At 40.2% G+C, this 108,650-nt stretch overlaps 2 protein-coding genes across 8 annotated transcripts; one reads left to right on the plus strand and one right to left on the minus strand.

Annotated features, from left to right (window-relative positions):
• Nucleotides 1-4,492: 4,492 nt before the first annotated feature.
• Nucleotides 4,493-80,622, plus strand: SMAD9 (SMAD family member 9). 6 transcript variants are annotated; one of them, XM_046665070.1, is made up of 9 exons: nucleotides 4,523-4,639; nucleotides 12,877-12,957; nucleotides 14,270-14,469; nucleotides 50,055-50,176; nucleotides 54,490-55,124; nucleotides 60,750-61,007; nucleotides 66,189-66,410; nucleotides 73,209-73,465; nucleotides 78,164-80,622. In XM_046665070.1, exons 5-9 carry the CDS (start codon nucleotides 54,713-54,715, stop codon nucleotides 78,305-78,307), a joined length of 1,293 nt encoding a protein of 430 aa, XP_046521026.1. In that variant the 5' UTR covers nucleotides 4,523-4,639; nucleotides 12,877-12,957; nucleotides 14,270-14,469; nucleotides 50,055-50,176; nucleotides 54,490-54,712; the 3' UTR covers nucleotides 78,308-80,622. The 6 variants fall into 6 exon arrangements, with proteins under 6 accessions (XP_046521029.1, XP_046521028.1, XP_046521026.1 ...); XM_046665073.1 differs by lacking the exon at nucleotides 12,877-12,957 and having other exon boundaries at nucleotides 4,493-4,543; XM_046665072.1 differs by lacking the exon at nucleotides 12,877-12,957 and having other exon boundaries at nucleotides 4,503-4,639.
• Nucleotides 80,623-92,187: 11,565 nt separating this feature from the next.
• RFXAP (regulatory factor X associated protein) lies at nucleotides 92,188-97,837 on the minus strand. 2 transcript variants are annotated; one of them, XR_006889182.1, is made up of 4 exons: nucleotides 97,118-97,837; nucleotides 96,375-96,499; nucleotides 95,403-95,510; nucleotides 93,286-93,304 (listed from the first exon to the last, which is right to left on the minus strand). XR_006889182.1 is itself a non-coding variant. In XM_046665068.1 (3 exons), the coding sequence occupies exons 1-3, from the start codon at nucleotides 97,598-97,600 to the stop codon at nucleotides 93,194-93,196; spliced, it is 702 nt and encodes a 233-aa protein (XP_046521024.1). In that variant the 5' UTR covers nucleotides 97,601-97,825; the 3' UTR covers nucleotides 92,188-93,193. The 2 variants fall into 2 exon arrangements, 1 of the variants encoding a protein (XP_046521024.1); XM_046665068.1 differs by lacking the exon at nucleotides 96,375-96,499 and having other exon boundaries at nucleotides 92,188-93,304; nucleotides 97,118-97,825.
• Between the last annotated feature and the right edge of the window lie 10,813 nt (nucleotides 97,838-108,650).

The raw sequence follows: 108,650 nt of genomic DNA on the forward strand, positions 1-108,650 counted from the left end.
GTATAGATCCAAAAGAATTCAAAGCAGGATCTCAAAGAGATATTTGCACACTGATCTTTTTTTTTGAGGAAGATTAGCCCTGAGCTAACATCTGCTGCCAAACCTCCTCTTTTTGCTAAGGAAGACTGGCCCTGAGCTAACATCCGTGCCCATCTTCCTCTACTTTATATATGTGGGACACCTGCCAGAGCATGGCTTGACAAGCGGTGTGCAGGTCCGCACCCGGTATCCAAACCAGTGAACCCCAGTACCCGAAGCAGAACATGCAAACTTAACCACTGTGCCACCCGGCCGGCCCCTGCACACTGATCTTCATTGCAGCATTATTCATAATAACTAAGAGGTGGAATTTAACTAAAATAATAAAGACATATTTCAAAAAATTGTTTAAAATGGAGATTAAGACAGTTCACTGAATTATTAATTGAAAGGTCACTGGTGGCCTCTAAGAATGTTGGAATAGCACTGAAATCAAACTGTGGGGATGGAAGGCAGAAGCCAGAGTTGGGGAAATTAAGAAGGGACGGGTAGGACGGAGAGACAAATATCAATCACGCATTGTGAAGTTTGACAGTGGAGTAAAGGACAAATACTGGATGGACTGGGGGAAGAGTTTTGATCCCAAGAGAAGCTCTGACTTGACTGAAGTAATGACCTGAGTTATCGTTTCTCTCTCATAGAAAAAAGAGAGATGCTGAAATGGACTGGAGAGAGGGCAAAATTCAGAGGTTGCAAATTGCTAGTCAAATTTGGCTCAAATATGTTTTCTTTGGCTTGTGTCTTTAAAAAACAAATTGGGTTTGTTATCAAAACTTTTTAATTTATAAGATTTTCCATAAAATTCTGTATGTCTGTTATCCCTTGAAATTATGTCCTCATTCTCACATGGCGCCAACTGGCTGGAGCTGCGTACCAGGAGCTCCCTTCAGAAGGAAATGTGCTCTCCAGTCCCTACTCCTCACTATGCTATCTGACCTGGCTGACTGCATATTGACAGTCCCAGCCTGGTCCAGGCTGGCATTGTTTGCAATCCCAGTTACAGAGTAAGGTGAAGCTGTGAGGAACCGTAGGAGTGTCGGAAAGAGGAAAGGTAAGCAACAGAATTGTGAGTTCTCTTTTTACCTCTGGGACCATTCCTTGGTCTTTCTTTAAGGCTCCAATTTTTCCTCCCACTTCCTCAATGAGCGTGTTCTCACTCCTCTGTTCTTTCTCCATAATTTCTTCATCAGGGATCTCATTCCTTCTAGTGGCTTCTGCTGTCACCTCTACAGGTACATTCCAAATCTACATCTCTCCTCTAATCACCTTCCCGATATTTTTAACCACATGCTAAACATTTCATTCATTCAACAAATATTAATCGGGCATCTACATGTGCCGGGCTTTGTTTCAGGCTGTGGGGATACAGTAGTGGGCAAAAAGAGCGTTCTTATAGAGAGACAGTCAAAACACACAAATGAATGGTTTATATGAGTTCATGTAGTGATGATGCTATGAGGAAAAAAACAATAAATAAATGAGATTTGGGGAACAACTGTACATGAAGGTGATTTCTTGTTTTTTTTCCTCTCATCTTTTTCCCCTCAACAGTCCCAGGAGGGAGAATCCCACAACAGGAGATAGCCGTCACTCTTCATGACTAAATCAAGATGTTCTGTTAGTCGAGTACCTTGTCACAATCCCAGAGCATTTATTTGGTGATGTCCTACCTCGTAACATTATTTTTCTTATTTATCCAACTAGTTTGACAGTTCTCTTAGGAACAACGAGGTTTTCATGCTCAAAATGTCCAGGAATTCTGCACATAGTAGGCATTCTGGGCTGCCTTTACAGTTGTACAAGTTGTGTCTGCATCAGAGTGCCTGGCCCAGGGGGCTGAAATCCAGGCTGCACTGTGCCTCGAAGCTGGTACTCACAGAGCTGTGTCCACTGAGACTTGGGGGGGGGGGGGGGGCGGGGGGCTTCTTTAGCTACCGAGGGGGTAGGCATTCATACTCATTTCTCAAGGTGTAGCTAAAATTTCACCTCTGTGGAGACCTCCCTGACACCTCCCCTGTGCCCACACCCCAAAGTGACACACAAAGCTGTATGACAATCGTTGGTGTGTGTGTCTCTCCTAGTGAGCCTGAGTTGACTGAGGGCCAGTGCCGTGTTCATATGCTTAGTCCAGGCACCTGGTACTCAGGAAAGTGTTCAATAATGGTTATGGAATGAATGATGGCTCTTGATGGAAAGTTCAAGGGGGAGGCAGAATAACGGAGAGCTAGGACAGAGTTACAGATGAAATGTAGGAAGGAGACTAGAAGCGGGAGGGGTGTGTGAGCAACAATTCCTAGTTGAGGCTCTGAGCGGAACCATTATAATGCTAGATCAAACGTAAGGGACAAGAGATGAACAAAGCAGAACCTGCACATCTATGAGTACTATAGACTTTGTCATCATCTCATCCTATGCTGGACATAGAACAAGTGAAGAGAACTCAGCCTCTTACGGGAAAGGAAGCTGCCCTTCCTACCGCTGTTTTATAGGCTGTAGGAGCTCATGTTGCGCCAAGTCCTTCTAATTCAGAAAATGGGAAGCTCAGTTTCACTGCGGTTTTCAGATCTTGAACCAAAATTTTACTGGAGGTTCCACCAAATCACAACCTGTGACTGAGTCTCACCGCTCATATGATTCCCATCATGTAGTTTTTTGGTGGAAGTTCTAACAAGCAGTAAACTTGCAGCCAATGAAGAAATCAAGAGGAAAAATAAAGCAGAGAGTCTGGATTTCCTATCACAGGGCTAGTCAGCTCCTGAAAAATGGAGTGTCAACACTGAGCCTCCTTTCCCAGAGTGGGCAGTTTCTTATAACTCACCAGATCTTACTGCTCTTGGGTGAAATGGATTAACTTTCTATACTAGGCTTGAGGAATAAATGATAAGAATCGTATATGTGACAGGCTAACTTTTAGGTGCCAAAATGTCTTGGTATGTAAATAAGAATGTACAGAAAAAGCAGACTACACACACTCAAAGAATCTGCAGATCCAAGTCCTGCCAAGAGCCAGGAGCCTTCCGTGAACGTACAAAGACTCCACACCAGAAGCATGAGCCAGCACAGCAGTGGTTCTAACTTCTTGCTCTGCATGGCGTCCTCTGCACTAATGCCATAAGAGAAGGAAACTGAGTGACTGAGCCATTTCTTCTCTTAACAACATTTTTAAAAAACGTGAGCCACATGGTATCAATCCTGAGGACCTAATTAGTTTACTTGCAATAAAGTACACAACAGGTGCCATGGGTAGCTTTCAGCAGTCTAAATGTTTCCTGGTGTTTCACACCCAGAGCAATCTCAAACATAACACCTGGCCTGGAGCAGAGGTAAACGGGCCAGGGGTAGAAAAAGGATTTCAATTCGAGTTTTAGGTTCTACTACAAATGCTGTTTTAAATAAGGGCATTGCTCCACTACAACAGTGTGATAATACAGAAACGGCATCTGCCATGGGAAGAATGCCCAGTGCTTTAAGAACTCAAAAAAGCAGTTAAATTCTCACGTTTACAGTTCAGGGAGAATCCTTTTGGGGGAGTGATTTTCCTATACACAGGAACAAACTGAATACTGTCCTGAGTGGCTTTATTTTACTTTCACCTCTGCAGTAAATGCCTTTTCTTTGAAGAGCTACTGGCTGATGGGGAATCAAAGGCCATCAGTACTGGGTGGCATTTCCTAAGCGTATTCTGAGTGGATTCCAGGAGTCCACGGTGACCTCAAAAGGCAGGCTACCTAGTGGGCAGGCAGGCCATGAACAAGAAGGTTGTACATTAACATTGCTCAGTGCCCACGAGGTTGTATCTTTATTAGATTAGATAATATATATTATACGCTACGCTGTTCAACAAATACACGTAGGGAAATGACAATCCACATAATTATATAACTAGTTTTAACCCCACTCACCACTCAGGGTGATTAGGTTTCCTTCTGCCTATGCCTGTGCAAACCAGTTACTCTGGCGCTGCGGACGGGTGTAATGATCCCTTTACTCTGAAAGGAGTAAGGAACCATCAGGGCTTAGAAACGTGTCCGAAAGAGCGGCTCGGAGGGGTTTCCAAACCGGTTTGTTGGTCCTGCATCTATTCTGGTAAGAACCCTCCTTCGGCCTCAGGCTCCAGGTGGAGACGAGGGACGCGAGGTGCCCCACGCTGCCGGGAGCGGGGCTGGGGCGCGGACCGAGGCGACCCTGGGCTCGCGCGGCAGGACCGAGGGGCAGCCCTGGCCGGGGTCCCGCGTGGCCGGCGCCCCCGCCGCAGGTTTCCGCGCACGTGGCCGCCCCCTCCCGGCGGGCTCCCGAGCGGCCGGGCGCGCGGCGGCGGCGGGGGCGGGCCGGGGAACAGGGCTGCTGGCCGCTTTCCAGGTCGGCGCACTAATACGGGCGATGAGGCTGCGCGGCTCCAGTCTGACTGACGCCGGCTGGGCCGCCGCCGCCGCCGCAGCCGCTGTCTCGGTCCCCGCCGCCGCCGCCGCCGGGCCCTGCAGCCCCTGGGCGCGCGAGCCAGGCAGTGAGTGCGCGGCGCTCGGAGCGGGCGGCCGGGACCCCCGGGGGCGGGGGGAGCCAGACCTGGGTGGGGGAGGGATGAGTGGCACCGTGGGGACAGGTAAGAGATGCCCTCTGCGGCGCGCGCTGGGCGGGTGCGTGCGTGTGTGGCTAAGTTTTTCTTCCGCAAGGGAAGTCTTGGAGGCTCTTGGGCGTGTGGCTTGGTTCTTTGTATTCTCGTCCGTGTATTTCTGGGCAGAGCCTGTTTGGGGTGGGCTGGGTGGGAGAGGAGCCGGAGGGGACAGCCCCGGGGAGTTGGCCGCACCCGACGGGGCTGCCGGCACCGGGGACCTGCCGGAGGATGCTTGTCCCGCGGCGGGGGCGCGGGCCGCGCGGGGCTGTGGCCCAGGGCGTGGGCAGGGATGCGCGCCCGCTGTCCGCGGGGGAGGCCGGGCACCGCGCACCGAGGACCGGGGCCTTGGAGCCCCAAACTCGGAGCTGAGTAACCATTTGCTGTGCCGGGGGGTGCGGGGGGGGGGGGGGGGGGCGAGGACAGTGGAGAAATCAGGGTGAGGGGTAGTAATTGTGACTCAGCTGGCCTCCCTGGCCTTCGATCACACAGGCTTTTCACTCTCCTTACCTTTGAGGCACGCGAAGTGAGAAAAAGAAAAAAAGTTAGGAATGTTGTTCAAGTGTCTCTGGGCTAGCGCTTGGATTGTCTTGGGAGCTGGGATGTTTGTCTTTTCCTTCGCCTGCCATTCGGTGCCAGCTCTCCGCAGAGGGGAGGGGGGCGAGGTGGGGAACAGATACAGGAGACTAACTGACGCCAGCATTGTGATCGGAAGGAGGAGCGCGGGGGAAACATTTTTATGGATGGCTAATCGCTGACAAGTCTTCCCGTTACTATTCCTTCCTCCTCCCACTCTTGACAGTGGAAATTTGAAATGATAGTTTAGAAATAACTCCGTTGACTTGTTTCTGGGCTGGAACTGGTACTCCTGAGAAATAACCTACAACTGATGTACATCTAGTTTTGGAATAAAATTGCATGTAAATTCTTTACCCAGTAACTCACAGTGGGATACACATCCACAGGACACTGTGGATTGCTTTTAATGGATGCAGTTTACGAGTACCATTTCCGTGGCTTGCCAGCTTTCTCGGATGATCTTCTGAAAGTGTGGCTTAGCAGGAATAATAGAGGATAACCGTGAAGGCATGCGGCACTTAGTAGTGCTGCCTCCTTGGCCATAAGTAAGCGGAGGATTTGGGGCGTCCTTCTGGGTGTGTGAAATGTTCTGTTTCAGACAGATCTTCCGCTTTAGGAGTCCTGTCGGTGTGAGGGAATGCCATTGAGTACTTGCATTTTAAAAATAGTCATATATATTTAAAAAGGAAGTAAAAGTAAAACCCAGCACATTCTCCTAATTTCAAATAGACAATTGAATAAGTGAGTTTCCCTATGCTTGTAGGAAACCATAAACAACAAGATTTTGGACCGATTTCAAGTTTGTGGTTGTCCAAGAAGGACACTGCAGATAAGAAAATGATGTAATAGTTTATAAATAAGGAGCATTTTAGATATAATATGACGGAAGTTTCAAATAATATATCAGAAGAATAACTTTTAGTGATGATAATTGCCTTCATTGATGGCAAGACAACTGTCTTTAGCAGACAGTCTTCAGCCTCTTAATCTATTCTGACACAACCAACTCCCATTTTTATGCTTGACTGGCTATCTTTGTCAGAGTTGTTTTATGCTTCAGCTCTGTGGTTTCAAGCTATGTTTAAGGGAACGTCAACATACTCTTAATCTGAGCAAACTAATTTTTATTAGTATAGTGTTTACTAAAAAATCAAAGATATAAACAAATTTTAGGTTAAACCACTAAATACTTTACAGTTCTTACATCTCTGTCATCAATCTTTTAAAGTCAGCATGAGCTCTTTGACTTTTCTCCTTTTAAAATCTTTTTCTTTTACTTTTATATCCCAAGTTAATGAGTAATCAGAAAATATTCACAGATGTCAACCACTGCGTCTCTGATTGCCCAAGACATGTAATGAGAAAGAAGAGTTTTGTTTTGTTTTTTTAAATGAAACATTGCCAAGGATATCAATAAGTAATAAGCAACTGGTAAATTTGTTTATCCTTTCTGTTTGTGTGGTCAGTTGGAGGAGAAAAAAAATCTGTTAAATTATTTCATAAGGATTAAAATTTCAATTTCAGTTTTACAAATAGTTTAATTGTGATTAATGAGAGTGCAATTTCCCTACCAAATTGGAGTGTTTAATAAGTGGTCACTGTAGCACTTAGGCAACTAACTAGTTTGTGTCTGACATTCTGCAATAAATAAAACAGCAATTTCATCTTTTTCTGCTTTAATGTGTCAGAAATAATACTCATCCACAGAATGTGTTCTGATTTAAGGAAAGGTACAGGTTAAGGAAAATAAAGAAGTTTTTTTTTTTTTTTAATTTGCAAAACATACTACATTAAATTTTAAAGCTCTAATGAAGCTTAGTGCAGATTTTCTGTTTATTGTTTCTAGCATTTAGAGGGGAATTTGGAAACACGGAAGTGTCCAGAATGAAACAGTAAATACAGCAGTACATTGAAAGCATGAATCTCTTCAAATAGTTGTAATTCTAGGCCTCTGGCTTTATATTTCCTTGGTTACAGTTGCCAGTGAGTTGAAAAGTTATTCTAAAGAAAAAAAAAGCAAACAGTAAATTCACACGTAGTTACAACAGTGTGAACACTTTAGTGATGTTTTTTGTTAACCTAGTGACTGTCCATGTCATGACTAGGGGTATAACAAAAAATAAACAAATATCCCTTGGCAGAAAACTAACCTTTTAAAATAAATAGTCTTATAAATTGTGTCTCTTAAGAAATGTGTGCTAACCAAAGTTGTTAAGATTTCAAGATGACTGTTAGCATTAGAAGCTGTCATACCCCTGAAAGCTGAGTGTTAATCTTGCCGGTGGACTGCATCCTGGCACTTCCACCCCAAACCATCCTTAACGCCACATACTGCTCTCCTTTGGTGTCAGCCGCAGGCTGACCCTGGACCATTTTTCCAGGCTTATCTTCCCACCCTGTCCGTATTTTATGCTGCAATTAAAATAATGAATTATAATTTCCCATGCATAGCTCTCCTTTCCTCTCCTCTGCACCTTTACTCCTGCTAAGGCCTAGAATGCCTTCTCCTGCATCCCCACCCCTCACCAGATCCTCAGATTTATCAACATCGTCCTCATCTTTTATGGCCCTGTCCAGGTGCTGCCTTCCCAGAACTTCCTCTGCTGACCCTGGTTGCAGGCATGTCCTCCTTTGAGCTCCTATGGCCCTTTGCATTTTCTGCTCTTGCCACATCTTGCATTAAGTTTCTCATATGATAATTTATTTCTTTTCCTCAGTCAGTCCTTTCAAGATCTGTGAAGGAACAGACCATGTTTCATCTATCTTTTTCATTCCGTTAATGCTAACCGTGGTGCCCTGCCATAGTGCTCAGTCAATAAATATTAATTAAATGACGCATCTTTCACTGAACCCATGATCTCTTCTGAAATAAAATCTGAAAAGGATTTTCCCCCATACAGTAGGTTTTAACGGTCCATTTTTCAAGAAGTCAATGTTGAACTTGAGCTGAGGACTTGTTAAGAGGCTGTGGAGAGCCAGCCCTGAAACCCCTCCAGTCCCCTTGAGCCTCTTTCTCCTGAATATTGTGGCTGAGCATTACAGTCAGGAAAGCTTATGTGATACTCCTATTGCATTAGCAATTTTCCATATCAGATTCACCAAATACACAATGGAAGCCATTTAGCAAAAAACAGATTTTAATGTGATATGGCTACCACAATGAAGCTCTAATGTGATTCCACAGAAAATTGCTAACACGATATGCTGACCCCCCACCCCCCCACTAATAGCCACGTAAAAATTGATACTGTTTTTAGTGTATATGTTTCAAACTATGCTCACAAAAGGAAAAGCAGACTGCTACTGAGATGAGCTTATGTTTTGGTCACGTTGGATGTAGAAAGGGTCTTGTTATCAGCCTTGTCAACTGAACCCCCCTTTGTTCCTTGCTCATTATATTACCAAGCAATACTAGATCATGTGTTAAAATGCATCATATTTTGTCAAGTGATTCAGAATTAGCAGTTAGTATAATGTAAAAAATGTAATTTGTGTATAAATATCATACCTATATAATGTATTCTATTCAGTTTTAGTTGGGAAGCCTAATCAACTAGAAATCAGTTTTCTAAGAATTAAAGAGACTATGACATAAAAATTAAATTCAAAACTTAAAGTGAAATTCATAAGTATTAAGAAACATTATAAATGTGTACACGCAGCTGTGTCATTTTAAGAAGTCATAAACACTGAAAGGATTTTAGTTCTTTTCCTGCATTTCCTAACCCATATTTAATTCAAAGACAAAAATTTAACCCATAAAATAAATGTAAAGGAGTCCTACAAAGTTCTGATTTTTCTCTTGAAGGCAATTTTTATTTTCTTTTTTTGAAGGAAATACTAAATATCAAAATCTTTCTCTCTTTTGGTATTCTGATTAACATCACTGGTCAGGATTATTTTTATATATGAAATTCCCCTTGGGGAAATTAAATATTAATGTCTGATCACTTCCTTTTCCCCCTTTTCAAATTTAACTTTGAGGGACTATAAATTGGAAACGTGTATTGTTCAATCATGAAATGGATCGATTTAGTGCTGCGTTGTGAAACTCAGTCTGGTTTACAAACACTGGGATTACCAGGGATGACCATTCATTCGAGAACTCCAGTTTCCAGTTTTCTACCACTGGACAAATCATCTGGAAAGTGCACATGTGCTCTTGGGGCCACCCAGCTGTGTTGATGACATAGGGGATTGGTTCTGAAACAACTTAGGGTTTGGAAGCGGTGAAAATGTGAACACTGAGGTAGCAGCTGCTTAAACTCGCTGATCCTGAGAGCACATCCCTAGGTAGAGCGGGCTGTGTGCCTTCACAAACCCTGCTTTAACCCAGGGATGTCTTCTTCCATATAGCCTATTATTTTTCACTTTTAATCTGTTAAACTGTTTGGAAGCTGATCAATGTAGATTTGCTTTAGTTAGTGTGCGTGTGTGTGTGTGTGTGTGTGCACTCGCGCATGCACATATGTGTGTCTGTATGTTTCAATTTGTTTTTGCAAAATGCAGTAATTGTGAGATGGGTAAGGTAGGAGATAGACCTGGAACCGTAGATTGGGGCAGTTTATCAAAAGCCTTGAAGGATTTTGTTTTAAGTACTTGCGGGCTGTGGAAGGTTTAGAGCAGATTTGCAAATATTTTTACAGGAGAGTTTGATGGATGGTAGAGTTCAGCTGAAGTGCTAGGAGTTACTTTCTGAATTCTTGTATCTAAATTTAACTGACTTGGTGGTAACACTTTTCAGAAAATAACTCGGAAAAGGATTCACAGATTCCATCAGTTTTCCATCCCATGGTAGAATATTTGACTACTTCTGTTATTCACACTTCATTATAAATCCATTCATTCATCTTGCTTTTTACTTTGCTAAGAATCGCACGGGAGAGATTGGAGTTTGGTTGGAGGAGGAAGGAGAAAGAGGAGGCAGTTTAAAAGTTTGTGCATTAAGGGCAGTTGTAAAGATTTGAGGCCCCTAAGCCTGGGCCCTGGGGTGCTGCAGAAAGCAGGTGGGCAGATGGTGGGTAGACATCACCTGTTTGGGCTAGTGTGAGCAGATTAGAGACCACCGGGATTAGGAGCTAAGTGGGCTGGCCAGGGACTATATCAGCACTCAGAACATTGTTTCTATGGGAAATTCCAATTTCCAAACGACCGCACAGAAATGAGCACAATTTGTTCATAAAGCGGGACTACCAGTGATTAATGATATGAGAGATTATCATTAGTAATATGAGTAATTATTAGAAGCCAATGAATGTGGAAGATGAGAAAATGTATTCAACTAAAAAGATTTTAGGTCTTGTGATTTTCTTTCACTTGCTGAGGCATTTATATAATTCTTTCCCTATTTGCTAGTGGTAGCAGAATTTTGTTTTTAGGAGCAGAAGTTGGGTCAGATGTTTGTCAAAGGCAAACCTTTGTGTACAAAAATGCTTCCCTTAGGGCTTATTGGTTGATTGTGTGTTTACACAAAACTGTCATTAGGTGTTTGCTCTATGTGCAAACAATGGCAAGTTGGTGCCTAGGTGTTGTTTCAAAGGAGTGGCACCTCCTTTCTATTGTTATTGGTCTAAATTTATTGCAAATACCCACTTTTAACTTTTTTCAAAATATTGATTATGTTTTGGGGTTTTAAAATATTGTGATGTTGTGGATGTAGTAATTGCTCTATAAAGTAGGATTTATAAATTTTGGGGGTTTATATAGGTTTTTTATTCAATCAATATATACTCTGTGCTGGTTGAACCTATGCTGCTTATGAGGCCCTAAACCAGGCCCTTGGGACCACATAACAAAATAAAGTAACAGAACAAAATAAAATCCTGTTCTCCAGGATTTCATAGCCTAATTAGAGAGAGAAAAGTCATGAAAGCGAATATCAAAATGTTTATCCAATAGTAAGATTCCTTATGTAAAAAAATTGTCATCTATTTAGATTTCTGTATATTTTTCCTGGTTAGAATTCCATTTTTACTGTGTATGAATTTTGAGTCACCCTTGACAAAAGTACAGTTTTCTCCCATTATCCAAAAGTAGAGCGTTCCTCTGGAAACTTTTGTAAGCAGAAATGGTGTAAAGTGCAAACATTTTTCGCCTTTCTTGATAAAAGCGAAAATCCTCTTCAGATTTCTTTAAGTTAGTGAAAACAGGTGCTAATGTAGGAGTTTCATAAAATTGAAGTGGCATAAAGGGAACTTTCGAAAAGCAGGGGATACCTATAATTAGAATGGTCCCATTTGGGGATTGGGACTCTAAATAGAGGTGAAGTAGAAGGCATAGTGGGAGTAGAAACTCTTGCAATAAGTCCTTGTGAGAACTTAAGGATGCTGAAGATGTCCTTAGGTATCAGGAGGGAGAGCCGCTGCTTCTCTGATTTTCACCTTCTCTTCTACTGTTAGAGAGTGAGTTTGCATGGCCCCTCCCACAGGAAACCTCCCCTGACCCCCCCTTTTTTTTTTCCTGAGGAAGATTAGCCCTGAGCTAACATCTGCTGCCAATCTTCCTCTTTTTGCTGGGGAAGACTGGCCCTGAGCTAACATCCGTGCCCATCTTCCTCTACTTTATATGTGGGACGCCTACCACAGCATGGTTTGCCAAGCGATGCCATGTCCACACCTAGGATCCGAACCAGTGAATTCCGGGCTGCTGAAGTGGAACGTGTGCACTTAAGTGCTACGCCACCAGGCCAGCCCCTCCCCTGACCCTTTTAATAGCGGTTATAATAATGCATCTGTCACCTATCTGATAATGATGTGTTTAGATTTGCGTCTCCCTCTGTGGACTGTAATATGGTAGAGAGAAGAGACCATGTCTTATCTTGAAATACCCAGCACCTAGCAGAGCGCTTCATCATTGATACTTGATCAATTTATTTTCTTCCTTCAACCACCCCTTTCTCTTCCCTAAGATGGGTGGGTGTTTTCTACGGTAAGGTGGAAGGAAGGACAAGCCATTTGGATTTTAATCTGTAGGCAAAAGAGAACTATTAAACTTTAACCTGCGGTCAAAAGAGGAATATTAAAGAGTTTGAACAGGAGACTCACATAATCGAAGGGGTATTTGAAGGAGAGTGAAGACACATTGAAGTGGTGTGGTACTGCTAAATGCCACATTAACACCTGGCGAAGCTGGGGAGACGGTGCGGAGACAGTGCTTGACACATCAGCTCCACTGCTTTGGGAGTATGTTTGGCAATTAAAAATCTGAGCTTCTCCAAACAGCAGAGCATAACACAGTTTATGACTGATTCTTCTCCACCAGTCTGTAGTCGCCATCCCTCAGGCAGCCTTTGGCCAGGAAACTCAACCTCCCACAACATGCACACATCAATAAAACCTTAAAAATTGCCCACACATCATTTTAAAAAACATTCATAGTGTTGTTTATAGCCATTTAACACTTTGCAGTATTCCAGTATGGGTTTGTGTTCTATATAACATCACCTTAAGTGGGCAGACTATTAAATGCACAGGAAGGAGGGAATGCATTATATGATTCTGCCTTTCAGAGGAATTTGTTGTATCACATGAGCAAAGCCGTGGGCTTTAGGTCAGAAGTTAGACTAATTGCGTAAGGTTTAATAATACAATAGTTAATGTTATTGATAACTGGATTTTACTTTCATTCATGCCACGTTTATTGTGCACCAGACCTGGTGTGAGGTGGAACAGACCACTCTGTGGCCTGGCCTGTGGCCTTTGGAAGGATCTCAGCATCTCTGTGGAAAACAGGTAACAAACATGAGTCCACTGTGATCCGTGCTATTGTGAAGGTGGGCACTGTGGAAGCCCAGAGGAGCTGAGGAGAGCTGATTAATGCTGCTGCCTGGGGGCCTCAGGGAAGGTTCCAGGAAGCTGGCTTCCAGCTCTGTCCTGAAGGAGGAGCAGGGTGTAACTGCACACGGGCCTTCTGGGCAGAGGGGAGGGAATGAAGGGCAAAGGGAGCGAGAAGTGATTGGGCGGGGAATGTAGTTTGAAGAGGCCGCATTGTGAAGAGCCTGGTTTGAATTGATGTTAAAAGCATCAAATCATACTCACCCATGATATTTACTGGGGCTTTTCCCTGTAGAATATATAAATGCATACTCATAGTAGAAATTTGGAGAAAAAATTATAAAGCACAAAGTGCTTTTAATCCCAAACCCTGAAAGTAGTACTGTCCCACTTGGCTGCAGTGTCACAGCAAGGTGTGTCACTCAGGAGTGTGACAGGATCAGCTCTGGACTTGGAATGACATTGCGTGAGGGGCCCAAGAGGCAGAGTGCTTTCTGGGAGGTGGGCTGGTGAGGGGAGGCACAGTAGCCTACGGCTGCCTGGGGTGGAACAGACTCATTGGGAACGTCTGGGATGGGACATAGCTAAGAAGTGTGTGGCAGGGCCCATCCTCAGGATTTAGTGACCTATTGAATGTGGGATTGAGGAAGAGCAAGGAATAGAATTTTCATGAGATGGTTCTGAGTCAAGGGTGGCCCATGGTTTCTAGCTTAGCCACGTGGTTAGAGTGGTGCTGCCACGAATAGGGAATGCAGGAAGAAAAATGGCGTTTTAAGAAAGCTAGTAGGTTCCCTTTCTTTCTCTTTTTTTAAAAATTAATAAACTTTATTTTTGAGAGCAATTTTAGATTCAAAGCAAAAGTTGAGCTGAAGGTGAGAGTGCCCACATATTGCCTGCCCCCATACGTGCACAGCCTTCGCTACTGTGGACATCCTCACCAGAGTGGTTCAGTTGTTACAGTCAATGAACCTGCATTGACACATCATTATTACCCAAAGTCCAGAGTTCACATTAGGGCTCCCTCTTGGTGTTCTCTCTTCTGTGGGTTTGTACAAATGTATAATGACGTGTGTCTGTCATTGTAGTATCAGATAGAATAGTTTCACTGCTCTGAACTTCCTCTGTGCTCTCGCTCTTCATCCCGCCCTCTCCCCAGCTTCTGGTGTAGATTCTGTTTCTACATTGGAACATGTTGCGTTTAAGGATCCTGGAGGGTGGAAGTCAGAGGTAGTCAAATTTTAATTAAAAAAATTTTTTTTTTTACCCACAGGGCCCTTTCATCAAGGAAGCCACAATAAGTAAAGCCGAACGAAGAAAGGCTGCCTTGGTGAAAGGTGGTCTTTGCAGAGGGACAGAGCCTCGTTCTTTGGCTTCTGCCTGCTGGCCTCCTCCCCGCTGCTCTCTCGTTGCTGTGTCTGAGGCTCTCTGCCATCTCCAGAGTTCTGAAGGACACGGTTTGCAAGCTGCACGGTAAGCAAGCCTGGAGCTCAGAGGAAGGGCTGGTAGATCCTGGATGCAGTGACCTCAAACTCTTGTGCTTTTTGAGCTCTGGTGTTTGTTTTTTAATAGGTTGTTTTCTCTTGTTTGTTTGTTGTGGTCCCTTTTCTTGGGGTCAGGCTGCCAGCTTTGATTTCCCTTTGCTGTCGCTGCACCTGCTGGTGGCATCTCCTTTTCCCTCTCCCGGTTTGCTTGGAAATCCTAGAAACATACTTGTTTAAACTGAGTTGAAAGTAGTTGCAAATAGGTCCTGTGTGATCTTCTCTGTACAGACTTGGTGACATCCGTTTTGGCAGGTAGAACCCTTTCTTGCTTCTTGCTTGTTCTCAATTAAGTTTTGAACAGATGCACTTGCTGGAAAGTCAAATTTTGCACAGGGAGTGCTGCATCTCTGCCAGGGTCTGTTTGTGTCTCACCTTCTCCCTCTTTCTGATCCTGGAATTACAGACAAAGTGTAGATTATGGGCTCCGAAATTTCTGTCCGATAACTCTCCTGGGTGAATAGTGGCAGTTAATGCTGATTAGGGAGAAAATGATGTCATAATTTTAATTCCTAATAAGATGCTAATATGTTGAGATCCTGGTTTTTTTTTTTATTGAGTTATTGATAGGTTACAATCTTGTGAAATTTCAGTTGTACATTAATGTTTGCCAGTCATGTTGTGGGTACACCACTTCACCCTTTGTGCCCACCCCCCACCCCACCTTTCCCCTGGTATCCACTAAACTGTTCTTAGTCCATAATTTTAAATTCCTCATATGAGTGGAGTCATACACAGATTATCCTTCTCTCGCTGGCTTATTTCACTTAACATAATTCTCTCAAGGTCCATCCATGTTATTGCAAATGGAAGGATTTTGTTCTGTTTTGCAGCTGAGTAGTATTCCATTGTATATATGTAGCACATCTTCTTTATCCATTCGTCTGTTGCTGGGCACTTAGGTTGCTTCCACGTCTTGGCTATTGTAAACAGTGCTGCAATAAACATTGGGGTGCATAGGACTTTTGGGATTGCTGACTTCAAGCTCTTTGGATAAATACCCAGTAGTGGGATGGCTGGATCGTATGGTAGATCTATTTTTAATTTTTTGAGGAATCTCCATACTGTTTTCCATAGTGGCTGCACCAGTTTGCATTCCCACCAGCAGTGTATGAGGGTTCCTTTTTCTCCGCAGCCTCTCCAACATTTGTTGCTATTAGTTTTAGATATTTTTGTCATTCTAACGGGTGTAAGGTGATATCTTAGTGTAGTTTTGATTTGCATTTCCCTGATGATCAGCGATGATGAGCATCTTTTCATGTGCCTATTGGCCATCAGTATATCTTCTTTGGAGAAATGTCTGTTCATGTCTCCAGCCCATTTTTTGATTGGGTTGTTTGATGTTTTGTTGTTGAGTTGTGAGAGTTCTTTATATATTATGGATATTAAGCCTTTGTCAGATATATGACTTGCAAATATTTTTTCCCAGTTAGTGGGTTGTTTTTTTGTTTCAATCCTGTTTTCATTTGTCTTGAAGAAGCTCTTCAGTCTGATGAAGTCCCATTTGTTTATTCTTTCTATTGTTTCCCTTCTCTGAGAAGGCATGGTGTCCGAAAAGATCCTTTTAATACTGATGTCAAAGAGTGTACTGCCTACGTTTTCTTCCAGAAGCCTTATGGTTTCAGGTCTCACCTTTAGGTCTTTGATCCATTTTGAGTTTATTTTGGTGAATGGTGAAAAAGAATGGTCAATTTTCATTCTTTTACATGTGGCTTTCCAGTTTTCCCAGCACCATTTGTTGAAAAGACTTTCTTTTCTCCATTGTATGCCCTCAGCTCCTTTGTCAAAGATAAGCTGTCCATAGATGTGTGGTTTTATTTCTGGGCTTTCAATTCTGTGTCATTGATCTGTGCACCTGTTTTTGTACCAGTACCATGCTGTTTTGATTACTGTAGCTTTGTAGTATGTTTTGAAGTCAGGGATTGTGATGCCTCCCATTTTGTTCTTTTTTCTCAGGATTGCTTTAGAAATTCAGGGTCTTTTGTTGCCCCATATGAATTTTAGGATTCTTTGTTCTAATTCTGTAAAGAATGTCATTGGGATTCTGATTGGGATGGCGTTGAATCTGTAGATTGCTTTAGGTAGAACGGACATTTTAACTATGTTTATTCTTCCAATCCATGTACATGGAATGTCTTTCCATCTCCTTATGTCGTCATCCAATTCTCTCAGAAAGGCCTTGTAATTTTCATTATATAGGTCCTTCACTTCCTTAGTTAAATTTACCCCAAGGTATTTTATTCTTTTTGTTGCGATTGTGAATGGTATTGTATTCTTGAGTTCTTTTTCTGTTGGTTCATTACTGGAGTATAGAAATGCTACTGATTTATGCAAATTGATTTTATACCCTGCAACTTTACTGTAGTTGTTGATTGCTTCTTACAGTTTTCCAATGGATTCTTTGGGGTTTTCTATATATAAGATCATGTTGTCTGCAAACAGTGAGAGTTTCACTTCTTCCCTCCCTATTTGGATTCCTTTTATTCCTTTTTCTTGCCTGATTGCTCTGGCCAGGACCTCCAGTACTATGTTAAATAAGAATGGTGATAGAGGGCATCCTTGTCTCGTTCCTGTTTTCAGGGGGATGGCGTTCAGTTTTTGCCCATTGAGTATGATGTTGGCTATGGGTTTGTCATATATGGCCTTTACTATGTTGAGGTAGTTTCCTTCTATGCCCATTTTGTTCAGAGTTTTTATCATAAATGGCTGTTGGATCTTGTCAAATGCCTTCTCTGTATCTATTGAGATGATCATGTGGTTTTTATTCCTCAGTTTGTTGATGTGGTGTATCATGTTGATTGATTTGCGGATGTTGAACCATCCCTGTGTCCCTGGTATGAATCCCACCTGATCATGATGTATGATTCTTTTGATGAATTGCTGAATTCTGGTTGCCAAAATTTTGTTTAGAATTTTTGCATCTATGTTCATCAGCGATATTGGCCTGTAGTTCTCTTTTTTCGTGGTGTCCTTGTCAGGTTTTGGTATCAGCGTGATGTTGGCCTCAGAGAATGTGTTAGGAAGTGTTCCATCTTCCCTAATTTTTTGGAATAACTTGAAAAGGATAGGTATTAAATCCTCTCTGAAAGTTTGGTAGAATTCCCCAGGAAAGCCATCTGGTCCTGGGGTTTTATTCTTTGGGATGTTTTTGATTGCTGTTTCAATCTCTTTCCTTGTGATTGGTCTGTTCAAATTGTCTGCCTCTTCTTGAGTGAGCTTTGGGAGATTGTAGGAGTCCAAGAATTTATCCATTTCCTCTAGGTTATCCATTCTGTTGGCATATAGTTTTTTGTAGTATTCTCTTATAATCTGTTGTATTTCTGCAGAGTCTGTTGTTATTTCTCCTCGCTCATTTCTGATTTTGTTTATTTGAGCTTTCTCCCTTTTTTTCTTTGTAAGTCTGGCTAGTGGTTTGTCAATTTTATTTATCTTCTCAAAAAACCAGTTCTTTGTCTCATTGATCCTTTCTACTGCCTTTTTCGTTTCAATAGTATTTATTTCTGCTGTGATTTTTATTATTTTTCTCCTTCTGCTGACTTTGGGCTTCATTTGTTCTTTTTTCTCTAGTTCAGTTAGGTGTGCTTTAAGGTTGCTTATTTGGGATTTTTCTTGTTTGTTAAGATGTGCCTGTATTGCGATGAATTTTCCTCTTAATACAGCTTTTGCTGTATCCCATATGAGTTGGTATGGCATGCTATCATTTTCGTTTGTTTCCAGGTATTTTTTTATTTCTTCTTTAATTTCTTCAATGATCCATTGCTTGTTCAGTAATGTGTTGTTTAGTCTCCACATCTTTGTGCCTTTCTCAGCTTTTTTCTTGTAATTAATTTCTAGCCTTATAGCACTATGATCTGAGAAGATGCTTGTTATTATTTCAATTTTTTTTAAATTTGTAGAGGCTTGCCTTGTTTCCCAACATATGGTCTATCCTAGAGAATGTTCCATGTGCACTTGAGAAGAATGTGTATTCAGCTCTTTCAGGGTGGAGTGATCTATATATGTCTATTAAGTCCAATTGTTTTAGTTTTTCATTTAGCTCCACTATTTCCTTGTTGATTTTCTGTCTGGATGATCTGTCCATTGATGTGAGTGGGGTGTTGAGGTCCCCTACTATTATTGTGTTGTTTTTAACATCTTCCTTTAGGTCTGTTAAAGTTGCTTTATGAATCTTGGTGCTCCTGTGTTGGGTGCATAGATATTTATAAGCGTTATTTCTTCTTGATGAAGTGTCCCTTTGATCATTATATATTGTCCCTCTGTGTCTCTCTTTACCTGTCTTATTTTGAAATCCACGTGGTCTGATATGAGAATTGCAACACCTGCCTTTTTTTCCTTGCTATTTGCTTGAAGTATTGTCCTCCACCCCTTCACCGAGTCTGTGTTTGTCCTTGGGGCTGAGGTGTGTTTCCTGGGGGCAACAAATTGTTGGATCTTGTTCTTTAATCCATTTTGCCACTCTGTGTCTTTTTATTGGAGAGTTCAATCCATTCACATTGAGAGTGATTATTGATGCATGTGGACTTAATGCTGTTAATCTGTTGCTCATTATCTTGTTTTCCTGTGTTTCTTTTCCTGTTTGCTTTAGACTACCCATTTAATACTGCAGTTTCTTATGCTGGGTTTGTTAGATTTTTCCTTATTTATGATTTGTGACTCTGTTCTGTATTTTAGTGTCTACCTTGAAGTTTGTATTTAGAATCTCGTGTATAATATAGTCTCTTCTCTGGTGGTCTCTTACCTACTTGACCAATACTGATTTAGACTCTTTGCTCTTCCCCTCCTAAATAATTATTTTCATTTTTTATTCCAACTCGTCTTATTAATTTGTAGTTAGAGTGCTAAGATCGTCCTTGTTTTGGTAGTTTCCTTATTTTTACCCTAATGCTATAGTTGCATATTTTCTATCCTGTTCTGGTTCTATCCATCGGTCTCCCTAGTCTGTGGATTGTGTCCCCTTTCTCCCTTTTTTCTTTTTTCAGGTATGAGAGCCTTCTTGAGGATTTCTTGTAATGGAGGGCTTTTAGTTACAAATTCCCTTAACTTTTGTTTGTCTGGAAAAGATTTAATTTCTCCCTCATATCTGAAGGAAATTCTTGCTGGATAGAGTATTCTTGGCTGAAGGTTTTTATCCTTTAAAGCTTTGAATATATCACTCCATTCTCTCCTAGCTTGTAGGGTTTCTGTAGAGAAATCCGCTGACAGTCTGACAGGGGCTCCTTTATAGGTTATTCTCTTTTTTTCCTTACTTCCCTGAGTATTCTCTCCTTATCTTTCCTATTTGCCAACTTTACTATTATGTCCCTTGCGGTGGGTCTTTTTACACTGACAAATCTAGGAGATCTAAAACCCTCCTCTACACACATTTCTCCGTTGATCCCTAGATTTGGGAAGTTCTCTTCAATAATTTCGTTAAGCACACTTTCTGCTCCATTTTCCTTTTCCATATTCTTGGGAATTCCTATGATCCTTATGTTCTTACTCTTCATTGAATCCATTATCTCTCGGAGATTTTCCTCATTTTTTTAAATTCTTAGTTCTCTTTCTTCCTCTGTCTGGTGCCATTCAGCCTGTCTATCTTCGATTACGCTAATTTTCTCCTCTATGTTGTCTACACAGGCATTCAGGGAATCCGTATTCTGTTGTATCTGGTCCATTGTGTTTTTCGTCTCAAGTAATTCTGTTTGATTCTTCTTTATGATTTCAATCTCTTTTGTGAAGTAACTCCAGAACTCGGCTTGTTTCTTTATCTTTCTCTCTACCTCATTGAGTTTTTTGATTATAGCTGCTCTGAATTCATTATCACTTAGTTTACCTAATTCGAAGTCCTCAGGACTTAATTCTGTGTTTTTATTGTTTTCCTTCTGGTCTGGGGCTTTTATAAATTGTTGGATGGTAGAGGAGCAGTTTTTTCTCATGGTGGTAGAATTCGGTTGCAGTTACAGTCTGTCGCCACTAGATGGGGGTCGAGAGCCGCGTGTTATGAGCTCTCCGCCTTGGGGCAAGATGGCTGCACCCACTGGCTTTGCCTGGGGGGAGGGGCTGTTACTCACATGCGCTGGTCTGGGTTCAGATCAGTTCTGTTCTCTGGTCTCCCAAGGCCCTTGATTTATGGGGTCCCCGCGGACGGAAGCTTTCCCCCTGTCAGTGGGTCTCCACTGAATCAGCGGCAGGAGTCCTGGATGATCCCCCGGTCGCGCGGCCCCTCCCCCGCTCCTTCCCGACCCGCGCCACAGCGATCGCAGACTCTAGGGGAGGGAGCGATGTTCTCTCCTACCGTTCCAGCGCCTCCGAGGGTTAAGTAGGGTTTATGATCTCCGCCTTCTTGGTATTGTAGGTCTCTAACGAGCTGGCATTATGTTTATTCTCTGAAATTCAGTTCTTCCAATCTTTTGTTGTATTTTGGAGGGGAGAGAACCCTGGGTCAGCTCACCCCGCCATTTTGCTCTGCCCACTTTGAGATCCTGGTTTTTTGATGTGAGATACTGGATTTTTGATCCTTTTTTTCCCCTTCTTTGCCTCTGATCTGTTTCTGAGATGGTTTTTCTTTCTTTATTTCTTGGCACCTTTTACTTCTACAATGAGGCATGCAGGAGGAATAAGCAGAAATACAACTACTTGTTAAGAATAAAAAATAATATCCTCACATTAGTTTACAGTTTTCGGACTGCTTTTGTGCACATCCGCTCAGTGTGAAGGGTGGTGGTTATTGTTTGTTTCACAAAGGAGGAAACAGGATCAAGGTGGTTAACTGCTTGAAAGTCACAGATAGTGATGGAGCTGGCCTTCAGACTCAAGTCCTCGTCCTCTACATCCTGTGTTCTAGCCAATACATCAGGTTGCCTCTTATTCATGGAAGCACCAGTTTAATTGTGGGCCCTTCCAAACTTGAATAATAAAATGTCACTGTTGTGGAGTGTTGTACAGTATTTCCAAGCATATGCTGACAACGTAAAGAATATAGGTTGGAATGCTAGAAATTTATGCCATAATCTTTCCAAGATTGATGTCTCTTGAATTGCTTATCCGTAAAATGTTTAATCATGCTTTTAATTTTCGGAATAGTACATGGAAAAGATATCTAGCATTCTAAGTCTACTTTAAAAGTGACTCAAATGATTAGCCATGTTCTTTAGATTCCCTCTTCGATGCTGTAATGCCTGTTTGACTTCCCTTTTAGTACATTTGGCATAAATAAAAATATCAAACAGGCAACAGAATAATAGTTCCATCTCCAAAAGAAGTGGTACTGAGCAACAATAAAAAACGTATCTCGTCTTTTTATTTTAAAAAATAATTCTAACTCTCTGCTAGAACTTAAGAAATGATGTCTAATCAACGTCAGCATTCTAGCTGAGAAGACAAACTTATCTGAGTGGCCAAGAGAATTGTATCCAGGGATTTAAATGAATATACATCAAGACTTCCCCAATACCTATTACGTGTAAACTCCAGTGACACCAGTTTACCGTAGCACCTCCTATCAGGAGCACAAGGACGCCTGGTATAACCAAGTCTTTCTTTGGACAAAATATACCACTTTGAAGCAGGGCGTTTTGTTTCATGTGAAATTCAGTACTAGTATAAAAAGAAGCCAAGCCGTTGTTGGAGGAGTTCTATTTTGAAGGTGTGTGTGCGCTGTGCACCGTGAGGATTTTGATATATTTGTGGGCTTCTATCAGATGAGACAGAAGTCATCGTTATGTTACTTCCTCTGGGCCACAGTGTACCCAAATCCAGGAATGGTGATAAAAAGGTGTATTTCAAAATGAACTTCAAATATTCTTGTACTTAGTTGTGTATTATAAGATAGATTTAACACAATAATATTTTCATGCAGTAGATGCTATTATATTACTTTCTAGGAGGGATCATAAGGTTAACTTTATGAAAGATTGAATTTCAAATTGTGTGGACCTTCCAATGGGTTTGAAGTCATAGAGATTCTGGAGTATTAGTAGGTATTAACACAATTGTAAATATCAGATATGTCAGTGCATGATAAGAAATTTATATTTCTGCTTTCTTTTAGAATGCTCAGAGTTGTTGAATCTATGGATTTTTGTTGAATTTAATTATTTGCTTTGACTGAAGGCATTTTATAGTTTGCAGTATAAGAATACTTGATTCCAAGAAAATAAAGCTCAAAATATTGATTAATGGTATATAAAATTGATATTGAGTGATTCTGAGATAGATAATAGATGTCATTTAAAAAAATAATCTTTCTGGAGATTGTTTCATATTTTTTCCTTGTTCTTAGTGTAGAAGCTAATGTTATTTTTAAAACAATAATTCCCTTCTCCCCCCAAACTACCATCATCAGAGAAAATTGATAGGTTATCATGAATCATCATTGAGTGGAAGAAAGGATCTGAAAGGCAGGCAGAATGCCAGGAATTGAACAAAACTATGACTGCCTGTTGAAAGGAGATTAACCTACCTAATTGGGCCTGGAGTGTGTGTGAAGATTTCCCAGCATTTTATATTATCAGGGATTCTGATTTCTTTCAAAGCTTCCACGTACCAATGGTACATTATTTTCCATCTCAAAATTAGAGTTTAGAGAAAACCTCTAATTTTGGCAGAGGGAGATTTTATTTGTAAAATCTTAAAGGTGGTGATGAAGCAAATTATTGTAACATTTGGCATGTGATTTTTCTTTATTGTGATAAAAAATACGTAATATTTACTATTTTAACCATCTTTAAGTGTTCAATTCAGTGGTATTAAGTGCCTTCACATTGTTGTGCAACCACCACCGATATCCATCTCCAGAAGTTTTTCATCCTCTCAACCTGTAACTCTGTACCCATTGACCAAAAACTCCCCATCCCCCCTCCTCCCACTTCCTGGCAACCTCTATTCTATTGTCTGTCCCTATGAATTTGCCTGTTCTAGTTACCTCATGTAAGTGCAATCATACCAAATTTGCTTTTTGTGTCTAGCTCATTTCATTAGTATAACATCTTCAGGTTTCATCCATGTTGTGCATGTGTCAGAATTTCCTTCCTTTTTTAAAGCTGAATAATATTCCATTGTATGTATATACCACATTTTGTTTATCCATTCATCTGTTGATGGACACTTAGATTGTTTCTGCCTTTTAGCTATTGATAAATAATGTTGCTGTGAACATTTCTGTACGTGTGTTTGAGGATCTATTTTCAGTTCCTTTGTGTATTTTTTGAATGCAATTACTAGGAGTGCAATTACTGAGTCGTGTGGTAATTCTGCATTTAATTTTTGAGGAGCTGCCAAACTGTTTTCCATGGCAGCCGAGCCGGTTTACATTCCAACCAACAGTGCGCAAAGGTTCTGATTTTTTCACATCCTTGCCAACATTTGTTAGTTTCTCTTTTATTGTTAATAGCCATCCTAATAGGTGTGAAGTGATATCTCATTGTAGTTTTGACTTGCATTTCCCTAATGACAAATGATGTTGAGCATCTTAGCTTGTGCTTATTGGCTATTTGTATATCTTCTTTGGAGAAATGTCTATTCAACTGCTTTGCCCACTTTAGAATTGGGTTGTTTCTTTTTGTGTTGTTGAGTTGTAGGAGTTCTTTATATATTCTGGATCAGAATCCCTTATCAGATATATGATTTTCATGGAATGTGATTTTTAATGGACCGTTTCTAAAAACTTCATACTTTTATCACCTATTTGTATATATTACTTTTCACATTTAAGAATTAATTCTGTGGAATTTCGTAACATATGGTCATATAAATAAAAGGAATCAAATGTTTAAAAAATTCTTTGTTTCTAAAAACCACCAATCTGAGGTCACATTAATTTCAAGCAAATCATGGTTTGATTAGAGGCTATCTAGCCAGCATAAGAGATAACAGTCCATGGGTGATATAACATTCAATGACACAGCATTTATTCTGCAAATGAAATTAGAAGGGCCATTTGGCCTTTGTAGCTCTAGAAATTTGGATCACTGAAGAAGATTAGCTGCCATCCCCTAGAGTCTGTTTTTTTCCCCTCAGTTTCCTCCTTATTTAAAAGCTTTCATTTGAGTTAAGAGAGTTGTAAAGCAGGTAGATTAGAAATAAGAATTTTAAAACTGTTCCAGTTCTGCTTTTGAAATACTGATTATTGACAATGTTATTGAAATCCAGTGGCAACTCTTAACTAAAAAACAAAGATATTAAAAAAAAGTTTAAGACCTTTTGAAGGACGACAAAGATTTTTAGTCTCACTTATATGTGGAATCTAATTTGAAAAAACAAAGCTCATAGATACAGAGAATAGATTGGTGGTTGCCAGAGGCAGAGAGGAGGGCGGGGGTAGGCGAAGTGGGTAAAGGGGTCACGGGGTACAAGCTTCCAGTTATAAAATAAATGTCATGGAGGTGTAACCTACAGCATGGTGACTATCGTTGACAGTACTGTATTGTATATTTGAAAGTTACTAAGAGAATAGATCTTAAAAGATCTCATCACAAGAAAAAAAATTTGTAACTGTATAAGGTCACAGATGTTAACTAGACTTATTGTGGTGATCATTTTGCAATTTATACAAATATTGAATCATTATGTTGTACACCTGAAACTAATATAGTGTTATATGTCAATTATACTTCAATTGAAAAAAAGATCTTTACAAAGAAAGATTAGGGGAGAGAAAGAGCAGGAATAGGGTAGAATGACAAGGAGTTAATTTCAAGAAATGAAAGTGTAGGTTGGGATTTCTCAACCTTAACTCTGCTGACATTTGGGACCAGATAATTCTTTGCTGTGAGGTGCTGTCCTCTGTGTTGTAGGGTGTTTGGTACTATCACTGGCCTTTACCCACTAGATTCCTGTGGCACCCACTCCCTCCAGCCTAGTTGTAGCCATCAAAAATGTCTCCAAACATTGCCAAATGACCCGGGGGGGCAAAATCACCCCTTCTTCCCTCATTGAGAACCACTGGTCTAGGCTGATAAGAGCCTGAGCTGAATTCTAACAGCAGAATGGTAATTAAAAAGGAAAGCAAGTGAAATTTTGAGGAAAGGAAAGGAAAAAAATTCTCATAATTAATATGTATTAAGGATCTACTATTTTCTGGGCACCAGCACTCAGTGACATAGTCATTTAACATAAATAATGACAAATGATTATTAAATGTCTATTTTATGAGAGAGATTGAAGCTACAGAGATGAATAAGACAGTCACTGCCCTTAATGACTTTGTCATTTAATAGAGGAGAGACATATGAACAAATAAATTACAAGCCAAAGTGAAAATAGTAATGTGTGTAAGCTGCTTACTGCAAAGAGAATTCCGTCTGGGGAAGTCACAGGAGGCCTGTGATACCTGAGCTGGATTTGAAGGATGAAGAGCAATGTTGTCTCCTGGAGTGGGTTTTGCAGATGAGGTGGTGAATCATAATTAAACCTGGGATGACTGCCCGGGGCAATTGTATATTTTCCCTGAGGCTTGAGTAGAGCGATCAGCACCTGGCAAATCCCGGAGCTATGCAATTTTAGTGGCAGTTTATATACCTCCCATATTGTTTTAAATCCAAGGGGACGAGGAGATGCAGACCTAACTCCCATGATACATCAGACGCCCTGACAAGTTATATACACAAAATCTTGTTGATTTTGAGAAAGTTAAATAAGAGGCATATTTGCATCCTCTGGTTAACCGTTTCTTTATTAACCAGTAGGTGTACTGTAATGGAAACTAGAAATAGATGGGACCATATGGCTTAACTTGTGGAGTGGCAATATGTTGCTTAATCTCATAGCATCAGTATTTGCTGTTATCTAAGAAAAATATGGTGATTCAGTGGCAGCTTACATAATATATAATCAGCAGTAGTGGCGCTCTTCATCTTCCTTAATTATTTACATTTTTAGAATTTTATATTGAAAAAGAAAGTAATGAGCATCAAAGAAAGTTGCCACTGCATTTCTCTTAAACCGCGCCACATCTCCCGCTCTGAGCTTTCTTCACTGGCTTCTGTCCCATTAGTAACAATAGTGTTCAGACTTGCCTGTCACTGCCCAGTTATTTAATTTGACTAAATGTGATAAATGTGTTTATTTAAGATTTTGTTCAGAATTTTTTTAAAAGGTCACTATGGTACTTTTGCATTGCAGGGTATGTTTTCTGATACGATTGTAAAATTACATTAACTTATCAAGGATAATTATTTACATATACTAAAAGCTATGGGGACTCTCAAGATAAGATGCAAAAGCTATTTTCCCTCTCAGTTCAGAGAAAACAATTCATTGTTATTCAATCTATTTCATCTTATCTGATGTTTTATTTTTGAAAAATAGAAAATGTTCAATGTGATAGTAACTAAATGATTTTTAGTTTTAGTACATATGAATTAGTAAAGGCTGACTCACACTCCAGAATGGCTGCTGCCGCTCGTGCCTCCCTGACAATATGGTTTTGAAAAGATCCCTTTGGCACTGGAGCCCAAGGCCTAAACCACCCCTCCTTCCTGCCTTTTCAACTCTTCTCTGACAGGAGTTGCTTAATCCTGGTATTCTCTTCCTCTCCTCTTGCCCTCCCACCCGGACCGTTTTCTCTGGACTGTGCATGACTCTTATCTTCTCAGGAGCCCATTCATTCATTTAGTAAATATTAAGCACCTAGTATATGCTAAGCCCTATTCTAGGTGCTGGGGTACAGCGGTGAGAAAAATGGACAAAAGTCCCATTTTGTGGTGGGAAAAGGAGACAGTAAACAATAAAAATTAGCAAAATGTAAAACATTCTTGAAAAGGGAGAACGAAATTGGAAGGCTCACGCTTCCCAGTTTCAAAACTAACTACAAAGCTACAGTAATCAAAACAGTGTGGTATTGGCATAAGGATAGTCATAGAGATCAATGGAATAGAATTGAAAGTCCAGAAATAAACCCAATTGGCTATGCATCTATGGCCAATTGATTTTTGACAAAGGTGTTAAAACCATTCAATGGGGAAAGAATAGTCTCTTCAACAAATGGTGCTGGGACAACTGGATAGCCACATGCGAAAGAATTAAGTTGGGTCCCTACTTCACATTATATACAAAAATTAACTGAAAATGAACAATGATCTAAATATAAGAGCTAAAACCATAAAACTCTTAGAAGAAAACATAGGGGTAAATCTTTATAATCTTGGATTTGGCAATGAATTCTTAGATATGACACCAAAAGCACGAGTAACAAAAGAAAAAGGAAATAAATTGGATGTCATCAAAATTTAAAACTTTTGGACATCAAAGGGCATTATCATGAAAGTAAAAAGACAGCATACAGAAAAGGGGAAGATATTTGCAAATCATATATCTCAGTGTCTGTATATCCAAAATATGTAAAGAACTCTTACCATGCACTCAAAAAGACTAACAATACAGTTAAAAATGGTCAAAGGACTGGAATAGACATTTTTCCAGAGAAGATAAACAAATGACCAACAAACGTATGAAAAGATGCTCAATACCATTAGTCATTGGGGAAATGTAAATCAAAACCACAATGAGATAACTTCATACCTACTAGGGTGACTATAATAAACAAGACGGAAAATAACAAGTGTTAGTAAGGATATGGAGAAATTGGAACTTGTACACATATCTGTTGGGAATGTAAAATGTTTCAGCTGTTGTGGAAAACAGCTTGGCAGTTTCTCAAAATGTTAAACATAAAATTACCGTGTGACCCAACAATTCATTCAAAAGAATTGAAAACAGGAACTCAAACAAGCGCTTATACATAAATGTTCCTAGTAGCACTATCCACTATAGCCTGAAGGTGGAGACAACCCAAAGGTCCGTCAAAGGTTGAACTGATGAACAAATTGTTGTGTGTGTGTGTGTGTGTGTGTGTGTTTGTGTATGTGTGTGTATGTATATGATGAAATATTAGTCAGCCATAAAAAGGAATGAAATACCGACACATGCTACAATGGGCATGAACCTCAAAAACATTATGCTAAGTGGAAGAAGCCAGACACAAAAGGTCACATATTATATTCTTCCGTTTATATGCAATATCCAGAATATAAATCCATCCCGATGGAATGCATATTGATGGTTGCCAGGGGCTAAGGAGTGGGGGCAGCAGGAGCAGGGACTAGGGAGAAATTGTTAATGGGTATAGGGTTTTGTTTTGGAGTGGTGGAAATGTTTTGGAACTAGAGGTGATAGTTGTACAACATTGAGAATGTACTAAACGCCACTGAATTGTTCAATTTAAAATGGATGATTTCATGTACTGTGAATTTCATGTTAGTAAAATTTTAAAAAATAAGTAAAATTTATGGTAAGTTAATGATAAGTCCACTAGGGAAAAATAAAGCAGGAAAGGGTGATAGGAAGATGGGGGTGTGGTGGTTTGCAATTTCAAATAAGATGGTCAGGGAAGGCTTCACTGATAAGACACTTGAGTAGAGTTCTGAAGAGAATGAGGGAGACAGCCATGTGCATACCTGCGGGAAGAGCATTGAAGAAACAGAAATGCCCTGAGGTAGTTGCATGCCTGGCATATTCAAGGGAAAGTAAGGAGGCGATTGTGGTAGGAGTAGAGAGAGCAAGGTAGAGAGGAGAAGGAAAAGAGGTCAGGGAAGTAACAGGGGTGGATGCTCAAGTACGTGTCATTCTGATGTGCCACCAGGGCTAGGAAGTAGTGGTGTGGGGCCTCATAGATCATGGAAATAACTTTGGCTTTTACTTAGAGTGAATAAAACCATTGCAGGATTTTGAGCAGAGAGGGATCATGAAATTGACTTATGTTTTCATAGAGTCAACCAGGCTTTTGTGTTAAGAAGAGACAGAGAGGAGCAAGTGCAAAAGCAGGGAGACCAGTGAGAAGGCTATTATATTAACTCATGAAAATGTTGTTTTTCTTCTGTTTTTTGCATACTATACAATCTCATCCAAACTATAGTTTCCTTTCCCCCTTAAGTGTTGATAAATTTGGGACTCCCTCCGTTTAGTTCTGCCCTGTCCCCTGAGCTCCAGATCCTGTATCTAACTGCCTACTGAATTTCACTTTAATATCATGCTTCCCCCAACCCTCTACCCACCTCACCACTTCAGACTCAGTATATCCAAAATAGACTTCATTGCTTCTTTCTTGCCCCCAACTTCAATTCCTTCTTCAATTCCTTTGATGAATGACATACCATCACCATTGCCCAAGAAATCTGGATTCTTCCCAGTCTCTTGATCTTAACAGTTAAGATTTTTTGATATTCTAACTTCCTTACTTTTTCATATAAATTTCAAAATCATCCTGCCAATTTATACAAAACTTACTGCTGGGAATTTAGTCAAAATGGCATGGAATCTATAGATTGATTTGGGGAGAACTGAATTCTTAACCGTATTGAGTCTCCAAATCCATGAATGTGATATAACTCTCCATTAATTTCTTGCTGCAGTGTTTTGCAGTTTTCATCATAGAGTTCTTGTCCATTTGTTGTTGTTGTTAAATATATTCCTAAGAGTTATATGGCTTTTGATAGTATTGTAAATATTTTTATTTATTTTATTTTCAACTTGTTTGCTGCTAGACTATATAATTGTTTTTGTACATTTATCTTGTGTCCTGCAACTTGCTAAATTCACTAATTAGTTTCAGTAGTTTTTTCTTTTTTTTGAAGAATCTTGAGGATTTCCTTTGTTGTTCTTTCTGTTGTCTATGAGTATAATTTTGCATCTTCCTTTCTAAGCTAGCCAGTATAATGATGAATACAAGTGGTGCGAGTGGATTTTCTTGCTTTGTTTCTAATCTTAGTGGAAAGTATTCAGTATTTCATCACTAAGTCTGATGTTAGCTATAGGTTTTTGTAGTTGCCCTTTAAAGATTGTGGAAATTTCCTTCTATTTCTAGTTTGTTGAGAGTTAATAATTTTTAAAAACTCATGAATGGGTGGTGACTTTTGTCAGATGCTTTTCCTGCATCTATTAAGATGATAATATGGCATTCTCCTTTATTCTGTTAATATGGTGAAACGTTGATTTATTTTCGAAAGTAATATGAGTCTTGCATTTCTGTGATAAATGGTACTTGTTCATGAGGTATTAACCCTTTTTATGATGCTGGAAGTGATTTGCCAATATTTGTTAAGGTTATTTACATCTATGTTTTTGAGTAATATTTGTGTTTTCTTATGATATTCTTGTCAGATTTTTGTATCAGGATTATGCTGGCCTCATAAAATGAGTTGGGAAGTTCTCTCTCCTTGATATTCTGAAGAGTTTGTGTATTATTTCTTCTTTAAGTGTTTGATAGAATTTGCCAGTGAAGCCATCTAGTCTTGGTGATCTCTTCCAGGGAAAGTTTTTGATTTTGAATTTAGTTTCCTTAACAGATATAAGGCCATTCAAATTTTCAACTTCTTTCTCTGTAGACCAAAAATCAACTTCTGTGTTGTATACGTCTGTGTAACCCACACCCTTATGAAGCCATAGGACATTTCCATCACCTCAGAATGTTCCCCCTAGTGAACTTTGGATAAAGAACTCTTTGTAAGTTGGAGTTTGTATGAGCAATTATCACTGAAAATACATATGTAATATATCTCTTTGAACCATTTATTAGTTTTGTTTTGTTGATATTTATCAAAAATAGAAATCTCCTGTGTTCTATTTTTATTAAAAGCAGGTTATCAAATTCTGCATTTTCTTTTTTGTTATTTAGGAAAAAACTTTATTTTAGAATTTCCTCTGAAGATATCCCACGTTCCTAAAGTTGATGCCAGTTTTCAAACAGACTTGAATATATTTTAGATTTCCTACATTGTGGTAGACTCTTCGAATGGCAGTTTGAGCTTAAGTAGAAATGGGCTTTATATAATGTGGAATACTACACAGCAGTTAAAAAGAATGAAGTAGATTTATGTAATACTAGCATAGAAAATACCCTCAAGCAAGTTGCAGAATGATTATTTTAAAAAATTCAAACATAATATATATGTGTGTATATACGGATATATACACACAAATATATTTTGTGTGTGAGGACCTATCTGTGTATGAATATGCAGAGCAAAATATCTAAAACTAATCCCAAACTTGTAATAGTGCTTATAGCAGGAAGTACATGAGGATTTGGGAATAGTGATTGATGATCACATTAAATTTAACCTTATTTATAATGTTTTAATTTTTGTAAGAATAATAGCTTAATGTAGAATTTATGTATTTAGAACTGTAAAGTACTCTGACAGATTTATATGTAACAAGAGGCAAAATGCCTCTAGGTTTTTTGTTTCGTTTTTGTTTTAGCAATTACTCTGAAACTATTGAAAACCAACTTATAAAATCTGTACAAGGAGTGCTCTAAATCTGTTTTTTTCAAATTATAGCACAAGAAAGTATTGCAAGTGAAGTAAAAATGCTACTTAGAATTAAAAGTTGCATATTGTTCTGACTACCACAGAACTTTAAGAACATAAAATATTTATTAATGTGAAAATGGTTATACTATATTGTTCATTGAAAGAAGCAGAATATTAGCTGTATCTATATAGATTCCTATTTTAAAATATATGTTTATTTAGAAAAAATTTAAAAATTCACAAAAATGTTAATAGTGATTATTATATCTGTGTGAATCAACAGTGGTTGTTAGAACCTTCTTTTTTAAGGAACTTTTCCATATTTTCCTAGTTTTTCTTCTTCATGAACACGAATTGCTTTTAAAATCAAGGGGAGAAAATCCCCTCCCTATCCCAATTAAAGTAAAAAGGAAGGAAAGGAGGAAAGACTGGGCAGGGCAGGGAAAGGAAGAGAAAATAAGCAGTTCTGAGCATTTGTAAACGTGCTACACGGAGTTCTGGTACATTTTTAAATGAGAATGTTAGATCTTTGTTTTAGAAACCTGGCAATTCGTAGAAGAGATTTGGGAGAAATGGAGGGAGGTGAAGGGGATGGGGAGGAAGAGGTGGTTTTGAAAGATGTTTGAAAAGTAAAAAATCCACAGGAGTGGATCCACAGGGTGGGTAGGAGTGGACTGAGAGAATGAGGGAAAGGGTTTTTTCCCTCCCATTTATATTTGTCAATTTGAACCCAAGTCATTTCAAGTCTATTTTGTAACTGTGTTACTCTTCAATTTAGGTACCTGATTCTTCTCGTTCTGTGATCATAACTGAAGTCTGAACCCTCTGGCTTTTGCTAAGGTAGTTCAAAATAACACTACATCCCAAAGTTTCAAGCTGCCCAGGAAAATGCTATTGCTTTGAAGTGGATTAATATCTCAGTATAGAAGCCACGATCCAGACCCTTCTGTAATCTTCAGCCTAAACAACTGCGCTGGGTAACATTCGCTAGGATAACCTTTTAAAAAAGCACTATATTTTCTATGCCTAGAATTCAAAACTTACTCTCTGTGCAGCCATTAGCAGAGCAAGTTTTCTTCCATTTTCTTTTTTTTTTTTAAGGATTGGCACCTGGGCTAACAACTGTTGCCAATCTTTTTTTTTTTTTTTCCCCTGCTTTATCTCCCCAAACCGCCCCCCTGTACACAGTTGTATATCTTAGTTGCAGGTCCTTCTAGTTGTGGGATGTGGGACGCCGCCTCAACGTGGCCTGACGAGTGGTGCCATGTCCATGCCCAGGATCTGAACCCTGGGCCGCCGCAGCGGAGCACGCGAACTTAACCACTCGGCCACGGAGCTGGCCCCTCTTCCGTTTTTTAAATCCACATTGAACACACCTTTCTCTGGAATTCTGTTTCATTTTTATTTAACAATAATCTAAATCTTAAATTATCAAGATCTTGTGATTATTGAGCAGAATGATGATTTATGTTAAACCAGTGATTTTTGACAGAGGGCAATTTTTGCCCCACACAGGACATTTGACAATATCTAGAGACATTGTTAGTTGTCACGACTTAGTGAGGGTGTGCTACTGGTATGTAGTGGATAGAGGCCAGGGAGACTGCTAAACATCCTGTAATGCACAGGACACAGGACAGCCCCCTCCCCGCCCCGCTCCCCAAGTATCCGGCTCCAAATGTCAATAGTGCTGAGATGGAGAAACCTGTATTAGACCCTTTGATCTATTCAGAGATGCATGAGACTTCACATTTCAGTAAAGGATATATATCCAGATAATTACAGTATCGTTTACAGTAGGCGAATAGTTGTTACATATGGGTGTAGAGAGCTGGGAAAATTGAAGACGTAGATTTGAGGGTTTAAGGTTGGTGGAATGGTAGACGATCTAGCTGGTTAATCTGACCTGAGGCTAACGTGTGCTGGCTGTAGGAGATGGGGTGAGTGGTGCTAGGCAGTTTGGAGCCCCTCACTACCAGACCATTCAGAGAAAACTGATAGGCATCATTGCCATGGGAGTGAAAGAGAGAGTGTGACATAAAAGAGCCAATCATACATCATAACGAGTGATTTGGGGTGGTACATGTATCAACGAGGGCTTGGATCCCTGTCATCTTCTTAATGACTTGGCTCAGGATTCCCAGGGAGACTTCACATGAGGGTAAGGGGACCCTTAGAGGAGGTGGGGTTCTCTACCAGGACCCAAATCAGTGTGAGGCCACCTGGGGTAGTTGATGTATGAGAAGTATAAAGCATCAGCAGCGAAGATAGAGATAACATTCAAATAGGGGATCAGGAGGAGTCTATGGAGGGGACTGGACTTGAAGAGGGGAGTTTAGAAGATCAGGAGACGGAAAGGCATGCATGAAAACACGGAGGCAGGAAGGGCTAATAGTTCATAGCAGAGAAGTTAACCCCTGGGGTGCTCTCTAAATGTTTTGTGTGTTAGTTTTGTAACTTTATAACTTGTGTATGGTGCATGCTCAAGAAATTATTGTTCTTAACCTTCTTAGTCATTGTTCTAAGGCTCTTCTAGTTGTTGCTTAGGATTCTCACTTTTTCTTAATCTTTGATTAAATTTTGATTCTCGAATTTCCATCTGCTGAGAAATATCATTGTTGTTTACAATGGGGACCATGTTATACGTGTCCTCTGAGATTTTGTTTTAAAGTAATTGAAATATTTTATTATGTAGTATTTGATACTTTCAAAAGAATATGTGGCACATGTATAAAAATTATGATGGAACATTATAATAATTAATATATGATAATATAATAAGATGCGGCATTCCTAATGCCACATCTTCCTGTTGTGCTACTCCTCTGCCTCAAGTATTAATATCTGGAATTTTGTGTTTTCCTTGCCTTGATGTTTAAAATGTAATTTAATCACATATGTGTGTATCTCAATGATATTTAGTTTTTATTTGTTTTTAAACTTTATAAAAGTGATTTCATACTCTGCTTAGTCTTCTAGGCTCTACTTTGTTTCTCATTTAACATTGTCTTTAAGATTAATCCTTGCTTGTGGGTATAGTTAACATATTTTTATTATTATATAACATTCCATTGAGATTATTCCTTCATTTTATATTCATTCTCCAGTCGATGGGTATTTGGGTTATTTCCAGATTTTCACTATTTTGGATAATGCTGCTATGAATATTATAGTATGTGCAATAGTGTCATTAGGGCAGTGGCTTTCAAGTAGTTTTGTTTTTAACTATAACCTGACAGGACATATACACAAATCTCTCTCTCTCTTTATGTATCTATCGATCACTTCAAAAAGTTCAAGATATAACACTGTTTCCTATTCTGAGCAATGACTGTGATAACATCCAGTCTATTTTTTAAAATGCTGATGGAGACCCAATAAATTTATTACATTAATCATTTCTGCCTGAGGTTTGAATGCCAGTCTAGGATGTATACCAGATTGTGGAATTGCTAGGTCTTGTGATATGCAAATTTCAACTTAACAAGATGATGACAGATTGTTTCCAACGTACATGATATACCCATTCCTGCCAATTCTTGTTAATCACATTCTTCTCAACACTTGGTATTTCAGACAAAATTAGGTTTTCAACAAGAAGTCTATTAACTTAGTAAATAAAATGAGGACAAATTAATTTTACTTATGTGCTGATTTTATAACTAAAAATTTCTAGCCAAATAAAGTGCCAGGGTTTCTAAAAGGGTGGAGAACACTGAGTTCTGTATTCTGTTTGAGATCTTGCTTAGGAATGTCTTCACATTTTCTTTGCTTACAAGTCCATCTTGCTCATTATTATTCTGTTTGCTTTGCTGCTCAAGAGTGCAACTATTGATCCATCTTAGTTGCGGCTTTGTGCTTGATTATTTTAAAGTTAAACATCACCAAGAAATTATTTGCTAAGTAAAACTTAAACCTGCAGAGAAAACAGCTATGTTGTCCCTGATGCTGTATGTCACATTTCATTTTAAAAAGACTGGAATTTTTATGGAGAGTGGTGATGTCAATTTTAAAGCTCAGAGGATTGGTTAAGTATATCAGCAGGCTGTTTGATGGAGAGTTTTGCTTGATTTTGTCAAAATGTGGTCTTTTGTAGACCTGGCCTTACATCCTAGCTTCATAGTGAGAAATTAGTTTAGCTAGTTTGTGGACCTTGTCATTATTTTTAAGGTTGAGAATGTCTTCCCTGATATTTTCTTTACACTTGCTAGGGTAGTGATTCTGGATGCTACTGTATGTCCTCTTGGCATTTGCTGTGTTTCATGACTCCTTAGCCTGTAAAAATCTATGTGTTAGTCTAGATTCAGTGACTAAATCTACATAGGAAGAATTTTTGCTCTGCACAATGACCGACTTCATCATTAATGGATATCCTCCTGGTTAACTGGTGATCAACCGTAACCTTTTAAGGCACTTTCCTTATGTCCGTCTGACATGGGTCATTCCAACAGGAGGTGAGCTTCTCTCCAGGTTAATCTTTCAAGTCAGTGGGACAATCAAGCCTAGCCACCCAATAATGCCGCTTTATATGTATTTCAACAATATTATCATCATTGTTACCAAAATATTTCCAACATGATTTTATACTTTGTCATTCTTCTGGATGTGTGTTTTTCTGGCTTGGGAATGTACATAGCTCATTACAATGGATGAGCTCACTTTTACTCCTATAGAGATTCAGTTTTTGTTTTGTTTTGTTTTGTTTTTTTAGTTTCTGGAATTCCATCTCAACACTGAGGATTCAAACTGTGGGTCTAAAAAAGCACTTGCTTGCCTTGTAGGAAAGTAGTGGTAAACAGAGGGCAAATGGAGTGGAAGAAATAGATGAATTCACGGTGCTGAAATAGTCTAATGACATCTAATTGATGTCATTTCTTCAGTTACACCGTATCTACATTTTCAGAGTTCCACCTGGAGAAAAATATAACAGGTTGGGGCAGCTCAAGTTCATGCCCCAGAGTCCACCCAGCTCTGGTCTAGGGAACAGGGAGAATTATGCTGTGAGTGCCAGTTACAGACCGTGGGGCTCACCGGGCCTGGTACAGGGAAGAAAGTACATTGCTTCTGGGCTGGCCCAGAGTCTCCGACTCTCTGTGATGAAGTCACTCTGTTGTCACCTTTGTTTAAAATAAAAATAAAACAGAGCAATACACACCCCCATAAACTATTTAGTAAAGCCAAAAATAGCCCCCCAAATATCCTTATTACATTTTTAAGTCTCTAAATATTTTGAAGCAGTTTAATGGTATTGCATCCTGACTCAAATTCTTTTGATTCCTTAGGTAATGAAGATTTTGAATCTGGAAAGCTGTTGTACAATTTTAGCACACAGTGCAGCACACAACGCATGGTAGAAGCTCAATAAATATTTGTTGACTGAATCAAAGAGTGAATGAAAATGAGAATTACTTCAGGATGGCTTCCCAGAAGATATTTTTTTTTATTATTGAGGTCATAATAGTTTATAACATTGTGAAATTTCGGTTGTACATTCTTATTTGTCAGTCACCATGTAAATGTACCCCTTTACCCCTTTGCTAACCCCCAACCCCCTTCCCCCCTGGTAACCACTAATCTGTTCTTTGTCCGTGTATTTATCTTCCACATATGAGTGAAATCATATGGTGTTTGTCTTCCCCAGAGGATATTTTCAAGGGCTTTTTAGAAATAATCCCTGATCCTTGTAGTGCATCTAAGCACAAGGGAAGATAGTAAAATGCTTTAGGTAATACCAGGTAATGGCCATTCATTCTTCTGTAGGTTTGCATTTCTCAGAGGACCAAAGTGGGAAAGAGAAAAAGTGAAAGGTCGTTTGTTGTGTTTACCATAATTACAGGCTGGAAGTTACAGAAATTAATTAAAAAAAATTTTTTTTAGTAAGTCCCATATACGTTACTTGTGTGTTGACATCTGAGAGGTTTGGAATGAAAAATAGGAAAAGTTTTAAAACACATGTTTCTGTCCTCTGTGTGGTGTGGCTGTGATGCATTGTTCTTGCTGTGCCACCAGCTAACATGTCCCTGTTTGGGGCTGAAAGGCATTTATTATTTTTTTTTTTTTTTAGAGATTTTATTTTTTCCTTTTTCTTCCCAAAGCCCCCCGGCACATAGTTGCATACCCTTCGCTGTAGGTTCTTCTAGTTGTGGCATGTGGGACGCTGCCTCAGCGTGGTCTGATGAGCAGTGCCATGTCCGTGCCCAGGATTCGAACTGACGAAACACTGGGCCGCCTGCAGCGGAGCGCGCGAACTTAACCACTCGGCCACGGGGCCAGCCCCTGAAAGGCATTTATTTTGAGGTGGTGACGGGAGGATGTATATATTGGAGGGAAGCTCATTTCCGTTGTTCCTGAACACTCACCAGGGTGAAAAAAGACATCCAAACTGACCTGAGGTGACATTACAACAATGAGAAGGTGGAAATAGACCTACTCACCTGTAAAATCAATTTAAAAACATCTGTTTTTTAAAAAGGGAAATATCCCTTTTCCAAATTTGAGCTAAACTATTCTACACGGGTATTATCTGACATGTAGAATAATACAGCTTATCTGTTTTCTGAAGGACATGCTGGGAACATTTTTAAAAAGTGGTTTATTGACTACATCAGTAAAATAATACTGTATTGCTTACAAAAAAGCTGGAACAGTTGTAAAATTCTTAAAGTTTTAAGGATATTTGGTGTTTTGATGGGCAAAGAGTTTATAAGATAAAGTGTCCTCAAAGCTAATTTGATTTCTTCTGCAGTTTGCTAACAATGGTATTCTTTAGTGCCCCACAAAAACATTTAGGTGATAACATGGCCTAAATAAAAAAATACATTTTTTAAGTTAGGATTATATTTTAGAAGTAGGAATGGAAAGTGAGATCTCTTCGTTCTACTGACGAGTCTAGATTGTTTCTGACTAAAGAAAGAGATATACCTTTAAAAGCAAAATCTGTCAAGTTTGGCAGTTAACTCTAGGAATTGCAACATAAAGAACCTGGTAAATATTTATTGAATGAAAGGATATTTATTCCTGAAAAAGCTGTACGTGAATGTTTTTTGTAAATGAATCTTACTTTTACATTTATTGATTCATTTTGTAAGACAAATAATCTATCCCAAATTTATATTTGTAGTAAGCCCAGATTTTCATAGTTCAGAATTGCTTGGAATAAGGACAGCTTTAAAGTGCGTTGTGTTGTGTAACTTCTGGTTTATGCTTTTTGAGGTTGCTAAGGTGCAGAAAGTTTGATATTTTTTTTAAGAGCAACAGTTATTCACCAGTTTATAAACAATTCAGTAAAAATAGATTTCTATCTAAGGATCTTCACTTTGTTATTGATAAATTGTTCATGCTGAAATACTTGGCCTTGATTCTTATTCTCCTTGAGAATGTGGAGTGTTTTATAAACACCTTGAGTTACAAATATAGGAGGAAGAAAGAAAAAATTGCATCATAACATGATGACGTGCAGTTGTGCATACATGAAATGTCAATCAAAGCACTCTAATGCAAATAAGAGAGATGTTCGATTGGGGTCTAAATTAAGAATAGGCTCTAAGTAACAGGTAGTCTCCTTTGTTGCAATCCTATTTGGGTCCTACTGTGAGTTAAAGACCTATTTTGTCTCTGCTCTCTTGTTTCTTTCCTGAGTTCTGGCGATGGAGTTAAAGTTTTAGGATGAGTAAAAGCTCCCGATGAATGGATTGTGTCTGTAAGGTGTTCCCTAACTACTCTCTAACTGGGAATGCAAAGCTTCTCTTGGGGGTGAAAAAAACATGGAGCCACATTTTAGAGTAAACACCCTACTCTTTTCTGAATGGATACTGGAAATCCAGTCTTGTAGTTTTAACAAGAGCTGAACCAAGATCTGTGAACACTTCAGAGAGACTAATCATACATATGGTACTGCTTCAACTTATGCTGAGGAAAGGTGGGGAAAAATCAATCTTGTTAAGGAAAAGTTTATCCAGAAAGAAATTCAAGTATGAAGCAGAATCAATGCCAGGAAAAATAATGGGCAAAATATTCCCCACTTCTTTGCAGTTCTTCTCTTCTCAGTTTTCTGTTGTGATTTTTCTGACTTGAGAGGGGTTTTTCAGTTGATACAAAATTCAAAAAGAACAGAAGTAACGTGTCTTCCACCCTTTTCTCTGGCCACCACTTTCTTTCCAAAAGCAGCTAATATTGTCAGATTCTTGTGCATCCTTTCAGAGTTCTGAAAGTATTTATCTCCAGGCCCTTCCTCTAAGCTATTATATTAAAAGCTTCCAAAGCCAGGTTTAATCACTTCTTTCTGTAAGGAATGTAAATACTCTGTATTACCACTTCATAGTTTGTTCTGACTTCCTAACTTCCGAGCACTGAGTGGCATGCTCATCACAAACAATATTTAGAAGTATTAGGTTTTTTTCCTACTTGAGGGCACTGCCTACGTTGGTAGGAATGTGACCCATGTATATTTTGGGAGTTTCTTGTAGTGATGTTTTTGCGACTCTTACAGGCAAGTGCCTGAGTACCTGCTTGGCTGTCCTGCTTCTTTATCCCGCTCTGATCACCTCCTTGTATCATAAAGGGGAAAAGAGCCCAGTGGTCGAGGACCCAGGTTTTGGTCTGAGCAGCAAGCAATGCTCATTTTCTGAGAGTAGAGCTACTTTTTCTGGAGCTCCTCGGAGTGGGGCCCTCCCAAGGCCTCACTCTCAGCCGTGCTCAGGGGCCCCTGTAGGAGCGTGCCTTTTGTTTTCTGTCCAGCGTTTCAGAACACGCTCCTGCTTTCCCATTCTCTCCCTACTTCCCACCTTTGCCTTGCCCCTCAAATCTCTCACCCCTCCTCCTCCTAGTCTTACTTGAGTATCATTGAGAATTAGAATCTTTCAGAGGGAGTGCTCTCATTTTCCCGTGACCAGATGGACAAACCTACCTGTATCTGCCCTCATTCTCTCCTCTTCCCTTCTGTGGTCCCACTTCCTCTCCCTATCTTTTGCAACATGAATCTCTCCTTTGTACTGATTAATTCCTCTTGATAAATAAGGTGCTCTCTGGAAGGCCCCATTTTAAAACAAAATAAAACTCCACTGATCCCACCTTCCCCAGTAGCTCCCACCCTGTTGGGTGTCTATGGTCTCTCACCTGTACTTTATGATATCCTCCAGTTGGTCTCCCTGCTTTCTCTCCCATCTGATTATATTCCACATAAGCAGCCAGTGTGAGCATTTAAAAATACATCATATCATTGAACTTCTTTGCTTTTTAGACCCATTCACAGACTCCCCTTTGCACTTAACATAAATCCATTTTCCATATATTGCCTTCAAGGTCCAGCATGAGCTGCCTCCAGCCCACCCCTCCCGCCTCACCTCCAGCTCCGCACCTCCTTGTCCACTCCTCCTGAGCCACCCAAAGGCACCACATTCTTCCTACCCCCTTAGCCACTGTCTTAGAACTTTCGTTTGAAATTCTCATTCCACAGCTTCTGGAGAGACTGGCACTTTCTCCTCCTCTCGGTTTAATTGTTACCCCCTCAGGAGATCTTCCTCAGGAGGTCCCAGGGGGATCCTTTGCCCTTGCTTTTCTCTATTCCAGCGCCATGTTTGTTTCCTGCATAGTACTTCATGGTTTGTTAATATTTGCTTGTTTAATATCCAGACAAGACTCTAAGCTCTTTGAGGGCGAGGATCATGTCTGCTTGGTCACCACCAGGCAGCGCCTGACACACAGTAAGCGTTCTTGGTAGCTGTATTTGTTGAAATAGATGAGTGAGTGAATGCTGGCTAACAAATGAGGTTTGGCTCTGGTTTATCCTTTTCTTGAGAACAGAGAGCCAACCCTTCAGTTGTGCTACATGCCCTTTTAGAATCACGACATTTTGGAGATGGAAGAAACCCTGGAGGGTTTGTATTTACCTTCCTGCCATGCATGCCCCTTCCCTCAGCATCGTCCTCCGTTTCATACAGCTCAGACCCAGCCTTGTGTTCAGGTGCTCTGTTGCTCTCAGTCTGAGCATGACAGGGGAGACACCCATTGTTGCTTTCCTCTCATCTCCTTTGGGAGGAGGGTTATGGTGCAGTGGTTAAGGGTGTGAGTCTGGAGCCAGACTGCCGGGGTCTGAATCCTATCACTATCACTTACTAGTTACGTGATCTTGGGCAAGGTATTTAATTTCAATGTGCCTCAGTTACCTCATATGTAAAGGGGGGGAGCTTATAACCACACATAGCTACTGCACTGATTCAGTGAGTAAATGAATGTAGAACACCATGATAATGCTCAGTATGTGTTAGCCATAAGCCTTCTTTACCTGTCCTGTTTTCATTATCTCCATTTACTCTAGTCTTTTACAAAAATTTATTGTAATAAAAATCACATCATAAAATTTACCATCTTAACCATTTTTGTGTACAGTTCAGCAGTATTAAATATATTTGTAATGTGCATCATCGTAATCTTGATAACATTCATAATGTGTAACCATCACCACTATCCATCTCCATAAGTCTTTTCTTCTTATAAAACTAAAATTCTACACCCATTAAACAATAACCTGTCATCCTTCTCCCCTCCCAGCCTCTGGCAACCAAATGCTACTTTCTGTCTCTGAATTTGACTACTCTAGGTACCTTAAATAAGTGGAATCATATATTATTTGTTCTTTTTTGTCTGACTTACTTCACTTTGCATAACGTCTTCAAAGTTCATTCACACTGTAGCACATTTCAGAATTTCATTCCTTTTTAAGGCTGAATAGTATTCCATTGCATGTATATACCACATTTGTTTATCCATTCATCCTTGATGGACATTTGGGTTATTTCCACTTTTTGGCTATTATGAGTAATGCTACTCTGAACATTGGTGTACAAGTAACTGTTAATCTCTGTTTTCAGTTTTTTTGGGTATATGTCCAGAAGTAGAATTGCTGGATCATATGGTAATTCTATTTTTAATCTTTTGAGGAACCACCATACTGTTTCCACATTGGCTCTACCATTTTACATTCCCACCAACAGTGCACAAGGGTTCCAGATTCTCTACAACTTCACCAACATCTCTTCTTTTCTTTTTTTTTTTTGATAGCCATACTAATGGGTGTAAGGTGGTATCTCATTGTAGTTATTATTTGCATTTCCCTAATGATTAGTGATGTTGAGCATCTTTTCATGTGCTTATTGGCCATTTATATATCTTCTTTGGAGAAATGTCTATTTAAGTCCTATGCCCATTTTTTGATCAGGTTGTTTAGATTTTTGTTGTTGAGTTTTGAGATGTCTCTGTATATTCTGAATATTAATCCCTTCTCAGACATATGATTTGCAAATATTTTCTCCCATTCTGTGAGTTGCCTTTTTACTCTGTTGATAATGTCTTTTGATGCACAAATTTTAAAAATTTTCATGAAGTCCAATTTGTGTATTTTTTCTTTTGTTGCCTGTGCCTTTGGTGTTCTATCCAATAAATTTTTACCAAATCTAATGTCATGAAGCTTTTGCCCTATGTTTTCTTCTAAAAGTTTTATAGTTTTAGGTCTTACATTTAAGTCTTTGATCCATTTTGAGATGATTTTTGTATATGGTGTTAGATAAGGGTCTAGTTTCATTCTTTTGCATGTATATGTTCTTTTGCATGATATCCAATTTTCCTAGCATCATGGGTTGAAAAGATTATTTTTTTCCCCACTGAATGCTTGTGGTACCCTTGTCAAAAATCATTTGGCCATATATGCAAAGGTTTATTCCTGGACTCTCTATTCTATTCCATTGGTCTGTATATCTGTCTTTATTCCAGTACCACACTGTTTTGATTACTGTAGCTTTGTAGTAAGTTTTGAAATCAGGAAGTGTGAGTCTTTCAGCTTTGTTCTTCGTTTTCAAGATTGTTTTGGCTATTCAGGGTCCCTTGGGATTCCATATGATTTTAGGAGAAGTGTTTCAATTTCTGCAAAAAACTTCGTTGAGATTTTGTTTAAGATTGCACTGAATTTGTAAATAACTTTGGGTAGTATTGATATCTTAACAATATTAGGTCTTCCACTCTGTGAATGTGGGATGTGTTTCCGTTTATTTATGTCTTCTTTCATTTCTTTCAGCAGTGGTTTGTAGTTTTCATGGTACAAGTCTTTCTGCAAACATTATCTGCAAAAAAGACATAATTTTACTTCTTCCTTTCCAATTTGGATGCCTTTTGTTTCTCTTTCTTGCCTAATTGTTCTGGCTAGAACTTCCTCTTATGTTGAATAGAAGTGACAAAAGTGAACATCCTTACCTTGTTCCTAATCTTAGAGGAAAAGCTTTCAGTCTTTTACTGTGGAGTGTGATGTTTGCTGTAGGTTTTTCATATACGGCTTTTATTATGTTGGAATAGTTTCCTTCTTTTCCTAGTTTGTTGAGTGTTTTTATCATGAAAGCACGCTGAATGTTGTCAAATGCTTTTTCTGTATCAATTGAGATGATCACATGGGTTTTTTCCCTTCATTCTGTTACTGTGGTGTATTACATTGATTTTTGTATATTGAGTCACCCTTGCATTCTAGGAATAAATCCCACTTGGTCATGGTGTATAATCCTTTTAATATGCTGCTGAATTCAGTTTGTTGGTATTTTGTTGAGGATTTTTGCATCAGTGTTCATAAGAGATATTAGTCTATAGTTTTCTTTTCTTGTAGTGCCTTTGTTTGGCTTTGGTTTCAGGGTAATACTGGCTTTATAGAATGCGATAGGAAATGTTCTCTCTTCTTTCGTTTTTCAGAGGAGTTTGAGAAGGATTGGTATTAGTTCTTCTTTAAATGTTTGGTAGAATTCCCCAGTGAAGCCATCAGGTCCTGGGCTTTTCTTCATCAGGAGATTTTTGATTACTAATTCAATCTCCTTACTAGTTATGGATCTATTCAGATTTATAATTTCTTCATTATTTAGTCTTAGTAGCTTTGTGTTTCTAGGAATTTGTCCATTTCGTCTAGGTTATCCAATTGGCATACAGCTATTCATAGTACTCTCTTATAACCTTTTTATTTCTGTGGAATCAGCAGTAATGTCTCCACTTTCATTTATGATTTTAGTAATTTGAGTTTCTCTCTTTTTTTCCTTAGTCCATCCAGCTAAAGGTTTGTCGATTTTGTTGATCTTTTCAGAGAACCAACTCTTAGTTTCATTTATTTTTCTATTGATTTTCTGTTCTCTGTTTGATTTATCTCTGCTCTAATCTTTATTATTTCCTTCTTTCTGCTAGTTTTGGGTTTAGTTTGTTGATTTCAGATCTTTCTTATTTTTTAATGTAAGTATTTATGGTTTATAGCTATAAGTTTCACACTTAACACTGGTTTTGCTGCATCCGATAAGTTTTGGTATGTTGTTTTTGTTTTTGTTTTCATTTATCTCTAAGTATTTTCTAATTTCCCTTGTAATTTCTTCTCTGATCCATGGGTTGTTTGAGTGTGTTGTTTAATTTCTACAAACTTGGGAATTTTCCAGTTTTATTTCTGTTGTTGATTGCTAACTTTATCTTGTTGTGATTGGAGAAGACAGTTTGTGTGAAATCTGTCTTTTTAAATCTCTTGAGACTTAATTTGTGGCCTAATATATGGTCTGCCCTGGAAAATGTCCCATGTTCTCTTGAGAAGAATAGGTATGCTATTGTTACTGGGTAGAGTGTTCTGTCTATGTCTGTTAGATCTAGCTGATTTATCGTGTTAAGTTCTCTCTTTCCTTACTTATCTACTGTGTGGTTGTTCTCTCCATTATTGAGAGTGGAATAGTGAAGTCTCCAATTCTTATTGTAGCACTGTCTCATTCTCCCTTCAGTTCTGTCAATTTTTGCTTCACATGTTTTGCTCGTCTGCCATTAGTTGTGTAGAAGTTTATCATTGTTATATCTTCTTGCTGTATTGAGCCTTTTATCAATATATAATATCCTTATTTATCTCTTGTAACCTTCTTTGAATTACCCCTACTCTCTTTTGGTTGCTATTTGCATGGAATATCTTTTTCCATCCTTTCACTTTCAATCTATTTGTGTCTTTGGATCTAAAGTGAGTCTCTTGTAGACAAAAGAGAGTTGGGTCATGTGTTTTTATCTATTCTACCAAACTCTGTCTTTTGGTTGGAGAGTTTAATCCACCTACATGTAATGTAATTAATGATAAGTAATTACTTATCATTAATTACTTCTGCCCGTTTGCTATTTGTTTTATATATGCCTGATAGTTTGTTATCCCTCATTTTCTGCCTTACTGTCTTCTTTTGTGTTACATTAATTTTTGTGTTAAGTGAAATGTTTAAATTCCTTTTTCAGTTCCTTTTGTGTACATTCTTTAGCTATTTTCTTTGTGGTTACCATGGGGATTACATTTAACATCTTGAAGTTATAACACTCTAATTTGAATTTATACCAGTTTAACTTCAATAATATACAAAACTCTGATTTTTTACAGCCCCATCCCCATCACTTTGGGTTGTTGATGTCACAAAATTACATTTTTATACATTGCGTGCCTCAAAACATAAACTAATAATTCTTTTAAATGCGTGTCTCTTGAGTTATGTAGAAAACTGCATATGGAATTACAAACCAGAGTTACAATTGCACTACCTTTTAGACTAATAACTTAAAAAATACATTATTCTCTTAAATTATATGGAAAATTAAAGGTGAAGTTACAAACCTTTGTTACAGTAATACTAGCTTTTATAATTGCCCATGTGTTTACCTTTATTGAGATCTTTATTCTTTATATGGCTTTGAGTTACTGTCTGGTGTCCTTTCATTTCACCCTGCAGGGCTCCCTTGAGCATTTCTTCCAGGGCAGTTCTCGTGATAATGAACCCCGTCTTTTGTTTATCTGAGAATGTCTTAATTTCTCCCTCACTCTTGGAGGACAGTTTGCCAGATATTCAATTGATTGACAATTTTTTTCTTTAAGCACTTTGAATATATTGCTCCACTTTCTTCTGGCCTCCCATGTTTCTGATGAGAAATCTGATAATTTTATTGAGGATCCCTTGTATCTGGTGAGTTGCTTCTTTCTTGCTAATTTCAAGATTCTTTATCTTCAGCTTTTGGAAGTTTGATCATACTATGTCTCAGTGTGTCTCTCTTTGAGTTCTCTTTCTTGGAATTCACTTAGATTCTTAGATGTTTATATTCATGTTTTTCATCAAATTTGGGAAGTTTGCTTTCTTTTTTTATTTTATTTTATTTTATTTTATTTTTCCAAAGATTTTATTTTTTTCCTTTTTCTCCCCAAAGCCCCCTGGTGCATAGTTGTATATTCTTTGTTGTGGGTCCTTCTACTTGTGGCATGTGGGATGCTGCCTCAGCTGGTTTGATGAGCAGTGCCATGTCCGTGCCCAGGATTCGAACCAACGAAACACTGGGCCACCTGCAGCGGAGCGTGTGAACTTAACCACTCGGCCACAAAGCCAGCCCCCTCTTTTTTTATTTTTTGAGGAGGATTGGCCCTGAGTTAACATCTGTGCCACTCTTCCTCTATTTTATGTGGAATGCCACCACAGCATGGCTTGATGAGCCGTGCTAGATCCACGCCCAGGATCCGAACCTGTGAACCCTGGGCTGCTGAAGCGGAGAGCATGAACTTAACCACTATGCCACTGGGCTGGCCCCCAAGTTTGGGAAGTTTTAAGTCATTATTTCATTAAATATTCTCTGATCCTTTCTCTCTTTTCCTTTTGAGACTTCCACAGTGTGTATATTGGTCCTCCGTTGATGGTGTACCACATGCTGTGTTCACTTTTCTTCAATCTTTTTTCTTTCTGTTCCTCAACTTGGTAATTTCCATTGCCCTGTATATAAGTTCACTGATTCTTTCTTCTGCCTGCTCACATCTGCCTTTGAATCCCTCTAGTGAATTTTTCATTTCAGTTATTGTACTTTTCAGCTCCAGAATTTCCTTTTGGTTTCTTTTTAGGTTTTCTGTCTCTTTATTGATATTTTCATTTTGTTCATACATCATTTTCTTGAATTTCTCTACATCTTCCTTTAGTTCTTTGACATCTCTAAGATGATTGTTTTGATATCTTTGTCTAGTAGAACTGCCATCAGGTCTTTTTCAGGAACAGTTTCTGTGGATGTAATTTGAATGGGCCATACATTCTTGTTTCTTTGTATGTCTCTGATTTTGTTGTCGTTGTTGAAACCTGAAAATAGGAATCTTATAATTAGTGACTCTGGAAATCAGATTCTCTTCCTTTGCTGGGGTTTGCTGGTTTTTGTTACTGTTTTTGTTTTTTTATTGTAGTAGGCTGTCTCTGCATGAAGGCTCAGCCTGAGGTGTAAATTGAAGGTCTTCTCAGGTCTTTTTTGAGCCTGCACCTTTCCCTAGTGTGCACAGTCACTTTCTAAGTTTCGCCATATATGCAGTTGCTTTTGAATGTCCTAGTCTTGAATGTCTGGCTCCCAAAAGGAGAAAAAGAGAAAAATAAAAGAGGTGGGGAGAGGGAAAGAGTGCTGGCCCTTTAAATCCCCTGGAAGTCACTTCAGCCAGAGGGGGAGGAGCTTGCAACAGTAGAGGGGGGTGGAACAACAATGGCCACCCTCCTGTTTGTCTGCACATCTGTGATTAGAAACAGCAATCCATGATTAGAGCACAGATCCCTGATGTTTGGAGGACAGGGTCCTTTTTGCCTGCCCTGGCTCTCCCAAACTGTGTGCAAGTTTCTGCAGGAACACTTACTTGCACAGCTACCTGCCAAGGGCTAGAGGATGGGTAACTGCTACTGTGCTAAGAACTGAAATGGACTGAAATTAACCACAATTTACCATCTAAGCCTTCCCCTGGAAGTTCCAAGCCTTCTATTGACTTCAGAGTTCCATAATATTAAATTAGATAGATTCTGCTGGTGTAATTGTTGTCTAGGTAGGGAGACAGATTTCTGGTGCTTCATATTCTGCCATCTTCCCAGAATCCGCTGACTCAAGTCTTTTTTAAGCCTCTTTCCAGCACCCACTTTAGTCAGGTAGAGTAGTCGGCTATTCTCTTCCATCTCTTCAACATATTCCCCTTCTCTCTCTTACCTTCTCCATTTCTTTTTTCTTCTAATTCAGTGAACTTTTTTTTTTTAACCTTTTGGAGGTCATGGGTTCTTTTAAGAATTTGAAGAAAAATTCCTATGGACTATCTCCCTAGAAAAATCCATATAGAAAATCCATATAGAAAAATCACTGAAAATAAGCAGACAATTCAGGGGTCTATAGATGCCTTGAAATCCCACCATGGCCCTCTTGAGTAGAGTCCCTACTATACGGATGTGTCTCTGTCATCTTCCATTGGCACTGTGGGCAGAAGATGTTCTACCCTGCAACCAGATGCTCACTAGGAGACTGGTGAATGGGAACTGCCCTCTCACAGATTTGTAGGAAATCTCTGAATACAGCTAGAAAAGCCTCTCCCCCAGAATATGAAATCATGATACCATTTCCATGTTTATCCAACTGACATGTTTATCCAGTGACACTAAACGTATACATGTATGAGGTAGTTATTTATATCTTACAGTACAAACTTGTGATTGCCACTCATTTGGAGCATATACAGATGACGGGCTAGTTTAAGTGAAGACACATTTGAATTAATCAAATATACATCTATGTATTTGTGTGTGTGTGTGTGTGTTTTAAACCTGGTTTCTCTTCAAGTGTGTACAGTAGTAAGACATGATGTATATGTGCCACTAGTGATAATAACAGCCAGCTATTTTCTAGATAGACCTTCTTTTGGATCTGTTTTTACACTTTAAAAGCACTTATTATTGCCATATTAATTACTGGTGTACAGAAAGTGCTGTAAAAGGAGTCAAGAGAACAGTCTGTTCCTTTAAGGTTAAGTGTTCCTTTGGCAAGTGTGTTGAAATTCTAAATCTGGTTAGTAAGCTGTTATATAGAGGAGATACCAAGGTGTACTTAATGCTGACTATGGATTAGAGCATCCAGCTTGATAGGGTTAAAAAGTTTAAAAACAAAGCAAATAATGAAACAGTGTTCTGTCATGGGTAATGTTTCTGGAGTGGCCCTTGCAGAAGGACAAGCACTTCCTGATCCCCTGGACTGACTGTGGTGTACAGCCTGGTAGGTGGTGTAGACTTTTCTTGGCCACGTGGACCCAGAAGCAGCGCCTATGAAGGATTGTTCAGAGGTTCCTTATGTCCAGGGTTGAGGCATGCTCCAGAGCAGACAACCAACAAATCCATCTTAAATGATATTTTTTGAATTTTATTTTCTTTGCAATTAAAATCACCAGTTGAATCTTCCAAGGAGGCCGTGTAGGTGGAAATCATCTTGAGTAACTGCTAACAGGAGTTGGATTTAAACTGACAACTTAAAAATAAAAGGCTCATATCTCCCGAACTTCTCTCCAGCCTGGTAAGTTGGATTTCAGTGTGAAATCACATATGGTTACATCATGGTGCGTGCATGTGGTCAGTGCTGCTTTTCTTTTACGTGGTCCTGTTTATTTAAAAACTTGAAAACGAGAAGTTGTTTTGCTCACTCAGTTAGGGTTTATTATAAAGCTCAGATGCCAGAAAAAGAAAGGACTGTTTTTGTGCTGCGAGTGCGTGAAGTGGACCACGAGTGAACCGGAGGAGGCATGGTCATGGTGCTTTTTTCCTTCCGCCCAAAGAAGGAAAGCCCTAATGGTCAACAGATGGCATTTGGAGACGTCTGGGGTTTTGAAGGCCTTGGTGAAGGTGCCACAAATGGTGTCAGATGCAGTAATACCAAGCATACGTTTTCGCTCTTATTCCTTGGCAGTAATAAAAATAAGGCTAGAGAGAAGGAAAAAGCTGGAGAGAAAGGTGGAAATTGTGTTGTGTTGGTAGATGACCATTTGTTATAAAAAGGGTCAATTTGACAACCGTGGAAAAAAAAGTGTTGCTTTGCCATGCTCTATGCAGTATGGCTTCGTGAGTGAAGACCTCATTCTCAGACTACCCAGGGAGTAGCAATGTAGCATCGACAGCAGCTGAGCGGGCCACACAGTCACACAGCCAACACCCGTGGAGTCATGGAACCATCGCCCAGACAGACACTTCCAGGGAGGCTGAGTCCCTCTTGATCTGCAGATGAGGAAATGAGGGGGCCCAGAGAGAACAGGTGCCTTGCCGAAGATCATACAGTTGATCTGTGACAGGGATATGTAATTTTCTTACAAAAGGGAGAATTTAACCACAAAAAAAATTATTACGAAATTGTCCTAATCTGCCAAGTTCATTTATTTTTTAACTGAGACTTAAATCCTCCTAAGTGCAGTTCGATTATCTCCAGAATCCTCCAGAACTCCCCAGACTGGGCCAAGGGCTCTTCCTCCTACAGTACCCCCTGCATCTCTCTTCATTAGCTCTTGTATTTTGTAGAAATTATCTGGTCATGTTTTTGTTTATAAATCCTTCAGGCATATTCATCTTTATGGTTTATTTCGTTTGATTCTTCTTTGTACTTTATAGGCATGGAGTAACTACAAGCAGTATTAACAACTCCCGCCCCATTGTTGTGACAGCTTTTTAATGACCCTCTGAGAGCACTCTATGTTAATTACTATGGTGGGCCTGGGCGGTGGTATCTGCAAGGAGGTTGTCGCAGGTCAGAGCATATAGTCTATGGGCATTTAAATGACCTGACAGTGGAGAGCTGTTCTGAGCCAGGTTGACACTATCAAACAAACTTGGGTGGGGTCGGGGGGGCCCACACTGTTGATATTAGTGTGATGGCCAGCTGGAGATAAACAAAGGGCCCTTTGTTCTACTAGTGGCTAAAACATTATAGGAATGAGAATGGAATAACCTTTATGAACCTTAAATTGCACCGCTGGACAAATAGGAGCTGTTAACATAGACAAGAACCTGAAGCCTTAGTGTTAGTGAGTTTCCAAGTTTGATTCATTGCATTAAATTTACTTTTTCTCTTAAAAAATACATCAAATATACAAACAAGTATAGAGAATGGTATTTTGAACATCTGTGTACCCACCAGTCAGCTTTATTAAACCTTAACTTTTTGATGTTTTCTATTCTCTTCCTTTCCTATCCAGAGGCAGCTATTACAAATTTTGTGTTTATTACTCTGAGATTCTAAATTTGGTTCTTTGGGCCACCCCTCAATGCGAGGGCTTCTGTGTAATGGGATAGGAGCTGTGTCTTGTAGCAGTAAAATCATAGTTTTGGATCCACTGTGAGACTATGATAAAGATTTGAAATGTGGCAATGAGATCAGTCGGCAGAGCCAAGATCCCTCAGACCCTGGATTCTTGACCAGTTGGGATTTCCCCAAGGGACGAGGAGGGATGGTGATCCCTGAAAGTCACTCATCAAGAAACAATTTGAGGAAATGTATGGTTTAGAGGTAGTGCTTTTCAGACATTTTTTATTGTAACCCACAAGAACAAATAAATTTTGCCTTGTGACCCTTGACATCTACACATGTACACATACACATAAACCTCTGAATGAAAAGTTTTAATGAAATAATACTTATTCTTTCTCTGTTAGCTGCACTACACTGTAGTTTATTTTATTGTTTTTGCAACCACTGTTTTGTTCTAATAAATTGAATTCACATGCTGTTCATAGATAGGAACCCACAGTTAAAATAACAACAAACCCTGGTTTAGAGAACTGTTATTTGTTTCATGGAGCAAAAGTTTTTTTAAAAAGTATATTTAATTTAGCTTTGCTGACTATTTTTATGAAAAGCCTTTTTCTACCACTGACCTAAGCTTAAAGATTTATGCCACAATTTACAAATAACAGATCCAATGTAAAAGTAAGCAGAATCAAAGCTCTTGGGGGTTCAGATTATTTTGTATGGTGTTGCTTCTCCCAACCCTCTTCAGCCATTGCCTTAAGGCAGCCTGTCTCGATTAAGTAAACAGAACTTGAACACAGTGACTTCACTATACTTTATAAGTTCATGATCGTTAAGCCACAAAATCAACCTTTCCAAATAAAACTGAGTGTAAGTCAAACTGCCAAGTGAAAAAGAACAGCTATCAAGCTCTCAGCTCTCCTTTTCTTCAGAGTTTACCCCTATACAATGCTAAGTAAAGTCTATATGAGGAATAAAGTGATATGTGTTGCTTTATATTTATTAAATGTCGTCAATTTTTGTGTAACCGGGCTGTCCTCCTCCTCACGTGAGGTGCCTGATAATTATCACAATAGCAGGGGTTTATATGGCACTTTCGTTCAAAGAAGTTTATATAATTGGGCTCAGAAAAATGAAGCTTTCCTGCCAGGGAAGCAAAAGAGAAAATTACATTGAATGCATATGAAACAAGCAGTTGTTGGAGATTATAAGCGAGATGGATTCCAAGATAGTAAATGAGTCAGCTTGCTCCAAAATGTTACCAACAGCCACTTTAAACATTAATAAGGTAGCTGGTTTCTAAAATCTGGAACAAGGAGAGGGTTTTGTTTAAGCCAGTGCTTCAGAGAAGAGGAAATGCAGTGCTACCTCAGGAAACTTAAATGGGACTGTTGAATAACTGGGAAAGAACGTCTCCTTTGGATGAGAGGGCAAGGAAGAATTCAACTGATTTTCCGGCAGAATAACAAAGGTGACAGCAGTACTTTTTTCGTGTACGCGTTTATGTGTGCGACCACGTGTGACTTCTAGAAAAGCAGTTCTCAAGCTTTTTGGTCTCATCACCCATTTCTACTTTTAAGAATTATTGAGAACTCCAAAGAACCCTTTCTTATGTGGCTTACATCTATCAATTTTTACCATTTTAGGAATCAAAACTGGGAAACTTAAAAGTATTTGTGGATTCATTAGAAGACAGTAATAAACCCATTATATATTAGCATAAACATTCTTATTTAAAAAACTGTATTTTCCCAAAAAATTAGTGAAAAGAGTGTTATTGTTTTATATCTTTGCAAATCTCTTTAATGCCTCTTTAAATAGATCACTTGGATTCTCATATCCTCTTCTGCATACAGTCTGTCATGATATGTTGTTTGGGTTGAAGTACATGAAGAAAATCTAGTGTACACAGATATGTAGTTGGAAAAGAAAGGACCTTGCAGCTCCCCGTTAGGGACTCTGAGACTCAGAGGGTCCTTGGGTCACACTTTAAGAGCCCCTGTCCTATAAAGTATTGTGGAAGAACATGTGAGTGGTGACAGTATTAGTGATGCTAATTTCTTTCTTTGTCATTTATGTTGTTGTATTATATTATATTACCATGTTTTCTACAATAAAGGTAGATTACTTGTACAAACAATACATGAGAAAGGAGGAAGCATGAGCATGTTGAGGAAAGATTATAGAGGCCCTAAAAACCCAGGCAGAGAAGTTTATACTTGGGAAACCAAGGAGCCACTGTAATTTCTTAAACAGGAAAATGACTTGTTAGAATTCGTATGTGGGAGTGAAAAGATTCCAACTGGAAGAAAGGGGCCGCTTCAGAGGTGGCTGCAGTAATGTAGGGGAGTCATGAGGTGGCCTTGGCCTTAGGCATTGGTGGAAATGGAGAGACACATTCAAAACCTGAGATTTTGAAGGCAGAAATACTAAGACTTGGATATGGGGAATAAGGGAGTGGGAGGAATCAAAGATGACTAGGGGTTTTCCAGTCTAAAATATTTGAAGAATATTTTCTCTCTCATATCCAACTTGAACCTTTTCTGAAAATTATCCTGATTAAACTGAGTGAAGTCTTGTCTTGTTTTTCACAGTTGGCCAGCCCATTGCAGGGCTTAGGAGAAAGTCAACACACGTCCCAACCTGAATTGGTCAGTTACTTCCAGAAGAAGAGGAAGACCTATGACACCCCTGAAGAGTTCATACCTATGACATCCCTGGAGAGTTACTTGCTGCTTCCTTCCCTCAGGCCCCACAGGCAGTGAAGGGCTGTCTGTCCAGTTCCTGTTTGCACTGGACGCCGGCGGTTCACCTCTTATGCACTCCAGCACCCCCATCAGCTCCCTCTTCTCCTTCACCAGCCCGGCAGTGAAGAGACTGCTAGGCTGGAAGCAAGGAGATGAAGAGGAAAAGTGGGCGGAGAAGGCGGTAGACTCCTTAGTGAAGAAATTAAAGAAGAAGAAAGGAGCCATGGACGAGCTGGAAAGGGCCCTCAGCTGTCCGGGGCAGCCCAGCAAATGTGTTACGATTCCCCGGTCCCTGGATGGCCGGCTGCAGGTGTCCCACCGCAAGGGGTTGCCGCATGTTATTTATTGTCGAGTGTGGCGCTGGCCCGACCTCCAGTCTCACCACGAGCTGAAGCCGCTGGAGTGCTGTGAGTTCCCGTTTGGCTCCAAGCAGAAAGAGGTGTGCATTAATCCCTATCACTACCGGCGGGTGGAGACTCCAGGTGAGCTTCCTTCATGATGTCATGGTTTATTTTAGAAGTTAAGGAGGTACGTCCCAGTTGATGGAGAGTGATGGGGCACCAGCAAGACGAGGACCGCCCCCCCCCACCCCTTAGCAAAAAAGAGAGTGAGAGAGAGAAGAAGAGAAGAGAGGGAGGCTCAGTTTTGAGGAACTAATGCAAAATTTTGTAGTCAGAAAAATCTGGAAGGCAGAATTCTCATTTCAGTGTACATGTAAGCTCTGTGTGATTTTGAAAAATGCTGTTTTATGTTGATGTATTTTGGAGTCATCATCATAAGGTTTTTCCAGTTCTTGGGGCCTCTGAAGGTTTTAATATGGCCTTGATATGATTAACTGTAAAAATGAACATCCCCCTGCCTGGCCACTCTTCCTCAGCTTAGCTGAACTGCACTAAACTAAAGAAGGTTTCTTAGCTGCCGTGTTCCCCAAGCTCAGGGAAGTGGAGGTATCTCGTATTTGTGTCTGAAAAGAGCCAATGAAAGAGTTGCCAGAAATCCTTCTAGGACTGAAAACAATGGGGGTTGGGAGAGATTGGCAGTTGTTCTTAAATATGGCTTTAAATATGAGAAAGCGTTGTTCTAAAGCTCTCACACACCCTTATGTGTATGTGTTTATACATATATTTTACCCCCTTTTGAAGAAGTCTAGTGGATGTCCTTGTTCCTTTGCACTGGCTGTGACAGGTTGACTGCATTTCTCTTTGGGTTGTGTTTTCCTGTGGCTGTAGGGATGCAGTTTTATGAGAGCTTCTTATCCCTGAATGGCCATCTGCCTCTTTCCAGGAGACCAATGGCCCGTGTCCCTTAGGAACCGGCTCCGTCTTGTTAGGCGGGCTGTGGTGGGAGTGCAGCCCGCCTCCCGTCTCCAGAGTTCGGTTAACCTTCCAGCAGGACCCGTGAGTGATTCCTGCCCAGCCTGTAGCAGTCTTAGCTAGACAACCTTTCAGGTTCCCAAATCTTGCCATCATGTTGTAAAACCGTTACCAAGGAAGTCACCTGCCTGGATGTGGATGCCTCTCGAAGTCACTTCCTCCCGGGATGGAGTCCCTGCATGAGACTGCGATGAGAAAGTCCCACAGTCCTGGCGAATCTGATGCATTTTCCCTCAGTCAAATGGGTCTTTGCTTTCTTCCCTTCTTTCCCTCTTCTCTCTGGGCTCTCTTTGCATACTTTAAAAAAAAGTCATTAATGTCTGAGTTTATGACAGAAAGGACTTGATTCCTTTTTTTGTTTCAAAGATTTGAGTTCTATTAAACACTCTAACAGAAACCTAATTTTAAAGGATCATTGATAGTTTGGTTTTTCATATTATTTAAGGTTCTTTTATGAAGGACAGTGTGAATGTTTTTATGTATGGCACATAGATTTCATATCATCATATTTTAGGTTTGAGTGTCCAAAATGAAAGGTAAAAATTTTAAGGTAATATTTAAGCTATACAGGTTTTCTTATTCCTAACTTTGATTTTTTTCATAGAAAAAGGAGATTTATGGCCCTGTTTAAAGTAAATATTTTGAGAACAATGAAGATGTTAATATTAAGCAAGTTCGCTGGGTCGCTAATTATCATAAAGTTTACGTTTTGCCTTTGAAATCTCCCATTTTTTGACTGCCCATGGAACATTAGGAACATTGAAGCTGCATTCTGATTTTCTTTTCACTCACATAACCTCTTAAGTAACCTATTTCAGTGCTTCTCAAACTATCTGTAGTGAAAGACCAGTTTTTGTTTTTTAAATCTCCGATTGTTCAAAAACCAGTAAAAACAAATTACTAGGCAACTGAAATTTTAAAAAGACTTGCAAAATACAAGCCCAATTTTCTTTATTATTCATTTCAATAGACATAAAATTACTTTGTCAAATTTCTATTAAAGTTTCCAAACACTGTCAGTTTCCATGTTTTTATCTTCATGGGCTGGTACCCAGCAGCTGGTAAAGTGTCATCTGTCCTCAGACCACACTTTGGAAGGGTCAGGTCTGGTAGAAGCTGTACAAAAATGTGTTCCTGTCACATAATGATTGTACTCTATGTGACTAGAGGTTATTTCATGAGTGTAATTTCTCCTTTACATAAAATACCCATACTCCATCAAAGAATGACTGTTGAAAAAGATACAAAAGCTTTTTTCAGCTCTGGTTTGCACCCCCATATACTCAGTAATTCCTTCCCCTATTTTCCCCTGTGTAACACTTAGATGGTAAGATAGTGTAGTATTTAAAAGGCAGCATAACATTGAAACCAGGGTCTTTGAGGTTACCCGATAGTATGTGCATGGAGCAGTTGCAATGTGAAACAGAATTTCATAATTAGGAATAGCTATTGCTATAGATTGAATGTTTGTGTCCCCCCAAAATTCATATGTGAAAACCTACTGCCCAAGGTGATGGTATTAGGAGGTGGGGCCCTTGGGAGGTGATTAGGCCGTGAGGGCAGACCCTCATGAATGGGATTAGTGCCCTTATAAAAGGGGACCCCAGAGAGATCCCTGGGCCCTTTCCACCTTGTGAGGACATAGTGGCAAGACAGCTGTCTGCACCTGGAAGAGGACTTTCACCCGGACCCAGCCGTGCTGCCCCGTGGTCTCAGACTGCCCAGCCTCCAGCTCTGTGAGAATAAATGTCTGTTGTTTATCAGCTACCCAGTCTATGGTATGTCCGTCATAGCAGCCCAAATGGACTCGGACAGCTATGTTTAGAGTGGAAGTATTTAAAAATATGAACAGTGCAGATCTAGGGTAACTGAGCCAGTCGGGCCGAATAACAGCAGGATGATACCATTGGTTTTCTTTACAAATAGTCGCTGCCTTTGGTTTTACACAGATGGTAAAAATATTTTATCAAGATATTTGTCTCAATAAAGAAAAGCAGACCCTTTCTTTTCTTTTGGTGCCTAAGGTTTCCAGGCCTGAAGAAATAGAAGTCTGTGCATTCAGAAGAGCGCAAGGCCTTATGTGTAACAATATTAGGAATATACCATAGAGATAATTACATTAAAGCTGAAGTCACAGAGATTATTCAAATTCTTCTTCATCTAAAAGAGAAAAATGAGTGTTTATTTGAACAGTGTTAACATTGAGATGAGGAAGCATCATTGAAAAAGAGGCCATATGTTCTTTGCTGTGTTGGTCCTTCACTTTCAGACTATTCATGAGGCAAGCCATCTTTTCTGCTTGCACATTCAGGAAGGGGTACATAAGAGGAAAGGTAAGGGCTTACCATCCAGGTCGTTTTTGCATGGTGATGTTGAGTGCTCTGTAATGTGCTAAGGCAGTGTATACAAATCCTGGCTTTTAAAGGGGAGGAAGTCATTTGTTTCCCTGCCACCCTCACCTCTAGTGGTTTAGTTTAAAACTTTTCGTTTACCTTTTTGAGTTTATTTTTTCGCCTGTAGAACAGAAAATGATTGCTCGTTAAGAAAGAGATAAATGTGTTATGGTAGATAAATGGTAGACTTTGTGACTGATGTGTTTGTTATTGTATTGCTATCATTATCTGTTTATCTCAAAACGTTTACTTTTTATGGAAGTTTTATCAGTATTTTAGTGTGGCAACAAATCAACAGTGTGACTAAAAATAAGAGCTACCAGGCCAGCCCTCATGGCCTAGTGGTTAAAGTTAGACGTCCTCGACTTTGGGGCAGTCTGGGTTCGGTTCCCAGGCACAGAACCACACCACTCATCTGTCATAGCCATGCTATGGTGGCAGCTCACATAAAAAGAGGAAGATTGGCAACAGATGTTAGCTCAGGGAAAGTCTTTCCCAGCCAAAATAAAAAGAACTCTATGAGATAGACTTAAAAAAAAAACAAAAAAACCACAAGTGCTACCACATCCATCTCTGGGTACAACCTCTTTTAATCATTCTTGCTAATTTCTTTTGCTAGTTTCCTCCATTATTACTAAAAATTATGGAGGTAACTCTAGATAATATGCTTAAATATCTGTTTCCAAATTTATCACCATTGGATAACTTCATAAAAGATGAGAATTAGCTAATTTATAATAGCCTCTTCCTTTCTTTCTTTTCTCAATCACTGATATCTGTGTTTTGGTTTATAGTTTATATTATTTTGGGATGTTCTGTTGGTTTTCATTGTGGGATTTGGGACTAAGAATTATTTTCCCTTAGAAGAGCATTGGTGCATTGCCTTCTAGTGTCCAGCGTTGGTGATGAGGAGTTAGATATGAGTTGGATTCTCATTTTTTTCTAGGTGACTTTGAGATGATCCCCTGGGAGCTTTTAGAATACTATTCCGTTTGTCCTTAGATGTTTGAAATTCAAGACGGTTTGACTAGGTTGGGATCTTTTTTCATTAATTGGGCTGTACACCCTGTAGTCTTTTCAGTCTGATGACATGGATCCATCTGTAGCTCTGGAAAATTTCCTTCTGTTATTTCCTTCCTTTCTCTGCTTCTCTGTCTGGATCTATCCTTGGTCACAGGTTGCACCTCAACATTTATGGAGTCCCTTCTTTCTGCCAGCAATTGTGACACTTTACAAGTAAACAGGAGCTAGGAATGCCTGGACAGAGCTTGCCCTTGAGAACTGCATCCATTCCTGAGGTGTTGTATAGAAACAGGGTCAAGAACACTCGTGTTCTTTTTAAAATATGGAACCCAGAAGGAACATACTAAAATGAACAGGCTTTATTTATAAGTTCTCTTATTGCTGTTTATCTTTTACTTGGTCACTTTTATTACTCACTGTTTATCTTTTGCTTAATAACTTTTGTTACCTTCAAATCTTTCTGGTAAAGACAAGTAGAATGTTTTTACTTTAGGAGCACTACTGAGCCTTAAATTTAGGCTGGTCATCTAAATGATTCAGCATGGGCACTGAAGGAAGAATATTCTGGGCACCACTCAGAGTTTCAATGCAAGCAAGAGAAACTGATATCACCTTAAAAAACACCAAAACCCTTTATTGGCAGAATCGAAGGAAGATGTGAACAATTAGGTGTTTAGAAGGCCGGGTAATAGGGCAGCCTCTGGTCATTTCCGTGGCAGGAATGAACAGGCTGTCTCTTTAGAGTGCTGACATCAGAATGATTCTCCTCTAAACTTCCTGTTGGGAGAGTCTGCGTGATGTACAGGCTGCAAGGAGAGAAGCCATTGGTTTAGCTTGCTTCACCAGCTCACTTTTGGTAAGAGATGGGACCTCAATTGACATTTCACAATGAGCACAAAGAATGGTGGAGGGATAGTTCCCAAAGGAAAAACTGAGTTTTATCATAAAAAAATGTGGACTGAAAACAGCAAGTGTTGGGGTCGGCCTGGTGGTGTAGAGGTTAAGTTCACGCACTCTGCTTTGGTGGCCCAGGATTTGCGGCTTCAGTCCTGGACACAGACCTACACACCACTCATCAACCCATATTGTGGCAGCATCCCATATACAAAATAGAGGAAGATTGGCACAGATGTTAGCTCAGGGACAGTCTTCCTCAAGCGGAAAAAAAAAGAGAGAGAGAGAAAGATTGTTCCTGAGCTAACATCTGTTGCCAGTCTTCCTCACCAAAAAAAAAACAACAAACAAGCAAGTGTTCACTCTATTTTGTGCCAACAAGCCAATATTCAGTTCTAATCCACTGGTTCCTTTCTTATCCTAGTGCTGCCTCCTGTACTTGTGCCAAGACACAGCGAATATAACCCCCAGCTCAGCCTGCTGGCCAAGTTCCGCAGTGCCTCCCTCCACAGTGAGCCGCTCATGCCGCACAACGCCACCTATCCCGACTCTTTCCAGCAGCCTCCGTGCTCTGCATTCCCTCCCTCACCTGGGCACGTGTTCTCTCAGTCCCCGTGCACAGCCAGCTACCCTCACTCCCCGGGAAGCCCTTCCGAGCCGGAGAGTCCCTATCAACACTCAGGTCAGTAAAAGCTGCCGGGGATATGAAATATGACCTAAGGCAATTATTTATGGTGGGACCATCATCATTCCAATCACTGTAACTAACATTTATCTAGAGCTTGACAGTTCGCACAGGGATCTCCTGTGGGCCGTTGGGCCCTGCCCACCCTCAAAGATGATCCGGGCTATTCCCATTTGGAGCAGTTACCCTGGAGCAACAACATGTCTTTGCTCTGGTTTCTGGTCCTAATCCTCTGGAAGCTCAGAAACTGAATGGATTAGAGCAGCATCCCTGGGAATTTCCAGGGATTTTCTTTAAAAGGCAGTAGAAAGAAGATTATAAAATCCTTCTCTAACGCAAGCAGGAAGACTTGGCCTGAGGGCAGGCAGTGTGAGGGCTCAGCGCTTGGCCTTTCTCTGACTGCCTCTTTCCACAATTAAAGGGAGTCCCTGCCTGCAAAAGATGTCTGTGCAGCTTCAGGGGGCAGAGAGTGAGGCCCCAGCTCTAGCCAGGGGCATTCTCCCTTCTTGCTATGGGAAGCCAGCACAGTGTCTTGAAGACAGAGCTAGTCAGTAAGTGTTTGCTGAACTGAAAAAGCATACGGAAGAGAGAGGGAATGTGCATGCCCCCATGTGAAAGGCGGAATGTGGGCTGAATGATGGCCTGGGCTGACAAGTTCCCAGAGGCATGCATTTGGTGCCAGATGTTGTGATCTGCCTCATTCATTTCCTCATATGTTCAGTTATTTAACAGATAGTTACTGAACTCTTACTATATGCAAGCATTGCCTTAGAGTGCTCAAAAGAGAATTAAAAGATTAATAAAAATTGTCCCTGTCCTCAAAGAACTTATAAAATGTGGGAAAATAAAGGAGTTGCCTCCTCCCTTCCGAGTTATTCAGTTCTTCCCTTTCCCCCTCAGCAGCCCATCTCCTGTTTTACATATACATCTACCATTACATTTATCACACTATATTCTGTGATTCCTTTGGTGTCTACTTCCCACATTCAGCTGGCAGTTGTCTTCCCTTGTGTATGTCTAGTACAGAGCCTGAAAGGCAGTAGTTGCTTATTAGTTGATTACCGAGTAAATGAATTACCACGTAGGCGTTTGGAACTGGGACTGGAGCGCAGGGTTGTAGATAGAGATTATATTGAGCCAGTAAGTCATGAGTGAGCACCTGCTAAGTGCCAGGCACTGTACTAGAGGTACAGCGATGATTGATTAGACAATGGTCTCTGACCTTCAGGATGCAGTGACCATTGAGAACAATTGTGTAATAAGTAACAGAGTGTGGGGCGGGCTGTAGCAGTCCAGGCAAGTAATTCTAAGGACTTGGAGTAGAGAAAGGACGTGGGGATGGAAAGAAGGCAGTGAAGTTGAAGAGGTAGAATCAGTAGGACTTGATGTGGCGGGAAGGCTGAGGTTAGGAAGGAAGGCCGGGAGTCGTTCACACAGAGTGGAGGAGGTGGCTGAAGTCTTGCAAGTGGCTGGATTCCCTGAGAAAGGCACACAACACAAGGAGAAGTCATTTGAGGACAGAACCATGGCTAAAGAACAGGAGGATAATTACGTCACAAAATGTGTGTTTACATAAAACATATCTGTGCTATAAAGATTTCCTGTACTGACTTTGCATTCCTGCCCTGATTAAACTAACAGGTTGATTTTCTTTCCTCTTCCCACCTGGGAAGGAGAGACCCCAACATCTATGCAGAAGCTGGTTAGTTTCTCACAGAGGGAATAGCCTTTTAGTTTGAAAGAAAATAATTTTTTTCTGAATGTTTAATGGCAAAATGCTGACCTGAATATCATATCCATAGATAAATAAGACTAAAAGGAACTTTGAGATTAACTGGTTCAGCTCCTTAAATTTTGTTAACAGCTTTATTGAGATATAATTCACGTGCTATACAGTTCACCCATTTAAAGTATGCAGTTCAGTGGTTTTTCATATATCACATAAAATTTGCCATTTTAACCATTTTTAAGTGTGCAATCCAGTGGCATTAAATACATTGACAATGTTGTACAACCATCACCATTATCCATTTCCAAAACGTTTTCATCACCCCAAAGAGAAACTTACCTATTAAGCAATAGCTTCCCAATCCCCTTTTCCTCCAGCCCCTGGTAACCTCTAATCTACTTCCTGTCTCCATGAATTTGCCTATTCCAGGCACCTCATATAAATGGAATCCTATAATGTTTTGTCCTTTTGTTTCTGGCTTATTTCGCTTAGCATAGTGTTTTCATACTTCATCCTGGTTGTAGTATGTATCAGTTACTTCCTTTCTGTGACTGAACAATATTCCATTGTATGGATATGTCAAATTTTAAAAACTCCATTCATTGGTTGATGGATATTTGGGTTGTTTCCACCTTTTGGCTATTGTGAATAATGCTGCTATGAGCATTGGCATGCAAGTATCTGTTCAAGACCCTGCTTTTAGTTCCTTTGGGTGTGTACCCAGGAGTGGAACTGCTAGGTCATATGGTGAGTCTACGTTTAGCCCTTAAATTTTATATTTAAATTTACTCAAGGACCTGCAAAAGGATCACCTCACTTTATAACTTCTTCACCAGGGTCATAGTTCATTTTCTCACAAGGAAATCCTTATGCATGGTTTTGCAGAGTGGTCCACGGACCACCTGCGTTAGAACCGCCAGCAGTGCCTGTTAAAATATACCTGGCTACATCCAACCGCTAAGCTATATCAGAATTTCTCCAGGTGAAGCCAGAAATCTGCATTTGTAACAGGTTCCACTGGCGATTTTTGTGTGCCCCTGTGTGTGAGATCTACTTGAATGGACAGTTCAGTTCAGCAAAGGCAGACTCACCCCACCTTCTATGCCATTGAACTCCACCGCTGATGTCACAGGACCATTCTGAACAGAGACTAGGAATGTATACAGAAGGAATCAGTTGTTCTGAGGTCCTCACTGAAGAGTTTTCCCTCTGCCTTGGGAGTTTGGATTGTTATGAATTAATTTCTAATGAGAAGTTATCTACTCAATGCCTACCATTTCCCTCATCACTGTCCAATCACAGAACAGATATCTGGGGAGAAGAGCCCTTCTCAGCATGCCTTGAACACAAGGTTACAGTCAGGTTTCAGCTGTTTTGTGTTTGGGGGCATATTTTGAACTGTCTCAGAGACAGAGCATCCATGTGGCCATTGTACAATCCATGGCAACAGAGGAACTGAAAATTAAGCTCACTTCAAAGAAGAGTTAGCTTTCTCTGTTTTCAAAGCCAGATAACAGACTATTCTGCTATTGAGAAAAGCTAAGAGAATAGCCCTTAGATTTGAAACTCTTATCCTGAAGTCATTTGAACTCAATGATAACTCGAAAGTCAGAGAGAAAACTAATCAGCCCTTTAGTGAGGAGCTCAGGCCACCTGATTTCTCCTGTAGGACACGCCCAGTGTCAATACAGAATAGCCTTATTACATTACTGGTCTCTCTTTAGCAATAGCACTGTCCACCAAGCCCAGGAGTTTAATGGCAAAAAACGTTGTATCAAGCTGTCTTTGTGTAGCTTGCCAGGTTGACATTCCTGTTTTACTGCTTTCTTTTCTTTGACACACCACCCCCGCCTTATCATGCCACAGAAGCCCCAGGGACCCAGAATGGCCAACCTGTAGATGCCACAGTTGATAGTCATTTAGTGCTGTCAATGCCTAATGGAGGTAAATTTGCAGATGAACAGCTAAAGGTAGCTATTTTCCGAGAGTATTTCCTATTACCCCCAAACAAAGCAAATCAAAGACCAAAACAAAACAAAATGTGCTGGCCTGCCATTTCCCGCGTGTGTTAAGGGGCAGATGGCGTGGCTTTGCGTTTTAACTTTGACATTCCTCAGTACTGTGGGGTGACTGTTTTACTTATCACCCCGGTTACTGGAATAAATTCGTTTCTTATTTTAACCTAACGTTTAGAAGTTGGTAGTTCTTGATGTGTCGTATGGAATTGGGTATTTAAGAAGTTAGTGATTTTATCCCACTGTGTCTCTACTACAGGTTGTAGTGGTATCTTTCATTTATCTTAGAGGGATGCGTCTAGAAATATATGTAAGTAAGGTTTTACAAAATTTTATTTGTGTCTTATAATAGGCCAGATAGATGTTGCTCAATTTTAGTGTTCATACAAGCCACCTGGCCGTCCTTATAAGTGCAGATTTGATTCCCTAGATGTGAGGTGGGCTCCGAGGCTCAGTCATTCCTATCACGCTCCCAGGTGATGCAGGTTCTAGGAACCACGCTGAGCAGGGAGAGTCTAAAGGAGTTAACTATTTAAAGTATCCAAGAGTGAATTCTTGTATATTTGAAGGTCTTCTTGTAAGTCAAATAATCACCCCCTAATTTATCTGTTTCATAAGTTTATATTGTAGTGCATATAAGAACACACTCTAGATAAAAGAATTATGAGGATGTTCCAAGAAAAGAAAGATAATATAATGACTAGAAAGGCAGAGAGAGAATGTGAGTGGCAAAGAAAGACAGGACTCTGAGCTTTGGTTGGTTACTGACAACTTACTTAACTTGGAAAAATTTGAGGTAATAGTATACCATTCATGGATTTCTTATTGAAGTATACCGCTCTTGAAATATTTTTATGCTATAAATAATTATGTGTTCCATATGTACACAAAGGAGAATGTGAGTCTATATGGAAGTTTTTTTCCTTTCTTAAAGTCCTATCTGGTGTTTACAGTTTGGTTTTTATCATATCTAAACTGTTATTTTTCATCTTTAGTTTGTTAGAAAAGGATGCTCTTGGCCACAGGGATTCAGTTTGGCACAGTAACAGTCGTCTGCTTTCTTTCATATGTAAAGATGAGGTGACCTGCCAACTTCCTTCTAGCTGTGTTTCCTTTGGGGTGATGAAGTTTGCATGGATCTGTTCATATCGTTGTTTGCCTGGCCCCCTCAGTACTAATGAATATGTTTACAAATGCTCTAACCGTGGGAGAGTCACGGGACCCTGGCCTTTGTGCCACAGGTACGTTACCCAGATGAGCTGATCACAAACGGCTTCCGTTAAAGTGATGGGTTTGAAAAGATTGCAAAGAGCATCCTTGGTCTTGCAGCCAACATTCTAGTTAACAGCATCAATTTAAGTTTTCCGGTGGATCAGGAGATGGGAAGCCCAGGTGTGAGGGTAGTGATGTGCTGTCTGATCCATTTTCTTTCAGACTTTCGGCCAGTTTGCTACGAGGAGCCACAGCACTGGTGCTCGGTCGCCTACTATGAACTAAACAACCGAGTTGGGGAGACATTCCAGGCTTCCTCCCGAAGCGTGCTTATAGATGGATTCACAGACCCTTCAAATAACAGGAACAGATTCTGTCTTGGACTTCTTTCTAATGTCAACAGAAACTCAACAATAGAAAATACCAGGAGACACATAGGAAAGGGTAAAAACAAATGTGTAATTCCTTTATATATTCTTCTGAACTGAACGTGGAAGTAGGAACAAGCCGTGTATTGGCCACATAACGCAGCGGATGATCCCAGGGCTGGTGCGCTGGGAGACCGTCCTAGGGTTATTGTTGGAAAAAGTGCATGGGCCTTCAGGATCTTATTCGCTCTGCCTCCAAAGTTGGCATGGCATCTTCCGAGGGGTGGCATAGGGCGGGTATTATGGAGACAAACAAGTTGATAAGTATGAAAAACAGGATGAAATTGTTGAATGGAAGTATTATGAGTTATTTTTGAGTTGCCTAAAGATACTAAGTAGGATAACTTCCAAAGAAGAGGATTCTAGCTGGATGATTACTTAGATCTGGTAAAGTTACCTGTGGAGACTTAGAAGCTAGGTAGTTAAAAAGCATTACTTATTTATGTTTGGAAGCTTTTGGTAGGTGATTGGGGTTCTCCTGTCTGGGCTGTGTTCTTACAGCTGAACGGGCCCAGGCCTCAATGGGATCTGGCTGGCAATGCTTTTGGAGGCTCTCTCATCAGTGTGCTCGATGGTAACAATTCCCAGCAGAGTGGGAGGTGTCATGGAGGATCTTTAAATCATTTTCTTTTATATAGAATCACTGCTAGTGCCTGAGTGATCCCTGGTTGTCCACTGTTATGTCAGATTTCTCTGGAATCACAAGTGTCATTTGATCTTTTCTGTCCCCAGACAGCACTTAGACACCTCGGGAAGGTAGCCACAAGCCTTTTTTTTCCATTTCCTGGGGAGATTCATTATTTCACTTGGTGGTCCATTTTAATATTCTTCCTAACATACCTCCTAAATGTCTCCTGTTGTCATAAACCTACAAGCTATTGATTAGAAACAGATTGAATCCATTCTTTGGTGTTGACTCTTAATGGTGACAGTTACTTTATGTTTGTTCATATCCTGTATCTCTCCGTCGTGGCTTTGAAGTAGCTTGCAAGAAACCTTTGCAGTGAAATGATAAATGAAAAATGGAAAATCAGAACCTGGAGGTGAGGGGTGGGGGAGAAGACGAATACAACTCTGTCATCCCTTAGGGTCAGCAGTGGGATTGGGATTGTGGTTCAAGTTTTGCTCTGGTTTTCCTGACTGGGAGGTCAGAAAAGGGAAACTCGGTTTGTGATGTAATCTTCATCCCGAAGGAGGAAACATAGCTGTTCCTCAAAGGAAATAATACTTTCACTTTAACTGACTTCTTAAACAAATTTCTCAGGTGTGGTTTTACTTTCAGATGATTTTTAAAGAATCTTCAGGTGAGATCTAAAGGCAGAACATTAAAACACAGTGTTGTAGAGCTGTTTGCTGACAGGCTTTGCAGACTGGTCTGTGTATTAGACTTCTGCTGTTGCCACTGGATCCAAAGATAGAATTAAAACATTAAGGAGTATTGAATACCTTCTGGGAGCCTTTCTGCAGGTAGTTGTTCGAGGTGCTGCTGATGTGGACATGGAGTCGGTGTTCTGTGTTATTGACTGAGAGCTAATCCACAGGATTAAGAAGCCCTAGGAGCAAGAGCCAGTACTGATGGCCTGTACAAAAACCAGAAAGCGTCAAGTGCTCACCTGGATAGAAGGCACTCCAGTCTCAGGTGGTCCCCAGCCAAAGTCACAGTTTTCTCAGAAGACTGCTTTGGAACTGCTTTAATGTGAAACGTTTTTGTAAAGCCAGGCCACAAAACATGGCAGAAGAAAAATGTTGGCTTGGAATATTTTTAAAGCAAGAGCTGTGAGTCTTCTCTGAGGTTGGGGACTGTTTCTCAGGTGCTGCCCTGGATCGTCTGGTTCCCAGCAGTGGGGCTTCCTGGCGCTCCAGCCTGACTCAGTTTGCAGCAAAATACCCTCCTAGATTAGTGAATAAGTTAGCTTGTTCCATGGAGTTAATTAATAGAGACATTTAGATTTTAGAGATGTGCATTCATCTCATAAATATTTATTGAGCACCTACTTTTAGCCAGACTGTTCTGCTCCTAGGGATGCAGCAACGGGAAACAGTACAAACAAAAAAGCCATCAGGAAAAAAATCCTGCCTTCATGGACTATATGCTACTAAAGACAGACAGACAAGAAATGATATATATATGTTAAATGATATGTGTCTAGAGAAAAACAAAGGAAGGGAAGAGAGTAGGGTGGTGCCATGTTATAATTTAGAACAGGGAAGCCTGGGAAGGCCTTCCTAAGAGGTGACATTGGAGCAGAGAGCTAACGAGGGAATCAGCTGTGTGGGTGTCTGGGAGGAAAGCTTTCTAAGCAAAGGGAGAAGTAGGTGCAAAGGCCCTGAAGCCTGCTTGGTATACTGTGAAGAACAGCATGGAAGCCAGTGTGAGTGGAACAGAATGAGCAAAGGGGTAAAGAAGTCTTGCAAGAGGAGGGGACAGGACCAGGTCGCCGGGGGCTTGGAGTCCTTCAGCATGTTTTAGCTTTGACTCTGTGAAATAGTAAGATGGAGTTAAGATGAGTTTACATGATCTGTTTTCACTTTAAAAGGATCCCCTCGCTGTTATATTCAGATTAGACTGTAGGGGGCAAGGGAGGACGGTAGCTACAAAGAAATAATTCTTTTTATTATAGTCAGTGATGAGCCATTTCTCCCCTCAGCAGTTATCAGTTAGCTTTGAGGCCAGTTCTGGTTTGAGTTCCTTGCCACTAAAGCTAGCTAAGATGGCTGGTCCTCTTGAGAGCCGTTTGTGCGGCCGCCCTGTGAGCAGTGCAGGTGCTTTGAGTTGTGTTTTCTCCAGAGGGGATGGCTTGTGCTGACTCACCTGTGCTCTCACCCTGCTTTGCATCCAGTGGGACACACTGTGCGGCGCCAGGCTTGGTACAAAGCATCAATTTGCAGCCTCGCAACAATCAACTGCTGTAAAGGGAATTGAACCTTTTCCTTTGACCTCACTAGCTAAACAAAGTGCTTTAAATAGCCCTTGGCAAGTTAGCTCTGGCATACCAGGGGCAATAGGTTAAGTATCAGAGGCCATACCTCGAAGAACCTGGAACGCTGCATTCTAATGTAAAGTCTATCCATAGTCTTCCTTGAAAACTGGGAAACCACTTGAACTCTTTTAAATGACTGACAGCTACCCCCATTGATGACCTAATCCGTGTCAGGCACCCTGGCACGCACTTACCCATGTTGATTTTATAGTACCCTACACGCAAGGTTTTCTTAGGCCCATTTTGCAGATGAGACAGCTGCAGCTTAGAGAGTTCAGTAGCTCACCCACGGTCACACAAGGGATGCCAGGCATTTGCGCCCATGACTGTCTCAGGCCGGCTGCTCCCCTCAACTGGAGGGGAGGGACCCCCCTGCCTTTTTATCTTTGACCCTTCTTAGTGCCTTGTTTGTAGAACTGAATCTTTCGATGTGGGATGAAAATACCTATCATACGCTGCAGCAGTGATGTCATCATCAACTTGGAGATGTTGAAATAATTCCCTACTAATACTCAAATGATGGGCCCAAACCTTGCTTGTTCACCATATTATCCAGAGAGACTTAAAGTCTTCAAGTACAGATTTGGGGGACCAACCCTGCTACCAGGCCAGAGGCAGCTTTATGTGAATTAGGAGCCCCTTTCTCAAGAGAAGTTACTGCCATCTGCTGGAGAAGTCTTGTAATAATTATGAGGCAACCTGGAGCTGTGCAGTGCACAACTGCAGGCACGGTCCTGTGGAGGGCCCACGTGCATCCTCTGAACCAAAGGCCTGGTGTAGATCTGGAAATCTTTACTTTTATGTTATTATTTTTTGATCATCCATTAAAACATTTTTTATTTTGGAAAGTTTTGAACACACAAAAGTAGAGAGAGTGGTGTAATGAATCTTCATATTAACATGTCCACCTTCAGTAATGAGTCACACCCTGTGCCATTCTTTTCCTCCATCCCTCTACAATATTTTTGCGAGAGTATTTTAAAGCAAATCTGACTTCACATCCTTTCTCCCATATATTTGAGTGTATACCAACTATGCAAGGAATTTCTGAAACTGCCGTTACTATACTCAGATATATGCACTTTCTTAAAGCTCCAGCTGATCCTGATAATCAGCCAGCTTTTAAGATAACTGTTCAGAAGAGAGGACAACAGTGGCCAGGAGAAGATCGATTACAAGCTCCAGGGAAGGTGTTGAGCTTGTGCTCAGAAGTTGAGTAAGGCATCAGAGGTCTCTGAGCAGGGCGGTGGGGTAATGAGATCTGCTTTCTGTGGCGGTATCTTCCCTCCCTCCCAGTCAAGAGGGGACCCATGCACATTCCTTCCACTTTGGGACACTGACTTTCTCTTCTGACTATTAGATTCCAGAGCATTGGAACCCTCTCACCAGCCTAACTCACCCATCCTTCTCCCAATCTTTCCTCCGTCATTTCTCTGTCACTCAAGACTACAGAAGAGGACTCAAAGGGAGCACACTTACAGTCTGACTCAGCAGACCCAAGTCAAACCCAAAGTGTCTCTGGTCCTAATTAACCGCAACACAGGACTCCAGACTCCCTAATCTCATAAAAGGTGGCTGCAACCACACACAAGTGGAAAGCTCAGATAAAGAAAGACGCCACCGTAGAAGAAATGTAGTCCAAGATGTGGGTTGAACTTGCTGGAGGACCACATTGCCTGGGTTCTCTTTGTCGTTTCAGGAAGCACTTTCTTTGGGCGTTTGTCCTTCTTGCTCACTGGTCTCTTTGGCGATTTTGAATCTAGTACATGTGGTTTATAGCCACTATTCTGGCCTATCAAATGGATGCAAATAAAATCATTTGCCTACTTGACTCTTCTTTAGGTGCTGCTGTCTCGAGCTAAAACTGAGGCTCCTTCAGCTTGGGGTTGAGCTCCATCCTTGTCCTCTTGTTCAGAGCCGGCTTGGGCCTCCAGGTGGTCTTCCTGTTGGCTCTGCTCCCTCTTCTCACTCAGGATGCTAAACCACTGCCCGCCTGCCCAGGCTCTTCTCTGCTTTCCTTACTCTGCCAACATGTCTGTGGTTGCGGATAAGACTTTAACAGGATTGAAAATCATCCCCTAAATAAAGACCAGGGTCACATAACAAAAATCTTATCTATTCTACTTAATGGGTTCTGGGAGGATTATATATTTGAAGGTCATTCAATTCAAACACATACTGAACGCTTAGCAGCCCCACTCTCTGCTCTCTTTTTAAACTCTCGTTTAAAAAAAGCCACCCCAGGGCCGGGCCTTCTCCCCGAAAGGTCACAGGGGTCGTTAGAGAAAGGCTGCTCTGATTTGCCCCTGCCTCACCTCCAGCAAGTCAGCCCAGCCAAGTAACTGTGTCCCAGCCGATTAGCACTGTCTTTCTGCCTACTGCTCACTGCCTGCGAGGCCGTTCAGGGAGAGTGAATAGTGGAGATGAGAAAGAAAGGGAGAGGAAGGCTGAGGAGAGGGGAGCCAGTCTGATCTGGGTGGTGAGAGGGGACCTTGGCCTGAATATCCAGAGCTGTGCTTTATCTTTGTGACTCTGGATCCGTTTCCTCAGAGTGACGTGGTTGGAATACGTCCTACTGAACAACGTTCTTTTCGAAAATTGTATTAAGGGAAGGGAGATTGGAAAAGGAAACAATAATTCTGGCGGGTGGTAGTCCCATTAAGTGCCGAATGGCCTCAAGTGCCCCTTAGAACCTGACGGAGAAGCTGAGCAGCTCTCTCGTCATGTCTCCTAAACGCAGTTATGCGAACCGGGCCTGAGAACCCCTGCAGGTCTGTAAGTTCTATTATTTAAAAGTTTTGTATTTTCATTTTGAGGAGATCCGAAATATATCACTGTAAGTATATCAGGCTCATTTCTACAAACACCATGTCACTGCATGGTGACTGTTTCAACCCTATTGACATCTAGTGCTGGCGAATTTTGTTTCTGCTAAAAGGTTGGAGAAAAATTGGTCTGGTGTTTAATATTTGCTAGACTAGAACTTGTTTATTTTATCTAACCCCAGTCCCTTGCTATAAATTTATGCTTAATCTAAAACCCAGACGTTTAGAAGGAAAGAATCAAGTAAAATTTAATTTGAAATAAAAATTAGTGTGAGCAGCAGCGTGCTCAGGATGTTTTCTGCCTTTTGACTGCAAGAACGTGAGCTAAGAGAACATGAGCCACATTGTGACTGGGAGTCTTTATATCCTAAACTGTGGCAAGAATTTCGTTGTTCATAAGTAAAAAATAGGCATTATTTCTGTGATCTGTAATAGCAAGTGATAAGCTTTAAAATGAAATAGGTCTCTTTAAGGATTTATTAAGAGAAATGGATTTCTAATTGTTGGTAAAATAAAATTTAAACTTCATTTCTTGTTCCCTCTGAAATGGGTGTAGTAGATGCACTTAAGTAAGATTTTCCGTGATATTCTTTGTGCCCAATTTTTTTTTTTTTTATTTATCTATGGACCCAAAGGACTCTGTGATGTTCTGCATTGTGTATTTATTTTGCATCTGCTGTTATGGGCTCTGCCTTTTAGAATGCATCAGCGTGAGATCGAGAGTGATGGGGGTGGTATGTGAGAGCCTGCTTATTTGGTCTCGGCAATGATTGTAAACATGGGTTGCCGTCTGCTTTTGAATGGGTTTATGGAAAAAACACAGATTATCATTAAAGCCAGTGGGTACTTTGGTCACACATTTTACTAATCTGTAATCGGTGATATCAGAATGAACCTCACAGGAGACAGTCCCATCTCTAGAGGTGACAGAGGTCAGTGAGAAGGGAGCGGTGTTTCACCTGAAGTAAATACGGTGCTGGTGTTTGAAGGCTGTGTTTTTGCCCGTAGGCGTGCATTTGTACTACGTCGGGGGAGAGGTCTACGCCGAGTGCGTGAGTGACAGCAGCATCTTTGTACAGAGCCGGAACTGCAACTATCAGCACGGCTTCCACCCAGCCACTGTCTGCAAGATCCCCAGTGGCTGCAGCCTCAAGATCTTCAACAACCAGCTCTTTGCCCAGTTGCTGGCTCAGTCAGTCCACCATGGCTTTGAAGTCGTCTATGAGCTCACCAAGATGTGCACTATCCGGATGAGTTTTGTTAAGGTAAGGAGTGCTTGCTGCCAGATTACAAGATGGAAAGTGAAAAACAAAACAAAACCAAAAGCGCTCTTTGGTTGATATGGTAGTTATACAGCCAGTTCGAGTAGACAGCCTTTTTTTGGAACTGTATTTAATTGTTTTTAGGAAGAGCTCCTCTATGAGTATGACCTCTCTTTTTAAGCAATTATAAGAAGATTCTTAAGCATATTACTTTTGGAGGAAAAACAAGGTAAGGTAGTTATCTGATTTTTTTAAAGGCAAAAGATAAAGTGACAATAATTTTATAGAACTTAATGCTACAGAGATTTTTCCATCCCTCAAATTGCTGGGTACTATTGTCACTCAGTAAATGATGATGAATGTACCTGAATTAAATAAGACGTTCTCCGTACTCTTAGAAAGCATACAGGCAAACAGAGGAGATAATATTTATAAATAAGCTACAAAATAGACAGTACTGGCTCTAATTCAAGATAGTGTAAATTAAGTGCTGTATAAAGGCATGAACAAATTGGGATAGAAACATTAAGCTGAGTATGATTAATTCTGAGATAGCAGTAGATATTCCATTTATGAATATTTGATGAATTTCTCAAATTAGATCTTATTAAGGTTGATGTGAAGGTTGGAGAACCAACAAGTTATTTAGTGGGAAGGAAAAATAACTGGATTTTCACATTAAAGCTAAAGCCCTCTCTTTCACCATCTGCTGTTTCAGCTCTTGCAAAGCACTTACAAATAATTCTAATATTTCAGAATCTGAGCTTCTTTATCAAACTATTTGGGTACACATGACACCGTTTCTGCATTGTCACATATCCATCCAAGGAATCAGTATGGCTTGTACTAGGTTTTTTTCAAAGTGAATTTTGTTAATCCTTTAAAGTTATCATAAAAAATAATTGGCCTGTGTTCTATACTCAAATTATACTTTACTGTATTTGTAATTCTAGTGATTATTTTAAAAATAAGAATCAAGACTATAGTTTCCAATTTAAAAAATGGCTTCTTGAAACCATTTCTATTTCATGATGGCAAAGCAGTTTTATTCAAATTTACTGTTAAGTTTTAAAAGCATTTTTACATTGTAAAGCAATTAACAAATGCTTAGAAATCTTTTCAAACGTTCTGATGCTTTAGAGCCAGCAGAGGGCATTAAATTGCCATTAGTGAACAATCATTTGAATCATATGGTTATTCTTTCCAGGTCTCTGTTTTTAAAATTAGGATGAAATGCCAATACCCCAGAGGTAATTATTTCACTGTAACATAAGCTTACAAAGAAATCTGATTTTCCCAGGATCAACTAGATGTAGTTCTCAGATATGCAACATTTAAATTCATAAAGCTACACAATTCACAGAAAACAAACTGTTACTAATAGTACAGGAACTTTTAAAGAAAATAAATCCTTAGCAGATATAACTATAGATGATCAGTTTAAAAGAGATTTAGAAGTTCTCATCACAAGAAAAAAAACTGTAACCCAGTGAGGTGATGGATGTTAACTGAACTTACTGTGGTGGTGATTTTGCAGTATACACATATATCAAATCATTATGTTGTACAGTACACCTAAAAGCAATGCAATTCATGTGTCAATTATATCTCAGTAAAACTGGAAAAAAATACAGTACAAATAAAAAGAATATAAAATATCTCAATTTCATATTGATTACATATTGATATAATATTTTGGGTATATTGGGTTAAATAAAACATTATTAGAATTTTAAAAAATTATGGATGACTAAACACTGGTGACTTCTACTGGGGGGTGATAGCCCAGATCATCTTTAAGGTCTCTTTCTGCTCTGATTTTTACTGGTTCTAGGACTCTTTCAGTCAGTCAACAAATAGTTATTGAGTGCCTACCATGTGCCAGGCACCATTCTAGGTGTTGGGACACATCAATGATGACTCAAAGATCTCTGCCCTCACGGCATCAATATTCTAGTAGGGAGAGATGGACAATAAACATCAGCTATGATAAAGAAGTTGAGTGGACAGAGAATGTAGAGCAGGGCGTGGAGAATTGGAGTGCTGGGGTAGAGGGAGGTTGCAAGTTTTAAAAGGTGATCAGTGTAGGCCTCATTGAAAAGGTGACACATCAGCGAAGACTTGAAGAAGACATCGAGTTAGTCATAAACGTGTCTGGAGAAGAGCAATAGATGCAGAGGGAAGGGTAAGCCTCACGGCAAGAGCATGCCTGGGAATTTGGAGGAGTGAGGAGGCCAGTGTGACTGGGGCGTGATGAGTGAGCCGGAGGTGAGGGTGATTGGAGCAGTAGCAGGGAACCAGATCCCAGTGCTCTGTAAGCCACTGCCGGGATTTTGGCTTTTCCTGTAGAGAGATGGGACGCCATCGTGGGGGTTTGAGCAGAGGATTTTCATGAACTGACTTAACGTTGTTAAAGGATCACTCTGGCTGCTGTGTGGAGAACAGGTATGCTACAGACAGGGGTGGAAGTTGGGAGACCAGTCAGGAAGCTGTGGCAATATTCAGATGAGAGATGAGGGTTGCTCCCACGAGGAGAGTTCCAGTAGAAGTTGTGAGAAGGAGAAGGATTCTGAATTGTGAAGGTGGATTTGATGCAGGATATGATAAAAAGAGAGGAGTTAGGTGACGTTGCCTTCAGCCGAGATGGAGATGATACAGGTAGATCAGGTTTAGATACAAGATTAAGAGTTCAGTTTGAGGGAAAATAACTTTGAGATGTCTAGTCACACATCCAAGTGGGGATGCCGAGTAGGCAGTTAGATGTGCCGGTCTGGATTTGGGGAGAGAGGGCTGTTGGGGATGTAAATTTAGGAATTGTCACTACAGGGACAGTTTTTAACTCCATGAGCCTGGATGAGATCACCAACAGTTTGAGTTTAAACAGAGAAGATAAGGGGTTCTAGGATGGAGCCCTGGGACATTTCAGCATTAAAAGATGGGGAAGAAGAGAGAACCAGCAAAGAAAACCGAGAAAGAGCAACTAGCGAAGTAGTAGTAAGAGCAAGAGAGGAGGGTGCTTTGTAGGTCATTGAGGAGGAGGGTGAACTGACTCAGATGCTGCCCGAGCGGCACGAAGACTGAGGGTGCTGTTCATTCTAGCGATTTAAAGGGCTTTTTTGATCTTGTTGAAGGCTAGGGTGAAATGCTACTTAGATTGGATTTAAGACAGAATGGAAGGAGAGGAATTGAGACAGCCAGACTGGGCAATTTTTTTTAGGATTTTTGCTAGAAAGGGGATCAAAAACATAGGGCAGTAACTGGTGGAGGTGGCAGGGCCAAGAGAAGTATTTTGAAGATGGGAAATATTTGAGTATGTTTGTATATTGATAAGGACAATCCAGGATAAAGCAAAAGATTGTAGGAGACAGTGGAGAGTTTGCTGGAACAAAGGCCCTGGGAAGGCGAGTGAGTCTTAATGCACAACGGGACGGACTGGCTTATGTGGAAACACAGAGAATTAATCTCTGGAAAGAGGTAGAAAGGCCGAGTCTGTGGGTGCAGGTGCTGTGGAAATTCTCTTCTGATGGCTTCATTTCTCTCACTAAAGTAACAAAGAAGATCATCTGTTGCAAGCAGGCTGTGGAGTAGGTGTTTGAGGTTTTAGGGGAGAGGAGTAGGAGTGAAGTCATTTGGGGCATGCAGCAGGGATCGGGGGTTGGGAGAACGAAGGGACTCGGGGAGTGTGGTACAATTGCCGGGGGGCATCAGAGGTCCTCTTGAGGTTCATGGTCATCACTGTAAAGTGTGAGGAGGCAGCATGGTTGTGTTGAAATCCAATTTTTAAAAAACTCTACAGAGAATCACTGTTGCCAGTAACAAAACTAATTTGCTTGACTGTGAGCCCTCTTTTTTTATTTTCCCCCAAGGCAGATTACCCCTGAGCTAACCACTGCTAGTCCTCCTCTTTTTGCTGAGGAAGCCTGGCCCTGAGCTGACATCCGTGCCCATCTTCCTCTACTTTATACGTGGGACGCCTACCACAGTATAGCGTGCCAAGCGGTGCTGTGTCCACACCCGGGGTCCGAACCGGCAAACCCTGGGCCGCTGAGAAGCGGAACATGTGCACTTAACCTCTGCACCACGGGCCGGCCCCTGAGCCCTCTTTTAAAAATAACTTTTCATTGATGTGTAACATATAGAGAAAAATACACCAATTAATTAATTAATTAATATTTATACTCTCTCTCCTGTGAATGGTAATAAATAAGGAATGGCCAGACATGAACCAGAGAGAGAGAGAGAGAGAGATAGGAGAAACAAGCTTTGTTAGTCAACCCTGAATAATCAAGAGCACCCTCCAGTTCTCTCTTTACCACGTTCAAAGCCAGTCACAGGTCTGTAGAGAGTAATCATTTTGTGCAAAACATTGTCTTCAGCATGAAGGGGGTGAACATAAGGTCAAGTTTCTTCCCTTGTGGAAGGGAAAATGACATGCCAGTGTTTGCAGCATGACTAGAGCCCAGGCCATCTCTAGGGCTGTGTATTTGGTTGTGAACCCAGAGGGCAGGGCTTGATTAGGCTGTCTGGTTGGTGTAAAAGCTGGCCTGTGCTTACAGGAAGGTAGAGGCCACGCTCTCTCCCCCAGGTCTCTGGAGCTGCGCTGGGGCGTGGGCTCCGAGTCCACTGAGCTCTGTCTCATGCCTCTCGAAGCCGACTGTAAAGTCTGGCACAGTCACTCTTGGCTTCCACTCTTCCTTTCAGGGTTGGGGAGCCGAGTATCATCGCCAGGATGTCACGAGCACCCCCTGCTGGATTGAGATTCATCTTCACGGACCGCTGCAGTGGTTGGACAAAGTTCTGACTCAAATGGGCTCTCCACATAACCCGATTTCTTCAGTGTCGTAACAGTCAGGTCTCAGTCTACATTTCTATAGAATAGATGCTATTGCAGGCAGTGGCTTATATCATTTCAGATTTGCAACTAATTGAAGTTTTAAGTACACGTGTAAATACATATAATATATACTATTCATATTTTTTATCACCATTTGTTTTGTGCTTTCTGGTTAACCTGATAGCCAGTGCAATGTGATTAGAAAAGCAGGTTTTTTTGTCCCTCGGCTATAAAAAGCAGCTTCTTTTGTGGGAGGAAACAAACAAAAGGCAACTGTATCAATAGTATTTGAAGGGCGTTGGCAGAATAAAAGGCAGCTTTAGTCAGCCATGTCATTGTATGGCATGTTGTGTGGCCACCAGAAAAATATTAAAACTGTTTATACGGCAAAAGTCAGGTACTAGCAGCACTAGAGCAAGTAACACTTTGAGACAAAACAAAGCAATCAAACCCATGTGATTTAAGTGATCTCACTTTTAGTGCTATTCGCAAGGAAAAAACCCAAGCTTATACAATCAATTATGTAAGATCGGACACATAAATTTTATTTTATTTCTGAAGTTGAAATACCTATAGCTGGACTATTGTGCTGATATTAAGGGTACATTTTAAACAAATTTTAACTGTGATTAGAAAAGAAAAAACTGTGAAGCTGAGAGTCCTGTTGCCTCATAATCTACTACTGTAAAGAAAAAAAAATGAATCTAATATGGCAAAAAAAACATGAAAATAGCATGAACTGAGCTATATCCCCAAATTGCAAGGTAAGACCAGAACATAGTCCGAGAATCAACCAGGGAGACTCCTGTTTTCCACATAGGAAATCAGGTTCCTGTTTCCTGGTTATTCGTGTCGGGCAGTCCGTCAGATGTCCACGTCTGCATGGTGAGCTGTGAGGCCATGTGTGGTCCTGTGTGGAGAAGCAGCAGGTAGAATAAGAGAGTTGGACAAAAGCATCCTCTGTGTTTACTTATGCCTTCCCACATTCCCACAGTAAAAGTCTCTAGGTGAGGGCCCTCCTTTTGTCATATTTCCTTGCCTGTTAGAAATTTTAACTATTTACAGATTACTAAAACAATGGTGAAGCCTTTGAGAAAATCCCATTACTGGGGTCAAATTTATAAGTTATTTAACTCAGTGTCTCTGTTGATTAAATTATCTACTGGTCAAATCTAGTAGTCTCTTATAAAGCTAAAGTCTCATGCTTGGAAATAACTTCCCAGGTAAAATGATAATAGTTTCATAATTCCTGTAATTTCTGGGGAACAGTGGTACTGAATGACAGGACACTTAAAAAAATACACAATATTAAAAACCTATTCTTATTTACCCTTGGGTGATAAAGAGAGGAAAATTCCCCAAATTTCTAGGTACTTTCATATATATAATTTCCACCCACTAAACACTGCATTGCTTGGAAAAATATTTCACACCCTCTTAAAAATGTATAATTTAAGAAGGTAATTATGCTTGTAACAGACGGTACTTCAGTAATCCAAGAGGTTTCTTCATTTATACATTCTGTCTCAACTCTTTCTAGCATTAGTGCACACGGTAGTTGTTTCTCATTAAATTGTATTCAAGGTAGAAATGATCATGTGACAAAGATATATGAGTGAGCTACTACTGTCACTGCTTGTAATGACTAGTATTATCTAATAGGAACTTTCATATATACAATAGAAAATAAATATTACATTTTACATTAAAACTAGGTGGCCCATTTAGTGTTAAGAAAACCCCGTAGTTTCTTGGTTCATCAACTATGTATTGTGTACCTGTATGTGCAGGTACCATGTTAAGTACTGTGGAATCAAGTATAAACAAGAGACAGTCCCTCTGGGGCTGAGAGTCTAATAGTAAATCTGTTTGTATGGACATCTTCATGTTTCAGAACTTGTAAAACAAAACACAACACACAGTTTTTGTTTTGCTTGAAAGAAAATGTGATTGATATCTTAATTATCTCTATTTCAAAACTCATTTCCCTTCTCTTCTGAGCAATCAGGTAATGGATGAAGATGTCTTTGGATAAATGCCACTTTTCTTCTATGTCTCAAAGTTGGTTTTTTTCTCCCCTTGCTTCCCTGTTTTCCAATAATTCTCCATCTCCCTTTTTCTTGGGAAAGGCATTAATATGGTGAGTCTTCCTCATATGAGTATCATTCCATGAGAGAGTAGCAAGTACACATGGTTTCTGCTTCAGAGACCAAACCTGGCTTTCTTTTCTTTTCGTTTTTTTTTTTTTTGCTGGGAAAGATTCACCCTGAGCTAACATCTGTTGCCAGTCTTCCACTCTCTCTTTTTTTTGTTCTCTTCCCCAAAGCCCCAGTACATGGTTATATATTCTCATTGTAAGTCCTTCTGGTTCTTCTGTGTGAGCTGCTGCCACAGCATGGCTGCTGACAGATGAGTGGTATGGTTCTGCGTCCAGGAGGCGAACCCGGGCCACTGAAGCAGAGGGCGCCGAACTTTAACTGCTGGGCCATCAGGGATCGCTCCAAACATGGCTTTCTTGATCAAACTCACCCTCTGGTGATCTTATACCTTTACAGAATTAATCAGAACTGGTTGCTTACACATGACATTAAAAAAACCAAATCTTGAATTTTCATGCAGCTTTGGGAAACCAGGACAAAATTATTCCAGTGAACCTGAATTATTTCTTCAAAAATAAATGATTAAAGTGGTACATATGCATCATCACCAGTCATGTCTCACCAAAAGCCGTCATTAGGATATATGTGAAATTCAGAGAATTTAGAATTGATGAGAAATTAACCCTTCAGTCTTTGTAACATAGTCACATTTTAATCAGCCTTTTTTTATTTTTGCTGGCAAGAATTGTCCAATGTTGTACTGCAGTATTTGATTTCAGACTTCTAAATGTGCTCATTTAGCATTCATTCCTTGAGGTAGACAATCTGAAAAATGTAATAGCATTTTTTTTACAGCAAAGTGGACATACTAAGCCATTAAATGCATCAGCAATGCCAAACATGTCTAAGGTTGCCATGGACAAGGGTTGTGCAATAGAGAATAATAACATTTGGCCTGCTCACAAGACCCAGAACACTTAGCCTGTTGTTCAAGCCTGTTTTCTGGTTTTTTTCCTGTTAAAAAATGGAGATGTGAAAAGTTTGTTTTACTTAGACGGTATTTTAATATCTGCCAGTGCTTTGGAACTATAAAGATGTCACTGTTCAACACATTCACTTTATGTTGTGTTATGTTTTTTTTTTTTTTACACTCAGTATAAATCAGGAAACGGGCAACAACCTAGCATTTAGAATCCCTTTTCATTGTCTTCCAAGGAACTGAATACCCCCATGACAACAGCAAAAGCATTTTACACAGATCGCTTGCTAGGCTTTAAGCGCCTGCTTAACTTTGAATGTGTCCTGAATATTTGGTATATGTATTCAGTAAATAAAGCAAAATGTAACATGCATTCCAAATTTTGTCTTTTCCTGTTATGATTTAACAGCTGAACTGTATGACAAGATTAGGTGATGCTAGCATATGTTAAGGATAAGTTCAAATTAATGTCAAACAAACCAACAAAAAAAGAAACCATTTCTTTTTAAGTAATGCTTTTGATTATAATATCTTGGCTTCAGCCATCCTTCAGATGCACACCTATACTGTTATCTGATTGTTTATAATAAAGAATACTGTACCTATATGTCTTTTGGCTTATTTTTCCCTACGCACCTCATAGAAGGATTCACTGCATATGAGTCTTAAGATGATCTTAAACCATCCTATTTTGAAAATGTGATGTTCTTAAAAACCAACATGATATGCATAGAGGCTTTTTTTTCTGAACGGTAGGAAATATTAAGTGATATTGCAGTATATAGGAAAGAACGAACCATTTTATTATTGTAAACATCTGTATGTTGTTGTATATTACCTATCAAAAAGGTGCTAACGAAGGCTGGTGAAGAAAAACTAAGATGAAATCCAGGAGGAATATGAACATCTCTGAAAATGTAAATTCTCAGTTCCCTCCATTAAAGTTTCTTCCCAGTCTTAAAATGGAGGGAGAAAAATATGCAAATATTTCAAGAAAATTTAGCCTTCCTATTACCTTGATCCAGGTTTTCCTTTTTAATGTTTTTTGGAAATGGAAACCTTTATTCAAAAGAAATATTTTGTGGAATTCCAAAATATAAGCAAATGAAAGACAATCTATTTGAATTATAGGTGGGCATCATGAAACCTCCAGTTTAAGCTGTGAGTTTTTGGCGAGCGGTGATTGTGTCTTGTTTGTTCTTGCCCCCCCCATGGTTCACCACCCTGTTCTTGCATCTAATATCTGGTATTGGCATTTCAAACACTAACTAGTACAGATTTTTTAATATATCACAGTATGGGCATAAAATATTGTCTTTAAACATTAGCCCATATTAGAGAAGGAATATTTTCATCAGCCCAGAAACTTCCACATATTCATTTATCAGATGGTTCTCATGCATCAGCTACCTTCAGGCAGTCACTGTAGATCGAATGCCAACACAGTTCCTGCCTTTAAGGGGTTACCAGGTTGTAGTGGAAGAGGAACAAGTAAACCAATAAAGATCAGTGGCTATCAGTTATGACAGGCTGCGGGGGACCAAGCAGTGACATCTCCATCAGGCCCTGGGTGGGTTCCTGGGGAGGCTTCTGGGCTGGTCCCACTTGCCTTCCTTCCCGTCAGTTCCCTTAGCAAGTCATCCCAGACATTCCTAAGCCAGGTCAGGTGCCTGTTTTCTGTGCTCCCGTCATAATTTGGGGTTATCAATGGTCAGTTTTCAGTTCCTGCATCACATTGTTTATTTGTCTCTACCAGGCTGGGAGCTCTTTAAGGGCAAGGATTGTATCTATTCATGTCCAGCATTTTCCAGCTATTGTTTAAAAAGACATTTGGGGTTTACATCGAAAAGGCAGAAATGCTATTTGTTTCCAATTCTCCTTTTTAAAAATCAGCGAGTATTTAATTTCTCCCCTTCTAAATAAAAATAATGGCAAGCCTCTAAGTGCCTGTCCAGTGACCATGCTGCAGCTGGTGGGGATGAGGGAAGGATGCTCATGGTTTAGTTTGGAAATAGATATTCAGCTGCACAGCAGTAGCAAAGAAAGGTAACTTTGACAGTTAAGCAGTTAAAATTGCTTTTAGTCTAAGCACTTAATTTATTTCCAAAATGTGAATTTGAGTAGAGATAAGAAGCACAAGGAATTCTGGTGTTGCAGCACCAAGTTAACAAGGAGGATGAAAAAGACGCCAATTCTGAAAGTTTCTCTCTGCGTGATCGTTGATGGTTCCGTTATTTGTATGCATCTGGTAATGTTAGGTATGGCCTCAGAATTAGTCCAGTAGTCTGAAAAACGATGTTAAATAGAGTAAATATAATGAAAATTATACTCAGTTTGGCTTTTAAGCCAAAAATTACTCACACCTGCGACATGTTATTTGGTGATAATTCTTGCAAGTGACAGGCTAACTTCTCTCTAATATCATTATTTAGAAAGAAAAAACTCTGAAAATTCTAAAGATAACCCACTGAGGTTTAATGAAGAGATGTCTGTGGAGAGAGGTACAGTAGCAGGGGTCAGAAGACTTTTTCTATGAAGGGCCGGATAGAAAATATTTTTACCTGTGTAAGCCATGTGGCCTTTGTTGACTGTTGCAAGTGCTCAACTCTCTCATTGCAGAGCACAAGCAGCCATAAGCACTGTGTCAGCGGATGAGCCTGGCCATGTGTCCATAAAAGGTTACAGACACCAAAATTTGAATTTCATGTAATTTTCACGTGTCACAAAAAATTTTTCTTTTGATTTTTCCCCCAGCCATTTAAAGAGGTAAGAACTATTCCTAGCCTGCAGCAGTAGAGAGCAGACTGTTGGTCGGATTTGGCCTGGGGTTGGGTGTCCTAGTTTGCCAACCCTCTGGAGGATGAGAGGCCATCTCGAACATTCCAGTCATAGCCACGCTCCCATCTGAATGCAGCCTCGTGGGACATCCCAAGCCTGACCACCAGAACCCCTCAGCTAAGTTCAGCCAACCCACAACACTTTGAGCCAAGAAAGTAAAAGGTGGTTATTTGAAGCCACTATACTTTGGGGTGGTGTGATAGACAACTGAAACAGTGGTCCTAACCATCATCCACGCGTTTGGAATGTTGATGAAACTTTGTTCATCAAGAGGCCTCAGCAAATCACTTCTTGTTACAAAGGGCAGGCATGCCTGTGTGAGAGCACCTGCGATGTATCATATGGCTGCCACCCTGGTCCTGATCAGTCTCCTGGCTCGATGTGCTTTGCCAGTATGTCAGCTGTTTAAGACATCTCTGTTCAAAATACTTACTTCCCTCTCCCAGCGTATGTGGGAAGGCTTGCCATTTTGGTTGCTAGAAATAAAACAATCAATTCTCGCCTCCTATTATTAACACCAGAGGTGAGCTATTACATTGCCCAGCAAGTGTACAGTGCAGGCAGTAAGGCAGTACCAGCCTCTGAGGACACTGCTGGTCTGGCCTCTGCAGCACTTGGCACAGTTACTGCACTGAGCCCAGTTCTGGCCTTAGTTTGCAGCTCAAGAAGAGTTCACGGCCCAGTGCTCTCCTGGTCAGAAAGCACTCAGGCTGCCTCTCCAAACAGGGCACTTGAGCGTTGCTCTGTGTGTCTCAGTTTTAAGTTCTTGTTGCCCTTTGGAATGGGTAACGCCTGGCTTGGGCAGGGGCTGTAGTCACTTTCCAGTTGCTAACCAAGCAGGAAGTGTTCAAGAAAGTGAGACATTAGATGGACTGTGTGTCTCATTTAAAGGTAGTAAGTGTCTGGGACCAGTGAGCAGAGGGCAATTTTGATTGTTGCTGGCTCTAAAGGAGAGAATAAGAAATAGAAGAGACACAGGAAACATGGGAACACATTGTTTGGACACAAGGAAGAGAGAAGGGTACCCAGGTGAGAGAGGATGCTTGGCTTTTCTTGCACAGGCATCTCCCTGGCAAGAAGAGTCCACCTACTAGCACAGAAGTCATGGAGGCTTTGCAAGTACCGTAGGAGCCTGCGAACAAGGCTCTCTGGGCACTGTCCTGCTAAAAGCAAACCTGAGCTCCCACACTAGCAGACAACTTTTTGTGATCTTAGAAAAATATTGACCTAAGACTCAGATTCCCTCATTTTTTGAAAGGAAATAATGCTGTCACAATTACCCGCACCATTCCCCCCACAGATGATTCTAATCAACATGATGGCTTGCAGGTATATCTGTGTATTTTAACATGATATAATTATATTACCATAACAAATAGTAATAAATTTTTGTGCAAATATTTAATATTAATATAATGCTATTAATATATCTTCCTTCTTATTAGATTTTCAAAGGCAACCGGTATAAAATCTTATTAGTGCTGACAATGGTCTCCAATTTGAGGACAGTAAATGATAAAAAGTGCAATTATAAGAAAGGAAAACAGAAGATCTCACTAATCATAACTTCTTTTCTGGTTGTTTTGCTCAGCTCTGTTTTCATTTTCCTGCTGCGTGTACTCCTGGGTCCTCTTAAGCCCAAACTACAAATAGCTCATGAAAATCAGCGTCTGTGCTTGGTGAATATATCTTAAGAGAGGCTGCATGCATTTCTATATTACTAGGCTAAAGCCATGAAGAGGAAAGATTTATTTATTTTGCTGCGGTAGATGATAACAAAAGTTCACCTCCAATGCTTTAGAAGAATGCAAATGATTACTTGGAAGGTGAAGTCATTTGTGTTGAGGATAGTAGGGAAGGTCACCCATGTCCTGATTAGAAGATGAGATCAAATCACCTAATTATTAATCATGTCACATTTTCACTAAAATGTTTTAAAAACATTGGTTAACTTTAAACTCAATAAAAGCAGTATTTTAATCAGACTTTTTTCTATAGTGAGACAAGTCTGCTACACAAATGACGGTTCAGCTCTTTTTCAAATAAATTGCTAACCAAACACAGGTTCTAATGTCTGTACCATTTAATAGCATCTGTTGTCATGATTGTAATATTCATTATCGTAGCTAGAGGAAGTCAGAAACTGAGGGAGTAATGATAAAACAATACTAAATTTTCCATGTCAATTAGTTACGCAAAAGAAATCAGGGCTATTTGACAATATCTGTATTAGTTATAATTTCTAATTCTAGGAAGAGAAACAGGAAATTATAAATTAACAGTCATTTGAAAGATCCCAAATCGAGGCCTTTTAAACCGAGACTGGAAACCCTGAATCCACAAAAGAAATGTCAGATATGTTGAAATATACAAAAATTAAAAGCTGTATGGCAAAGATACCATTAAAAAAAGTTTATAGAACAATTCTAGATTTGGGGAAAGTGAATAAAAATGGCATAGGGTTAATTTTTATAATATTCACCAGACTTCTGCACATTGAGTAGGAAAAGGAAACCTAATGGAAAAATAGACAAAACATATAACAAGGCAATTCACAAAAGAGCAGATCTAAATAACCAACAGGCTTATGAAAAGGTGCTTGCATTTACCAGTATTCAAAAATGCTAATAAATTTAACAACTAGCAGTATATATTTATCAAAAAGACAGGAGTTAAAAAAGAACAATAATTCCAACTGCTAGCAAAGATGTTGGGAAAAGAAACTCTTGTTGCTGGTGGACGTGTGAAGTGGTATAGCCTTTTTGGGGGAAAGGAATATAACAATATCTATTTAAAGGATACGTGTAGCTATATATCTCCCTCCACCAAGCAATCTCGTTTCTGAGAATCTATCCCAAGGCCACAGAACCATCAGTACATAATGGTACATAAGGACATGTGACAAGGATGTTTGCTGCAGCATTGTTCATAGTGGCAGAAAATTGGACACCAACAGTGGAACGATTGAATGTGACAGTACATTCATGTCATGAGATGCTCTACAGCCATCTAAAAGAATGAACCAGAGCTATGTAAGTGACTCCAGGGGGCTTCTACACAGTCCTGGTGCATAAAAAATCAATATATTGATGTGTGTATAATACACTCACATTTTTATGTAACAATGACAGTTGCCAGTGTGTATATATGTGTGTTTATATAAAGTTGTAAGCATGGAAAAAATAAGGAAGAATACATGCCCAGTTGCTGACATAGGTTACCTGGAAATTGGCAGTGCATGGAAGACAGAAGTTTGGACAACCAACAAAAGGATTGAAGGGGCAACCTAAACAAAAACCCCTCAGTATATACAAATGATTACGTTGAGTTATTTATATAAATTATATGTGTGTGCATACAGAAAGTTAAAAAAATAAGCATTTATCGAAATGCCTACTGTGTTCAAAACCAGGCACTTAGAAATGTCAGCTCCTACTTTAGCAACGATATCTACTCTGGAAAGAGCATCATTTTTGGAGACAGAGGATTTAGGTTCAAATCTTGGCTCTGCCTCTAACCAACAGTAAGACCTGTTTTATAAGTCACTTAACTTCCCCGAGTTTCTTTCCTCATCCAAAAACAGGGACAAGAATACTTGCCTTGCCATGTTTTGAGGTTCAGATGAATTAGCACATATGAAAGTAATTTCTAAAGTAACATAATTAGGCTTAGTTTAAATAAAATTTGTCTTTTAACACATTCCAAAACCCAAGGCTTAATATACAAAGGCTTTATTCTCATGGCCCAATGATAGTGTATTCATTGTCAAATGCAAAGAACATGTTCCAATTGCACTGGCCTCACCATGATTACTCACACAGGCCACACTGCGTACAGCAGAGTGCGCTAAGTAACTTGGAATCAGAAGTCCTGGGTTTAAGTCCAATAGCTGTGTGATCCTGAGCAAATAAGCTCTGCAAGCCTGCTTCTGCATCGATGAAATCATAACTGTTGTGCATACATTATGGGATTATTGTGAACAGCAAGGATGGAGGCAGGATTGTTTTGAAAATTATAAAGTGCTAGAAAATTGGAATCATTTTGTCATATTGTCCATAGGTGATGCTTTCTTCATGCACCTCCGGTAGAGAAGTTTACATTTTTGGGCCTCAGAATGGATGGTAAGAAACTCTGGGGAGAAAACAGCACTATAAGTAAGTGCTATGTATATGGAAATAAAGATTCATTAGTAAAACCACATTTCTTCCTACAAACTGAGATAGAAAGCCAAGGAAAAAGCATAAATTGCCTACTTTTCTCAATTTGTAACAAGATTTCAGTTTGTAATAAGAAAAACATTTTTGAAAAGCTCATACATCCATAGTAAAAACTCAAGAAGTACAAAGGATTATTTTTATAAGAGATGGTCTCCCAACCACTGAACCCCCATTCTCCTAGCCCACGCCACCAGTGCCCCAATTTTCCTTTATGGAAGCAACTCTCAATTTTGTATACAAGCATGTATGTCTGTGTGAATATATTTTTCTATGTAATTGTTGGTAACATTAGTTATGACCCTTTGTATTTGCCTATTCATAATTAAGTCCTTAAGTATATATATAGTCCACTTTAATTTTTGGCCAACATTGCCTTTGAAGGACACTTCATTTGGGCCCTCTGGTTAGTTGTCTCCTTTTTCTCCATGGTAGTTTGGATTAATAACTCCTGAAGCAAAACACCTATTTTATAGTTTTCTTTCCTTTTCCTTTTATTATCACTTTTTAGCAAGTTTCTGCAATACTCTAGAGCTGCTGGTTGATGAGCTGAAGCAAATCACGCTGGGCTTCTCACTGAAGTGAGCCCTCCCCGAGTGATTTTCCTGTCATTACATCCTACAGGCTTGTTTATTCAGTCCCTCCAAACCACGCTCTTCAAGTAGAAGCCTGGGAATGGTCTAATAACTGAGGATTTCAAAGAGCTTGAATTATTGGTATACACGCTGTTATGGAGTATCAAGATTGGGGCTGTCGCTAATTCATTGTAATGAGTACTCTTAGTTTCCTAGCTTAAATATCTTGTGCTCTCTCATTCTTCCTACACTTGCTCTGCAATATCATAGGAAACTCCACTGTCTGTTGGCCTCACTTCTCTGCTCAGCCAGAACTCTATCTTCTTTTACTGAAATTATCAAAAGCATTCTAACTTCCTCACCCTCTTCTTCCATTAAATGAACCCAAGATCAAGCTTGCAATCTATCCTTCCTATTACTATGGCTGGTTGAGCCCTGTGAAATACTGTCACGTAACTGCAGATTTCCATTACAGATTCCTGGTTGCCAGGAGGCCAAATCTGTAATGTCACATCAATCTCTTTATCTATAGTATTATTTAGGATGTAAGTTTGGCTAGATGTATCATGATAACCATGGCAGACACAAGATATTCCATCTTTCACATGGTAGTCCAAAAACAGAGGGTCCCAGGCTCGGATGGTGCCTCTGCTCCCCAAGGCCATCCAGAGACACAGGTTCCTTCTATCTTGTTCCACCTTCCCCAGTGAATTACCCTCATTTGGCCTAGGTGATCTGCTGCTCTGTCCACGTTCGAAGCAGCAGGACGGAGGAAGAGGGGAAATGGGCCGCCTTCCTTTTTCAGGGCACCATCTGGAAGTTGCACACATCATTTCCATTCATAGCCCATTGGTCATAACTTAGTCACATGGCCACACCCAGCTGCAAGGGCAGCTGACACATAGTCTTAGAAAAAAACTTTTAAAAATTGAAAAAAAATACTGAAAAGTGCAAAAATGATAAATGTATAGCTTGCTGAACTTTTGTTAACAGAACACACATGCATAACCAGCATCCAGGACAAGAAGAGTATTACCAGACCCCCAGAAGCCTCTTCGTGCCTCCTTCTAGGCTCCACCTTGTCCCATGTGTAACCACTCCTCTGTGTTCTAACGATGGTTTTACTTGCATTTGTACTTTATATAAATGGAATCATCCACACGTCATTTGTGTCCAGATCCTTTGGCATGATATCATGTGCTAATCAGCCATATTGTTGTGTGGCTATGTTCCCAACCAAAAATTCCATTACTATGAAAGAAGGGGAAAAAATGTATCGGGGAACTATTAGCAGGCTACTAGCCTGTCATTGACTTCAATGTATCTTCCTAATTTTCCTCAAGCCTCTGATCAACTCCCTCAGTCCATGTAAACAGATGACTTCTCTTCTGACTGCTGGAAAACGGAAGCTGTGAATTCCTTTATGTTCTTATTGCTACAGATATACCACATCTATACATTATCTCCTTTCCTCTAGCCTCAAACGAACTGCCACAGCATCACTTCTGCCATATTCTGTTAAAGCAGTCACAGGGCCTGCTCAGATTCAAGGGGGTGAAAAAACAAAATCCAGTGCTTAACGGGTTCATGGCATAAGAGCATGTGGGATGGGACATTTTGCTGCAGCCCCCTTTGAAGTCTGCCATGCCTAGCTTGAAAGCACTTGCACAGCTAATTAAAACCATAGTAATCAAACACAGAACTGTGAGAAATAGTAATAAATTGTTGTTTTAAGCTACTAAATTTTCAGGTGATTTGTTACATAGCAATAACTATTCAGTTAGGTGGTGTATCAGTTACCTACTCTCTCAAGAATGCTGCATAACCAACCACCCCAAAACTCTGGCTTACAATCCTAATTATTTATTATTGCTCACAGTCTACTGGTCAGCTGGGTAGTTCTGCCAGTCTGGGCCAGGCTTGGCCGACCTGTTGGGATCCAGTGTATGTGAAGTCAGCTGGCAGGCTGGCAGGGGATAGCTAGTCTAGCATAGCCTCACTCACATGTCTGGCTGTTTACCAGCTATTGGCAGTTCTTGGCTGGTACACCACAGGTGACTGGGCCACGTGTCTCATTATCTAGCAGGCCGGGCTGGGCTGGACTTGTTACCATGATAGCTGGGTAGGGTTGTAAAAGAATAAGTGGAAGTATTACAAATCTTTGGAAGTCTACTCAGGACTGGGATAATGCTATTTCCTCTGCATTTTATTGGCCAAAACAAGTTACGAGGCCAATCCTTCAGATTTAAAGGGTAGGTAAACAAACTCAATCTCTTGGTGGGAGGAACAGCAAAGTTACATTGTAAAAGTCATGAATACATGAAGGGATAAAAAATTGGGGACACACTGCAACAAATCTATATCAAATAAGTAAAAACCTGATGATTTTATTGATATATATCCCTTTTCCTTTCATTCAGCCCTCACGGGCCTATTACTTTCCCATTCCTCCTATTCCACTTGAAGAAGGATAAGCTGATCTTTTCGCCATCAAAGTTAACTTACATTCCAGGGCTTCAATAAAGCTTCCAACACCATAAGAGAACAAACTAACAGTTAATAACAAATGTGAATCAATTCCTCTGCATCCAGTGTGAGGCAACTAAAGAACAGAATAAGTGAATCAGACAACTCAAAGGTCAGCAACTGGACTTTAATGAATAATTTCAGTAAAAGCGTTTTTGCACAGATATGCAGGTATAAAACACACATTAAAAAATGAGTAAGATTTTTTCCCTCCTTAAATACTTCTTAGAACAGCTGTGACTAAATTTAATATGACATATTTCAGAGCTTAAAACCCAAGAAACTAACAAATTTTTGCATTATTAAACTTCAGACACGTGCATTTATTGTCCTAACATTGGAAATACTCTCTTGACATTTGATTTGTTACTGTTTTTGGTAAGTTTGCCTTTTAAAAGTTTTCCCAAGGGAAAAATACAAGAAAGTACCTATCCAGATTACCAGTCATTCTTTGAACATTACTTAGGAATAATACGGTCTGAAAATAGCTCACTTTTGAGAAACACTGACAAAATGCTGAGGTGTTCTTATTTTCAGGATCTCTTTTTAAAAAAGAAATAGTAAGGCTGGCCCGGTGGTGTAGTGGTTAAGTTTGCATGCTCCGCTTCAGAGGCCCGGGGTTCATGGGTTCAGATCCCGGGTGTGGACCTATACACCACTCATCAAGCCATGCTGTGGCAGCATCCCACATAAAATAGAGGAAAACTGGCACAGATGTTAGCTCAGGGCCTATCATCCTCACGAAAAAAAGAAAAACAAAAAAATGAAAAAAGAAATGAGCATAAAAAGAGTAATTTTGACCTGGCATTTGTGGGATGAGATATATCTATACTGTTCACAAATTCAAAACACAAGATTGCCTCTTTAACAGAGATCAACACTAACAGGTAACAACAAGTAGGGAAGCCAACTTCAGGAGATGCCTTCATTGCAGTGTACTTAGTCCCTCTCTTAGGTTTTACCAGCATATCTCTGAAAAGAGATGCACATCCTAATTTCAGATATTTAACAATGATCCCTTTTCTTCTACATATAAAATATGCTTCCTCTTTGACAGCTCTAGTCTTAACTGCAAAGATAAGGTTATCATGAGAACCTAATTCTGGGTGCCCAGCTACATTTTATCATTACAAGTAGCTATCAGTGTTTCTTAAGTGGAGTATTATTGGCATTGTAAGACAATTCTTAGTTGTGTGGACCATTCCAGACACTGCAGAACATTTAGCATTCCTGACCCATTCACTAAAAAGCAGCAGTTTTCAAGGTCACTGTGACAATCAAAAAACATACCACAGAGTTCCAACTGCCCCTGGATGAGAACCACTGAGCTAGATGACCCAAGATTAATATCTATTAACTTCATGACTTCCACAGAAAGTAACTGCTTCATTACCTTCAGTAACAATGACTGAAGAGGAACACTTTGTTTAAAAAACCTTGTAATTAAATGTTATTTTTGGAAGATAAGCTGATCTCTGCAAATTCATGGTGATCTGAGAGGATTATATGCACAAAGTGCAATACGTATTTATCCCCAAATGCATGCGTACATTTACAGGAAAATGATTATGTTGTACCAGCATGTCTTCCCCCACTTATCTTTAGTATAAAAATATGTTCATCTATTACAATAAGATAAAAAACATGTAGATCTTCATAAATTCCCTCACAGCGACGTTCCTGAAAATTGCTGCTGTCTTTGCTCCAAAACTTGCTGATTTAATAGTTGTTGCTGTTTCTGTAAAAACTGCACCACTTCTGGACTTCTTAGTAATGACTTAAAAAGAAAAAATATATTTATTAATATCATTATTCTTATGAGATTAGATTGCATTTATGCAATGAACTTATTCTGATATGTCCCCACACAAGATACAATGTGCTTACAAAACAAAACACTCCTGAACTGAATTCACATTTGCATCTGATGCACTGCGATTAAACTGCAAACTAATAGTAATAAAACTTGATGTCACACGTCAAAAGACTAAAACCTAAAAATAATGGGTGAAGCGTGATCTTACTGGCAACTTTGCACATCAAGGAAAAGCTTTCTATGACATGCCAGCATATATACTCTCTATGAAACATAGGAGCAAACAGCTAGAGCACTGGCCCAGGATTCCAGCAAGAAAAAATGGAAAATGAAAAGGGGCCACATGTGAAAACGGCAGTTAAATATCAGTTTGGAAATACATTTAAGGCTAGTACTGGAACTCAAGTTTCTCCCACTAGCCTACTAAGTCTTTCTAAAGAAATTAAAAATTGTGTGTGTATGTGTGCATAGGTACAGGTGTATAAACTGTATATAGGTATACATATATTAATAAAAGTAGTATTAGCACATTACCAAAATTTCAGAAAAGAATACCACTGCTGTAAAACAACCAATACAGTTTTGCACACTTAACATTTTTAAGTGTAGTTATAATCATATAACAAATGTAATAGACTAGGGTTAATATGTTTTTATTATAATACAATACTTATTTAAATCGATGAAGAAGAATACTTTGGCCTCAGTAAATTGAAAAAGATAAACTAAACAAAGTGGAAATACTACTGTTAAATACTGATTCTAAAATTTAACATTATAAGCGTAGGACATTTTCTATTTATTAAATAGTTTTCTTTAAAAGTTAATCTGTAAAGACTGCTCAACCCTCTATTAAGGAAATGTACAACAATCTACTTAGCTGTTATAAGACTGTTCAACACAGGCTCCTTAAACCACTATATTACTCTCTGTGACAAATACATTTCTCGCAACATCCTTATGTTTAATTTTATCCATATTTAGGATGTACTTCCTGTGAATGTCTTCACAGTAAGTATGACTTCTGAGTCAAAGGGATGACCTTTGTAAAGACTCCTGATACATACAGTCCAGCTGCTTTCCACAAAGTGTTGCAACCGATATATGACGCTGTCAACAGAATGAGAGTGCTCATTTCATGGAACCCTCAGCATCCTTGTGTGTTATCATTTTAACGCTTCTCATTTGTTGTGTAGTTTATCGTATGATTTTTACTGATATTGAATACCTTTCCATATCACTTAATGGTAGTATTTCTGTTTTCTTCTTTTTTTCTGTTTTTACTTTTTGTATAGACAGAATGTATTGAGGCCAAAATTTTCCATCAATTTATATGAATATTTTATACAATACAAATAGCAACCATATTAACCATAGTCTTTTATATTTGTTGCAAACGTTTTTCCTGTATGTTATTGTGAAGTTTTTGTTTTTACCACCATTTTGACTACAGTATTCATTTGTATGTAGTCAAATTTATAATCTTGTCTTTGTAATTTTGTCTATTTCTTTGAAGCTAGAAAATTCTCATTCCATATTTTTGAGATCAAGTCCCAATTCTATTTTTTTTAATTTAGAAAATTTTTAATTTATCAGGAATTAATTTGATGTACCGTGATGTGACGAGCTAAATTCTATTTTGTCCTCAAATTATTATCTAATTACTTCAGTATTTATTGAATAATCTCTCCTGACTGAATTCTGATGCCTTCTACCAAATTTATAATAGAGATCCTTATTCAATATTGGTCTAATTATACCTCAATACTACTAAAGCATTATTCCATAAACCCCAAAATTCAGTACAAGGAAAGTCCACTTTAAAATCTCATCTTGCTCAGATATCAAGGTTTAGTCAATGAAGACAGAGGATTAAAAGTGTTCCTGCTCAGATAGTCCTGGGAGAGCATTATGAGATTCCAGGGTGTACTGGCAGAGGCACAATTCAATCCTGATGACCAGTTTAACAAGTTTTAACATCTCAAAAATCTAAATAGTTTCATTTATAACAAACAACTTAGTCAATAGATTTGTAACTACTATACAAACAGATATTTACCAGTCTTTTTTGATTTAACACTTGTTCTAAAAGAGTAGGTCTTGCAGGACGATCCCCAAAGGATCCCGTTCTTTGTTTAACAACGGAGAGTATGTTGTCTGCATTTTCCTGGGGTAAATGACAAAAATGCAAATAGGATTAACAGTTAACATAATATAATAACCCATGATTACAGGCATTTCAATGATGTAACGAACAGGTCTTTGCTTCTCTTCCTTCTTGCTCAGTCCCTGTGGGACTTGGGGAAAGTCCCTCATTAAATCATAGGCAAAGTGTTGGCAGTTCATTTTATACAACTCTCCTCAATCCCTCTCCCTCCAGGATTTCCAACCTGGGCTCTTCAGTCTCCTGAAGGTCTCAAAATCAACAGTGGGGCAAAGGTGGGGGAGGGGAGCAAAGAGTTACTTGTAAGCTATTTTCAATACTACAAAAAATGCCAAGTGGAAACTGAACGTTCTCTTTAGATAAAGCTGTCCAGCCCAAAACAAAGTTTGCCTGCCTTTGGATGGGATATATGAACTCAAAAGCAATTTATATATTGCTAATGAAACACTGATAGTTTTTTGCCCAATTAACAACAAAAAATGGAGGGGGGGGGCAAAAAAATATTACTTAGGGAAGCAACTGATAGATAATACTTTCAAAATTTGGAAGTCCTTAGGAGAAAAACGACAAACTGGCTTTGAAAAGACTGGAAAGTAGTGATATAAATAATCTCCTGCCACTGGTATGGACAAAATAGGTAAGCCCTAAAACACACAAGATGAACTATCTGCTTACCTGTAACAACTTCAAAGTACACCCCTACTGAGGAGAACAATGGCTAAGGTTAATGACTTACTATCTGCTGGACACTGTGTCAACACTCAACATGGAACATCTCACATATTCACAGCAACATTATGAACTAGGTACTATTTTAACACTCATTTTACAGATGAAGAAGCTGAAAGGCTCAAAGAGTTTAATAACCTGTTCAAGGCCAGAAGTCCAACTCCACAGCACGGGCTTTAACCTTCAACATAGTTCAAATCAAACAATCCAAAAATCTTCTGAGATTTACATTCCATTATCATTCAATTTTTTCCTTAGGTGTACTAAGAAAAAACAGGGTAGTAAGAACACGGATACTGAGAACAAGGTATTAATTATAGGGGTTCTGAGAAGAGGGTTCTAAGAACAGGGTATTAAGTATAAGGGAACTAAGAATAGAGGTACTGAGGACAGGATACTGAGAACAGAGTACTAAGAATATGGTTAACTGAGAATAGGATACTAAGTATAGAGGTACTGAGAACTGGGGTACTAAGAACAGGTGCTAAAAATAGGATTCCAAGAACAGGACCTTTTCCAAAGCACCAACTTCATCTAGGTTCCTAAGTCTCTTTGCCTGCTCCTTTGGTGATGAACCAGAACAATCATTTCCTATCTGTCCTTCCAGCCCGTATCTCAGATCTTTGAAATGACAGCTCTGATGAGGTGTCACATCATTTTCACCGAAATTGATTCATCTATCACAAAGATGCAACAGAACTGTTAAGGCTTGGCACATGTCTGTATAAACTTTATTTACGGCAAGCACTCACTAACTCTCAGTCACAGCAACCTGGCCCATTTGGAAGCCGGTGGGCAGGCGCTGGAAATGCGGTCTGCGGCAGCAGTGGGGTTTCTTCTTTCACCTCCCACTCCCCAAGACCCCAGCTAGGGTCTGATACCTCCTGTTTGACGTTTCCCCCGCTGCCAGTCGGGGCGGCCGCACCGCAGTTCAAGGCCTGGTCGCTCTTCTTCTTTTTGTACTTGTCCTTGTACATCTTGTTGCGGTGTTTCTTGCACATCCACGGCTTGCGCTGCTTGGCCACCTGGCTGGTGGTCTCGCTGCAGCCCTCGTAGGTGCAGGTCTTGCTCAGGCTGCCCCCGCCGCTGCCCCGTCTCCGGGCTCCCCCGCTGCCGCCCTCGCCCCCGGAGTGGGTTTCCTCGTCCTCCAGATCCTCCAAACTAGCCGTGCTCTCCCCTCCCCCCGGGGGGTCCGAAGTGTCCAGCAGGTCAGCTTCGTCCTCGCCCGCCTCCTCCTCGGCATCCCCTGCCACTTCACACAGGTACCTAACAGGCTGGCCCGCCCCGGCGCTGCCCCCCAGGGCCGGAGCCTGCCTCAGGACGCCCTCGGCCGCAGCCTCGTCCTGCCCTCCACAGGGGCGCATCACCAGAAGGGTGAACTGCGAGGCCGGGGCCGGGCCGGGGGGTGGAGCCGGCGCCTGGCCAGGAGCCGGGGCGGGGGCCCCGGGGCGGAGCACGCCGCTGGCGGCGCCCGGCCCCGCGCCCTCGGCGACACCCTCCACCTCCGTGCTGCTGCGACCTGGCAGGGGTCCACGACCCCGGCCTTTCAGCACTTGCTGGGCTCAACGGCGCTTCACAAACCGACACCCAGGCCAAAAGAGGAGAAAATGCGCCGGCCCCACGAAGACACCCGACTGCGCCTGCGCGGCCGTTGCTCGCGCGTGAGCGTCGCTACGCCGGGCGCCTCTCGGAGAACCCAGCGCCCCCTTGAGGGGCGGGGCTGAGCGGCCACCGGAGTGGCTGAGTGCGCAAGCGCTGCTTCATCCCCGAGCGGGTGGGGGCCGGTCCTCTGCGCTGGCGACGGCCGCGGTAGAAGCTTGTGGCGCTCGAAAAGCAGCGTTTTCTGCTGGAACGTTCTCTGTCGGAGACGCTTCGAAGCACTTTTGTACAAGAATTCCACAATGTAAATTAAGATGGCTCCTGAGCGACCTTACGACTTGTGGCGTTAGGACGCTGATTATAGTGATATGTCGCCGCACACTTCCTGGAAAGCGAGATGTGACGCTGGATTGTGGTAGCATCACGACAGGGCGCCGCCAGTGAGCAGTCGCTGAAGGCAGAAGCGGCAGATTTGAAAATGCTGTGGTAGAGGAGGGCTGGGTCAGACCTGGGGCCAAGTTGTATCTGTGTTGAGAGCTGAACGACTTACTGTTGATAAATTTGTTTTTCTCTCTTGGAAACTTTAGTTGATTTTTAATACTTGGCCTTTTCTATGACCTCTAAGATAAGTCTTAAATAACGTTTTCGTTAAGTACGGTGAAAATGTGTGAAAAGGAACATTGAATACAGATGTTGTAAAAAACGATGAATGATCTATTATTTCTTCCAGTTGTTACCCAATTGCTGGTTGTTGAATCTTGACTTAGCCAGATCTCTGGAGGGACCACATCCTGCCAGATCCTGAACCAGGCTGTCAGGTACGTGTTCACTTTCCGTTTATTCTTTCCTCCTTTCCTGGTCAGGTTTCCCATCCACCTATTGGAAAAGAAAGCAATGACTGTCCAACAAATGATAAATCCATTCACGTTAAGGTGTTTGGGTGTTGCTGTGTGGGAAGATCACCAGCTACATTTTAAAGAGAGGCACAGTGAAAGGGAGGAGGTTTGGAATTAGACAGACCTGCGTGGCTCTGTCCTGTGTGACCAGGGCTAGTTAGTGACAATCTCTCTGAGCTTTAGTTTTCTTATTGGTAAAATGGGCAGTCAGTGATGTGCTGGAGCTGGTTGATGAGAGCCGGTTGTTAAAATTTCAGGACTTTAATGAGCTGGAAATGAAACACTGCCGTTATTAAAAATTAAATTACACAAATTTATAATTAAATTATATTAAAAACGAAGGTGAAAAAACTGAAAACTCATCACTGTCTTCTTTTTTTCTTAAGATTGGCACCTGAGTTAACATCTGTTGCCAGTCTTCTCTTTTTTCCCCCTCTTCTTCTTCTCCCCAAAGCCCCTCAGTACATAGTTGTAGATTCTAGTTGTAGGTCCCTCTGGTTGTGCTGTGTGGGATGCCGCCTCAGCAAGGCCTGATAAGCGGTGCCATGTCCTCACCTAGGATCCAAACCCACGAAACCCTGGCCTACCGAAGCAGAGCGCACAAACTTAATGGTTCGGCCATGTGGCTGGCCCCTCATCACTTTCTAGTTACTATTAGCAATGCTTATAAGATTACTTGTGTCTATTGTATCCATATGTGGAAATACTATTTAATGGTGTAATGGGGCACATTTTTTCCCAACTCTGCATTCCGTCTTGTTACCTTGGTGTCTTGAAACCAGCCGTGATGGGAATATTTACACCATAGAAATTGTCCAGTGCTACCAAGCAGGGCTTGATTTATTGTTGATTATCTCCAGACTCAGAAAATGATAGTAAAAATGTTAAGGAAGATTAAACTTAAAATGTTTCATGTCTGTGGCTGGCACATTGTCAAGAACCCCCCAAAATTGAGGAAATATTCTTTCAGTATTTGAAAATGTTCATGATTTCAGCAAAGAAGTTGCTTTGCTTACATCGTTGAAGAACAAATGGCATATGTCTTCATTATTTCACTTTTGTCTTACTCCTTAAATGTAAACAAAAATACCAGCCAACATTCATGTCAGAACTACGCTCTAATAATGTGAGCAACTTCTTTGCTGAACTGGCTAGAAATCAAGCATTTATTTATAGTTTGAATATGTGACACTATTGTTGGTGGACTAATTATAAAAACTGATAGTGGATTTTTCAAGAAATAGCAAGTCACGGTGAAGAGTATGGGTGTATGGAATTTGAAATAAAAAGTCTTGTGTATTTTATCGTTGTTTTGTAAATTGTGTGCTAAACATTCTTTGTATCAATTGACTGTTTTTTAAAAATTTTACCAGCACACCAGCGAGGGCCATGCTATTTAACTCGTAGTACAGATTCCTATTAGGGTATTCGATAAATGACAGCAGGTTCTTTTGTTTGTTTGTTCTGTTGAGATATAATTTACTTCCCGTAAAATCCACCCATTGTAAGTGTATAATTTACTGATCTTTAGTAAATTTCTAGAGTTGTGTAACCATCACCACAATCTAGTTTTAGAAGAGATCTAAAGATCCTTCCTGTCCATTCTCAGTCAATCCCTGCTCCTATTCCCAGCCCCAGGAAGCCACTAATGTACTTTCTGTCACTGCAGGTCTGCCTTTTGTGGGCATCTCATATAAATATAATCATATAATATGTGGTCTTTTGCACCTGGCTTCTTTCAGTTAGCATAATGTTTTTAAGATTCATCCGCTTTGTTGATTGTATCAGTAGTTTGTTCCTTTTTGTTGCTGAATATTATTTCATTGTATTGTTTATCACTTCTCCAGTTGATGGACAATTGGATTATTTTCAACGATGTTCCATAATAGCAGCAGGTGGTATTATCTAGTGCTTAGCACCAGGACCAGGACTCTCTGGGCTTTAGTTTCTTAACCATAAAATGATCAAGTTGGTCTAAATTATCTGCAAGCTCTTTCCTAAATTTAGAGTATAGTTTAGAATATAGAATGCTGTAATGACCTTTTACTGTGCTTGGGCCCACTCCTTGGGATTTTGATTGTATTGGTCTGGTGTGGGGCATAATTTTTACAGGATCTCTAGCTAATTTTATTATATAATCAGGGTTGAGAACCACTAAATTCTCACTGATAGCCAAAATGTAATCTAGTAGACTTATATATGCAAATAGTCTAGCTCAGGGATTCATGAACATAGTGTATTTGTTACCAACCAATAAGATTTGACGTATATGGTAGAAACTCAGATTATAGTCACAACAAAATTTTGGCATTATTACTGTTGTCATTGTTTCATGTAGATTCCATTCATTTAAATCTTCCTTGAAAGCATACTACTCAAGACAAGGCATTTTCTAAGTTCTGGGTAGGCTTCCTCACCTAGTATATTTATCTCTTTAGTATTTCCCTATACCCATGCACATTCCTCCTTCTGTGTTTTTAATAATAAGGCTTATTTATTATCAAAAGAGTCCCTTTAAATGAGACTTTGTTTCCTGATGGTGTTTGGTTTATAGGGGCTTTTTGGATGCAAGGATGAGAGGCCTGTTAAAGGGGACTCAGGCTCTCGGGGCTGGGTTGGGGTACTGCCGCGAGTGAGTGGATGGAACCAGAACCAGAAAGGCATCAGAATCAAGGCAGCACTAGGGACTGACTACTCTCCCCATCTTTTTTCTCTCAAGTCATTTGCTTCTCTCTTTCTACCAGCTGTCTACAGATTCTTCGTGACGTTGGCCTGGATGTGGCTCTTTGGTTGGTCTCTGTTTGATCCCCAGATATACCCACTTTCCTCGTCTCTTCTCTGTCCTCTGGAGGGCTGAACCACACCAGAACTCCCGTGGTGGCAGTCTTTCCATTGGAATTGGCTAAGGAGTGGGTCACCAGATGACAAGAGGAGAGTGAGAGGTCAGGGGATTTCTTCCCCCTCCCTCCCTGGCCCACTTCTCATCTCTGGCATTATCTGTATCCCTCCAAGGCTGCTGCACCCCCTGAGGGGCCCTCTCCACATTTCCAGGCCTCACTGAGCTCCAGTAATACTATTTCTGCCTCCTGTCCTGTCAGGCCCAGGGTAGTAATGGCTTCTTACTATTACTCTGGGTGACCTTACCATCCTTTGTTCTCTTAACCCTGCCTGTAGTTCTTCAAATAGTCGTTGATTAAAGTCTCTTCCTTTGAACCATCTGTGTCTTCTGTTTCCTGCTGGGTCTCTGAATGATATAGTGGCTGACAGTGGATTTCATGTTCCGCAGTTCCTCAGGACCCTTAGGTTTCAATTCCCGCTGCTCACTAGTTGCATTTCTCCAGGGTTTCCAATCAGATTCTTGAGGTTTGTTTCACCTAGCTTGTTCCTATTACTGGGCTGGTGAGAGATCACCTGGAAGGCCAATGGATGGTCTGCATTTGGGTAAGCTGCTCATTCCTGATCCAGTCAGTGGTTGGAAGTGGAATCTCTTCATACAGAACATGGTTGCCACGGGAGCTGTGGCCAGCACAGTTTCCCTTAAAAGGGGATGTAGGTGGGCAGGGAGCAATCGACTCCTGCAGTGTTGCTTTAATTCTCCTTTCTCAATATTAAGGTAACTTAACTCTGACTTAGTCTTCTGCCTTTGCTCAAGAAAATGATGTATGGTTAATTTTTATGTGATTCTTAACTCAAATAAAATTATTTTATACCTAGAACCAGAGTTTCACACCTGTTTTTATTTATTTCAAACTCTGTAGACGAGTTCACCTTCTCTAGTTTATTTTTTTCTTCCTTTCTTACTCTCAGACAATTGTATTATGCTTCCCCTAGAAGTAATATATGCTGTGTGTTGGGGGCTGAGGGAAAGAACCATTCTAATTTCCCTTTGTCAGTCCCCCTAGGTGTTCTTTCAAACTATGAAACTTGGTGTTCACAGAGGACCAATTCTCTCCAAAACAGAACTTTACCATTATAATGACAGCATAATAGAATGCTCTTAAAACCAGTTATAACTTTCATTTATATCTAAAAAGACTTATATGGAAATAAATCTTTGGGTCTTGGATTTCATTTTATTATTTCAGAAGAAAATAAAATTCTTATCTGCATTATATATCATAAATATGTTATGTGATACTGATTGATTGATTGATAATTCTTGCCTGAATGAATCTTTATTATAATCATTGCAAAATGATAATTTTCAACTCTACCACTTCCTCTCTATTTTGAGTTGGCATTTTACTGTAAGGAGAGCCCTCGCTTTTACTTTGTATATTTATTTATCATTTATTTATTTACTGTGAGTATGGACTCATGGTTTTCTATTTTATTTAGTGGATTATAATTTATTACTTATCTTATTGATGTTGCTGCTCAAATTGTTCTGGATTTGGCTGGTACTAGTCCTTCAAGCTGGCCCCTCTGTCCTTTTGAGCACTTAATTACTTTCTGGTACAAGAAGATGTTCCAGACTCGTCTTATACCTTCCCAACTCCAGTTCTGGAATCACTCATTTCTCATTTCTTCTAGAATCTTTGGTTCCCTTTAATGGGGAATGATATCTAGAAACCAAGATCTGGGTGCTAGATGTGCTCGTGGCTGCTAGGTGCTTTCAGTAGATAGAGATAAAGGGAAAAAATATATATCCAAATATGTACATATCTATATATATCTATGTCTGTATCTCTAATCATGAATTCATACTGCTTACTGATAACTCCAGTTCCAATGCTACCCCCTAGGAGTCTCCCTTGCCTGCCCCCACTCCACATTCCTTCCAGTAGCTTCGAGTAGTGGTCCTTGACCCTATGTATTAGTCAGGGTTCTCTAGAAAAACAGAACCAATAGGACATATATAGATAGACATAAGAGGAGACTTATTATAGAAATTGACTCACACAGTTATGGAGGCTGAGAAGTCCCACAATCTACTGTCTGCAAGCTGAAGAACCAGGAAAGCTGGTGGTGTAACTCAGTCTAAGCCTGAAGATAGAGAACCAGGAGCACCAGTGTCCTAGAACAAAAGACGGATGTCCCAGCTCAAGCAGAGGGAACACATTCACTTTCTCAGCCTTTTTGTTCTATTCAGGCCTTCAATGGATTGGATGATGCCCACCCACGTCGTTAAGGCAATCTTCTTTACTCAGTCTCCTGATTCAAATGCCAATCTCTTCTAGAAACACCCTCACAGACACACCCAGAAATAATATTTTACCAGCTATCTGGGCATCCCAGTCAAGTTGATACATAAAATTATCACAACCTAAGGCCCAAAAGTCCCTCTTTTTTTAAACAAATATTTTGTAAAATTCCTTCTCTATCCCAAAATGAAATCCACATTTAATATAATGTACTTATGCACATGCATAATTTAAAAATCAACATTGTCCTCAGAGAGGAATGGGGGAGTTGTTTAATGGATATAGAGCTTCAGTTTTGTAGGATGGAAATGTTCTGGAAATTGATTGAAAAACAATGTAAATATATTTAACACTACTAAACTACATTTAAAAACAGTCAAGATGGAAAATTTTATGTTATGTGTATTTTACCATAATTAAAAAAAATCATCATTGTCCTAAATGTAATATAAAGGAGATATAAAAAGAAAGTAACTTATAATCAAATAATGTATGTATCCAGCAGGTTAACTTTTAGGCACACTTAAGGCTGGAAAGAAATGTAGTCAGATGCCTTCATCTACTAAAATGAGTAAGAAAATTACAAGTCTTTCCTTATAAGGGTTACAGGACAAGGAAAGAGCAAAGCACAGAGGACACCAGAATAGAAATAGTTTAGGATAAGCTCAAACAAAGCAGACTAGTTTGCATATGATAAGAAAGAGGGGGAAACATTTAACTGAAGTAGGGAAAATGCTCGAAGACCAATTATGGACTGTCAAAGAGAAAAAATGGTGAAGAATGAGTTGGGCATTATTTATAAATGAAAGGTGAAATAATTTTCTGTATTATGACATGGGATACCAATAAGAGTATCTCAGATGATATTTCTTCTATCTAAAGATCTCATGATTTATTTAGTTATACATCCAACCTCTAGAAATTGAAAATAGATATGTCAAAGACCATTCTTTAATAAGCAACAATGAATAGAGAATAGATTGGAAAAAAGACACTCATACAAAAGGATACAGAGAGATTGTGCTAGACCTTTGGGGACTCTGAGTATGATAATTAAATAGAAAAAAAACAAGAAAACAAATAATAAATAACTAGTTTCAAAATGTCAGTTTCATAACATATATATCTTATCATAGTACTTTAAAAATTTAAAATATATATGAAGATGAAATGTTTGAAAATAATATGTTTCATTGAAATTCAATGAGGTGTCTGTTTCCTATGTCTATGTTTTAGTATTTTCTGCTAAGTCTATTAAAGTTAGTTTAAAATGTTGCCTCACATGTTTGCAATTGGTTTTTCATAACTTTTGTAGTAAGCACACTGACTGAAAGCATTCTCGACTATGCACGTAGTAGGAAATGCTGCCATAACTTACCTTCTTTTCAAGCAGGTGGAAGTGAAAGTCTTAGCTGGAGCCCAAGCCTTTTTAATCATTGCTGGCCCCTTATTCTTCTTTAATTTTCAATATTTAAGTTGTTATTGTTTCCATCAACCTTTGCCATCTTCACTCAAAACCAATGACACAAAAGTTCAAACTAATGATTTATCATTTAAAATAAGTAGGATAAAAATATAAATAATTAAACCTCGAAAGGATGTGTTTGATGTTAGTAGCATTTATACTTCTGAAATTAGAAAAGCTTCAAGAAGACTTATGGGACATGATGTACATACAAACAGACACACACACCCCCCTACACACATTTTCACAGACTAATTCAGTATTTTCAATCCCAAGAGTAAAGCATTTTCTCATTTTCTTTGAATCTTTTATATGTCATCTTGACCCTATTTCTTCTTACTCTGTCTAAAATAGTCTTCACTCTCCAGAGCTTGGACATATGTGTGGCCCACCCAGAAGCCAGGCCTAGGTCAGCTGAGCTAAAGTTCTGATCTTTAGAGGGGATGTTGGGACTGGGTCCACGGTCTGGGTTTGAGTCTAGTCTTTCAGCAGCCCTTTCAGGGCTCCAAGTCTGCCGTGCACATAGCTCTTTCACGGAGTAGGCCTAACCTTCCCCCTCCAGGCCCATGTGGCCTCAAGTCTTGCCTGTACCCTCTAGAGAGGGTGTTTTGAGTCCGAAAGGAATTACCTTATTACATCCTTGGACATGTTTTGACAGTGGGAACTGAGGATTCCCTTACGGATTGTACTTTTTGATGACTGTGGTTAATTTTTCTGACTCCTTGGAATGTGGGCTTGAACAGAATGTCTATTCTCTGTTGATCACAGAGTTTCACACAGCTTTCATGGAAATAAGAGCATTTGAGTTCATTTGCGTGTACTGTCCCAGTGCACATGTTCAAGAGCACACCTTTGGGTGTCAGCCCCGTGGCCGTGTGGTTAAGTTCGCGTGCTCCACTTCAGCGGCCCAGGGTTTCCGTGGTTTGGATCCTGGACGCGGACATGGCACCTCTCATCAGGCCATGCTGCGGCGGAGTCCCACATGCTACAATTAGTAGGACCCACAACTAAAATATACAGCTAGGTACTGGGGGGATTTGGAGAGAAAAAGCAAAAAAAAAAAATAAAAGATGGCAACAGGTGTTAGCTCAGGGCCTCCCCACCCCTTAGGATATTTTCCCTGTGCATGACAGTCCTCAGTGTGAACAAGTAAGGTAGCTGGGGAGCATGGAGAGTGCCAGTGTGAACAACTCTAGCCAGAGGCAGCGTAGTGGGTCCTGATGTCTCCTTCTTTTGCAGAGAGACTTGAGAGGTGGGTCCCCTGTTGACACAGAAAAGCAGGCTTGGGTCTGCAAGGGGTCACTTTCCCATATGACTCTGCGAGATCATATGTATTGGTGTCTGCCCCAGTTCCTAGCACAGAGCTCCTGAAACCCTTGGAGTTTCCTGAGAAGTCAAAGCACTAGGAGCATCCTTTGTTCTCCTACTTGGTTTTGGACCCCGGTTCATGACACAATGCTCCTGAAACCCTTGTCATTTCCCAGGGGACAGGACTGTCTTGTGTTCTGAGGGCTCCTGGATAGCTCCTGAATGAGGGCTGGTCACCAGAAAGACCAAATCATGAGAGAAGACTGGAAGTTTTAGTCCCCCCCACCCCCATGCTCTTGAGAAGGGAGAAGGGCTGAAAATGGAGTTAGTATGGATCCGGCGTCCATAAGGAAGCCTCCATAAAACCTCAGTAGTACCTGGTTCAGGGAGCTTCCGGGTGGGTGAACACATCTGTGTTCCAGGGGGGGATACACCCCAAGACCATGGGAGCAGAAGCTCCTGCCCTCAGGACCCTTCCAGACCTGGCGCACTGGATGTCTTGATCTGGATGTTCATTTGTACCCTTCCACATATCCTTGAAGAAACTGGTCAACGGAAGGAAGTGTTTCCTTGAATTCTGCAAGCAGCTCTAGCTAGTCAATGGAACCTGAGCAGGGGTCTTGGAAACTCCAATTTGTAGCAAAGTCAGATGGAAGTTGTTGGAACCTGGGGACCCGTTCTGTGTGATTTGCATCTGAAGTGGGGTGGGAACAGTCTCGTGAGACTGAGCCCTTAACTTGTGCGTTCTGATGCTGGAGTGTCAGAATCGAGTGAAACTGGAGGACAGCCAGCTGGTGTGGTGGACAATTGCTTGGGGTGGGGAAATGTCCCCCTCACCCCCACCCCCCATTTGGAGACAGTAAGTGTCAGAAGTGAAGTGTTCTGTGTGAAGTCAAGGAGAAGCACACAGTAGGTGGAGAAGTGAGTTCTTCCCTACTCAGGAGGGGACGACCACGTTTTTCTGACACAGATAACCCAGCCTGAATTTAGTGGGCAAGAAACCAGCCGTCACTATGCGTGGATCCTGCTTTGGGCTTGATCATCTAGAAATCCACCTGAAGAACAGAGGCATCGTTTCCTGACCACAAATGATGGATTCTGGGAAGCCTTTGGTACACAAGCGCGCTTCGATGTCCCATTTGATAGTCATTGCACAATTATACATACACACACCTCTGGACAGGTCGTGTTCTTCTTGATAAAAAGATCATCTTAGTTATACCAAAACAGGGATTGTCTAAGTTGTGCTTACTCCCTTAAGCTGATAAATATACTTCCAATGGAGGACTATGTTTGATCACAGAATAACTTGCTGCAGAGTTAATTCTCTCAGCAGTCACCCAAATGATCTTTAACGTCTTTCTCGACAGAGAAAACCACTTGATTCTTTACACATCCAACAAAGACCTTTTCCTTGAGCTGGGACTGAAATTCAAGGCTGCTCCTTTATGGTCTCCTATCATCAAAAGATGCAGGGACAAATGAAGAGACAGATAGAAGCATCTCAAGAACAGGAGGGGGCATAGTGTTCTCTGGAGAGGAAGAGGAACAGAGCTGTTGACAGTGGCACTGTCTTTGGTCTCCTGTGGGAATCGTTTGGATGGTGTTCTATTGTAGGTGACGGCCAGTTACTGGCCACTTCCTCAGCAGCTCTCTAGGGCATTAGAGAATGGATGTTTCCTCGGGAAATTGCTCCCAATCTATGCCAGGGGAGGAGGTTTACTCTCTCTGGCCTGTTTCAACCTTTCAACCACTTTGAGTCCTATGTGCATGTGTCATTTCTTTCTAAGATCCTGGGAGGTGTGCCCATTGGCAAACCTTCCTTTTCCATTGCAGGTGATGGTTCCCATCCAGAAATAAAAATTTATGTTCACGCGAAAAATTTTCACAGGCAGTTCCTAGCAGCTCTCTTTCTCGTAGTGAAACTCTGTGCCCCCCCCAAAATGTCCTTCAGTAGGTCAATGGGAAAGTGTGGTGCCACTTTGCCTCCTTCCTCCACATC

The sequence above is a fragment of the Equus quagga genome, chromosome 6 (assembly GCF_021613505.1).
Source record: "Equus quagga isolate Etosha38 chromosome 6, UCLA_HA_Equagga_1.0, whole genome shotgun sequence".
In the NCBI taxonomy this organism is placed as follows: domain Eukaryota; kingdom Metazoa; phylum Chordata; class Mammalia; order Perissodactyla; family Equidae; genus Equus; species Equus quagga.

Bases quoted from the DNA above. Each gene is read 5' to 3' on its own strand.
- SMAD9 (XM_046665073.1), top strand. From the start codon at position 54,713: ATGCACTCCAGCACCCCCATCAGCTCCCTCTTCTCCTTCACCAGCCCG. The intron at 55,125-60,749 runs GTGAGCTTCCTT...TTCTTATCCTAG, and splicing joins CCGGCGGGTGGAGACTCCAG to TGCTGCCTCCTGTACTTGTG. The intron at 73,466-78,163 runs GTAAGGAGTGCT...TCTTCCTTTCAG, and splicing joins TCCGGATGAGTTTTGTTAAG to GGTTGGGGAGCCGAGTATCA.
- RFXAP (XM_046665068.1), bottom strand. From the start codon at position 97,600: ATGCGCCCCTGTGGAGGGCAGGACGAGGCTGCGGCCGAGGGCGTCCTG. The intron at 95,511-97,117 runs GTATCAGACCCT...CATTTACCCCAG, and splicing joins GGGGAAACGTCAAACAGGAG to GAAAATGCAGACAACATACT. The intron at 93,305-95,402 runs GTAAATATCTGT...TTTCTTTTTAAG, and splicing joins TGTTAAATCAAAAAAGACTG to TCATTACTAAGAAGTCCAGA.